This window comes from Ammodytes marinus, assembly GCF_949987685.1.
Source record: "Ammodytes marinus genome assembly, chromosome: 14".
Taxonomy (NCBI): Eukaryota; Metazoa; Chordata; class Actinopteri; order Uranoscopiformes; family Ammodytidae; genus Ammodytes; species Ammodytes marinus.
Window position 1 is genome coordinate 14,487,996 of NC_137218.1, and position 117,516 is coordinate 14,605,511.

Below are 117,516 nucleotides of genomic sequence, written 5' to 3' on the forward strand. Positions count from 1 at the left end.
TAATGTTGTTTTTTACTAACAGTCAAATGTATTAAGGTACTTGAGAGCATAATCAACCTCGGGGCTTTCTTTTAAGCACTTTGACACCTTTCAATGGACTTTCATCAAAGCATTCATAAGGCAGGCATTAATACAAAAGTTGAATAAATCAGGTTTCATAATGCTCTAAAGTAATGCTGGTGGTGGCACTGTGGTAATGTTTAAAAAATGAATTTGATAGTGCCCCTAGGGGCAGGGACCTAGTCGGGTGATTGCACAATGAACACAAAGAAACGTAAGGCTTAACATAAAGAAGTTACTTAAGGTAACACAACTAATCTATCATTAAAAAGTGACCTCTCTCTGGAGGCGAACTAGATGCACCAAGTTGTTTAATAAGAATTTCCTCAGTTTAAGGTTCCCAGATCATTACAGAGCCCTGGTGAATCACTTTTCGCTCTGTCTGTCGGTGTCTTCCCCCCCTCTGTGTTTCCTTGAGGTTCATACTAAATGCGTAGCCAACCTCCCCTTATGTAAGTTATCGTTTCCAACAAAAACGGTTAACGGATGACTGGCTTTTCCGCATAGAGAAGGATATAAGGTAATGTCCGCTTTGACAGAAAGGCTAGATTAGTTCTTTTTCTGCTCAGAAAGGACAAAGTGGTGGGCTTTCATAGCAGCTTTCCTATCTGAGTCACATTCATGCTGAGTGCGCTGCCAAGAATAGCCTCAGTTCAGACACCCCTGTCAGACTGCCTTTTTTTTCACTCACTGCAGCCACCCAGCCTCATGTTCACAGGATCCAGTCCACGTGGAAATTGATCCGATTTAATTTTGCTATCTCTTTTTCTTAGTCTTTCATAAGTTAGGCATGAGGAAATGGTTTTATCCTCCAGTTTAGACATCTGTCTCGCCTTGTTTTGAAATCCTTTCAACTTATCTAAATGTGTTCATGAATTTATTAGAAATGGGTTTGAAATGTTTTATTTATTGTCAGCTTTATTGACATTACAAGCCCTCATTAGAGAACACGGCTTGTAAACTGTGATCTTTATGTGGTGCTCTGTCCTGTGTTTTCAGGGAATGTGTTTCTAAAACACGGCTCAGAGCTCCGCATCATTCCCAGAGACAGAGTGGGAGGACAAGGTCACTGATGCTGCTTTTCCTCATCGACGGACAAAATGACTCACCAAGCAAAACCATATGAGAACCATAAGGAAACACCTCAAGTGTGTGTGTGTGTCATTTTTTGATTTTTTGTTCTGGCCCACAACTGACAGTGACTCACATGAGAATATAAATATATTTAAACTTGATGATGACATGCACATACATCTCCATGCTCCCTTCTTCTTCAGTCCCAGTCAGTGTTTATTTCTACTCTCTCTCTCTCTCTCTCTCTCTCTCTCTCTCTCTCTCTCTCTCTCTCTCTCTCTCTTTAAGTGTTGTTGTATCAAAAGACTGGAGTGATCACGGTTACCCTGAGGTGCCGAGTAATTAATATACACAGACGCAGCAGCTGCATCCTCTGAAAGATTTACGCTAAGATTAACAAACAGCCGAGGCAACAGTTCTAGCTTTTTATATCTTTGTAAATTACATTAAACAATCAGCATGACTAACAACTTACACATGCTTATTTTGCAATGTTTACTTTTGTCTTTATTGGCATTATGAATATAGATATTTGAGAGGTGAGGTGAGTTTTTTTTTAATATACTTACAATATGCTTTTATGGACCATTGTTAAATAAAAATTGGTCGTCTATATGCAGAAAGGTTGTCTGGTCACATTGAATCTTATTTATTATTTCAGGCCATTTTCAGACAAGTGTTCCCCAAAGTTGAGATAATTTAACTTGTATAATGGATCCGTACTGAACTTGAATTGTGGACCAGCTCCTTCTATAACAAGAATAAGACATTTACCGATAAGAATATTAAAACCCATGAGAAGGAAATGCAATTTTCCTTCTGTCAAACTGTGCAGGCACGTGGATCTTTGCTGCCCTCTGTCAGGTTACACTTAAACACAAGCTTGTTCTCACCCAAATGCCTCGCCTATTTGTGAGCTGCATGTGATGCCCCATATTCACAGTAAATACAGAAAGACTACTTTGAGTAATAATGTTAGTACTTTTTATTTTTCACTGCTATCTTGAGTTGTAGAGAAAGGACAGAGAAAACAGGGCAGGCATCCAAAAAGCTTAGATTAAAATGGCATGGACCTCAGAATTTGTCACTGTAGCTGTCACTGAGGTCAATTTCATCCAACATAAAAAAAGACTGGTTTTCACCTGGGAAATAAATTCATAAAAGGGTTGCAGTGTGTCTGACCGGTTTCTTTTCTTTTGACAAGATCTATTCTGTTGGCAATTTGAAAAAGCAAAACTCTACAGCTAGAGAAGCTATCTTCATGTGAAGTCTCCAATATTACTCTGGCATTTCTGGTCCAAAACAAAACCGCTACTTGATATGTTGATCCGTGGTTTAGTCTGAAATGTGCTTTATTAAGTCCCCGACTAATTAATGTGTGAAAGGCAGTTATTATCCCCCTCACATAAATCATTATTATCTGCGAAGGTCTGAATCACTAATCTCTGAATTGGTTCTCTTCTTCCACCCGTAAAGTAAACAAAATAAATATTTGGTAAATAAAACAAAATGCTTGGGAGGATAGTGGAGCGTGTATTCTGTAATCCACAAGAGAGGGACACAGTTGTTTACCCTACATCCATTAAATGCAGAGTCGGATGGGGGAGGAGGGGATCTCATTTATTTTAATCAAAGTCACTGCAGGGCACATTCAACCAAAACATTTTCTTCTGAAATGAGGAAGAACCAAAGAGCCCCAATGGATGCAGCAGATGTTATCAATCAAAATGTTTGCCCATAATACCGCAGTCATTTGCAAAACAATCTGTTTTTAAAAGCATTAGCATGTTAACTTCACCTGGTTTAAATCTAAGAAATAGTTGACCTCTTTTTTTAATAAATCGAAGGATGTTTGTTTTCAAGCCAGCTTACATTTGTAAGGTTTTACATGCTGACTAAGTACCATCAAATAGGATATCAATTGTTCATTTACAGGTAAGAAATCCGCTCATTGCATCACATTCGGGGATTTTGCGCTCCTTTAGGCGTGAAATTAAAGTTTCACACTTAAGAAAGAGGAGTCCTGCAGCCTAATCCTTGTGTTCAACGAGGTAGAAAGATGCTTCGTAATCACATTTCAGGTTGAGCTTGCTGTCCACAGCCAAGTTGGGGATGTAGGCTACTGCTGCACAGGTCCAGTTACAAAACCTGACTGGGACTCACACGAGGCAAGAATATTGTGCTTTCTCTTTTGATCTGGCTGCAACAGCCGTATAAGGCCTTTTAAGTTGAGATGATACAACGCAAAGAGAAAGTGAGGACTGAATGTGTGTGTCTGTTGTTCTAGGATGATAAAATGAAAAGAAGATGTTAGATAGTCAATCGTGTTGACACATTATTAGGCCTATACTTTCAGAGTGATTTACACTAGTGTTATTCAAAAAGTAATTTTTAGTTTATGGTTTATTGATCGCACACATGATTAAAAGTTTTTACTCTGAGACATTTTAAATTAACACCCAGCAAACTTTTGTCACGATGACTGATTGGTTCATTTGTAATGTGATTAAACTTGGTTCACAGCCCGTGAATCTGAGTGAGATAATGGTTTGGAAATTTCAGTAGCATCTCTCAGTCTTTCAGATGAGGACATGCGAAAGAGAAATAGGATGAGGGAACCAGAACTGCAGAGTGACTGATTGACTGATTGAGCCTTGGCTGTTTGTTTGTGTGTGTGCGTATGTGTGTGCGGGCGTGTATGTGAGATTGAGCCTTGGTTGTGTGTGTGTGTGCGTGCGTGCGTGCGTGCGTGAATGAATGTGAGATTGAGCCTTGGTTGTGCGTGTGTGTGTGTGTGTAAGATATAGAAGGAATCAGGAGGACCCACTTGCTATCAAATAGCTTTTTCGCATGTACTCCAACGTGCCCTTTTCCTCCAATCATTTGTGCACCCCACTGCTTTATAAATGACATGTTGAACGTACCCCTTGGCCTCCCATTAAAGGCAGCCAGGCAATCTAAAATGAGATCTGAGTGTCCTCCAGACACAGCATAGATAAAACCGGCGCTGTGGCAACAGGTTAGTGAGCAAGATATAGGAAATAGGGAACCAGGGAATAGAAAAAAGCATGCCTCCCTCTGACATGCCATCCAGCTCATTTTCTCCTCATTCCAAAACATCTGTCACTCAAACACATGTGTGAGCCAGAACCAAAATCACCACATGCACACAGCCAGGTGGTATCATAACCTACAAAAGCCATTTGAGACTCCACATTAAGATTATGTGAATTGCCTTATTCTGCCCCCTTCTGTCTTAAAATTAGTATGGCAGATGGAGGAAAATCCCATGGAGGAATTCAGGCACTGTTGCACTGCTCTGACTCATTTTCTTCTATCTCCCCCTTCTCGGCTAATTTATCTTGCTGGAGTATAGATATTTAGGCACCCAGCCTATTTAACCAGGCTGCAATTTTCCCTAATTCATCAGTGAGGGGGGAAACACTCACACACATATCTCTGAAAGATTCTCCTTTATCTAAGATCTGAGCATCTGATATCCTTCTGGCTAAAGTGACATACATTATGTGGCTTTTATAAGCAGAGTTGCATTATCTCTTGGTTTTCATACTGGCTATTAAAATACGACCAAAGTTTTTTGTATCCATAGTTTCCAATTTCCCATGTCTTTTGAAACTAAAAATCTTTAATCATTTACTGTATATTTTGATAAAGGCCATTTTAAATTGTTACTGTGATATTTGCCTTCTTATCAAATGCAAATTATTTCTTCTGATGTAAATTATATATCAAATGCATATGTTTTTAAAAACAGTGAACTGCTGACACCCTACTACACATATGTTCCCCCTAACTCTCTTTGCTCTTCAGATGCAAAATGGTGGCTATATGGTGGATCATAAACCTTGATGAGTTGATGGAAAATACCTTCTGCCTCTAAAAGTCGCCTTACTATAGGCACCATTCTGAGTTTAGTGGTCACCTACATTTCTTGAGGCAGTCCTAGAGATCTAATCTTTTACAGTCCTGTCTTTCTTTGTATCTCTTCTTTCTCTGCACCAAAGTTATGTAGCAGTGTATATATTGTTGGAGTTTTAATAGAGCGCTTAGAGAGCATATTTTAAAGGAACAACAGCCACACAGGCAAGCATGTTTGTGCTCTTTCCATGAAACTTTGGGCAACACAGAAACAGCAAAGGCTTTGCGAGCTTACTTTTCCAAGAACAGCTCATTGTGACATCATGCTGTGTGTGCACCCAGAGTACAAGCTTACTGAAGGTTACTGAAGAGCAACCACTTGCTATCTCTGTCGGTCTTGTTTTGCTGTTTTTTAGCCATGCTAGCATCTTTGCTATTTGGATGCAGAAATTGTTCCTCAACATTTCTACACAGTTGCTCTCTTTGGTGCAATTAAGCAATTATCATGCTCCTGGCATGTTTTAAAATGCTGAACAGACCCAGTTGATTCTGGTGTTGTATCAAGATGGAAAGAGGAAAAGTTCTTTGTGACTTTGAAAGAGGGAAAATAAACTCTTCCTCAGATGATGAAACATTTCTATCCTGGCGGTAGTGGTCTCCTCCGGAATGACAAAGGCCACATATATAGGGCACAAGGGGTCACTGAATAGTTTAATGAGTATGAAAACGTTTTGAGTAATATGCTATTGCTTTTGCAATTACCATATCTCAACTAAATGATTACAACACTTGGGACATTTTGAACAAAAGTGTTATTAAGTGCTCTCCAATATGTGTTCCCCCAGTATATTGCTTTTTAAATTATTGCTAATAATGTGACTTGTGCAAATTCCAAATGTTCTCTTTACACGTTCTTCCTTATTGGCATCTATAAATAAACATGGCTTGGAAAGTTGAAGCAGCAGAGTGCAAGGTGGTGTTTACAGGCTATTGTATTGCATTACAGAAATTGTAGGATTAAGCCTATATTAGCCTGACTCTTGGGAATATAAGTGTCAGGCTATCTTAGCATGGGGTGCTTCAATTTTACCATTATACCCTCACTTTATGGAAGTGCAGCACTAATTGGCTGGAGTATACATTTAACCATACCTTTTATACCTTGTGTCTTGTGCTTTTTTTGTTAAGCGTCGACATCTCAGATCTACACTATACAGGCTAGGCAGGTGTCAGCTGTACACGTCACAATAAAATGTGCATTTGAGCAACTTTCAAGTATTATACCATATTATACCAATTTTCTTGATCATATCTTTCTGACATTTCACTCTTTTTAGAAGCCCTTCTTCTCCTACTGCAGTGCAAATACATCCCATGCTGAACATATACAACAAGTGATTCAACCTTCACGCAGGTGAATCCGTTTGTCACAAAGTTACACTGAACTCCATTGTGACTGCTGATAAGATACAAGCACTGAGGATACTGCCCTGTGTGTGTGTGTGTGTGTGTGTGTGTGTGTGTGTGTGTGTGTGTGTGTGTGTGTGTGTGTGTGTGTGTGTGTGTGTATGTGTTTGAGAGCGATAGACAGAGAGAAAGAGAGAGAGAGAGCACACAGCAGATGTTAGTAGGAAAGGAACAGCTCATTGGCAGAGAAAAGGACAGAGCTAGAGTAAAGGGAAAGCGTATGATACTAAAGGTTGTTAAGCTTCAAACCAGCTGCACTCTCTGTTCCGACTTTGACGTGCCCAAAACTTTATTAGGCTCTGAGAACTCCCTATCTTTTGCCTTTTTAAGCCTGTCTTTAAAAGTGCTGCTTTCACACAGTCCCTGCGTATAGGATTTATTTCTGCTTGGAGGACAAAACAGAGAGCTCTCATAGACTCAATAGTCAGTGTGAAAATACTATGTGAAGTTAGATAACTGGTGGAGCATGGATTGAGTTGTTTAATGCCCTCCTACTGTACACATTTCTTAATACATTACATCCAGAAAATGTGCTACCTTTCCAATTATGTTCACCACTCTCAGCCGTGAGCCAGCACACACTCATAACATAATAGCCGTGTCATGAATCAATGGAAATACATCACTATAACACAACATTGGTAAGCCAGATAGGACCCCAAAATGACTTGCTGCTTCAATCTCTTTTAGCGGGCAATGCAAACTTGATTTATGTCATGCCTTGATAACTAAGCCCTTGAATCAGGGTATTTCTTGGAATGCTACTGCCGCTCTTCACCACCAGAGAGCAGTAGCCTATAAAAAAAAAAGAAGAATAGGCCCAACACCATTTCTTTTCCTGACCATTTGGATGGAAATCATGACCACATTTTAATGATTGATTTACCTTATTCAAATGCAGAGGAGTGGAGGTGTTTCTTTTCATTTCTACTCTCAACTGAAATCCTTTTGGCCTAACTGTAAAATGGCAAATAATTTGCCAGACATTCTATGACAGGGTCAATGCAATCCAATTGCATCCAAGTAACTGTAGTACGTTTAATTTTCTTCTTTTTTTCTCTGGAATATTTGGTCCCAGGAATATAAACAGCTTAATGTGTTCTTCTTCACGGGCCTTTTATTCCTATCGGTCCTTAGGCTCCAAAAAGAAGAGAAAAACCATTCAATTGGAACGTCTTGAACGAGTGAAATGTCAGAAAGATATGATCAAAAAAAGGCACAGAATGCGTGAAGAAGAGTTTACAAATTGGTTTGCAAAGTCTTCTCTTCTCTTCTCTTCTCTTCTCTTCTCTTCTCTTCTCTTCTCTTCTCTTCTCTTCTCTTCTCTTCTCTTCTCTTCTCTTCTCTTCTCTTCTCTTCTCTTCTCTTTAATTATTTTCGAGTGTCTCTCAATTCAAAGTAGCAAGAAACATGCTGTGAAGGAACTGTATGTTGTGTTGTTCCCCTCCAACTAGGTGACAACAGCCACTGCAAATTGACATTGCCTGCTGTAGGGCTGAGGGGCTGAGTTATTTGTCCAATGTGTGACAGAGTGTGGTATGCTTGCCTATCATCAGAATTATCAGCCCTGTGGAAATTGCAAAAGTTTCACACATGAGCAGTAAACAAGTCATTAATGCAAAACAGTTCAGTATCTTCCTCTGGTTTAAAGGTAAAAGGTCCACCAGTGGATGTGAACACACAGCTGGTTGGTATGCTTGGAAAGAAATGGAGGGTTCAAAGTGTTGAGGGGTTGAAAGTTGGTCTTTTGCTCATAATTTTCGTGGCAATTTATGTCGAAAACAGATTAGCAGATACAACAGATATTTACCCAATTCCCCCCTCAACTTCATAATAATAACCTTGTTCCTGTAACTGAAAGGTAGCAGTCTACGGGAGCATAGTCATCTGTGATGTAAATGAGTGTGCGACACAGGAACAAACTGGCAGTTTGGCCGCAGACAGTAAACGTCTACCAGAATGGCACTTTGTGTAAACACGCATGGTCTTTGTATTGATGATTACAGAGCGGCGGTGCTGAGATGCCTGTTTTGGGGAAAGAATTCCTGCCGCGTCCTCTAAATGCCGACCCTTTCACGACTGTAATATGGGAACAAAGACCGACCAGATGTGGATCTGTACAGTTTGTATGTCCTTGTGTGAATGGTTGTGTGCAATTGGGGAAGGGGGGGGGGGGGGGACTGACCCAGACAGGAAATAATTGTAGGTTGGTTCTGCAGTGGGGTAAAATCAGTGGTTTTGCATGTTGAGCTTTTGCTTTTATGTATGGGCTTCCTGAAGAAGCAACAGGTTATGGAGCCAGTGAGGACAGAGTAGAGAGTGACAGGAGGAGGGCTCTTTTCATTGCTATTGAGTGATGAAAGCTTTAGAGTAACAGCTGTGTCATGTATATGCAGGAGGAAATTATGGCAGAGGTATTCACATCCTTTGCTTAAGTAAATGTACTGATAAAACAATGTACAAATCCTTACACATTACAAAAAGGTCCTGTATTAAAACATTATTACATACATGAAGTACAGCTGTGCAGATAATATGTACTTTATCTTTAAAAGTAAAGTCATTATGAAAAACGGCCCATTTCAGAGCGTCATATTACTTAAGTGGATTATTATTCATGGTGCATTGTGAGCTGCATTTGAATCTTGTAGCCGGTCAAGTAAGATAATTATAACTACGTTGTATACGGTTCAGTTGTTTGAACTATTTAAATGCATCATATTTTAGACTGTATGAAATGTTAATATGTAAGTACCTTCAACTGTTAAAATAAAGCGGAGACAAATTGCCTCATTTGCATCCGGCATGTGGTGGAATTATAAAGTGCACACACTCAGCTTTGTCACAGCATTAAACAATACAACTCCTACCTCCTGATTCTGAGGGGACAAAGGTGTGTGGGTGGTGTGTCTCTACAAACAAACAAAACAAGATTTTCTCAATGCAGTACATTCACATTTTTCGGGGCTTATCCTTGGAGTGAGAGTCTGTATTGTTTTTTTGGCACTTGATGTTTTTTTAATGGTTACTCCTCCTGGTAACTAGACACAAACCACATGACAAAACATTACAAAACCTGCCCCCGTACATTCAACAACAATAATCTAAAGCTATTTTCATATTTTAACATTACAATGACACAACTATGTGAGATACGTGTGACTGTATCTGCTCTGCTGTGATCCTGCTGTTTCTATAACAGGGTGCACAACACTGTTGAATATTCATTTAGCTTTTAATGGTGCACGAGGGCCCAACTCATCACAGAATAATACAGAATTATTATAAGTAGGGAAAGTTTTATTTTATTTTTCGTTATAATGCGGCATGCACACCCAAGATATTATGCAAATGCAACAACCTGATGGGTTCTTCACTCTCATACTGTCTTAAATCATTCACATTCCCATATATAGGTTCAAACCCCAGGATCTCCATGTGTGGTCCTTATCACAGCGCAGCAGCCGCTGTGAAGAAAGAGCCCCATATCCTTTACTTTATGAATTTCATAAATCTAAGGCTGGACTTTCCAAAAAGTTTATCTGCGCCTGGTAGGTGATAGAGATGCGCTGCAGGGATGAGCCAGTGTTTTAATGCTAATTAGTCATATGGGAACAGTAAAGGATGTTTGTGGAATGGAATCACTTGTAAACAGCTCATCATGCCACCATATAGACTGCGTATTGCATTCTTCTAAGCAAATACATTTGGTGGGAAACAAACATTGTAGCATAAAACTCCAGGTGAAAATTCCCACTGGTCTCTAATTGTGTTGACTTAATAATGATCTTTACATCCCTGTCCTTTGTTCCCTCATCACTCCCTCGGTCTCTCATCACACTTCCATATTCAGTATTATCTGTCTAAATGTACACTTCTTAGAGTGCAGATCTGACACGGATGTATCTGAATGGTTTCTCTCATGTAAAGTCACAAAGAGAATGTTCTAGCACATACAGTATATATAAATATATATAAATATATGACAGCTGGAAAAGCTGCCGGTGCCATGTACTTTGAAATAACAGGGCACTAGAAACCCTCTAATCACCTGGCATTTTAAACGTGGGTGGTGGTGAGTCAAGAACAAAACGTTGTACGTCTAGGGTTCAGGCTCATGTACAAGGATGTTACAGACTACAGGCTGTCAGGTTTGCAAGAACAGCGTGGGATCTTACAACAATTCACGTCTGAAACTTTTTACATTTGCATTACAAAGCATTATATTACATTGAATGACATTCACAGTGCTGATGCTTGTTTCTCCTTTTTTTGCCGAAGTTATATACGTTTCTAAAAAGCACACTGTGTTTTTTCTGTGATTGTACACATTTTTGAACCAATATACATTGTTAGCAAAATTAAATTTGTACCAATTATATTTTATTAACGACAGCCATCCTTTTTATTTGCAGGAGCCACTGGTAAATGTCTCACCATTAATGCTAACTACTGCATGAAAAATGTATTCAGCAAAATAATTCTAAATGGCAAAGAAACAGCTCACATTAATACATTCAGTTTGAAAAGCAGGGGGAGAAAAGAGGGTTTAATCTTTCATGATTTAGCCTTGACAGGTGTTCCAATTTGCTGCACAAATTCCCTCCAAGGACCAGCCAAGTCTAGCAGGATAGATTTTTCTCCAGTCTCAAGAAACAGTTTATAGCATCTTCTGGTCCCTGACAAATGCCGAATGTGTATTTCACATCCTGACGCTGCGGATTATTGCAATATTTTAGATTTAAGTTCTTTGGCTTTTAGTTCACTTGCCTACACTGAGAGGGACAAAGTTAGTTATTTATCCAGCACCCAGAACGATGGGAGCTTTGAATAGTTGCTTTTTTTCCTTGAGGGAAGGTGAACGTGTTGCAGGAGCCAGAATTTGCTTGCTAATTCACCACAAGACAAACAGCAAAATGAATACATGGATGAATGCATCCATGAATTGAAATTAAATGACCCAGCCTTTAACTTCTGTCAACTTATTTACACTTAGAACCTTCGTAGGAAATGTGGCATTAGAGCAAACGAGGAGAAACATTATAGAGGATTAATGAGCCTCCAACGAGCAGACTAATGGCCCTTTCCCTTATTTATGGAATAAAGCCCAAAGCCCATATTTATCTAATCAGCATCACATCTCATCCCTGTTTTAGCTGTACAATAACCATAATGGATTTTACTTTTTATTTAGCTCTGTTGGCCTTTCCACTACAATAGTCAATATGTCCGCAACACTCCTTAAAATCAAATTTTACATGTTTATGTGAAGTTTTCTGAATTTTTTTTTAGGCTGTATGGGTTTCTGTTGCACACAAGACCGTCAAGAGTGAGTGAGTGAGTAAGTGTAAGTGTGTGTGAGAGAGAGAGAGAGAGAGAGAGAGAGAGAGAGAAAAAGAGAGAGAGAGGGAGAGAGAAAGATGTGAAACAAGGATCCATTATCACCCTGGAACAAAGCTTTGCAGTGAGCAGTATGTGTCTTAGATACCAAAAGAGGATGCCCCTGAGCTTTAGTTTCTGAAGAAGTAAGAATTAATCATTGACATATTTATAAAATAATGTCAGGACTGACAAGCCTGATAGTGCATACATTATCTGTATTAATATAAAAGAGACAAATGGTTTAATTAGTTTAAAAGGATTGCTTATAAAAACATTTTGCATCGTTAAAATAATGAATTCGTTTAAATCGTATTTTCTCATCAAAGCAACAACAATACAAAGTAAGTGGGGTTATTCAACTTTCTCTTCAGGCACATCATTGAAAATATTGACAATCTCAGCAGCCCTCTGGGTATAATTGCGACATTTCCCCGAATTGCATCAGTGTTTATGTATGTCCACAGATGACAATGTTGACAGGTGAAACTCGGTAATTGCACTAAGTGTAATGAATCACATTTGAGCAATTCAGCTCATCCTCCAGTCCCCGCCTAGTGTGAGCGACTGCTGCACTGCCCATTAGCGACACGTCTGGGGAAACAATCCCTTCAAATCCTCCAATATGAGCAGAGATGGGCGGTAGCACTTAGACGCAGGCTGTCGGTGTCTGAAGTTAAAACTCCTGCGCGCTATTCTCGCTGAGTATATCGATGGTCCGGACGGATAGATGCACGGGAGTCAACGTGTAAGCATCCAGCTGACTCCCAGCACTTTGGGGGATATTTTACCTTTTTGAGAGAAAATATACAAATCAAACCTTGCTCATTTTTCAGCATCACCTCGCCAAAGTGACTGTTTTTTGGAGATGGTTTGGATCACAACGTTCGACAAGATGTTTTACAGACTTCTCCTGTGTGTTTCACTAACGTGTGTTGTTTTCGCTCAGCCGGACAGCACGGGATTATTTTACGCACTGAGATCTGAACTGTCAGAAGATGCAATCTTGGTCGCCAACAACGGAATACGTGTGCCTTTCGGGAGATCGCTCTTCATCGATCCCATCAATGATTTGGTCATTCAGACGCAGCCGGGAGACAGATGCACCATCACCGTCCTGGATAATGATCCGCTCGCACAGAGACCGGGGCACCTCTCTCCCAAAAAGTTCCCGTGTGATTTCGGTCCCAACGATGTGACATATTCCCACTATGGGTCGAGGAGTCCAGCTAAAGACCGAGTGAGGCTGCAGCTCAGGTATGACGCGCAAACAGAGACCGTTATTATACCATTTATGATGGAGGTTGAAGTGGTTTTTACGCAGCTAGAGTTACTCACCAAAAACATGCCTCTCATTGTTGATAACCTCAGAGGATTCAGTAACCCTATTGATAAGAAGATTGTGGAGTTTACTTATGACAGAGACTCTCATACATGCGAGGTGACTTCCCTGTCAAGCGGTAGCGCGCTGCCTAGATATGGAAGACTCGTTGATGCGGGTAAACTTTCGAAAATGATGGACTGTGATGAATTCACACAAGCTGACATCCGCTATGAGCACACGTTTGAACGCCAATCCCCAAACAAAGACTATGTTCCCATGGTTGTGGAGCTGCATGACAAGGAGGGCAACTTAGTGAAACAGGAATATTTCCATCTCATGATTCGTGTCAAAGAGGGACAAGAAAACACTCCCCCTAAGCCCAGCTTTGTGTCAATGATGATGATGGAGGTCAGCCAATTTGTAATGACAGCTCTCACCCCTGATATGCTCGCTGCTGAAGACGCAGAATCACACCCAGATGAGCTTATTTTCAACATCACCTCTCCTCTATCTTACGAGGAGGGCTACATAGTCAGTACTGATGACAGAAACCTCCCCATCACGTCTTTCTACCAGAGGGACTTGCGTGATCTGAAAATAGCCTACAAGCCCCCCTCCCTGGACTCAGAAACTGAGAGGATTTTCCAGCTGGAGTTTGAGGTGGTAGACACAGACGGGGCTGTCTCGGACCCTTTTGCCTTTATGATAGTTGTGAAGCCCATGAACTCCTTGGCCCCCGTTGTGACACGCAACACGGGTCAGCTGCTGTACGAGGGGCAGTCTCGGCCTCTCTTCACAAGCCACAACTTGGAGATCAGCGATGAAGACAACCTGGACGCCGTCACCCTCACAGTGGTGGATGGGCTGCGGCACGGCGACCTCATGGTGCTGGGCTCTCACAGGAACTTCTTCACAGCCGCTGACCTTACGACAGGCATCGTTATATATCAGCATGATGGCAGCGACACATACAGCGACAACATTGTCTTCAAGATGTCTGACGGAAAGAACGAAGTAGAATTCCTTTTCCCCATCACTGTCGTTCCCACCGACGACGAGCCGCCAATTGTAAATGCCAACACCGGCCTGGTGCTATTCAAAAAACAGATGATGCCTATATCGCCCCTCATGCTCAGCGCTGCAGATATTGACTCAGAGGACTCTACTATTAAATTCACAATTGTCCCTCCCTTTTCCTCTATTAGCACAGTGTTATTACGGCAATCAGATGCCCCAGAGGACCCCTCATCATGGAAGTTTAACACTGAGGATGAAGTGTATGAGAAGGAGGTGACAGAGTGGCTTCAGAAAGATATCACTGACGGGAAGTTGTTTTACAGGCACACAGGCCCTCACAACACTGATACTATCATGGATCAGTTTGTGTTCACAGTTCAGGATGACAATGACCCCCCTAATGAGTCCGGAGAGAGTCTGTTTATGATTCGTGTTTTACCCATAGATGACGTACCCCCTGAGCTATTCCCTGGCACCACCCTGCAGATGACTGTACAGGAGTACAAGCTCACTCACTTCAGCAAAGAAGTTCTGCGCTACACTGATTTGGACTCAGAGGACCGTGACCTCAAATACACCGTTATCCAGCCCCCCACAGACACAGATGAAAATAACCCAGTTGGATTCGGTTCTTTGGTTCTGACAGACAGCCCAGACACCGAAGTCACAGAGTTCACACAAGCTCAAGTCAACCATCATAAGATCTCCTACGGCCCCCCGGATGTTGAACTTGGAATTACAGCCCACGTCGTTCAGTTTCGTTACACTGTTGAAGACACGGCTGGGAACAATGTAGAAGGAGCTTTCTCTGTCTTCCTCCAGCCCGTCAACAACAAACCCCCTCAGATTACAAATACAGGCTTTACTGTTCTTGAACGTGGCATGCACATCATCAGTATTGCTGAGCTGGACACCACAGACCTCGACACAGAGAGCAAACTGATTACCTTTACTCTAAGCGAGCCCCCTAAACACGGCCAGCTCCAGGTTGCATTCACTGACCTGGAAAACAAAGGTGTTTTCACACTTCAGGACATATCTGAAGGGAAGATATCATATGCTCATGGTGGCGAGGAGACAATAAGTGATGATTTTCAGCTGGATGTGAGTGATGGTTTTCATGTTGTTACCGTGACGGTCAAAGTTAATGTAAGGCTTGTGGATGATGAAACTCCAACCATCAACTTGCCCGAGGGAACAATCGGCTCTCATATGGATGTGCTGGAGAACGGCGCCACTGAAATCACAACTAATGTCATTCAAGGCCATGATGATGACACAGATGACCTCCATCTGACATTTATTGTGGAAGATTCCCCAGCGATGGGTGAAATACTGGTTAAAGGAGTGCCTGCCACTAGGTTTACACAGGCGGATATTATTAATGGTGTTGTTGTGTACGCACACACCGGTGGTGAAATAGGTCTCACCTCTGAGCAGGATGGCTTCAATCTGACTCTTACGGACATGTCCGATGATTGGACTGTAGGTGGCAATAAGGTCAACGGAGTCCACGTTCGAGTCACTATCCTTCCTGTTGACAGCCAGGCTCCAGAGGTCGGAGTTGGAATTCAGTTCAGCGTCATTGAAGGGGAGAAATATGCCATCAGGCCTCAGCACTTAGACGCTGATGATAATGACACTCCAACTGATGATATCCTTTGCACCATCATCGTCCAGCCCACCACTGGCTATGTGGAAAATATATCACCCGCCCCAGGCTCAGAAAAGTCCAGGTCAGGAACAGCAATCAGTGCTTTTACTATCAGAGACGTCAGGGAGGGGAATGTGCACTATGTGCAGAGCATTCACAAAGGGGTAGAGCCATTGGAGGACAGGTTCACATTTAGGTGTTCTGATGGCATCAATTTCTCTGAGAACCATTTCTTCCCTATTGTCATCATCCCAGCAAATGATGAAAAGCCGGAAATTTATTTGAGGGAGATAGTCGTGATGGAGGGAATGAACATTGTCATCGACACTCCGATTCTGAACGGGGCCGATGCCGATTTTCCACCTGAGGAGCTAATGTTCATCATTTCCAAACCTCCCAAACATGGTGTCATTTTAAACCAGCTATCCACAGGCTCAGTTTTGGTGACTAACTTCACTTTAGAGGAGATTAGGGAGGCATCGAGTATTATTTATGAGCACGATGACACCGAGACAACTGAGGACAGCTTTGAAGTCACACTCACTGATGGAAAGTATTCAGTGGTGAAAACAGCCATGGTGTTGATCATCGCTGTTGATGATGAGACCCCCCGGATGATCATAAACGACGGCCTGGAGGTGGAAATTGGGGAGACCAAAGAGATCACGGACCAAGTGCTCAAAGCAACAGATTTAGATTCAGATGACAGTACACTCACATATGTCATTCGATTCGGGCCTGGTCAGGGACTCCTGCAGAGGAAAATCTTGTCAGGATCTCTGGAGAACATCACGCTAGGCATGAATTTCACACAAGCTGAAATCGATGCAGGGCTCATCATTTACACTCACAACGGTCAGGAGGGCATCCGAGACTTGGTCAAATTTGACGTCACGGATGGGATGAACCCACTTATTGATCGTTACTTCTACATCACCGTGGGCAGTATTGACATGGTGTTCCCCGATGTGGTCAGTAAAGGCGTGTCACTCAGAGAAGGTGGCAGAGTGACTTTATCCACAGATCTTCTCAGTACCACTGACCTCAACAGCCCTGATGAAAACCTGGCCTTCACAGTCACAAGGGCTCCTGTCCGAGGTCACCTGGAGTGTACAGACACTCCTGGGATGCCCATTGTGTCTTTCACTCAACTCCAACTGGCTGGCAGTAAGATTTACTACATCCACACCTCAGACGATGAGGTGAAAATGGACAGTTTTGAGTTTGAAGTCACTGACGGCTATAATCCTATTTTCAGAACATTCAGAGTCTCCATAGTGGATGTTGATAATAAGAAACCCGTTGTCACCGTAAATGGTTTAGTTGTAACAGAAGGGCAGAGTAAGCTGATAACGCCGTTTGAGCTCACCGCTGAAGACCAGGACACAGCCGAGAAGATGCTTAAATTCACAATTACCCAGCTGCCTGTTCATGGTAAACTCCTTCACAACAAGTCTGCACCTGTCACCAGCTTCACCAAACAAGACCTAAACGAAAACCTCATCAGCTACAACCACGATGGAACTGAATCATCGGAGGACTCTTTCTCGTTTACCGTCACTGATGGCACACATACAGACTTTTATGTTTTCCCCAACACAGTGTTCGAGACTCGGCACCCTCAAACAATGAAGATCACCATTGTGGCTACTGACAATGGCGTGCCCCAGATCGTGGTGAATAAAGGTGGCCCCACTTTAAAGATCTTGCCCACGGGTTACCTGGGGTTCCCCATCAGCTCTAAAGTGCTGAGGGCAGTGGACAGAGACAGCAGCCCAGCCTCCCTGGTGTTCCACATCACCACCCAGCCTAAACACGGTTACATTGTTAACCTGGGACAAGGAAACAACTCCATCCATACATTTAGTCAAGGTAAGCCCTGATTAAAAAAAAAACCCTCACTAGAATGATGGCGTTTGCATGAATTTTTCAAGATCAAATGACAATGGTTTCTTTACGAGTGCTTGAGTGACATAGGCCTCACCATAGGAGGAAAAATGGATTTTAAAACGTAATTTGTACTGCTGGTAAACAAAATTACAATTATTTTTACAAGCAAAATTACATTGGCTTCAGTTTGACAAGAAAAACTAAATTTCCTCACCAGGTAGCTTTAAACATCTCTAATAGTCTGATAACTTTGCTCATATGGCAGTTAAATGTAGTTTTAATCATATTGTTGGGGGATTTTAAATGATTAAAACCCTCCTATGTGTATTGTGATACACTTTAACTCAGAAGAAAATTTTAAAGTCAAAAAGCACTTCAAAGATGTGCATTTTGATTAATGTTTATCACTGCCTCCCGAAGATGTTAATTTATGGAGTAATATTTATTCATATACAGTATGTGTGACAGGTGCACGCTTGGGAATTTCAATAGTTAATTTGTCGGCCTGATTTAGATGTGCCTGGCTCATCAAATCATAATAAGTAGACCCAAGTTAGAGGCTGATGTTTCGTGCAAATGTCTTGTAGATGGTTTGAAATGAATAATTTAGTATTTCTGCATCTCTGGGGAAATGTTCACATTCAATGTTCTCTACAGTGGTTTGTTAAATGAGGCAGGACAGAAGTAGAGGATCATGTGAAAAGGTCAGAGCAGACCTCTTTGTGACAGGATGGCATTTGAGTTGGAGCACATGCTGATTATGTTTGACCAAAGCAATTCAATTTGAAAAAAAAAAAAATATTTCGTCATTTGTGCACCTTAATAATTCACATAGAAAACTGAAACCCCACAAAATATTTCTAAGCTTGACCAACTTTTAAAGGGAGATTATGCCACTTGAATTATGACTTTGTAAAACATTTTTGGGTGTTTATTGATAATGGAGACTCAATCAAGACAACAATGTGGCTGATTGAGGTTTAAAGCAACGCAATCAATGTGGTGTTTCATATCATGCTGAGGCAATCATACTAACAAGTAAGAACATTTACCTGCTCATGCCCCAGCTTGGCAGAAGCAGAAAAGCAGGGGCTCAGATCACGGGGTAAAACAAGTGCTCTTCAGTCTAAAGAAGATGGGCGGGCACTTAGTTCTGACAACCACTGTGCGGTTGCAGTCTTTGTAAGAAAAGGGCACAGACAAGGGAAGTGCAGTGGGAAAGAGAAGCAAAAGGGCAGGAGAGGGGGCAGTCAGAGCAAGTAAAGTGGAAGAGAGCGCAAAGTAGGTAGGAGAGAAGGGGGGAGGTGGTGTTGATGGGGTGAGAGAAATGAAGAACGAGGGGCGTGAGAGACTGAGAAAGAGAGAGAGAGAGAGAGCAAACGTGCTCGTCAGAAGAATCAGTCAGGTGAAAGAGACAATCCCTCGCTCTTTATTTACTCATCCTATTTCCAGGGCACATCCCATGGGGGCATTCTCTTTAAATATTTGATGAACATTGTGCCCCTGGTTCACGGTGGTGACACTGTATTTGTAAGGTCCTGTAAGTGCGTCTCAACACTCCAGTGAACAATCTTCTCTTGCTGTCGCTCCTGTACCATTGGATCGATACTCAATAATGTGGAAATCTGAACGCTAAAACAAATGTAGAACAATTCTCCCATGCTTTTTTTTTTTTTGCCCCTGTCGCCATGTTAGAAGGGAAGAAGGAGGTAGCAATGACGGCAAGAGCCACCTAAGAGGTTTAAGATGCGTCCCCAGCCAGGAGTCAAGGGTTTATATTTTTATGAAGCTACTTCCTCTGACATCTATTATTGAAGGAGGTGGTTCGGAGGGGCCAGGCCCTTTCACAGTCTTGATGATTTTCCTGTACTGTAATAGTAGTTTTTTTTTGAGAATGGTGGAAAAAAAATGCACACAGAGCCCTGTAATTACGAAAAAGAAAAAAGAAAACAGTTTTGGGGAAACGGCTGTGCAAGTGCAGGTGCCCGTTGCACTCCTGTTCTTAACATTCTTAGCGTTGTCTGTCATTAAAGAATCCACTGTCACCTGGTTTTCCAGGCTGTTGACATAGAGAACAGGATTTAAACGTTTTCTGTTGGTTTAGCTTGAGCTGTCACGGATTTGAGGTTGTGGCCCTACTGTCCTGGATTACGGATGCATGACTTTCAGAGTGCTTTCTCTGGTAGAAAATTGTTCATGCTGAGTGCCGATAAGGAAGTGAAACAGTGTGATACTAGAGACCTGCTGTTACTGTTGCTGATACGGTGCTGAAGCGGGACAGCTTCCATCTTTGAACAATTATTTGACAGAGAGAGTGTTTGAATAAATTATAATAGAACTTCAAAGTGTGTTTGAGGCTATTTCTGCAGCCAGCATGACATTTCGATTTCTTTTTCTTAATCTTAGAATGCAAATTGTTCCATAAATATATATTTGTAAAATCTTGACAAGGGCAAGTCTTTTCTTTTAATAGATAAGTATAGTTAAGAAATCCCCTTGCTCGGGATTGTTTGCAAGGTGATTGTTGACATTTTCATCATGCATCGGCTCACATTTATATGACATATAACTATTGAGTTTAATATGCAGAGAGCTTGCCCTCATTTGCATTTGGCAATAAAATACATCAAATGTTTGCTTACCATATTTGACTTCACCAGTTTTATCGCTCCAAGAAACTAAAGTTACTCTCCTATTGCAGCTGATATCGACGACCTGAACATCTGCTATGTGTTACGGAATGAAGAAAACGGCACATCGGATCTCTTCCATTTCTCCGTTGAGGATAACGGTAAGATTTCCCCTTTTGTCGACACTTTCTTTACACTTGATTTACACTGTATCAGCAGAGAGCTCCTGAACATTTGGCCAGATGACATTTCACCAAAATGTCATTAGATACAAATTGGCTCAGGTGAAGATCAAACCTGTCACTTTCTTTCGGCGAGGCGTGGTATGCTCTCTCTAACCTTTAGATTCATCTCTTCTTTTCATATAATTTATAACTCTCCTCTTCTCACTTGAGGTTCTGCTGTAGTCGTCATGGGTCAGAAAAATTGCTCATTACTCACACGGCGACTCACAACTCATGACTGTGATGGACCTGCAACTCAGCTGTCAGGCATCACATCCCCAGTTTATCTGTGTAGATTGTTCCAGATTTTACAAACAATTCAATAAATAATATTTTTGATTTTCATTCATAATCACTTGGCCAATTAGCAAATTGGCTTTCAGGTGGATAAAGTGACTACAATGTACACTGTCTTGATTTTAAATCAGTAAGTGCCAATGAGTTTTTTTTTTCTTTAAGATAGTGTATATGTGATATACACAACAATTACAGCAGCTGTCGTTTTAACAATGACATTATTTAGACTCGGGCTCCCTTCAATAATGCAATATAAAAGAGGAATATGTATAAGAGAAAAACACAAGTGAAGAGAGCAACATGAGACCTAGATAGACACAAAAGAAGTGCAAAGGCATGGTGCAGATAAAAATGTACGTGTAGCGATATGGTTTACCATATAAAAAGAGAATGCAACATGATATTTTAATGTAAACTAAAAAAGAATACTGTACATTGAAATAAAAGACAAATTAAAATAAAATAATAATAACTGTAATAAAATACAGTCGCAAGGAATAGAATATTATTAAGGTGAACATTAGGCCTTAAACGTAAACAGACATTCTTAAACAGATGTGAACAAGTTAACAGGTGAACTGCCGTGCAGATTAGCAGTCAACAAAGGTGTTCAAATGTAGTTCAAACGACTGCAGCAGCATAGCTCACTGTTTAACCAATAGGGCATCCATCCATGTGCATTAAAGAAAGGAAATGTTATTTGGCTCTGCAAAGATTAACACACATCATCAATCGAGTTCAAAGATATAACGAGGCTGTATCATTTGTAAAAAATGACTGCAGGACTTGTCAAGTAGTATTACTGTATATTCTGTCTTGATGAAAGAACACTTTTTCAGGGTTTTTTTCTTTGCGAGCATAGAGAATATCAAATGTGAACAACAACCTGTACAATACATATTTCAGGTCGAAATAACCAACACTTTGTTATCTTGCCTTAACCATGCTTATTTCAGTATTTCAGCAGTTTGCCTCTGAAAGTTTAGGGCAACTCATGAGAATAGGGCACTTTAATTCTGAATAAAAAAATATTCAGCTTTTATACAGTAATCCTCTGCTTTATGACCAGCTTGAGATGCATTACAAGCATAATTCACGTCCTGGTTGAAGCACGTCAAATGGCCAATTTAAATTCAGTGCATTTGGTTCTATATATGTCTGCTCGCAACGTGTGTGGAATAAGCATCAATTTACAAAGGCAGCAGCCAAATCAGCAATCAGCGACTGGGAGTCTCATATGGGAAATTTCTCTCTTGGATTACCAAGCTGTGGAAAGAAATCTAAATATTGCAATACTGAACAGAATCTATCATTACTGTAATGAAGCAACAGCATTTCAAATAGTTTTCTAGGGCTGCAATCAAATTTGAACTCTTTGGGTATTCAAATATGCCCATAGAAAGAACATAATTCATACACGCACAGACAAATTGCAAATACCAAAACATACCCTAAAGGTCTGATGTCTAAGACTTGTTAAAAGCAGCCAAAAAATATGGATTTTATATTCATATAAAAATGTTTTAAGCAATGCATTAAAGAAAAAACAGACTTAGTGATGTTTAAAGTTGTACAAATGTCTAGATCTCTTATTAAACAAAACAAATAATGGTTTCCTTAAACCTTTCATGAAAGTGTCATGACCACAGAGCCACAATTACCACTCAACACTTATGGTGTTTAAAACAATCTGATAAGGGAGGCTTTTTTTCTCAATTAATTGAGTGGCACTCACCTTTTTTTGTGGTCACTGAGATAGAAAAATACAGGTCAATTCAATTTTCTCAACTCCACCACAACCTCGCTGCACATGTGCAAATGAGCAATCCTCCCTGAAATCCTAAAAAGGAAGAGGTTCCCCCTGTTTTATAATGGAACACGAGTATTAAGATTCATTTAGGACACACTTGCCAAGGATTCTCAGTTCTGTTAATTTTTCCTCCTGTATGCCGAGTTATGATGTCGCCATGTTAATGACTGCACGTTTACTGAACAATTGTTGTAGAGCCTTGTAAGCCTCCCTTTATTGGCGTACTAATGGGTATTCTCAGATTCAAATTCAGAAAGTCAGAGGAATAACCCAGTGGTTCTGGATTATTCACAGTAATGCAAGGCTGTGTATCACCAGATGTCCAAGGTTCTTTACACAGGCAAGGCTGAGTGTATTCTTCAGTTAGACTGGGATATAACAGTACTCGAGATGGAGATTCTTTCCACCAGTTTGACACTATTGTAGGGGAGAACGGGGTTATATGTCACACGGGTTGGTTGTCACAATCGTTATATCTCGGAACCAGAAGGCGCTGTCTGTGAAATTTAGATATGTAAATATCCAGAATTGGGATCAGAGGTCACCTACATAATCTTCCTTGGAGTTAGACTGCTGAATTTGAGGTGAGAGGACTGTTTGTGTTTTTCATGTCAAATTGAAAATATTTAGCTCCTCAGTATTTTTCTTCCAGGCTTTTACACAATGGGTTTATTACAAAACACGTGTTACCCTGAAAAAGTGTGAAGGGTAAGCAATAGTTTAGATTATTGTTAGCAAGCTAATTAGTTGTCAGATGGTTGTTGGCCTTGATGCTAGCAAGAAATTCAAGTTGGGGTTGGTCGTCACATTTTTTTGGGGGTTGGTTGTCACATGTTATCCAAAGGCTGCAGCCAGAAAAGGAACCCAATAACCAAATGAATTGTCAAGCTGTATCCTCACTGACACCCCAGAGAAGGATAATAGAGCAGGAAAAGGCAGCTAGCATTTAAAAGAAAAAAGGGCAACCAAATCAAATCAACCCAGTGCATCCCAAACTAGACCAGCTGCCAAGGCTACTGCACCCCAGTGCACTCCACCCCAGCTGGAGAAGAAGAAACAGTAAGTTATGTAGGCCTATTTGTCAACTTGACAATACAATTAAACTTTCACATTTGGTTCTGCTTTCTTGCCTTCTTTTTAAGATTATTTATTTAACATTGTGACAAACAACCCCATAGTGTGTGACAACAGACCCCTTGATGGGGTTGGTTGTCACAATGTGTAAGGGTGTCTTTGATGATTAATTTATTCTTTATTACAATACTTTAGAAAAAGTGAGGGGTACACATTTCAAGCCAACACCTTAAGCTTCAATTACATGTAGGAATGACTATTGATAGATGTTTAGTTGATGAGCAATTCTCACTAGAGTAAAAAGTGCCTTAACCACCTACATCACAGCTGAAAAAAATTAAATATGCTCTCCAATTTTCACAAAAAGAAAACCTTGTATTGCACACTTACTGTCTGAAAACATGAACTAATGGTTTGTGAATTAGCCTTAGACCCATTCTTCAGAAGTATTTTTTCATACTGTAGTGCATATGCACTTAGAAGAAAGTGCTAAAGCGTAGAGGAATAACTGTCCCTTTATGCACATGAAAGGAAAAACATTGACTAATTGATTGTCCATGCTCCTGTAACATTCTTTTTCTCTTTTGACACTTAAGAAAAAGGATCTGCGCTCTTAAAAGGAGTTTATATTATCAATCCATAGGTTTCTTGAATCCATTTAGGTGTCCTCCCCTTTCAGAAGAGTTGGTGTAACGGCAAACAGATTCTCGATGTATATATTTGTAGAATGTGCAAAGGAATGACCAAAATATGCATTTTTAACATAGGCTACTATTAAAAGGCAGCAATACAGTGAATTGCAACAACGTGTGAAGCTTTCTTCCCCAGAAAATCCCCCAATGTAGATCTCAAGCCATTATTTTACTGGAAGGAAGTAAGCATTTTGTACATGTAACACATTCATGTATTTGTAAGGGCACATAATGTACACCTATATACCACACATATACAGTATATATATATTTTTTAGATGTGTTAAGACGCCTATCCAGGTGTGCACTGGTACACACACGCACTCAAACAATCCCACACATGCATACACAGCAGAACACTGAGGGCTAGCCGTAGGCCAAGATGCTGCCGGGCCTCCAGCACAAAGGGGTGTTTGATATTTAAGAGCCCAGGCAGCGTTGCGGGTAATGAGAGCCCTGGGCGTTTGAGCTGGGCAGAGCTCTGAGGCAGCCACTGGTAATTACGTGGCCCTATTACAGGCTCATCTACAGCGGAACAGTGGCAGGAAGCATCCTCTGTCTCAGGTTTAGACCTGCCAGGATCACTATAGTTAACTGGAATGGGCTGGAACATGGCTCCTTTCCCAGGCTTCTCTATAGGCCTTGGGACCTTCAGTTAGGTATAAAGGAGCAGCAGAGAACAACAGAAATTACAATGAAGCAAATCCGCGTAAAAACCAAGAAAGCGAATCCTCAGATTTGAGAAGCTGGAAACTGCTGGTGGCCTTCCTCCTGCTCCAACACAATATCGATTGTTGATATTGTATATTGTACGATGATATAATTCTCCTCCAATCCCCCCTGTCCTTACCCATGAACAACCCTGACATAACACTGCTTTATCCAGAGTTACAACAACAATATGTCACCTTGAATTCAGCCCCTGCAGCTTTTTGTCTCACTGCACACATTACGTGCCTTTTTTTGCCCTTCACAGATACAGTGTCTCAAACTACTCTGTGTGCAACATTTCTCTTGTTTGTGAAAGAAGACCAACTTTCCCCGACTACCGTTCCGCAAGGACACCAGCAGTTCTTTATCATCAGTTATTGTTGGTGCACAGTGTGTGATTGAGTACGATACTGTGGTGCCACTCAGAGCTCTTTGCCCTCTCTTCAAAGGCACTGTTTTCTCTTCACATAAAGGCAGCGTGGCCGAACACTTCAGATGAAATGATGAGATGAAATTCTTTGTGGTGCCTGCTACTCTGTTAAATGACAAGTGTGGCAAATTATTTATGTACACACACGAGTGGATGAAAGAAATGTGTTCTTGTAAAATAAATACATTAGTCAAATTCACACTGCCCCTGTAATAACTTTCAAGCTTTTTAACTCAACAGAAGAACGGCTCATACACGTTTTAAATTATCGATGACCAAGTTAAATGTTAAGGGGAGGATTTCAGATTATTAGTTTTTCCTGGATTTTCTGAACTATAAAAAGTTGTCTTTAATTTGTTTCAAAAGTTGAAACACACTTGTTGCACTATACATTTCCCCCATTCCTCTTTTAATGTATCTGACCACAGTTTACATTGAGAGAGAACTTAACAAACAAAACAAGCTTGAACCGCCTGACACCATGACTACAAATGGAGCAGGTTAATCCCTTGGCCTTTTTTTTATTTTCTTCTTCTTCTTGGCGTTGATAACCTGTCCAGCAAAGTTCACAGATCGGGCAGACTTTGCAAGGTAATACATATGCAGCAGAGCCTGACGAATAACACGTCCCCCCCTGATTTTTTTTGCAATAAAAATTCCCTTTATCTGTTCTAGCATTCAAGAATCTCATGTCACTCCTTTCTCCCAGGGCCCAGCTCTCTTACCCTCATCCTCTACATCTCTCCCTTATACAAACTTTCAACCTTAGATCTTGTTGGGTGTGTTTTATTAATTTCCCATTCTTCTACACTGCGCTCAAAATCCATGTTCAGCATATATTTCTCGTATCCGTATCATAGTCCTCGTTTTCCTTTTTCGAGGTATAGTATTGATAGTTTGCCCTCCTTTCTAGCTGAGTTTTATTTCAAATCATGCCGTTGTTTACCGTGCGGATTGTCAACTTTGTCTCTGTCTTTTTTTTTTCACTGTCACAACTTGGCTGTCTATTCCCGCTGTCTGTTCCCCGCCTGCCGTGTTGGTCTGCCAGCGTTGATGCTGATGGCTCTCTCTGTTGTAGGATTACAGCAACGTCTTGCCGCTGCCAATGTCGCTCGCCCATGATTTGCATCTCATTAGAGCGCCGAAAATTAGAGCGCAAGACTTGTTGAGGGATGTGTGCAGGGACTTTTATCATCACGTTAATCATATTTGATTCTGTATTTCTCTATGCCTGACAGCCAATTCTCAACGTCACCCAAGCATGACCAGACACCCATCTTATTATCTAAAGAATAAACCAAAAATATTGGATCTTGTCAACATTTGTTTTTTCACTAAAATGTTGTTATTGGCATTTTTGCCACTTAAATACATCGCTCCCGATTTTTTGTCACCATTTGTTTCCCACTGACACTACACTTTTATCTTAGCAGTTACTTTTTTTCAATTAGTCTTTTTTTCAATTTCACCCAGTCTTCTCCCCTCCTTAGATAAATCTGTAGGAAAGAGATAATTCCAGCTCACATAAAATCTCATCCTCTGTTTTACAGTCCTTGTGTGTCCTCCTTGTTTCCTGCCATTTCAGTTTTTGAACGGTTCATGTAGGCAATCCTACAATCCTTTCACGTTGCGTTATAGAAGGACACAACATTGGGGAGCTGCAGCTGTGAGCTGTGCATTGTTACTTGCAATTATTTTAACCTTCTAATAACAACCAAGTCAACATTACACATGCCACTGAAGTAAAAATCCACATTTTTCTGGCAAAATAAAATACAGATTTCAGGGAGTCGGGTGAGATAATCGGGGGAAATTTGAGCAGATTAGAAAAGTCTGAAGGAGAAACCAGATATTTCCGTCGCTACTTTAAAATTTATTTGCTGAGACACAGTTTGTTCTCGGGAGTGCCAGTAACCGTCCGAAAAAAACCTTAAAGCCACCCCTCCGTTAAACATTATATATTTGGCATGGGAAGACTTGTCCTGAAGCTGGAGTGATGGGTGTGCTGGAGTTCTGCCTCTGTGATGGGCATTAAAAGAATCCGGCAAGCAGGAGAACAACTGGTGTTCTAATTCATCTGTCAGGGGCACACACACAGATTTTTATACGCACACACACACAACTGTACAACTGTACAACTGCACACACACACATGTTCACCTTAAGGAACACACTTTTTTTAGCTTCCTCCCTTTAAGCTATGCCCAGGGTCCTATGGCTGTCTTTGTAGAAATCAGTGAAGAACCTCGCGGTTATTAAGTGCATCACAAAAACTTCAAAGGAGTGTGGATTTTGTGCCTCAGATGTCAGTTTCTTATGGTTTTTCATGTGCAAGGTCGCTTAGGGTGTTCCTGCAGCACAGTCATGCCTGATGGCTATTGAATGTAGGGGAGGAAACAATACATTATTCGGTTGCTTGCAACTTTTATCTCTTAAGGGTGGGTGGCAGGGGGTAATGTACGTGCACTTCACATCCTCTGTTGCCCACAGGCACACACCGACGCATGGCCGTAATCACTTTTAGAGACAGTGTATGAAACTCCCTGATATAAACAGCTGAGCCACGTTTGTCCTTGAATTTAGTTTGGCTTGACATCCTGCAAAGGGATTGATTAAAACACAGTGACATGTTGAAATCCAGACACTCTAAATTGGTTTGATCCTGGTAAATGAACAACAAAGGAAGATCTCTCTCTCTCTCTCTCTCTTTCTTTCTCTCTCTCTCTCTCTCTCTCTCTCTCTCTCTCTCTCTCTCTCTCTCTCTCTCTCTCTCACACACACACACACACACACACACACACACACATTGGCAACTTGCTCTCAAGTATAGCAGCATTTTAAATACGTGTTTGCCCAGGGCCATGGAATCCTGGTCAGCCTACTGATATCTCCCCACACCTCAGGAGATATAAACTATCATGCTGATTGCCTTGGGCAAAGTGTAAATGTTCAATAGTTGGACAGGCACAACGAATACACAGACACACACACACATAGACAGACAGACAGACAGACAGACAGACAGACAGACAGACAGAGAGACAGAGAGAGAGAGAGACACACACACACACACACACACACACACACACACACACACACACACACACACACACACACACACACAAAAGAAACATCTACATGCAGAACCCATCACTATATTTGTGATCCTCTTTGCCACTAGTTGCACACAATGTAATGTGACTGCCACACATCTGTCAGAATAAACTAAAAGGTATGCAAACATTTTGAGTGGGAGTGAGATATTTGTATTTTGTCAACCATGCCAATTATGTAGGGAGGCACTCCTGTCAGATGGATGGTGCGTGGGCTCCTGTAACTTCAAAAATATACTGGTAGTATCAACAGAAAGAGTGTTGCTGTGCTTCACATGCTATCCGCCTTGTAAATTTCTTTTGATTGTGGGTATGTGTCTCAGACATACACACACACACACACACACACACACACACACACACACACACATAACCACACATTCACACACACACACACACACACACACACACACACACACACACACACACACACACACACACACACACAAACACACACACACACACACACACACACACACACACACACACACACACACACACACACACACACACACACATTAATTGTGTTGCTCTGCACCATGTAACATACAGCATTACATAGACTCTGTCATCTTGTGTTAAACATCACCTGGACGCTCTGCACTTAGTGACATCAACTTAACAACAATCATAGCAGAGATACAAATACCATATAATGTTGTGTAGGGGTTATCACCTGTATGACAAGCCTCAAGTGGTGCTTTCTCGCTGTCTGACTGTGTTATTCAAAGGTACTTTTCATCTAAACTCTGACTTTTCTCTCAAGCTGACTGAAACATGACAGGTCTTTTGAGTCAAATCATATGACTTTGATTTGATGTTATGTAGCCTAGAGTCTTATGGTTTGAAAGTCTCAATCCTCTCCCTAAGCCCAACCAGGTAGAATCTCGACTGATGCCTAGCAGCATATTCAGAAACAGAGCAGATACTGAGGTTTATGTGAAGGTCAGGAGCACTTGTTTAGATGGGCTTTTGAATGAATGATTGTACCTTTTATGTAAGGTTCCTGCTAGTAGCCAAGGATTTATATGCCTTTAGAAAGGAAAGGTCGGAGAAAAAAGAGACCCGTTGGTTACTGTGGGATGAGAGCTTGCTATGATACTCAATGATTTGTATAAGAACTATTTTTTTTATAAAATAGCAAAGCGGTCTTTGATTTGTCTTTAAGAACAGGAGAAAAATAGGGGGAAATGTTGAAAAGTAATATAAAATGTTTTCTCCTTAAATGATTTATTTCCTCTACTTGTAATATGGCTTTCCATATATTTTTCCAGTGGGAAAGCAGCAAATCTAAAATAGCTTTTGTGTGTATTGCCAACTGATTTTTAATACAATATTAATCGCTCAATTTTTTTCCTCCTTCTTTTGAGGAATATGTTTGGACATTATCTTGCTCAGTTTTCAAGTTTGTTTTCCAAGCTGGTTGGTGCACAGCCTTCACATATGTAGTTCTAGCCGACAGGGTTTTGCTGAAAACAGCAGCATGTTACTTCTAAAAGCAAAGTTGTATTATATGAGCTTTAAAGGCATCAATCCCAAAATCCAAACAAACAAAAATCATTCTCTGGACTTTGTTAACCCTTGTGTGGTGTTCATATTGTTGTTACACAGCCAGTGTTCGTGGGTCTGGTGGACCCACTGCATTTTAGGAGGTTTTAATTCAACACAATCAAACATTTTATGTTAAAATACTCAACAGATGTTTACTTCATCCTATTTGCAAGAAATATAAACAGCATATATGGTTAATATTTGCCCTTCACCTTTGTTAGATCCCATTTATGAATTGAAGTACCACTCGTTTTTTGTCTGTTTTTGAATAAAATGTAATAAAACAAGAAAAACAATTATAAAAAAGATATTAGGGGAATAAATGCAACAAATTTACAAATGAAGCAGGGTTTTTCACAACTTTTGATTTTAATTTATTTTAACTTAATTGGAAATTTAACCCATTCAGGTCAGTTTACACTACAAAACTAATGGGCTGGTCCTAGGGCTGGCTGCTGAAGGCTGGTCCTGTGTCTTCGTTTTAAAACTAGCTGATGCTCAATCTCATTCTCTTCTTCAAAGTCACTGTCAGACACTGACATTTCAGAAATGTGATCCTCACTGTGAGCTCATCACTGCTTTATGCAGATGATGTGGTCCTGATGACATCATCGGTCTGTGACCTTCAGCTCTCACTGGATCGGTTCACAGCCGAGTGTGAAGCAGTTGGGATGAGGATCAGTACCTCTAAATCTGAGGCCATGGTTCTCAGTAGGAAACCTATGGATTGTCTACTCCAGATAGGGAATGAGTCCTAACCCCAAGTGAAGGAGTTCAAGTACCTTGGAGTCTTGTTTGCGAGGGAGGGGACAATGGAGCGTCAGTTTGGCCGGAGAATCAGAGCAGTGGGGATGGTATTGCACTTGATTTATCGCAACGTTGTGACATAAAGAGAGCTGAGTTGGAAGGCAAAGCTCTCGATCTACAGATCGATCTTGGTTCGTACTCTCACCTATGGTCATGAGGCTTGGTCATGATCCAAAGAACTAGACCGCAGGTACAAGTGGCCAAAATGGGTTTTCTCAGCATGGTGTCTGGCATCTCCCTGAGAGATAGGGTGAGCAGCTCAGTCATCCTGAGAGATTTGTAGTACAGACGCTACTCCTACGTGTAAAAAGGAGCCAGTTGAGGTGGTTCGGGCATCTGGTAAGGATGCCCCCAGGGCGCCTCCCTAGGGAGGTGTTCCCGTCACATCCAGCTGGAAGGAGGCCTCGGGGAAGACCCAGGACTAGGTGGAGAGATTATATCTCCACCCTGACCTGGGAACACCTCTGGATCCCCCAGTCCGAGCTAGTTACTGTGGCCCGGGAAGGAGAAGTTTGGGGTCCCCTGCTCGAGCTGCTGGCCCCGAGACCCGACCCCTGATAAGCAGTTTATGATGAGTAATGATCATGAGAGAGTGAGTGATCCTCACATTCTGAACCCTATAACTCTACATCATCTTTAAAACCTTCTCTCTCTTCCAAAACCTACCATTTATACACTTGTATTAGCCCTGGGTCCAGTAGACCCGAACATCCTGAATGTAATAATATAAATGTGTAGGGGGGGTGTACAGCGTGTGTTGACCACATTTTTTTTCTGATATATGTTCTTCCCAGTAAATGAGCCAAGGCCAATGAGTCTCAGTTTGAAATCATAATAAATAGTATCAGTTTTCTTTTGATAAAAAAGAAAATGGGTCCCACAGACCCGAACACCACACAAGGGTTAACCTTTAAATCTTTAAGAATGACCAATGCAAAACCTGTAGAGGATAAAACCAAAAATAAATTGAGCTAAAGGAGGCTTACATTTTAATTTTTCAAGGTGCACTATGCAGTTTCAGAGGAGGGGAACTTGTTTACATTTCCAGAGCTTGCAGTTAGTTTACAAAACATACTCCCCCTGTAATTCTTAGTATTTAAAAACTTGAAATAGTATTTTAGTAATAGTGTTTCCTGATCCCTAACAACTTCTGCAAAGAAACAGTGATCCCTAATTAGTTGATAAAATGAAACCCCTGTGGTGAGTTTTTTTCTTAGGAAAGCCTTTGAAAGAGGGTATGAAGTGAATTTAGCTGTATTGAGGCTGATTTCAAAGCTGCTTTTCTTTTGTATAGTCAGCACATATGAGATATCTTTTATCCTTGGGAAAGTCTGGAGGAATGAGACAGAGTAAAGCCGACGGTCTAATATCCCTATTGTCTGTGTGCAGCTCCTCACCTTTAGTGGGAGGTCACACAGAAGGACTGGTACACTTCCCACATACACACACATGAACAAACAAACACAAACACAGGCGCTAAAACTTCACAGAGCTTATGTTGTATTTAGTCTCAGAGAGCTGGGATGGATGTCAAGGTTGCATGGAAGCAGGAATGGAAAAGTTGTGTTTTTTTGTGTGTTTTCATCTGTACAATTTTGTATTTGCACCCACAAAGCCTGAACTTGGCCTACGGGCTTACAGGAGGATCCATGCACTCTGATTATATTAGCTGTCTCCTCACCTTGGCCATGGTGTAGCTATATCAGCCAAGCAAGGAAGTGAAGAACCTTTCACCTCTGCTACGCTACACCATGTCCTCAAACTATGCTGGAGCTTTAGCGTTGGACTTGTGTTTGCACTAAGTTGTCTAGGTGGAGGGTACCATCTCCACACTTTACAATACTATGTATACTATTTTACTGATCGGGTCAGAGAAATACTCTTCTTTCATCTGTTATCAGAATGTTAGAGTGCAGGATTAGTCAGAGCACCTTGCCTTGCCGTGCTTCAAATGGGGATCCTTAAATAAACAAGAAACATTTGCATGCTGCCTTGTTGCTCTGCAATAGCAAAGTGCTAAATTGTGTGCGCTTTTAAAAGTCTTACTGCTCTAGCATTTCAGAGGAATAGATAACTTGAAAGACCAAACAGCTTAAAAAATGATCCTCAACTGAGCTAAATGAGATTTCCTCACCGCGGGCCTGCACATACGTATGCACAGGCAGTCCTCCAGCTCTGCATTTCCCTCTGCCAGTATAAAACACACACACACAGACACACACACACACACACACACACACACACACACACACACACACACACACACACACACACACACACACACACACACACACAATCACACTCAGACACGTATTTTAGCACTCACAGGAATGCCATGCATTGTTAGGCATTGTTCATCACTACACAAAAGTAGGGAAAAAGAGGGCGAAAGATCCCTTTTCCACTTCTTCTATTTCACTTTTACAAAGTTCTCTCCTTATGTCCTTTCATTATCACAGAGCTCAATCCATTTGCAGGTGGGTAAATTAGCCACGCAGGATCCCTCTGTCTGCTTGTTGAAGTGGCACCACTTGAGCAGTTCTATTATCCCTCATATTATTAACAAGGCCATTCATTCTGCAAACCCTTCCTTGCACTGATTTGCCAGCGTGCTCAAATTGTTAGGATGATGTCCCATTTCTGCACAAACTGTGTCAAAAGAAAATATGTTTTTTTCAAAGGAACAGTTTATTTAATCATTAGAGCACATTGGTAGTTATAACGGCACTGTGATTTATTTTAAAATATGTAATTATTCTGCAGAAGATGTGTTGGGAACATTAGAGCACATTTGGCACATTGCAAATAATTAAAACACTTCTTCTTCATTACAGTTTTACAGTAATCGTTCCCTTTGGTCCTAGCATTTCTATTCAAGGTCTCAATTCCAAGTTTTTTAGAATGTTGAACATTGGGTATTTAAACATAAAAATGAATACACAACAAAACACACCGGTATATACTGTATTTCCATATATAGGTCTTGGATTATAAACAGCCTGCTGACACCTGCATAGAATCGTTGAAGTAGAGACATATTCAGTCATTTCTGGTAGAGAAAACCTCAACCGCTAATGAGACACTGTTTTTTAAATGAGGTATTCAATGAGGTATTAAAGGAGAAGTAAGTGCAATTGTTTTGTTAGTAAGTGTCAAATCACTCTATATTCGTACAGCAATCACTTAAACATTGTGTGCAGTTCATACTACGAGTCTCCCCGTTATTCAGCTTTGCAGTTATTGATAACATTTAGAGTAACCTACTCGTTTTTATCCAATCAGGAGACAGAGCATTATAAAGAGGCGATTCTCTGTGCCTGTGAACAATGACTCGCTGCTCTCCATCGTGGCACTATCTGACGATGACGGCTGCATGTTGATGTGGTGGTGACCATAGATAGTATATGACGTAGGGACGAGGGAGGGGACTGCTAACTGCAGTCGCCGACAGGAAGTTAGCTAATATCACTAAGTTCTCCTTTAAAAACATGAAAAACTGCAAAAAAAGAAACATTATAAAAAAAACTGTAACAAATTGTGTCTATGTTCTTAATGTATATTCGAAGGTGGAAACAAGCTGAAGGGACAACAGTTCCGCCTGGACTGGGCCTGGATCTCTGTGGAGAAAGAATACTACGTGGTGGATGAGGAGGACAAGTTCCTGGAGGTGGTGCTCAGGCGGAGAGGCTACCTGGGAGAGACATCCTTCATTGGTTCGTTTCTTTCTCTTTTTTTTCTGCCTCTCGTCTTTTCTGATCCAAGAGAACATTGCTCCGTGTTTTCAGCCACGCACGCTATAGCAGGTTGGCATTGGGGATGGCAATATCGGTCCACCACTGCGGTACAGACATTCGAAATCCCCAGACAAAATGAACCCTAAATGCCTTGGTGATCTCCTGACTTATGTCCTCTTGCGCCACCAAAAGGTTGACAATTTGGGTTTTGACTGAGATGTTTCAACTTTTTATTGTTTATGGCAAACATTCATTTCCCCCTAAAGATTATATTGATGCCCTGATTTCTCATCTAGTGCCGCCATCAGGATACAATTTTAACTTGTCCAATATTTTGTTTACTAACCAGAGTACTCATTCATAGTGTTAATACAAGGCTTGAGTGGCTTCTGTACCAAACATTAAAAGAAAAGGCCCACAGAAAATAATCTCAAATTGCTATGGAATTCACGTAATAAGTTAAAAACACTCACCCTGAACCTTGTTTTTTTCTACTTTTTGCTTGAATGGTGGCTGACTGTCAACATCATTTTGTCTGCAGAGCTTTTTATACTTCCCATTCACCTGGTGTGCTGCTATCCAATACCAATATGCAGATCAAACATAATCTCCAACAAGCCAAAAATGAAATTGCAACATTTCCTTTCAACTCACACTATAACTAAATGTATCCTCTAAGCCAAAGGAATTTTGTTTGGCCTTGGGCCTTTTCAGAGTTTGCAAATGGCTTTTTTCTGTTATGAGTTTGAGGATGCCCTAGGGGTGTAGCTGTAAAGTCTGAGTGGTGCCCTCCACAGAGAGGGAAACGCATTGCATAGACCAAGTGGTTACAATGAAACCCACAGAGAAAAACTCAGAGAGCTTCCATATACTGTAATGGCATGATAAGTGAGGTTAGATTAAATCACTGATAAAATAACACAATTAAAATCATTAGCATCACAATTACCTGCATGTCACCCCCATCACACAATTGTCTCTAAGTGAAGAAAAGCTGTCGATATGAATGAAAGTTGATCTGTTTATATCTGTTTGAGTTTTCTAAAGGCTCTGACCGAAACTGACAATCAGCCATTCAGCAGTGAACGGTCAACCATGACCTGACAGTTTGACTGGCACTGTTGGCATTGCTAGTTGTTGGTTGCAACCTTGCAGCTGTCTTCCGCAGTGTATGGCACAAACTTAAGACAGTATAAGGTATAGGCAAAGAGAGACAATGTGCGTCAGGGTAGGATTGATGCGTCAGTGTAACTGCAATTGAAAAGAAAAGCTGGGGAAGAGATTGAGAGACATTAAGATCAGACCAAATACTATACATTCACAATTTTACTTAAAATAGTGTACTTCAGATGTTGTCATCAAAGTCTTGTTAGTAGGAAATTAGTCATAGGTTATCATCAATGATAGGCTGTGTTATTTCTGGTCACAGCAGTTGGAAGTGACACCAGGGACATTTCCCTCTCTCTAGAAGATTGAAAATAAATGAATCATCAGAAAAATTGGAAATAAAGTGAGCATTGTGACCGCTGCAACACATAGTTGGTAGAAAGCACACTGCTGGCTTTCTGCTGCCCAAATATCAGATCAAACAATCTTTGCCAATATCATTGCCACAGTTTTAAATCAGTTTTGACCAGCAGATATACAGTAGGTGTATTTTTTGTATTGGAAATAACAGACCAGCATGTTGTTGTGCTTATATCTAAGTGTTAGTTCAGGTCCCGAAGGTTAAAAGAATGATGATGATGGTGTTGTCCCTGAACGCTCGTCTTAGCCCCTGACGTTTGTCACGCTTCAGCTGGTTTGCTCTGGGAAAAGCCGCAGCTGTAAGCAGCTTTTACACTCTTCCACCTTTCAACATCATTCTGATCCCTGTTAATCGCTGGGTCAGGTGTTACCATCACAGTCAAGCAGTTTATGTTTATGCTTAGGCTGGTGTACCTGTGTGTGTGTGTGTGTGTGTGTGTGTGTCTGTGTGTGTGTGTGTGTGTGTGTGTGTGTGTGTGTGTCTGTGTGTGTGTGTGTGTGTGCGTGCGCGCGCGTGCGTCTGTGTGTGTGTGTGTGTGTGCGTGCGCGCGCGTGTGTGTGTGTGTTTGTGTCTGTGTGTGTGTGTGTGTGTGTGTGCGTTGGTACGTGTTAAGGTGAATTCTCTCTGAGAGTTTTGAGTGTATGTCATGGGCACACATTAAATCATGCTTTATGACTCATACAGTATCTCTTTGCACAGTTGGGGTGTGTGAGCACCTGGTTATCTCTGATCACACACAAATAACACATGAGGCACTAGTTTGAAGGAAAGCTAAAGAGACGGATTATGTTCTTGTTACCCGAAGAAAATAGTGTGTCTGACTCAAAAGGACCAAATCCAAGTAGGTCTGACAACGCAGAAAGAATCCAGACGTAACGCAAATACGATTTTATATATATATAGTATATATTGCACGTATGTATTTCTATGTATTTGTGTGTCTATATGCTTACTGTAGTTCACTTCAGTCAGCGATGATGAAATATGATTTAGTTTAGGGTGGCAGAGGATAAAACACAGAAAATGATCAAAGTCCAATAACGTTCATAGATTTCAATTTGCTGGGCTGGTGAACAAAGGGATTGGAGCGAACAAGCCAGTAATAGAGTGGCAACATACTCAGGTGGACAAAAAAGCTGGAACACAACACAATGTAATGCAATTCAATAAGATGCTGCCACAGTACTGGTACCTTTGATTGATGTTTGGTGTCAAATATCTAATTTAAAGTAATTTCTTCTGAGGCTCAACAATGTTTAATGTCTACATATCCTTCAATATAATACTTGATTTCAAATCCTTTGCAGAATGAGGTATTCCACACAAGTTGTTTTGTTGCCTTAATTGTCGGTAAGTTTAGGATTCTACCCTATTTTCCAAAAATTGGCTGACGTTTGTTCTATTAAATGTCAAGTAGTGAAATTGTGAAAAATGAGTCCAATATGACGTGATTCAGTTGCTTAGAATCCAACGATGTTCAATGCACAATTATTAAACAGATAATATAAAACGAAAATTGATTAAGCAATTATCAAAACCGATATACAACATTTTCAAAAATGTTCCAACTGAATGTTGACTTATTATTTCAGCTCCAAATATGCTTATGATGTTTTGCCAGTATGGATATGAACCTCCTCAAATTCCCCTTAAAGTTGAAACACTAACTCCAGAGTGGTTTCATTTCATTTCAATATGCTGAAGTTGAACCAAACAAATGAAAAACACCCATTTACTTATTCTCTCTCACTATGCGTGTTTGTGTGTGTGCGCGTGCGTGCGTGCGTGTGTACGTGTGTACGTGTGTGGGGGTGAGTGCGTATGTGTGTGTTGGTGAGTGGTAACAAGGGTGGTAACAAGGATCAAAGATCAAAACAAAACCAGAGCTGTTACAAGATAATTATCCAGAAATCAATACAAAAAGAAAAAGAAAATGAAAAGAAGAAAAGAAAAGAAAAGCACAGAGACAGAAAAGGAATGGAATGGAAAAGGAAGGAAGGAAGGCAGAGACACTGTATGTGCAGATGGATGGATAGATTACATTAGTTTAGACCTGGGCTTTGTCTGTGTGCAAAAGCAGCGAGAGAGACACCCAGCCATGGTTGTCAGAGACATGCGAGTGTTGCGAGGGTTAGCTGAGGAAGGCTGATGTGGTGCCAGGCAACGGTGAAGAAGAGCTGTTACACGTGCTCCATCACAACAGGACGTACAGGTAGAGAGGCTCAGTGAAGGAGGAACGCAGAGATAAGATCAAGGTTCAAAGATGCCCCCGCAACGCAGAGCTCAGGCACAACGGGGCTAGAGAGTGCAGGGATCGGATTAGATACTTCTAGCTCTGTTTCCTAGTTCATGCCCTTATTTTCTCGATTCTAAAAAAAAAGATATTAACCTCCAGTTTAATTCTTAATGGGTGCGTGTGCCCTCTCCCCTTTTTTTTGTTTCTGCTTCTAATTAAGTCTTGTCACCTCTACCTGTTTCCTGCGACAGAGTCCCACTGACTGACTTGTCAGCCCACTTAAGCTGTCTCACCTTCTTTTCTTTTCATCCGTAATCTCTTCTCTCGTCACCCCATGTCACCAGGACGAGAGTTTCGCTCTTTTGCCCCTAACCTGCATTATGTCCTCCTAAAAGACACAGCATTTCTTCTTGTTCGCTCCCTTTCTGCCGTATAGCCCTGGGTGTGTGTGCCATGGGCTGTGTCTTAAATCCCCCCCCCCCCCCCACATGCTCCATTTGTCAATTGTCTCATACAGTATATCTATCTTCTTCTTTCCTCTCTGTCTCATTTGCTGTTTGTTCTTGTTCCGTTTTTTTTTATTGTTCTACTTCCTTGTGTGCGATGTATCCTGTGTTTGTTTGTTAGCCATTGTCACTGCCTGATAGCTGCCGTATGTAGCTGTCCAAGATGACGGACCAATCGCAGTGTTGGTTTCTATCCATCTTTGTCTTTGTTTTGGAACATATTTTTGCTGTTTTCCCTCCATGAAACCCTGCTGTCTCCCTCTCAGCACCTTTCCTTTCCTCTCCTTTCCTCTCTTCTTCCTCTCTTCTTCCTCTCTTATTTGCTCCACGAATAATATGAGGAAGTTTATGCATTTTCATTCATCTTTTTTACTACTTACATAAGTCAAAGCTAACTCCCTAAAGACTCTTTCTTTCCCCCCTTTTTTTACGGCCCCCTTTTCTGTTCCATCCTCGCTCTTCGAGATAAATTGAGGATTGTTAGCTAGGTGTGCATTTTGCCAGGATAAACCATCTCCTGTGGGACGTATTCCAGCCCCTAATTATTGCTCCCAAGCAGAGTGAATGGAGAGATAATGTAATTTCATCATCGAGCAGAACTAGAAACCGTTGCCCCCTCCTCCCCCCGTCCCCCCGCGCGAACATCTTTTCTACAGATCTCCACCTCACCTTCCTCAATGTGAAATGACCTTTAGAGTATAATGGGCATGAAGTTACCTGCAATCACACATTTTATGATGAATTGTATATTTTCACATTCAGCCCAGCTCAGCTTATTACAGTATTTGCTCTCAGTGGGAAAGTAAACTACAAAACAGAAGTTTGCAGCTATAAACAGAATTTGTGTTTGTTTATGAGCAACTCCTCGTACTGTATCTGTGCGCTTGTGTGTGTGTGTGTGTGTGTGTGTGTGTGTGTGTGTGTGTGTGTGTGTGTGTGTGTGTGTGTGTGTGTGTGTGTGTGTGGGTGGAGACAAAAAAACAAACTGTAGCGCTGAGAAACACCACATAGAGATCAAAAGCCCTCGGTGTATCCCCACCTGCTGTGAAGAAACCCCAGTGTGACCCTAGGCAAGGCGTGTCTCTTCCCTCTAGGGAGTCCGGCAAAGGGTGCATGGCACATTGAGGATCCACCCTTTTAAGATCACCACTTCCTCTCCCCTGGGGGCAGGTTGGTGTGTGTGTGTGTGTGTGTGTGTGTGTGTGTGTGTGTGTGTGTGTGTGTGTGTGTGTGTGTGTGTGTGTGTCATGTGGATCAACTGATCATTAGGGTAGGAAAGATAAGATCAATAGTAACTTCTCTAGAACTAGAAGTTATATATAGGCAAGGCTAGGCAAGGCAAGGCAAGTTTATTTATATAGCACAATTCAGACACAAAGCCATTCAAAGTGCTTTTCAGGGGCAAGATTAAAATACATAATATATAAACCTCCAACCCTATTTTCAGCAATTGCCATTCAATATTTTTGTGTTCTGTACTTGCCTCTTTATATAGTCATCTTAAATGATAGCGGTGGTGGAGTCTGCCTTTTCTGCACGGGATACACATTCAGATACTTCTTGCATTTCTGACAGAGTATGGTAGCTCATAATAACAGGTTTTGCTGCCATGATAAAAAGTACTTTACATTTCATGTCAACTACTATTCAGGGATCTGTATTATGAAAATGTGTGTGTTTGTACACCTGTAACTGCAGGTGTACACAATCACAAGAATGACACCGTGGCTAGCTGTTATAAAGTTGAGACTTATAGTTTAAATGTTGAAAGTTAAAATAATGAGTTGACAGTACATTATTGGACTGTATAAATCACACCCCAGCATTCAATTCATGGACCTGCTTGTGCTAAGCAGCTCTGTACATCCTATTTCAAAAAATTCTAAGCTGACCACTCAGCATGTGGAAAAGTGAACAAGAAATGGTCCTGGTTGAAACTCCATTGGTCTTAGAATTCCCAGAAAGACTTTCAACAACAGCCACCAGAGAAGTATATGTTGTGTGTGTTGTGCAGCTGCAGGGAGCAATAGCAGGATCATTAGAATTTCCTGTTGAGAAAAAGTAGAGGAAGAGAGAGAGAGAGAGAGAGAGAGAGAGAGAGAGAGAGAGAGAGAGAGCCTAAAGATAACAATGCTTTCAGTGTGCCTTGTGGGCTTTTTTGAGCAAAACGATGTGAATGTGGATGTTATATTTAATGTATTGCTAGCTACAGATCAGGTCAAAAGTGTGACTGCGCATCATTGCATCATGGTTGGCTGTGATGTGAAAAAACGTGTTTCTTTGGAAGTGAAATTTGTCCAGAAAAAAGTGAGTCTAAGAGAACTATTGATTTCTCAAACTCATACAATCCATTTCTATATTTTATTATCCAGTAACTCAAAGCTTCGCACCAGAATACATTTGTAAGTATCTTGAAGGCTTCCAATCACATTTATCCACACCCGTGTTGGGGTATGTGAGTAGATATAATCCACCAAGGTCCTCGCAGGTACAGTAACACGCCTGAGTGTGACCGTGTGTTAAGGTTGCCGTGCGTATCCTTTTGCATACAATTTTCAACCGTAAGATCTGGTTTAATGTATCCCAGTCTCATCTGCATGTGTTTGTCACCTCCTTTTTGCTCTCTGTTTGTTCAGGCTTTAGAATGTCTGCGAACGGGAAAAACAAATCCTTTTTATCCGCAGGAACATGCATCAGCCTGGCATGTCTCTGCTGACCTTATTCTCACGAGGCTCTGCAAACAAAGGAATATAAACAGCATATTTTCCAAATGTAATACATTATTGTATGGCTTATGCCACCTGGGTTTTCCTTGGTGTGTGTTTGAAGTGAAACACAGTGGTACCAGTATTACATCTCTCCTGCTTTGAAGAAGGTGTATATATCGATGAGAATGCATGTTTGATGGATCGCTGGGAAGTGGATTTACATGAAAGACCTATTATTGATGAAACAAGAGACATTTGAAGAGAGAGGGAGGTGACACATGTGCACACACTCACTCACAAGCACACCCCATGCCTTGGGAGATAATCACGCCAGCTAATCCATCTCCTATAGTGAGGTGGTGGAATATGCTTTTTTAAACGCTTCAGTCACAAATTCATTTCACACATTCCGGAGGCTCTGCAAGTGATTACAGAAGTAAAACAGAGGCAACAACGCTCTTTTTCTCACCACTCTCTGAACAACATTAAAGGGTGTGAATAACTAATCTGTTTTTCATCTGTTTATCTCTCTTGCCTGTCACCCTTGCTTTGTCTTTTTCTTCTTCACTTCTTCTTCCTCTCTGTATTATGTTTTTGATTGTCTGGCCTGCTCAAACTTCCTTCCTTTTTTTTAAATGTTTAACATCCATCACCGTCTATCTGTCTCCAAGGCATTGGCACCCAGGACGGAAGTGCAAAGAAAGAGGAGGACTTCAAGGGCAAGTCCCAGAGGCAGGTCCAGTTCAACCCGGGGCAGACCCAAGCCACGTGGCAGGTACGCATACTGACCGATGGCAAGTACGAACAGGCGGAGACCTTCCAGATTCTGCTGTCAGAGCCAGTGATGGGAGTGATGGAGTTCCCTGCTACAGCGACCGTTGAGATCCTGGATCCAAATGACGGTCAGTTCTGAACACATGAACACATTACACCGTGCACTCGGGAATATTCCTGTGTGGGGACAATCAGTTGTGGAAAATAACGTACCGTTATATAAGTATTAAGTACCGTCAGCTACTAAAATGTAAATTTGCTATCTTAATCTTCATTTATTTATACTACCATCATGAATATGTTTTTTTATTCTTGCCTCTATGAACTGACGCTATAGAGGATTTAAAATACAGAAGTGAATAGAATTCATCGAAAGCTAGAGGTGTTTGCTCTGCCCACATGCACTGACAAATATGTCTGCAGCTACAGTAAAGTGTTCAACATTTATAACATACAAAATCCCAGCTGTCACTCAAGCATTCCCCTTTACAAAACAATGAAAAATACACAACCCTTTACCACATAATGTCAAATCTGTCATCAGGCTCGGAGGAGAAATAAACACAGTTTTGACGTGGCAGCCAGGAGAGATTATAATAGGGGCGATGACTGTGTTATGTTTTTACACTTACACACCCAATAATGGAAATACACATGTTGTGAATTCTAATTGAATTCACAATTACACTAAATTGATTTACCTTAAGTGCTGAATATAATACTTCCAAAACCTTATAATAAAAAAGCAGTATGATTATTGTTACCTTTTTATTGGTCCATTATCATCAGGCCAAATCAAAGGTCCTCAAGGGATCAAAGAGTGGCCCACAATCCTCATGTTGAGTACCTCTCTCTTCTAAAGTACTGATATTGCTGTTTAATATAACTTCTTCAGTCTGCATATTATTTTCTCTTCAGCAGTTTGAAATAAGCAAACTCTCCCAGTTGTCTGTGTTTTAGCCTGCAGAGTGAAATGTTATTACAATATTGAGTAGTGTGACAAACATTGCGATTCAACCCTCTGCAGCTTTTTTACACTCATTGTTTTTGTATGTGTTGCTCCAGTTCAACACAACTTTTTAAATCATAGATGCGCAGAAAAGTTGGAAACACTGAAGCTTCCATCACAGTGTCACACAACTGCTCTCATGGCTTTTGCTCTCTCTCTCTCATCTGTCTTCTCACTCTTTCACTATGTCTTGATCTCTCTCTCTCCTCCCTCACATCCCCCCATCACCCCTGTCCCCTGTCGGTTAATTATGGTGTGTGTGCAAAGGGCAGGGCCTGTTTTGTTTTTTGTCATCTCAGGGGATTGTCTAATGTGACAGAGATGTGCCACTCTGTACTCTTAATAGGCCAGTGGAGCTTTAGCCGCGCTTGTTGCGTTAGCTGCACTCTTCAGCCTCTTCCTCTGATGATGAAAACTAGCTTTGCCTGGTCCTTGGTTAGCCTGCGGATTCCCTCCCCAGAGGCCATGTCAGCTACACTAATAAATTTAGAGGAGGAGAGAGGATCGCTAAGCTGTAACCAGATGTGTTTCACAAATTAAGCAGAGCATAATAAACTGAGTTTGTTTTAACCGTGTGGACGGTCTTGCTGGTACGAACACCCCAGAGCTTTCCTCTGTTGTTTTCTTTTTGTTTTTTAGTTGTAAGAATGCTTACCCCTCAACCACTCCTCGTTATATTAGCCTGTTGCAGCTTTGATTATTAACAACGAGGGGTGGTCTTGTCCCGTGGCGTGTTTTTTTTGCCAGATGTACACCCACTGCCAGTGCTGCAGCAGCCAGGCTCAGTTTAATTACAGATAGTCTCGCTATCCTCCTGCAAAAACTTTGCAACTTTCTTTCATATATAATCCATGCAGAGTGCTGACTAAAGATGAAGGTGGCAGGCTGCTGTTTGACTGCTGTTTGCTGCAAGCAGTACCAGTTTCTTGCTACAGTCAGTGATATCTCTCTTGCTTTCTCTCTACAGCAAGGACACACTATATATATCAGTGGAGCTGTTCCGCGATTGCATTTTAGCACCAAGGTCATCCCATAAATGATGAAGAACCTGCTTTCTGTCTTGCATTTTTCTCTTTTTTTGGTCTGGAATCACAAGGCCGGCTGCAGTCAAGCACATCTCTTTGTAATTATAAGAGCATTTTCCTCAGTTAGGATTTAAAATCGCTTAAAGGGCACTTTAAACAGGGGCCTGTGAGGTTGATGTTGCATCAAATTGAATTGGTATTGTGCTGTGTTTGGTATTTGACATTTAGCCGATGGACATAACCAAGTTTACAAGCCGGCAAATGAGTCAAATCTGCAACTCTCACAACACCAACCAGACAGGAGTGGGTGCATCAATAGAATATTCATAAAATGTTCAATAATAATAGCAGTTCTAGGCCTAGACATAAAAACAAAACTGATTTTATTTTTTTCCCATGGCAAGAAAATAGTACGATCAGATATTCAAAGTATTTACTTGTTAACACCTTCTACTGTATAAAGGTGTGTTTTATTTTCTCCCCGTGCATGTGTGTTTTCTTTCAGGATGTGAACTTGACCCACTTGGCTGAAATTGTGTGGATTTAGCGGCACTAGACGTGAGAAGTGTAAGGTGAAATGTGAAAGAACTTTGAGGAGAGGAGGTACAGTATATGTTCAGGGAGAGAGAAGAAAATCAGGGTATAGTGGTGTGTGTGTGTGTGTGTGTGTGTGTGTGTGTGTGTGTGTGTGTGTGTGTGTGTGTGTGTGTGTGTGTGTGTGTGTGTGTGTGTGTGTGTGCGTGTGTGTGTGTGCGTGCGTGTGTGTGTGTGTGTGTATGTTTGTGTGTGTGTGTGTGTCTAACAGGTAAGCAGTAGACCCTAATCCCCTGCTATGAGTCCCCCCCGGGGAGTGACAGATTGTGGGCAGTGACAGACAGAAGAAATTGAGGAGAGGTGGAGAAGATTGAGAGGAGAGCGATTTAGGGAGAGTTACCGTACGGGAAGAGAAATGTTTTGACCGCCCGTGGTGCGTAGAGATTGTCTTATGTTGATCACTTCAACCTCCGAGTCATCTCATGCTGTGATGTCTGTCTTATTGAACAAACACATCCAAATCGGTTTTGTCCTGGACCTTTCATGCTTGGGTGCTATGTTGAAGATCTGGGACAAGCTGCAGCTCAATCCACTCTTGATCGTATTTTGTGTTGGTCCCCGTGCGTCTGTGGAAAATAGTTCCCAACATTTATTGTTTTCTATAATGCCGGTAAGTTATTCGCTTTGATAGATGATGCCTTCACTGGCACCAAGTCTCTCTCTCAATCACGCACTCCTCTCAGAGACGGAGCGATAGGGTTGGAGAAAGAGAGAAAAAAAAGAAAATGAGAGAGATGGTGTTGCTGACCCCTCTCTGTCTGCACAGAGGAGTCACTGTGTGAAACTCCCCGGCTGACTCACTCCGTGGGATGAAATGAGAGGCTTACACGTGTAATTGTCTGCGACACGGCAGGCAGCGCAAGAAGCCTTACGAAGGGGTCTCTTTGAAGAGCACCTCTGGCTGCATCAAACCGGAAAAAAAAAATTGATGGAGAGTTATTTTAAAATATGAATAAGCGCGCGGCAGGACCACTATACTTCAATAGACTGGGTTAGAGAAATAGAAAAAAAATGATGTCAGCTGCAGCTCACTAATGCAGGAGCCAGAACAAAAGCCTTTATTATCACTCTTTGTGGGCTTGATTGTGGTACTGTGGATTTTGTGCAGATTGTTATACATATCATTACACTATTTTTCCTTTTTCATCTGACTCCCTCCACCCGCTCTCTTCCCTTTTACCCGAACAGAATCGACTGTGTTCTTCCCTGATGAGAGCCACTCAGTGCAGGAGGATATTGGGGAGCTTTTCATCCCGGTGCACCGCAGTGGAGACATCAGCCAGGAGCTCATGGTGGTCTGCTACACACAGCAGGGTAACGGACCATCTTTTTTTTCTTTTCACCTCATCTAACCTGCTTTGCTTTCAGTGCACCCCGCAGCCAACCTGCTGCCTTGTTGACGATAGAACTGATCATATCAGACGGTGAATGTTATTTATTTAAGGCTTATTTAATCACTTTCAACAGAGCGCACACTGTGCTCATAATTAGGTATTTGAGGAATTGATTGTTAAACTAATTATATTTTTCTGATTTGATCGCAACAACATAACGGCATCATACAACACTAAAAAGTAGAATTTAGTTTGCAGTTATATCACAGATTGCCCTTTTTAAAATGTATCCAGACGTAGGTGAAGTGACGGTTGCAACTGTTGCACTTTTCCTGTTTGACTGTGCTAATAAAGTCTATTAAAAACGAGTGGAAGAGATGCAGCTAATACAGCATTTGCTTTTCACACAGAGGAAGTAGCAGCGTAAGCTTGGTGGTGTCAAATTTAGCTGTTAACCGCCGGTGCCTTTTAAGTTCTACAGTCGTTGACTCACATCATTAACATGCACCCATACAAAATCCACCATAGCTTCAATCTCTTCATGATAAATGAAATCACTTTCAATTACTTCAATTTCAATTTATACGCAGCTGGTGATATTTGAGCCTGTGTGTTTCCCTTGTGTATTTTAATATCATAAAATACATTCATACCAAACATTAGGGGGCTAATGCATACACAATTGTTCAAGAGGCTGTAGTGCAACCTGAGGGGGTGGTCTGTTCCTGCTGTGTTCTGGCATTAAAACAAATCCACTGACTCATTAAAGGTCAACTGTTTCAAAGCCATAATGGCGACGTTAACGGTGGGAATTGTATTTAACTGAAAGGAAGTGCATCAATTAGAAGAGAAATTGTGCCTGAAGCCAATCACTCTAAAGTGACTATTATGATGAAAGTGATTAACTATTTCTAAAGGTTTTTCTGATGCTTTTTGACTAACAACTAATTGTTTTTGTTTATGCTTTAAAGGTGTACTATGTAACTTTTGGTGTTTCAGAGAAGTGAACATAACATACAATATTTCTCTCTACATGTTATTCTTAGTATCAATAATTCTATCATCATAAATCAGAACTAAATCATTTTGAGGAACCTGGAACCAAAACCTTAGACTAGAATGCGTTATGGAACAAAACTGTGGGCTGTGCTGCTGTAAACACCAACAGTGAAACAGTTACTATTACGGTAGCTTTTTCCTAACTTCAAACCGTGTTCCAGGGATCCAATTTCCTGTGAGGAAAGTTTTTTGGATACGATTATGAGAATAAGACAATTTGAACCTATCTGACACACCCAAGGTTACAGAGTACACCTTTAAATGTGAGATGTGTTTTTCATTCTTCTCCTTAACCCCTCTTGAAGGTTCTGCATCAGGGACCATTCCAACCACCGTCCTGTCTTACTCCGACTACATCTCGCGCCCGGAGGAGCACGGCAGCGTCCTTCGCTTCGACAAAGGAGAGCGAGAGAAGCAGTGTCGTGTCATGATCATCGATGACTCTCTGTACGAGGGACAAGAGAGCTTCAATGTCACTCTGTCGCTGCCTGTCGGGGGCCGTCTGGGAATGCACTACCCCACCAGCAAAGTCAACATCTTGGAAGACATGGATGACGGTAAGGCATGCTGCTCATTCAAATTGAGCTCTGTTTAAACACCTTTCCCCTTCAAATGTGATGCATCCAAACACAAGGATGAGGAGCTGTCGTAGTAGATTTGCATACATTTGTGTGGTCTCCAAAGACTAATAGTTATTTCTGCTTGATGTATAAAGCTTTCATCACATGTATATGGATACATACATTACAATACATGCACATAGTGTACACACAGTGTGCAAGTGTGAATGCAAAGTGCTAAAGGGTTTTGGTGTTTGAAATTGTCACCAGAGCCTTCATATCACAGTAGGTCTCTTAATTGAGCCTGTTTGAGAGCTTACTGAGTGTTGGCCTATGCAGGATGAGAGTGCCGGGAACTCCCGGACATAAACCCTGTATGCACCTGAAGGAGACAGATGGAATCAAACTCCTGTCTCTCACTGTCATTCACACAGTTTTTTAATTACAGTTGAGAGAGTCACACTGGAGTCCAGTGGGACTATATTATCACCTGTCCCCTGGTCTGCTTTCATCCTGCTACAGCATTAATAATGATAATAATAATAATAATGAAATGGGGCAATTTGCCTGGTTAGGGACAAGCCTGCTGGGAAAATACCTATGCAAATTTACTGGCTCTATTTAACATGTCACCATTCTGCATTGATTACCTTTACAGACTTAAAGTCACTTAATGTCCCGCTAAAGTTTTTCTTGTTTGTTGTATAATGCCATGTACATTGTTATGGTGAAAGGGATGGAGCACAAGTGTAATAAATGGAGGTCAAATACCGGCAATGTAACAAAGGGGTTGACTTTACAACATCACTAAGGTCGTATAGGTTGTGTCAACAAAGTCTGTCTTGTCCTTGTGTACACCGTGGCTGCCATTGTACAGGCTTACAAGCTCACACACCCATCTGGAATCTAACTAGATATATGCAAACTGTAAGAATTGCCCTGGTTTCCTGTTAGTAAATTCCAAGTGAGACTTCAAGCACCACAGTGAAAGCCTATATATATATATATATATATATATATATATATATATTTTTTTTTAACCCATCTCTACTGATTATGTTGAGTGGAAACTGACCTTGGCCGCGTTTCCCAGAATCCCAAAGAGCCTCTTTGGGCAGAGTTCTTCTTTGGAGCGCACTTAAGAACGCTGTGAAAGAAGAATGCGTTTCCCAGATTCCTTCTTAGCGAAAGTAGTACTTTCACTAAGATGGAACTGTACGACGGAGCTGACCCACTCTTTCAACCTTCTTAGCGACCAAATCGTCAGTGATCATGCCGCGTAGGGAAATTTATTTCCTCCACTTTTCGAAATAATAAAACAATGCTCAATGCGGACCTGGCGCAATAAACATAAACTAATAGAGAATTTTTTTTTTTAATGAATTACAGGTTTACGTTTTCCACACACAAGAGTTTATAGTACTACACATAAAAAAACATCAACAACCCTGTGGCATTTCACAGATATCAAGGAAACAGATTGAATTGAATTCAGCTGAACCTCATTGAGAGCGGATCCACCTGCTACTCTATATAAAGGCGTTGCCAAAGTCCGCGCGTGTGAGAAACCATGGCTGCAATACAGCAAATTCTCGCTGCCAACCAGCCGCGTCGCCGTGCGCGAAGCCAGACGGTTTACATTAACGCCTACGTGCGTCAGAACTTCTCCCCACTGGACGTGCTGTCAGACCGGGCCGTCCAGGCAAAGTACCGGCTGCCCCGTGCGGAGATCCAACGACTAATAACTCTGGTGTCTCCACACATCCAGAGAGCAACCCGCTGCAATTTTGCCCTCAGCCCGGAGGTGCAGCTCCTGGCTGCTCTGCGTTTTTACGCAGTGGGGAGCTTCCTGGAGGTGGTGGGGGAAGGCACCGGCCTCAGCAAGGCATCGGTGTCACGGAGTGTGGCAGCTGTGACACCAATTCTCCTGCGCCATGCCCGGACCCATATCAAGATGGCCACCACACGGGACGAGGTCCGCATGGTCCACCAAGGGTTCCACGCAGTGGCTGGGATCCCCCGGGTGATCGGTCTGGTAGATGGCACCCTTATTCCAATCCACAATCCCTCCCTGGTGGATCCGTGCTGGATTGGTCGCAAGCACTACGCGGCCATAAACACGCAGGTGGTGGTGGATCACAATGGCCTCATCACTGACATCGTCGCCAGGTGGCCAGGCAGCACTCACGACAGTTTCATGTGGGCCAACTCAGCTGTGGGGCAGAAGGCTGGCAGAGGAGTGTTTGGCCGGGGCATCATCCTAGGGGACAGTGGCTACCCTCTCCGGAGTTACCTCGTCACGCCGGTAACCAACCCAGCAACACCACAGGAGGAGAGATTCAATGAGGCCCACACAAGCACCAGGACGAAGATCGAACGGGTGTTTGGCATTTGGAAGTCCCGCTTCAGGTGCATTCATCGTTCGTCGGGGGGGCTGCGCTTGTCACCAATCAAGTGTTGCCAAGTGATTGTTGTCACCGCCATGCTGCACAACATTGCAGTGCGCGTTGGCGCAGATGAGCCGCCTCCTGTTGAAGAGCAACATTCAGAGGACGAAGCCCCGAACCCCGCCCCCCGCAATGTGCGAGCAGTACTGCATCAGGCCGGAGCCCAGACCAGACAGGAACTTATCCACCTCTTCTGAGGTCCAACAACCCCAGCCCCTACCCCTTCACCACAAGTCGCCAAGCACTGATCACTAATAAACCCACAACCATAAACCCACAACCATAAACCCACAACCATAAACCCACAACCATAAACCCACAACCACTGTCAGGCCTGAAGGCTGAAATAAATAAACAGAACCAGCAGATGTAGGCTACATGTAACGTCCTGCACACTGATTAATTGCTTCAGTGTCCGGGTGCTTTACCTGAAAGTATGGCACTGGATTGTTAAGGAAATATTGTTGCATACAGTATGTGGGAGTATAGTGCCCACATTTCTGAGGTGACCATGTAACAAGTGGGAAATTAGCGCAAAACATGCTGTGCTGAAAGGGCGCACAATACGCACATGTCATGAACCTACGCTTAGATAAATTACAAATTGCCTGGGACTTTTTGTTGCTATTTGACACCCTCATTTCAATGCAAAATGATCCACACAATACATGGTTGAAAAGGAAACCAAAGTAGTTTATTGAAACCATATGATGGGGGGGGGGGGGGGGGGCTCCGCGCTGCATTTACTGCTGGGCCTCTGCATCACCTGCAATGAAGGGAGATTGATTAGTGAAATTGAACGGGATACATTGTGTAATGCAGATAAAACATTGAAATACCCATACCTGAATCCTGGGGAAAGATGATTGGCACCGAGATGGAGGGACGATTGAACTGGGCCTCTGCAAGCGCCAGCTGTCTCCGGTGCAGCTCCAACCTCTCCTGCTTCATCCGGACCACCTCTTCCTGCAGGGCAGTTTGTCTTTGGAGGTGGCCCTCCATCCCCCGCAGCACCTCCAGCTTCTCCCTCTCCAGGCGCACCAGCGTCTCACTGCAGGTGCAGGTTGTTATCGCGGGCCGCCATCGTGAGCCTCCACGCATACGGACACCGGGCCCTGCTGGTTGGCGCGCAGGGACAGGCCATGGTTGTTGGGGGTCGTCCTCTCCTGGTGGCGTGCACGTCCCTGCTCTGCTCCCGGATGGCTCCTCTTCATCCTCACTTAATGAGAGCCCCTCGTCCCCCAGCACATCGATGCCCCCACTAATGCCTTCAGAGGCCGTCTTCCCGATAATTGAGAGGACTTTCTCCTCGTCGGGAGTGAGGGTCGTCCCACCCGGTGCTCCACCACCCGTGCCCATGGCTTCGCTCCTCACCTTGGCACTCTTCCTCTTAGTCTGGCTCTGGAACTCCTGCCACTTCTTTCGGATAGCGCCCCAGTCACGCAGACCACATGGGCTGGAGGGGGACATCTTTTGGGCTATGGCCTTCCAAACATGGTTCTTGACGGTGATATTTTTTTTGCCCTTTGTTCCCCCGAATAAGATATCCTGGTGCTGCCAGACCTCGTCCACCAAGACGCCCATCTCCTCTGCGGTAAACGCCGGTGCCCGCTTGCTTCTTTTGACGCCGGTTCTTTCCATTCTCACATATGTGTGCCTATATCCACGGGGGTATATATGCGCTAATGGGCCTGATTACTACTTGGATACACCTGTTGGCACACACACACACACACACACACTCGCACCCACACAAACGCTACATACTTAAACTAATTGAACCTGTGCGGGGGACCACGGGGCGCTGTGTGTGACTTATGCGCTGATAAAGAGGTGGGTGATCGATTTGCCTGGCATCGATTTATTCAGTTTCAGCACGACCGCGGTGGACAGCTCCCACCAAAGTACTTCTTTCGATGCTTCTTTCGCTTCATCTTACGGCTCTCCAAAGAAGGGACTTAAGAAGCCATCTGGGAAACACCCGTATCTTAACGCTCCTTCTTTGGCGAACCCTTCTTTCTTTGGCGAACCCTTCTTTCGACCCTTCTTTGGCCCCAAAGAACGATCGCATCTGGGAAACGCGGCCCTTATTGTTTGTATCTGTAGCAGGAAGTGATCGAAAACTTGTTTCAAAGACATTTGACTATTTTTCTCTGAGAATATGATCGGTCTTTGTTCTTAATAGCTCTTTCGATTTTTCATTGAATTGCTTGAAAGAAAACTTGTCAGAGAGGACCTGTCAGATTCTATACTGGGATAAATAAAACAGTGACAACTGACAACTCACTTAGGGATACGCACAATTGAGCAACATTGAATGTGTCTGTGTGCATGTGTGTGTGCTTGGGTGTGTGTATAGGTGTGTATAGTTGTGTGTCAAGGTGTGTGTGTGTGTGTGTGTGTGTGTGTGTGTGTGTGTGTGTGTGTGTGTGTGTGTGTGTGTGTGTGTGTGTGTGTGTGTGTGTGCGGCATCAGGGGGCTTGTTAACAAGAAACATGACAAACTGTCTGATTGTTAGTTAATTGTCAGAAGGTTTCAGTCATTGAGTGCTGAGTTCAAAGAAATGGAAATGTGTTTGCGAAAGCCCAACTCCAGAGAGGGATGATATGTCATTTTTAGCCTCCCAGGGGATAATACAATGACTGACAGTGCTCTAATACGTGCAGCCAGGCAGTCATGCTGCATCCCTCTTCACTTAAGCACAACTTGCCAAGGAAAAGAACAAGGAGTTGTGATGCTCTGTGGTGAATGTGTGTGTGTGTGTGTGTGTGTGTGTGTGTGTGTGTGTGTGTGTGTGTGTGTGTGTGTGTGTGTGTGTGTGTGTGTGTGTGTGTGTGTGTGTGTGTGTATGTGTGTGTGTGTGTGTGTGTGTGTGTGTGTGTGTGTGTGTGTGTGTGTGTGTGTGTGTGTGTGTGTGTTCTCCTCACACCAGGTTGAGGTTAGACCTCAAATTCAGCATCAAAAGTAAGTGGTGAGAAAAGCACTCGTGTGACTGCTGGTGCTCTCTCTAGCCTCATTTTTCCTTCCCCCTAGGTCAAAGTCAAGTTCAGTCTGCCGTTCTCCTCCCATCTATTTCCCCAACATCACCACACACACATACACACACACACACACACACACACACACACACACACACACACACACACACACACACACACACACACACACACGCTCTCTCTATATTTTTCTCTCTCTTGCTCACACACACACACACATACACACTTTTTCTCACTTGAGCTGTAAAAAAGGACCCTGGGGTGTCTGCTAGATTTAGTACTTTATCAGATTAAACTCTACAGTACCTGTCTCCCTGTGTGTTGTGCACCGCATGACTGAACACTCTTGATTCAAAGTGAGTGTTGTCATTTCCATGCCAAGGAGGAAGGACACTCGGGCTCTCTCAAGTCAGGTGCAAACGGCCACAGCTGAGTTTGTAGAATTGTAGATTAGCTACGGGCTGCTTCTCGGAAACCAAGTTCTTCATTGCAATGTAAGGGCATGCTTCACTTTTGGTCAAACTCCCAATGAAGCAGAGCTGCTCACTCTTTGGTCCATATGCACACGATGCCCTCATTTAAGATTAAACACTTTTTTTTCCACTTTGGGAGGTAGATTGCAGGGTTAGTGATGTTTTACCTGTTGGCACTGGCAACACATTTTGTTCTAAAACCAAATGTTTTGTATTACACGCCATCTTTCTCCACATATAATCAGTAAGTTTAGGCAACATTACAAGCAGAAAATTGTGCTAAGCACATCTCCCCCATTTCAACATTTTCTTCCATAGTTTTGCCTTCTGTTACAAACGGCATGCAAAAAGGAAGGACATGGAAATGGTCTACAATTTGCATAATAGCAGGTACAGAGAAACAAGAAACATCACTCCATTAACTCCATAAAAGGGGGCAAAGATGCAGAAACCCACGCATAAAAAGACTGCAAATATCACCACCTCTTAAACTGAAGTTCCTGGGCTTTTAGATTCTTCCTCTTGTGAGAGGATGCATATATAAATCAGTCAAACCAATGGGTGATGTTTCATTTGAATTGTTTTTTAAAGCTTGAAGAGGTAAAACTGTCGCCGCATTTTACACTAAAAAGCAAAGGTAAGAGAAAAGTGAGAAATAAAGTGTGTGCATTTCCTTAATCCTTGCTCGTTTCCCTGTTTACATTGACAAATGATTTTTTAAAGATCCCATTAGTCACCTCCTTGGCCACACAGGGGTCTGTCTTTAGAGGACAGCTGAGAATGTTCTGTAAACTGTGTTTAAAGGTGCACTGACACACAAATGTCTACAGACACAGCCCACACGCAGTAATTATCGCAATTTGGATTGACACCTTCACCTAACCCTCACACGCGCTTCTGAGTGCTGAACCTCAGGCATGGCCACCGGAGGAGAGCAGGCAGATCTCACTCATCAGACATCATCACTCAACCACCTCCTCTCGTGCTGTCAAGAATTTGTCCTCCCTGAGCGTAGTCTGGACACGTGTGAATGCAGACATGTATAGTAGCACTCGAGCGGAAGTTTCCTCTCCTAACATCAAAGGAATGTGTGCCACATTGGTAATATAGTGTTAACATATATATATAAGTATATATACAAGCTATGTACTAACTGTTTCCGCCCACTACTGTTGAGGCATGTGTATAATGATAGAGTGTTTTTCAGATGATTTTATCCATGTTTTTCCCTCCCCCGCTACACAATTTGTAATTTTCCGTTTAATCTGCTATTGTGCAAATACACATGGCTTAACTAACCAGCCGTACATCTGTTGAAACCAAATGCGTATGGGCAAAACATATACCGTATTGTAATGTCTGATCCTCTCTGGAAACTGTTAAACTGGATTGTGACTTATTCTGTCAAATGAAGAGTCAAAATGTAAATACAGTACATTTGTCTTGTAGTTAGGGCTGGCTTATGTTAGCCCAGTTAAAGTAGATAAATACAATATCAAAGTATATATATACAGTCATATGAAAAAGTTTGGGAACCCCTCTCAGCCGGAATTATAATTGACTCTGCTTTCACACAAAAAAGATAAAAGTGGTATGTCTTTAATTTACCAGGAACAGCTAAGTACTGGGATGTTTTCCAAACAAAGATTTTTTGAAAAGCAGTATTTAGTTTTATGAAATTAAATAAAATGTGAAAAACTGGCTGTGCAAAAATATGGGAACCCTTGTGGTTTTGCTGATTTTAATGCCTGTAACAGCATGTAAAACTGAGGACTTTAAACACAAAGTTGGTTGGATTATGTTGTTAAGCCTTGAACCTCATATAAAGGTCTGTTTAATCATGATACAAGGTATTTTAGGTGCCTAAATGCAAGTTCCACTTCTCTTTGACTCTCTGCAGAAGTGAGACAGAATGCGATCATCAAAACAGCTCCCAAAAGATCTTAAAAACAAAGATTATTCATTGTCATGGTTTAGGGGAAGGCTACAAGAAGCTTTCCCAAAGGTTTCAATTGTCAATTTCTACTGTAAGGAACGTTGTCAGGGAATGGAAGGACACAGGCACAGTTGCAGTTAAACCCAGGTCTAGCAGACCAAGAAAAGTACAAGAGCAGCATATGCGGCAGATTGTGAGAATGGTTGCACACAACCCAAAGATCACCTCCAAAGACCTGCAAGAACATCTGGCTGCAGATTGTGTATCTGTACATGGTTCTACAATTCAGTGCAATTTGCACCAAAACATCTGTATGGCCGGGTGATGAGAAGGAAGCCCTTTCTGCGCCCACGCCACAGATACAGTTGCATGGAGTATGCAAAAGCTCATTTAGACAAGCCAGCTTCATATTGGAAGAAAATGCTTTGGACTGATGAGACAAAAATTAAGTTATTTGGTCTTTATAAAAAGCAGATGTTTTGGTGCAAATTGCGCTGAATTGTTGAACGATGTACAGATACACAATCTGCAGCCAGATGTTCTTGCAGGCCTTTGGAGGTGATCTGTGGGTTGTGTGCAACCATTCTCACAATCCTCCACCTATGCCGCTCCTGTTTTTTTCTTGGTCTGCCATGCCTGGGTTTAACTGCCACTATGCCTGTGTCCTTCCATTTCCTGACAACGTTCCCTACAGTCGAAATTGACAATTGAAACCTTTGGGAAAGCTTCTTGTAGCCTTCCCCTAAACCATGACAATGAACAATCTTTGTTTTTCAGATCTTTTGGGAGCTGTTTTGATGATCCCATTCTGTCTCACTTCAGCAGAGAGTCAAAGAGAAGTGCAACTTGCATTTAGGCACCTAAAATACATTTTCTCATGATTAAACAGACATTTCTATGAGGTTCAAGGCTTAACAACATAATCCAACCAACTTTGTGTTTAAAGTCATCAGTTTTACATGCTGTTACAGGAATTAAAATCAACAAAACCACAAGGGTACCCATATTTTTGCACAGCCAGTTGTTCACATTTTATTTTATTTCATACAACCAAATACTGCTTTTCAAAAAATCTTTGTTTGGAAAACATCCCAGTACTTAGCTGTTCCTGGTAAATTAAAGACATACCACTTTTATATTTTTTTTGTGAAAGCAGAGTCAATTATAATGCCGGCTGAGAGGGGTTCCCAAACTTTTTCATATGACTGTATATATACTGTATCTCTCTCTCTCTCTCTCTCTCTCTCTCTCTCTCTCTCTCTATGTATATATATATACACAGAAATGTAATATTCAGGGGAAAAAATATCTCTGGATAGCTTTAGCGTTTGATCAAGGCACAACCAAAATTATAATATGCTATTTTTGGATTATGTGCCAGAATGGAACCGAGTGACAGACAGAGTCGTCTTTAAAACAGAGACAAAGGGACTTTTATGATTTCAGTTGTTTGTGGAAGATAAAGCTGTCAAATACACATTGGACCGCCTCAGGAAACAATACCGGTTCAAACACGCCTTTCAGCTGAGTAGCTGAGTAGGGGGGCTTGTTTCTCACTGCCACATTCAGAGGGACAGAAACAGACGCACACACACACACACACACACACACACACACACACACACACACACACACACACACACTCAGGCCTTGTTTCTAAGTGCCAACTGCATCCTTTTGTTTTTCTGAAAGTGCTTGGCGGTTTCTGTCAGTAGAATAGTTGCAATGAGGGGAGATGAGAGGCCAGGAGAGGTTGAAAGGTCACGCTACCCTGCAGTTTAACTTGAGACTAATGGGCCTGTTGTTGTTTGACCTCTGTGTCCGGACTAGTGGCTTCACACATGAATCATGTCAGACTGAGGGTGGCTGTTGTTGCTGGTGGCTGCTGACAGGTCTAATGTTGCCACAGGTGCACACATAAGGAGAGTAGTAACAAAGTGTCGAATATGATCCCTGCTACAAAGGTGGGTCATATGAGGGTTAAAGGCCATTCAAACAGAATTGTCCAGGTACAAAAGTGTCAATCAGCAGGTTCATGTTGGGTTTGAGTTAGGTTTCAAATCAACATGAAACAACTCACAGAGAGACCACAACTGTTCCCGCACGTGCGCTGCGCACATTTGATAACCCCCCAGCAGTATTTGATGTGTTAAACAGTCTGGATAATCACTACAGGACGTCAACACCAGTCAAACTGCAATAACAAACACCAAGGACAGGGATCAAAAGTTAAAAAAATAAAATAAAAAGAATAACAAGTAGGAAAAAATAGTGCTTATTTTTATGATTCCTTTTTGCTTTTCTCAACCTCTAGTTCCAGTGTTTTACTTTGACGAGGTGGCCTATCATGTGGATGAGAGCGATGGATATGTTGAGGTCAAAGTGTGGAGGACAGGAACCGACCTGTCCAAGGCTGGCACCGTCACCGTCCGCTCTCGTAAGGCCGAGCCTGTCTCTGCAGAAGGTAGGCTATACTCCAGGGCAAGTACTCTATCGTTGCTCTTAATTGATTTGAAAAAATGTAATTCACTACCGGGATTAACTGCCTGCAATTCTATATTCTGTATTTCTTTGTCATTTTTTCCAACCCTTCATCTCACTCTCGGCCCTTTCTTCCAGCCGGTATTGACTACGTGGGCATCAGCCGTAACCTAGACTTTGCGCCGGGCGTCAGCATGCAGACATTCAGGGTCAACATTCTGGATGACCTGGGACAGCCAGAGCTGGAGGGGACCGAGAGTTTTGATCTTGTCCTACGTATGCCGGTTAACGGCATCATGGGAGAACCCGGGAAGGCTACAGTCTTCATCAATGACTCGCTGTCTGACTGTAAGTTAATGCATCTTTTGTCACCTTTGGTATTCCTTTTCTTTTAGCCATGTGAGCATAATGGCTGTAGGGATGGCAATGTATTGTCTGTCCGTCCGTCCGGCCAGTCGGTTTATACATCCATAGACCTGAGAATATTCCAACTGGATTTGGTGACACCCTGACTTTTCTACTAGCTAGTAGCTACACCTGCAGCTCCACACTTTTTTTGCTCTTATTGAAATGTCTTGACAGTTATTGTTGATAAATCTCCATTGTGCCAAGATTGAGTTTGATGAAGCAATGTTTTGTTTACCTCTGCTGCCACTAGCAGTTTTCACTTACGGTAACTGAATTGTCATAATAACTTTGAGGATCACCTGATGTTTAATCCTCCACAATCATCAGGTCAAAATTTCAATTTGTCTAATACCCTGTTTGTTTAGTCCAATTAGCTGTATACTTTCTGTTCAGTATTTTTTAGCTAATCAAAGCATGCTATCGTGCTGAAGTATAGTGGCAAGCATGTTTGCATTGGTTTCCTCACCAAAGCACAGCCTTACAGAGTGGCATATGGAAGTTTATTAGTCTTATAAATGCTGACTGTTTAAATGTATTACCTGTCAAATGTGCTTTTATATTTTTATAATAGAATAGAAATGCTCCTAGTATTGGAAAACCTTTTATCTTAGAAAAATCTTCTCTCTACATCATCATGGCAACATATTCAATTGAAACTTTTTTCTCTCAACATAACCCAAACAATTAACTGGTCAGTTTTCTTTGACTGTGTATTTATGATTCCAAAACGTTCATTAGATATGTTCAGTCATGTAGAGACTGCTATTTTTATTTGATTAGCTTTTTAAAAAATCAGTTCAGTCACTTCAGTTAAGCCCAGACAGCATGGGGTAAGGACGTTATTATTGCTCCCCCTTTGTCCAATGTGATGATTGAACTATATCCTGTTGATTGACAGTGCCAAAGGTCCAGTTCCGCAAGCCGGTTTACACTGGAGAGGAGGGTGACGGTCGGATCACAGCAACGGTTTCTCGCAGTGGAGACGTCAGACACAAATCCACTGTTCGCTGTTTCACCCGTCAGGGCTCTGCGCAGGTGGCCACAGACTTTGATGAGCGACCCAACACAGATGCGTCCATCATTACATTCTTACCAGGTGCAGTAATAATCACCCTGTACAATACATGTTTTTCCCTCGCTTTTTTTGATTGATGTCGTGTCTTGAAATTTGACACCTTTTTAATGAGCTACAGCTCCCAACAGTTAACAGTTGTCACACCATTTCTTTCTTCTTTTTTTTTGCACAATCAACAGTGCCTTGTAGACAAGTTTTAACATGCATTACCCACTCATTACCCGCTGTGCTGTCATTTTTTAATTTGTATTTCCTTACAAAAGAATGTGCCAACAACAACTTAAGGGACCAAAAGAAAAATGGTGGAATATTTATAGAAATAAAATAAATTATATACAGAAAAAAAGGGAAAACAACTAATTATTCCGGATATTATTCTACCCCGTTCTAGCACTTCCACTTTTTTTTGACATCATTATCTCGCTGTGTACTCTAGGCGAGGCGGAGAAGCCATGTATTCTGTCACTGGTTGAGGACACACTGTATGAGGAAGGAGAAGAGCTGCGGTTGGTTTTAGGGAACCCGAGGAGTGACTCCCAGTTCGGTGCATCAGTGGGGGCTCTGCATGAGACTCTGGTGAAAATCAAGGACACCGCTGACAGTAAGTAGGATGAGTAAGGAGGAGGGGGGACCATGCACGTAAAAAGTAGTTAAACCACTTTTTTTCAATCTGAATAATTTAATAGTTCAGGCTCGACAAATATGAGCATAAACTCAGCAACTACATAAACTGTATATTACATTTAGCACGTGTTGTGTCAACCGTGTTATATTTGTTTTCTTTTCTCCCTTTCTGTGCCACGTAGAACCAATCATCCGCTTCTTTGAAACCAAGTTCAGTGTTAGTGAACCCAAGGAAGCCGGCGCTGTGGCAACTGTGAGGATCCCTGTGGTACGCGTGGGAGACACATCAAAAGTGTCGGTTGTTCGCGTTCACACCAAAGATGGTTCAGCTATCTCAGGAGAGGACTACTACCCCGTCTCTAAAGGTGACACACATCCTCTTGATGCCTCCATGGGGTTGAAGGTTCACTCAGGGCATTTTAATATTAAAGATAACCTTAATAATTGAGAATGGGGGTGGGCTAATGCAGTGCAGACTCTGCCGATGAGGCTGCAATTAAAGAGCACACGACACAGTAATGTCACATTAAAAAAATTAATAAAAAGAGGATACACATCTGATGTTCACAAGAGTTCAAACATTTGCAGCATGCTTTGCAAACACAACTGTGAATGTCCTTCCACATAAAACCAATCCAAAGCCTTTACGGCGCCGCTTGTGGTCCAGAACTTCACATGATACTCTAACGTTTGTTCTTATTTCAGCCTGCAGATATCAGTCGGCTACTGTAGTGAGAGAGGCTTTTTGATACAAGGCTCACCATCAGAATGTTACATGAATAAAAAGTGGGCATGTGGATTTTATTTGGGCGAGGGTCATTGATTTTTGTAATTTCATCTCAAACAGGGGAAAAGGTAATATCAGCAATAGTCCAGTGGAGTCTTGTGTATTTTTTAATTACATTTCAGCATTCTTTCATGCTTTGTCAGCAGGTTAAAATCTTCCTCTTTACTCAATCAGCTTTTTAGCCCAGTGAACCTTCTTTAAGCTTAATCAAGTTTTGAAATATGTATGTGAATACTCAGTCCGTTCAAATCCTACCTGCCCATTCACCGTTCAAATGTTTCCAATTTACCAGCTGTTTTGAATCATAAAGCGTTAAATTCCTCATTTTCTCAGTGCAGTGCATACCTAATGTTCCTAAGCTCCGTTACTTATCCTGCAAGGAGATGGGCCACCTTTAAGCCTTATTCAAATAGAAACCCGCAATGCTTTTAAGCTAAGTGGTGTATTCCTGTGTGAGGCAATACAACGGGAATCGGGCTCACCTGCAAGGCTTTTAATTTGTTTGGTGTGGACAACCTTACAGCTAATTGAGAGAAATTTGGTCTTGAGCGCCACAAAAGATTTCCCTAATAAAAAAATCCCTTGAGTTTGCCGGAACACTTGATGCATTAAACTTGTTCTAATAAGGCTCTGTTTTGTATTGCCGTGCTGCGTGTCGTTTGTCCTTGCGTTGTGTCTGTGTGTGCCCAGACATCGAGTTCAAACAAGGAGACAAGGAACATGTGGTGGAGGTGGAGGTGCTGTTTGATGGAGTCAGAGAGATGAGAGAAGCCTTTACTCTCCACCTGAAGCCGGATGAAAACACGGTGGCTGAAACCCAGGTCAGCTCTGTGTTCATGCCTCTAACCATCACACACAATCCAAACCGACAGTTATCTGTGCTTGATGAAAAAGTAATGAGATGAAAAATGTTTCCTTTTTTTTTTGCTCTCCTGATTTGACCCATATTTATCCAGGTCAGTCCTTCAGAGACAAGACATCTTTTTTTTTTTAAACAAGGGGGTCCTGGCCCAGACAACCGCAGCACTTTACAATAAAGTTGCAGCCCATAGAGCGATGAAAACATTTCACGATTAAATAATGGATAACCAGCAAAAAAAAAAAGAAAGAAGCAAGGAGCAGAGTAAAAATAAAAGCAAGAGTGTAATAAAGAGAAGCGGTGAATCAGCTGTGACTGTGAGATGGTAAACATGATCCGGCTCTGTGATGACTTGAATCGTTTGTTTTGCTAGTAAATCCTGTTGTCTTGATCCACAAACAGAATGTGTCCGTAGCGCTCATTAGTCTTACAAAGCTTATTTTCTGGAACAGGTGACTAAAGTGATAGTTTACATTGAGGAGACCAACAGCATGGCGGATGTCACCTTCCCCTCCCTGCCTCATGTTGTGTCTCTGCTCCATTACGATGACGTCACCAAGACTAAAGACAACCTCCACCCACCGGCCGGCTACCCCGTCATCTGTGTCACAGTGAGTCCAACTGAAAACATATTCAAGGACATACTGTATGGCTTTGGTGATATCTTTGAAAAAATAAATCCTATTGGATAGCAGGGTCTTTCTTATTAGACCCTAAGGAAGTGGAGGGTAGGCAACATTGTTATCCCTCAGGCCCAAAGTTAAACTGTCCTCCTGGATTTGGCTTGTCCACCATTAAAAGACACATTGTACAGTTTAGTAGGCCACAGTCATTGGGCTTTCAGTTAGACACTTCAATGGATTTTCTGTGATGTGTTAAGACATTTGCTTCACAGGGGCCTGCGACTGTGTGTGTGTGTGTGCGTGCGTGTGTGTGTGTGTTTTTTGTTTCCCTGCGTGGTGCTCAGGGAGACGAAAAAAGGTAGAAGTCTTGTCAAAATTGAAATGTTGAGTGCAGCTCCAGGAGGCGCAGACAGTGTCAACAGGTTTTTGAATGGTATCCTAGGCAACACTTAAAAAATCTTTCCCCTCCAGCCATTAGCCATATATTTTTCTAATTATATTAAAAGCCAATTTTAAGACGCAAACTACGACAGACATCACACACTGAAACATCTGAACTTTCCTTAAGTCGTTTATATTCTCTACCTCTCTCTCTCTCTTCTTTTAGTCTGCTTTATCTTTGCCATCTTTCTGCTGGTCCCTGTCCAACCATCCATCCACCCACCCACTCCTTCTTACTGTATATTCCTTTATTCATCCTTACAGGCTTGCAGCACAAAATACCCAGACTATGAGAAGACGGGCTCTATCTGTGTCAGTGAGCACATCAACAACACATTGACCCGCTACCGTTGGCTCATCAGTGCCCCCGCAGGCCCCGATGGAGTCACCAGCCCCATGAGGGAGGTGGACTTTGACACTTTCTTCACCTCCTCCAAGACCATCACTCTGGACTCGGTCTACTTCCAGGCCGGCTCCAGGGTCCAGTGTGCAGCCAGGGCCGTCAATTCTAACGGGGACGAGGGTTTGGAGCTCAGCAGCCCCATTGTGACTATCAACTGGGAGGAAGGTAAACAAAAAAGAAAGAAAAAACAACAACAATGAACATCCATTTTACTGCAAGTGCTTTACGTTGCCAGCTTTCTGGCAAGAGAGGAATCAGAAAAACAGGTCTATGGCCCCACGTTTAGGGAAACAAAAAGGGCTTTGTTTATCTCCCTGCATCATGTGTGATCAGGAATAGCGCTTTTGAATATGCAGTATCTACTGTGTGGATCAGCTGAATGACAGATACATTAATAGAAAAATATATCTACTTTATGACATAGCCATCGCCTTTCAGCTTGTTCTCTCTCCTCTAAAGTGTTGCAGTATTGGCCTTGTGTTAAGAGTCTCTTGTATCTGCTCCTCTGTCATATAAAGGTATGTGTCAACCGCGTAAGATGGGGACCGTTGGCGCTGAGCCTTTCTCTGCCAAGCTACGCTACACTGGAGCAGACGACCCCAAACACCCCAACCTCATCAAAGTGACTGTCACCATGCCTCACATCGATGGTAGGTAGCTATAGGAGCCGGAGGGCTGGGGGCTCATGCCACAGATGAAGTGAAGAGTAATGTGTCGTTTGTGTATAATATTCACGTCTGGGGGATGCTCAGGAGTGTGACAGACAGAATCAAGATCTTGCCCGGTTGTCTCCAAAACCCCGGTGTAGGCTAACAAACCCTCCAGCAACCCTCCACTACTTAACATTCCCCTCTTGATTTTGAATAAGTTTTCTCTCTGCCTCATCTCCCCCAGGGTTTCCTTTTTTTATATATTTTCTCTCAGTGCACATATCAAACGTAGTTGGACACAGCAAGAAACACATATCGTATATTTCTTTTTTTGTTGTTGCCCCCTTTAGGCATGCTTCCAGTAATCTCCACTCGCCCTCTCATGAACTTTGACCTGACTCTCAGTCCCGACGGAACGCGGGTCGGAAACCACCGCTGCTCCAACCTGCTGGATCACAATGAGGTCACGACGGGTCACGGCTTCATCACTGCATCCACGCGCAGCCAAGAGAGCATGGGAGACCCGGCGCCCTATCAGTTCAGTGGCCCTCTGCGGGGCAACAGCACACTGCGCTTCTACAGGAACCTCAACCTGGAAGCCTGCCTCTGGGAGTTCACCAGCTACTACCACATGTCGGAGCTGCTCACTGATTGCGGTGGCACCATTGGGACTGACGGACAGGTGTGTGTGTGTGTGTTTTTTTGTGTGTTTCTGTGTACATGTGTCCACAAGGTATAAATTCCAATCTAGGGTTTTGTATGTTCATCTGTTTGACCGTTAGCCTTTGTGTGTGTTAGTGTGTGTGTGTGCTGGTATTACTCATGTTGTGGGGACATTTTTCTGTTTACACAGTGATATTGAGGGGACTTGCCTTCCTTTTGGGGACAAAATGGAAGTCCCTATACCGTAATAATTATATTTTATGGTGAAGACTTGCTTTAAGGTAAGAGTAGACTTAGGTGTAGGTTAAGGTTAGGGTAAGGGTTATGGTAAGGGCAAGTTTCAGAGAAATGAATATAAGCCTATGTAATGTCCTCGGAAGTGATGAAAATACAACCTGTGTGTGTGTGTGTGTGTGTGTGTGTGTGTGTGTGTGTGTGTGTGTGTGTGTGTGTGTGTGTGTGTGTGTGTGTGTGTGTGTGTGTGTGTGTGTGTGTGTGTGTGTGTGTGCTTGTGTGTTTGAGTGTCCACCCGCATGTGTGTTCCTGTCTGTATGTTCAGACTATTTACAGCCCTTTTGAATGAGCGGGGTCGCACAGACAGGACGGCACCATATCTTGTTTGCCTGCATTTAACATTCACTCATTCACTGCAGGTTTGTGTGTGTGTGTCTGTGTGTTTGCCAGCACCCTAAAGCCCAGGATGTGAGTGACATCTTTTTGGTGTGCACTCACACATATGCACACGAAAACACACTCGCTCTAACAAAGTGCTGCCAACCCGCAAGTCATTCTGCCTTAATGCTCACAGCAGCTTTTTCGACTTGGAGCATTACATCTTGGATTAAAAAAAAAATGTGTGAAATTTTGAAAGAGAAGCAACATCTCAAAAAACAGCTACACGCTGTCAAGGAGAACGAAATCTCAGTTCCCTATCAGACGGCTTTGCTCTCTCTTTCTCCTTTGACTCTCTTGGTGGAGTGACAGTTTAAAGCTCACCGGAGAAAGTCAGCCAGAAAAGTCAGCCAATTGCTGTTAAATGTCTGGCATTATGGTTGGGTGTCAATTAGATGCCAGCAGACTTCCTGTATCTGTTGCAATGCTGTTGCATGCTTGAAGCTGATGTTGCACTTGTCTTTTGTGTTGCACACTGTATAGATCTGCAGTGTTCTCATGGTGCTCCTTGTTATTGTGGGTAAGGAGACTGACCATTGCTTGTGTCCTGCTGCTCCTTTGTGCTCTCCCAGCCTTTGATCTGTTGGCTTCTTGTTGCTGATCCGACTTGTATGTGTGTGTGTGTGTGTGTGTGTGTGTGTGTGTGTGTGTGTGTGAGCGTGTGTGTGTGTGTGTGTGTGTGTGTGTGTGTGTGTGTGTGTGTGTGCGTGTGTGCGTGTGTGCGTGTGTGCATGTCTGTCTGTCAGTGTCTGTCTGTCTGTCTGTCTGTCTGTGAGTCTGTGAGAGAATGAAGGAGATGGAGGTGGAGAAAAAGTCCGAAATGAATTGACTTGTTTAGAGCAACTATCACTTGCACACACGGTTACACACAACGCACCAGCATCCACAAGACCTCAAGTCCACGTCATTAAACCAGATCACTGTAACACCGTCACTCCTGTTGTGTTTTTTCGTTCAGTCAGAACCTTGCAGCTCTGACACAGTGTATTAATCAAAGAGTACTGAAATAATTAAATAATACACTGACATCTTAAGTACGAAAGACCAAATTAGTGTTAAAGAATTACTGTCTTTGTCTGGGGAGTGTGTGCAAAAAGAAAATCTATTTTGAATCTTACTGTGATCATTTGCTATCTTTATTATGATCCAGTCAGTACACATTTTTTTTTATCTTAGGAGGTTGTTGTAATAAAATGATGGCTTTATAAAACCATAGGGCTGAGGTACTTCGTCTCTAGGCTAGCAGACATTTCATATCTCATTTGGATCCTGATTCAGCTGATTTTACAACTTACTCTGCTGAGACTTTATAGGCACTGTGGTGGATGGGTATACTTCAGCACTGTGTGCAGGGAATTCCAGGTATTTGGCAGAGACTACACCAGACCCTTACTGATGATGTGCTATGTTGCCTTCAAATGTTATTTTCGAAATAAAAAAGATAGAATGCTATAATATATACATACGGAAGTTGCCTGTAACTCCTGCCTAGTACTCAGTTTGGTAAGTGGCCATGCAGCTAAGATGATGTGGTGCCTTTCCAATCTATCACTCAAACCAACTCTTTCTTTGTCAAACTTTTTTTGGAATGTAGTTTAAAAATGTTCAAGTCACACACAATTGTAAAACATAATGTTGGTGAGCAGAGACACCTAGTGGCTGACTTTAAAATGTAGCATTACATGTTAACATGGGCATCAATTAATATTGAATATTATCCAGAAAAGGGTGTTGGATATAACGTTAACAGTTTTTTTAAAATGAATGTGATGACATTTTTTCCCCAGAGTATGTCTAAAAATAAAATTATATTTTAGATTGTGCATGTGCTTTAATAATGTTGAACAAGGATGTTTTTGAATACTTAAAAAAACAGTACAAAGAGCAAGACAATTCCACATAATGTCACACTGTATTTCCAGGAAAAGAAATGTGCTCGTCTGTTATATATTTTCATTACTAATTCAAGCTTATGCACCTGCGTTCACCCTTTAATCTGAATGATACAGTTGTTGAACCGTGTAGTGTGCCTTGTCAACGATTCATTTGTCCGTACATGTGAACACCATGAGCCCGCGATTATAACTGTTTTTTGGAAAGCCTTATTTCGTTACTTAACATTGATCAAACATCCTTTACAGGTGCTTAACCTGGTCCAGTCCTACGTGACCCTGCGTGTGCCTCTGTTTGTGTCCTATGTGTTCCACTCCCCGGTGGGCAGTGGTGGCTGGCAGCACTTTGACCTGCAGTCGGAGCTGCGCCTCACCTTCGTTTACGACACAGCCATTCTCTGGAAGGATGGCATCGGCAGCCCGCCGCAGGCAGAGCTACAGGGTAAGCTCCAAAGACTAATCCTGCTTTCCAAATAGCATACTCTCTCTTTTCTCTATTCTACATACTACATCTGACCATGAAAATAATCTAGTTAGCATGCATACAATTTGGACATACTTTGACTTATTCATTTCATCATAACATTGCCCCTTGATCTTGCCTCTTGCTTTTATATCTGTCACATCGCCGGTTGTTTTCATATGGGGGCTCCGTCGATGTGACGCCACTTCTGGTGCGCACTTGATTAGTGGTCAGAATGGCCCAATAGCATGCTGTTTTCAAAACTAAAAGTCTCTGCGGGATATAGTAGACATCCGGGTACTTTTAAGCATACTACATCTGACCACAATTGGGACATCCTAAATCTTTTTTCTACCATTCTAAATAGCAGAAATATGGGTATTAGAATGCAGCCCAAGAGAGGGCATTAATGTTTGTGTTTCTGAACTCCATAAATATACAGCTTTTTTATTTATTTGGTGTGTCTTTATGCATTTTTTCCCCCAGGTGCGTTATATCCAACCAGCATGCGTATAAATGAGCAGGGACGTTTGGTGGTAAACATCCGCACCAAGGCTCGTTTCAGGGGTCTGTTCGTGAAGTCTCATGCTGGAGGCAGAATAAAAAGAGCCGGTAAGACTTAACAGATGATTGCATCAGTTTTTACACTTCCTCATTAGCATCACAATCACTGAAGATACAGATCTGCATTGCTTATGTAGTGTATAACATCATAACACATTGTAATGGTTATTGTTTAGCTAAGAAATGCTATTGAAATTAAATGCCAAAACTTCTGCTGTAACATAACTAAGACCCTGGCTCTTTCCCAAGCAAGACTGGTGTGTGTGTGTCAAGCTGCTGACAGGATGTAGGCCCTGCTGATCCTTGTACTTTCCATAGAATGTGCTGTGCATAACAGGATGAGCTGTATAGGCGTACAGCACACGCCAAAGATAGTGTGAAGCACAAAACAATAGCTTACACAATAGCGTACACGTTTTAGATCCCATATGTGTGTTATTCTACACGTGAGACAAGGTCCAGGAAAAGTACGTGGACCTATCAGATCATCTCATTTTTGAGGTACAAGACACGCCGTCGTTTGGGAATGGGGCAGTGGTTTTTGGGAGCATCGTTTACATTTCAGCATTCCTCTGTTCTTTTAATTAGACTCTAAGTTCATTTTTAAAGTGATTGGCACGGGTTTTTAGCTACAACCCATCCTCTGACTGCAGACTTGAGATTTGTTTTCAATAAAGAAAGTGTTTCCCTACCCTCCTCATTTTCTGCTTCAAGCTGATTTTTCCATCATCTTCAACTACAACTACAACCCCGAAATAAACCACACTTAAAGGTGCACTATGCAACTTTTGATGTGTCAGAAAAGTGAACATTTTATAAGGTATATTCTCATAAGTGAATAAACAAACTTTACCGAAAGGAAAATTGGATCCCTGGAACACTGTATGAAGTTTTTAAAACATCCTGAAAAGTTACTGTGTCATTGTTGTTGTTTACAGCAGCGGGGCCCAGTTTTATTTACAAACATATTCTAGTCTTGTTTTTGGTTCCAGGTGCCTCAAATAATTTAGTTTTGATTTATGATGATACAATTATTCAAGAATAAAAATTAGATGTAGAGTAAATATGTTTTGTAATTTAACTGCAGGCTCTGCCAATGTAAACAAACCCCCTTCCTCTGAAACTACATAGTGCACCTTTAAGCGATTTAATTGGTCTCAAATATGATTTCATCAATTGTAAAAATCAGTGCTACATTATGAACTTACCCCCTCTCAATGTCTCTTGCAAAGAAACCTCCATGTCATCCATGGTGATGAGTGTGGATCACCCCGGCTTGACCTTTAACCTCAGCCTAGTGAGGAGTGAACCCACCTACAACCAGCCAGTCCAGCAGTGGACCTTCACTTCTGACTTTGCCGTAAGGATGACCCCATGGCCATTTGTTTTTTGCAAGGCCTTAAAACATCTGCTGTGTTACTCTGTGAATCTCAGGGCACACTGACGCTTGAGTATGTATCTGTCCTCCTCTGCTCCGTGCAGGTGAGAGACTACTCCGGGGCCTACACAGTGAAGCTGATCCCCTGTACGACAGCCCAGAATATGGAATACACTGTCCCACCTGTCTGCAGTCCCCGACAACCCATCACCTTTGATCTAGACATCAGATTCCAGCAAGTAAGGAAATCTTTCTTTTCTGTTATGACCCTATCTCTGCCACTCTCTTCCTTTGTTTATGATATAATTTGTTATGCATGGCTCTTTAGGTGAGCGACCCCGTTGCAGTGGAATTCAATCTGAACACTCAGATGTTCTTGCTGTCCAAGAGGAGCTTGTGGCTCTCGGATGGCTCCATGGGTTTCGGTCAGGAGAGTGACGTAGCCTTTTCTGAGGGTAAGTGCACTCAAAGACTTTCATCATCTGCGCAGTGACGATTTGAAGGACTACACAAGCGGTTGTAGAACTGTTTATCCCATTTGCTACAGGTGGAATTTGTTTTACATTACTTCTGTACATTTTGCAAAGCGTGCAAAAAGTGTACCACGATTTCCTATACTTGTCAAGCAAACATTGGTTTGAGTTCATGTTGTCAGCCCAATATGAAAATCAGCATGCAAAGATGTAGGTCTTGCTTGACCTAAATTCATCACAGTAAACTTTATGTTGCATGGTATTGAAATCGAGTTATTCAATTAAAAGTAAATTGAGCGGTAGTTCATTGACTAAAACATACAACACCACTAGTGTGGCCCTTAAATAATTTTTCGTTATCTTATTAATTATCATGTTCATCTTGGATTGATAAGTAGCTATGCTTCATAATAATAACTCAATGTAGGCTTTTGGGATTAATGTTTCCTTCCTTTATGTCAGGTGATACGATCTACGGCCGTGTGATGGTGGACCCTGTGCAGAACCTCGGTGACTCTTTCTTCTGTAGCATAGAGAAGGTTTTCCTCTGCACCGGTGCCGATGGATATGTGCCAAAGTACAACCCAACCAAGTTTGAATTTGGCTGCCTGGCTGACTCTCCGTCGCTGCTCTATAGGTTCAAGATTATTGTGAGTATATTTATATTGCAATTTAATGTGCAGCGAGAATATTTCGCAATCAACACAAACAAATAACTTCCTTATTCATTTTATTCACCTTTCCAGGACAAGGCTCAACCAGAGACTCAGGCACGCGTGTTTGGTGATGTGGCTTTTAACGCTGTGCTGGCGGTGGATGATCCATCAGCCCTTTCCCTCGTCAGACAGCCAGGGTCCGACGGCTTTAAGCTGGACTCTACAGCAATGTTCCAGGTATTCTACTGTCCTTCATAGCCAGTGACAGTTTTTGTTATTATTATTGTGAACCAGCAGATACACTACTATGCCATTTTCTGATTCAATGTATACAACGTCAAAAAGCTGTTTTTATTCTATTGCTGTGAAAAAGTTACTTAACAAAGAGAGCTTTACCAATCCACTAATGTACAGTATATACAGTACTGTATGTTATGATACGCCTGGGGTTATTGTTTCATGTTGTCGTCTGTGGTTTGCTTTATGTTTGGGGACCTCAATGAAAGTGAAACCGCCCAAGTTTTAATTCCTATTATTTATGTTGCTTCTAAACTGCTGAGTCCATTGATTTGCACGAACTAAATTTTGGTTGGATATTAATATGCGATGACAAGAAATGATCATCTGATCACAGGTCCTAACTTATTAAAAGGTGATGAAGATAATGTTTTTATTTTCAAAATGTGCTCTTTTTGATCTCTTACCCAGTTCTGTTAGCCTTTCTTCACTCATTTTGTTCTAAGATGGGCATCCTTTTTTTGTTACCCCACAGGTTGCTGCGGGCCGCGAGTGGTTCATTCACACCATCTACACAGTCCGCTCCAAAGAGAACGCTAAAAGAGGCATTGGAAAGCGCAGCCTGGAGTACCACTCCTTGGTTTCCTCCAGCGGTAACGACCTGGCCTTGGCCCCATCCAAAGGCGGTCGCCCCAGGAGGTCGGCTGGCGATGTCCCGGAGATCGCGGAGGACATCGGAGCGGACAACAACCGCGGCACGAACATCATGCACATCGATTTGGACCGCACCAAACGCCGGGCGGGGGGGTCCGACCAGCTGTTTGTGGACGGGCTGGAACCCAAAGAGCTGAACGCGGAGCAAGGGGAGGAAGGTCTGGTGGTGACTGTGGTGGGGGCTCTGGTGGGGCTGCTGCTGACTGTCCTGGTTATCGTCACCATAGTACTGGTGCTGAGATCCAGACAGAAAGAAGGGAAGGAGGGATGGAGGGAGGGGGTGCAGGAAGTGGTTAAAAGCTCCATCAGTACCGAGCCAATGTTGGTGGTGAGGATGCAAGACTGCCACAACAGCTCGGAGGTTTGAGCAATTCCGGATTTGTTGCTGGCTGGACAAATGGACAAAAGGGATAAGGGTTTTTTTGTAGAATTTTCTTTTTTTATTACTTTCATAACACCAAAAATCTGATATTGCTGATATGGCGGTTTTGTGTGTGTGTGTGTGTGTGTGTGTGTGTGTGTGTGTGTGTGCGTGTGTGTGTGTGTGTGTGTGTGTGTGTGTGTGTGTGTGTGTGTGTGTGTGTGTGTGTGTGTGTGTGTGTGTGTGTGTGTGTGTGTGTGCTTGTTACTGGGAGGGGATTTCTACAGTATGGGATCCATCACATACCTTGATCACTGTAACAGAAAAACAGCACGACAGTCCTACACATACAATGTCTTCACGTATCATCCTAACATGTATTGCTATTAGCATGGTATTTGCTTTCACTCTCAATGGGTTTATAGTGTTAAAGTGCCTGAAGTGGCTTTATATCTTCATGACACTCTCCAGACACGGACAACACAAGGTAGTGTCATGCAGGCCAGGTGAACTATTTAGTGTTGCAGGTGCACCTGGGGTAAAGGGAGCTAGATTGTGTGTCTCTTCCAAAATATTAATGATAACAAGACCATATTTTCTGTACTTTGCAAAGGGTAAGATGAATTTCCCTACACATATTGAGCTGTTTATCCCAAGCATTTAATAGCTTAATGATTGCATTAAGGATGCAAAAGTTCTGTAGGTCATTGATGGAGGATATCATTTAGGAAAATACTGTGATTTCAAAGATAACCATTGGACTTATTATAAATATTGAACCCAAAGCGTGGATGTTTGGCCACAAACCGTTTAGGACTGTGCTGCATCGGGTAATAGGTATTAATATTAACGTTGGGGGAAATTGTTTATTTAGGCCATTAATTTTCTCCTGAAATATGTGTTGGGGCAGTCTTTCTGGATTACACAATGTGTAGAGAAAAACCATAAACACAAGATGCCACCAATTGTTTCTTATGTGAAAAAGTAAACCTGCAGGAGATGAGTACAACTGCTCAGAATTTATGTTTATTAACCAGCTAATCATTGTAATGTGTATAATTTCTTTTCTTCTTACCATACAATTCGGAATGTTTTTGTGAATGTATTGAAAATCAATACTTCCGTTACCAAAAATGTTTATTGCTATCCATCCTCACAGTGTTGTTGCTCCACTGTGTGATTTTGTGATATTATCATATTTATTCAAAATAATGTGAGCATCATGCTTCATATATATATTTTTTAAATGACACTGGTTAAGATACATATGTATGAAGACACTCATCTCAGGAGTCATTTCTTTTACATACAATGTACTACTGTTGACAGAAGAGAATATCTAGAGAGCCACTTTCCACTTGTTACTTGTTGTTACACTACCAATGAGTGTGGTGCTGTGAACGTGCAGGTACTGTAGTCATATCGGATTATTTGACTCCTATTTCTTCACACACTAGTTCCCTGTAGGCTTCTTTTGCCACTCGTGCTGTGTGGGATTTCAGTGTTCTGAGTCATGTTTTGGAACAAAGGATGCAAACAAAATAGCAAAATGTTGCGTTTGAGACATTTGATATAATGTGCTGTCTCATTATTTTGTCTCCCACTGGTGAAATTGTTTACATGTGTTGTTAAACCTGCATCTTACTCTGCTATGGATATACAACATGCTGAAATCAGTGTTCTTATCATGGTGTTGTCAGTCATCATTGTATTATTATTTCCAGTATTCATCAGGCCTAGCTAATGTGATCAACATGAGCCAGAATTCAGTTAAGGGGGTGACTCAACGAAGAGTGTTGTCGTTTACAAAACTTATATTCTGCTGAACCTGGCTGAATTTTTTAATTATTTTATTTTTGGCCCTGATGAATCCGGAAATAACACCACATCTGACATCAAATGCACTTTTCACATCCCTCACATTCACTCGCAAATCCAATCCAATCCAAGCTATGCAATGTAATGTATTATCCACAACCAGTGATCTTGACAATTTCAGCACAAACAATCAAACTTGATATTCAGTTTGTGTCTTTTTATGAATGGGTTTTTATGTATGTATTTAAGAATAAATATTGTTGCTAATCCGTTGTTGTTGATTTACTCAGTATTCATGCAGAGCTGTAGAGTTGAGATTTGAGACATGGAGGGCGTGACTTGATTTTACTTCACTGCTTTGAGATAGGCGACGTAAGTTGAAACTCTACTCCCTAGAGACTGACTTAAGACTAAACACGAAACATTTAAATAAATACATAAGCTAGGCTACATAAATTATTCTTAATAATAGTAATTGGGTTGGGCTTACAATTCACCGCAGGTGGGTATTTATAAAGGAAAGATTGTGTGCAACTGTGCACCACACAGTTTTATAAATCGAATTTTTTTTTGCCCAGCACATTCTTGGTTTTGTGCAGAAGCAATGTTATGGGATGGATTCTACGCACACCTTTGTAAATGAGGCCCCTGGACTGAAAAAGAGTCCCACTCTGGCCCTGGATGTCTGGACATGGTCCTTGGTGGAAAGGAGAATTTTTTATTTTTGTTGCATGCTTGAACATTTGTGTTTAAATAAAAGTAGAAGTTAATCAAATATGTGTATACTTTTTATTTGTCGAGTTAGTATAGGCTAATTCAAAATGTAATAAGAGAAAGGCCTTTCCATTTGTCAATTTATATGAAATATTTATTAGTTGAATTTACAGAAAATATGCCATATCGTGAAATGTATCATTATCAGGATATGAAAAAAAAATACCTATATTACATATAGGCCTAGGTATTTTATATAAGACACAATGAGGATATGAGATGTTGGTCATATCATGTAGCCTATACCGAATAAGCACACAACATTTTAAATGACATACATAGGAGAATCATAATAATCAATTTGATGGGATAAGTAGGAGAGTAAAGGAAATAGTCACCAATGTGTAAATAAAAAACATGTTATCTGTCACAAAATAGGTGAACCTGATTGGTTGAGACGGATCATGACGCACCACAAATGTGCCTGCTTCCCTCCGGTCCCTCCCTCCTCTCCTCCTCTCTTGCTCCTCTCCTCTCCCTTCACTTCCTGCGGTGGCAGCGCTGTACTGCATTCGGTCTGTAAACATGGCTACCGCTGGATCATCTGGAGACGACCTGAAGCGAGAGCTCACGTGTGCAATTTGTTTGGACTTCTTTAAGGACGCCGTCATACTAAAGTGCGGCCACAATTTCTGCAGGTTTTGCATCGGCATGCACTGGGATGAAAATGGCGGAGAGTACGGGTACCAGTGCCCTCAATGCCGCACGGTAAATTCATACGCGTTGTCTTTGTTTTCACCGTTTTATTCACAAAATATCTTTAGGACATTTGTGACAGTTTAAGTTCCACGTTGTTATCAGTGAATTCAGAATAGCTGGTTAAGGTTTTGGCGTTTAAAAATGACATTCGCCACGCATTTCATTTTGTTGCTACCGTTGCTATGATGGCTGGCTTTAGCTTGCTAACGCTAAGCTACCAGCAAGTGAGTTAGCAAACAATTATAACACATGTTTTGGTTTCTGCTTTAAACTGGATATTGTAATGCAGAATAAATACACAAATCAATACAGACTTTTGCGCATGCGTCCCTCTCAGTGGCTTTCTTTGTTCTTCCAGGTGTTCAACAAGAGGAGCTTCACCAAAAACTACCTCGTGCAGAACCTGGTGGCCAAACTGGATGATCTTGACTATCTGGGCTCTTGTCCCGCACCGGCCAAGGCCGTCAAAGTGGATGGGAAGTGTGACCAGCATGGAGAGGAGCTGAAACTGTACTGCCAGACTGATAAGAGGCCGATATGTGTAGTCTGCAGGGAATCAAGAGCACACAGGTAAGATGTGTTGTTGTGTGTTGTGTGTGAAAGAGAACCAGACATGTGAGACCTACAACAAAGTTTCTGTGTGAGGTTAAAGTAATAGACTGTGAGGGATGCATGGAGGACATCTTTGTATCACTTCATGAATAACATCAGACACTTTATTGTCACAGAACTCGGTGTTTAGTATTGTGGTCAAGTTAGGGGCATAGCATAGAAGTACAGCACATCAAAACAGTCAGTGCTGTGTTCAGACAAAAAGGACCATCTGAGAGTGTGTAGGGGAGGGTTAAGACACCAAGGACAAAGAAGTGACATGGATGTTGCAGGGTAATTAGAAATTTCCATTTTGTAATAGACAGAATACTGTTTTGCTCTTCCTTTATCTAGCCATAGCTTTAAGGTGAACATAGCGTATCATTGCTATGGATCTGTTCACGTCCATTTCGCCACGGAGACAACTTTAACTTTTTTACTCTTTCAGGGTTTTCTTATGTTGACAAGGTGGAAAATGAATCCACCTTCTAACAGAAATGTTAAATACGTGTTCGTTTTTCGGAAATATGGAAGGCAAAAATAAAGAATGAAATGGAGAAAAGTTTCCAAGTTCTCAGAGATATGTTTAATGAAATGATATCACAGGACAAGTCATGCAGCCTCTCGGGACAGGAAAAGTCAAAAAAGTGAAGTCTCTTCTCTACAGCAAGGCTTTTTAACATCCCTAAACAAAAGACAATGATTGGTTTTTATTGCTGTCGTCTGGTTTCGGGGATTATCCTCTTGCACATCTCCGGACGTCCTCTGCTGAACTTCACTGACTGGCTTAAGCTTCCCAGCCTGATAGAGTGTTTACAACTTGCTTGACCAACAAGGCCTTTGTTATAGCAGGCCTCTGAAAGGTTGCTTATCAATGGGAGAATCAAGTTAGGTTTTATAGTTGTTTCACTTCTTCGTTTCCACAGCACAGAAAAATGTTGAGTGAGAACATTTATTAAAGTCAAATGTGAAGAATATACAAATTGTTTAAATAATTATACAATGGTTAAATGTATATTAATGGGGAGGCATAATATCATACAAATTAGCGTTTATTTTTCTAACACTTCCACTCTTATGTTCAATGTATAAATATACCATATTGTTACCATTTCTACCAGCCACCCTCAATCACTAGTTGAGGTTGATAATTAATAATAATCTGCTCAGCTTGTTTAAAAACAGTCAGTGTCTTGTCTTTCTTGCTTTTTTGGCCTTGATGTAATGTCCTTGCTTTTTCAATGTACCGACTCTCTGTTTCTGCTGGCCTCTAAACTTCAGCAGTACAGATCACCATAATGTGCCTTTAGTTTGTTGTACTGCCAAACTGTTGTTTAAGCTTCCAGATTTATTTTAGTTGGTTTAAAGTCTAACTTTTAATTATTTGCATTTTCTAATTTCACATTTTACTCTGTGTGCATAATCTGTATTGTGTGCTGCTTTGATTGTACCCCTTAGTTTTCCTAAACTTGAATGCTGTCTACATAGCTGGGTGCTTTTTATTTATTTTGATAAATCCAATCAAATCTTGCATAAAGTTTTGACGTCAGTGTTCTATCACAGGCAGAGTCACAGTGAGCCAGACAGCAGCCTGCCAGACATCACAGGAACCAGACTTTTAACAACCACATTCACTTTCCTCCTCATTTAACTTAAAAACATGCACAAATGTGGCCCTGAACTTTTGTTTGTTGAACGAACGACCAAACATTCACCAGGGAAACGTCCACTGCTATTGCCAACGTCTGTTTACAGTCTAAATGCCCAATTACCTGCATCACTTTAAATAATAGAAGAAAGTGGTAAGGAGCAAATCCAAACAACATTGGACCTTCACCATGCACAAAGCCGTTTTTATCAAGTGTTAATTAATTTCTTCAACTGGTTAAATGACACCTTTTTGGTTTTCTAAATGTAACATTACCAGCTTTTGACCACTAATGGCATTGAGGCGCTTTTTGCTACGAGTGGTTCTCGGTTTTGTTTGTATGGTGCTACAGAGAGCCAATGTATGCTTGACTGTGCAATTAACTTCTAGTCACTGGTTTCACTGGCTTTTCAAGTGTTTTACAAGGAATGAAATGCTGTCGCCTCTAAACCTCAAACCATTGATTATTATTGTAAGTGCAGCAAAGTTATCCAATACAAGTTTCCCCAGTATAATTGAATTGATCGTGTTTTGTTGTTGTTTCAGACACCATGAGGTAGCACCAGTGCCAGAGGTTGTGAATGACATGAAGGTAAGTCTAAATGTATGAAATTGTTGGGTGTAGAAGTCTTCTTCTGTAAACATCTTCAATATTTTCTTTTGGACTCTAGTTTTTCTGTGACATTGCAATTAATTTTCCTTTTTTCCTGTGTGCAGAGGGAGTTGAAACTGAGAATAATGGAGCTCAACTGGCAGAAGTCACAGTGTGTAATGGTTATACATACTAATGAGCACACCAAAAGTGAAGTGAGGGTATGGAATATCTTTTCTTTTTAGTACATTCATGTGTTTGTATGCCAAACCTAACATTTGTGTTTGGTTCCAGTGGTTCTTTACCGTGTTTTACTAGGGGTGCTCCGATAATTATTTTGAGTCACCAAAAGCACTATCCGCGATACTGCGTCTATTTATTGTTTTATTATTCATGTTAATATTCTTAAAAACACTCTATATTGAGTATTAAAAATTGAGAGTAGTTCTGAAGTACTTGCTGTATAAACACTCTTTGGTATACAACACCTAACATAATCACCATTGGTCTTTTCTTATGATCAAATCATACATACTCTAAACCTTTGTCCTCCCAGTTGAAGAAAAAGAGACTCAAGGAGAAGATTGAAGCAGACGTGGGTGCCTTGGTGCAGTTCTTGCTGGATGAGAGAGACTCCCTGCTTGACAGCCTGGATGCAGAGCAAGTGGCCACCATGGCCGTCATAGATGACAACATGAACATTGTGAATGCAGAGGCGGCAGCTGTGGACAAAGACCTGGCTGATATCTACGACCACATCGGCGGGAAGACATCCTTTGAGGTCAGTTTAATGTATCAGCTGTTTGATTCAGAGGTGTGATTGAACTCTTAATGTTGTTAGTAGAGCTAATGTTTTTTTAGTGTGTGTGTGTGTGTAAGGCTTGTTTACTTGGGATCCTTTCTGTCAGACAGTGTTTGTAGCTTTGGAGTGTGAATTACACGTTAAGATAGCACCTGACACTACGTTAGCAACATTCTCCTGATACTGTAAAATTGATATGAAGATGTGTTTTTCTTCTTTCAACAGAGCCTTGCTGAGACATACAATGAGTAAGTAATTTGGAATTTTTCATTAAATATGAACCTAAAAATAGCCCATCAAACATTTCAGAAAAAAATTATAATAATTGCATAATCGTTTTTTTTTTCTCCAATTTCTTTTTTTTTTTATCCCAGAGTCATCCATTGCAAGCCTTTTACAACTCTAGAGCCGGTTAATTGTCAGACTGAGTTTACAGAATTCTCAGGGCCCTTCCAGCTTATCATGTGGAAGAAGATGATGCACGTGCTGCATACCAGTGAGTTCACCGTTTACACAGAAGCATGCATCAAAAACAGCTTAACGTTTTGCTATTTGAAGTGGTATAAATCAGTTTACAGGTGCATTTAAAAATGTATATATATCAATCGAAAGTACATTTTTTCCCTTAATTTTTTCGAAAAGGTAAACTTTCATATATTTTAGATTAATTACACATAGTGGAATTAATCTTGACTAAACATACTCTTCAGAAACTTGACATTTTATTTATTATGAATATACATATCCTATATCCTTTTTTCCACTGGTTTTGTTATATTCAAATGTTTTGAGATACCAGATTTTTTTTTATTCCATGAGCCGTAAGCCATAGCAAAATTAAAACAAAAGAAAAGCCTGAAATATTTCACTTTCTGTATTGAATATATGAAAGTTTCACTTTTTGAATGAACTTTTCAATTATATTTAATCATTATTTTTTTTTTACACCTTTCAGCTTTATCCAATTGTAATTGCAAGGTGAACTAATCAATTTCCCTTCTCTCTTCTCTGTGTAGTGCCTCAGAACCTAACCTTGGACCCAGACACTGCTCACCTCAACCTGACCATCTCAGACTTTGACACTAAAGTGGAGGAGCTGCACATCCGCATCCAGGAGCCCGACCTGCCCGGACGCTTCACCCGGTTCTTTGGTGTGCTGGCCACGGCTCAGTACGCCAGCGGGCAGCACTACTGGGAGGTGGACGTCAAGGACAAAGGGGTGTGGTACCTGGGAGTCACCACCGAGTGCAGCAACAGAAAGGGTTTCGTCAGCCTCACGCCGTCCTCGGGTTACTGGAGCCTGTGTCTGCAGGACCGTCTCTATGCCAACGGAGAGAACGGCCGCATCCCCGTCGCCGACTACTGGAACTCTCCCCGCGTGGGAGTCTACCTGGACTACGACAATGGCCGCCTCAGTTTCTACGACGCAGTCACCATGAAGAGACTGTACATGTTTGACACCTGCTTCGAAGAGCCCGTCTATCCCTTCTTCAGCCCCGGCAAGAATGACCCGGGCAGCAGGCTCCAGATCTGCCACTATTACTGAGGAGGGGAAAAAAAGATCCGATAAAGTCTTTCAACATTTTAATTAAGGAAGAGTAAAACTCTTAAGTATGCCCAGTGCTTTTACAGATTCGCTGTTAGCAAAAGGTTTTATGTCACTGACCAGGCTGAAGTGTCAGGGATGTTGTTCACCCCATTGGAGCCATGTCCTACATGCAGTGGAGGCTGTTACTTGTTGGTCTTGCGTTAGAAAACAAAGGGTTATTACTTGCTGAGAAAGAATGACCATGTCTCGTTACACTTTGGTTGTAATGAAGAGCTTAATCTTGCTCATGTTTTGAGATTTTAATTTGGATTATTCGACATCTCCAACCTAGACACACTGCTTACACCCTTGACTTCTATGGCTAGGGATGTGGAGAGGTGCTTTGCTTAAATATCACTGTCTGCAGTGTCTGTTCAGAGCTTCCACAGCTCTTATCCTACTAAAGGCTATGCCATACGACTGTACATTTACTGATATTGCATACATTTTTTCCCAGGTAGGGTCAGTGCTGTTGCCTTGTTGGATATATTTTAAAGAACGTTGTTATCACATTGATAGTTGTTGACGGTTAAGATTCCCTCATTAATTCTACACTAAAGTTGAGTCATTGCTGATAGTTATCAGATTAGTATTTGACTCAAATTTGCCAGCTCATACTGGGATTCCAGCTCTCGGACAAGGGTTAGACTTTCAGGAAGGAACGGCTCGGGTGTGTGTATTGTTGATGTTAATTTCGGCAAGATCTTTTTTTTTCCCCATGTATTTTTTATTTTTTTTGTTGTACATTAAGGGCCTACTTCACCGGTGGGAATATGAAGGTGTATTGAATTCTGAGATCCTATGTAGTATAAATGTGCAAAAAAAAATTAAATTGGTTCATCCTAGCCTGAGAAAAGGCAGATAGTGTTTTATGGTCTCACTGTCTAACCCTACATTTATCTTACTGTGACATCACAGAGAGACCATAAAACACTGTATGTTGTTACTTTGTGGGTGAACCTGTTGTGTTTTATTTTAAGACATTCCATCAAATACTGTCGGGATTCACAGCTGAGACCCTGCTGTACTTGGCTGAAGGGAAAATGTTTTACCTTGTTTTCTTTATAGAAAATGAACCAATGCATTTCCTTTTTTATAATTTTTTTTTTCTTTTCTTTTTTATAATCCTGCTTAATTAATACTTGCTGTTTGTTCTGACATTGTTGGGTCAATTATCAAACAAGGAGCAGTGTGGGTTTTATCTATGAATGCAGTTTTTATTTGCTTTTCAATGTAAAGCTAGATGTATTTGGACTATTTATTTTACCATTCCTTCATAAACCTTGGAATAAAACATTTTTGTATATTTTATTTCTTATCCTTATTTTCGCTTGTTCAGTCTCTCACGTGGCAGTAATGCACCCACGTGGGATGTTCGTCTTCTTATTGGTTACAACTGTGATTACATTACATTTTTTGTTCTTCAAATGATCCTATTGAGCATAGTGGAAACATATAAATGCATGATAGGGGATAATAATTGAGACTGGCCATTCCTAAAGCCAATCTCAAGTTTTTCCTATTTCAGTTTATTTTTCTAGGCGTTATCCATTTTTTAGGGCTGCACTCTTTTAAACTTTTGATTATTTGCTGATTTAATGTTTTGTTTAAAATATGGTGTACCTCCCATTTAATAACTATACATCCCCATTGCTTATTTTCATGTAATCAGTGTGATCTTAGTTAGTGGACCTTTCACTTGCTATAAATGTGCTAGTGTTTCTCAGATTTTACAATGAGATTAAAAAAGGAAAAAAGACTTGTGTTTGATTTCCCTGTACGGATCAACTTGTACCCTCTTTTTCTCAGTATAGTTGCCTTTTTCTTTTCATGAGATGGCCAGTTAATATCACACATACATCATACTGATAGAACATTTAAGGAGGAGGTGACAAAACCAAACTCATCTCCTCCTACTGCTTATGAATCAGTGATGACTCTCTGCCTCTGTGCAGTGAAGTGGTTTAATGAAGGGGCCTTACACATAGTTGACTACAATGTGTTAATACACTGACATGAATGTTGTTTACTCATTAGAATGATTCAAACTTTATTTATAAACTGTGCCCCTGTTTGCGATGAAGTACTCAATGTAGATGACAATTGGGTATCCATGGAAGCGGCTGGGATCATCCTCAACAGATGACACAACACTTTTCAGCATTAGGCTATTGGTTTACGCATAGGGCTCTTTATTCCAATATACTATACTGTTTTTATTTATTTTTTAAATGGGAAGTCAATATTGATTCTGCAAAATGGTAAATAAGTCTTTGTTGTAAGTGATTAAAGGAACAATAAAAATAGCTTTTATTACCACTAAAGATAAAGGTTTAAATGTCTGCTCATCTTTGGAGGTTAGGAGTTACGCTATAAACTATATTTTAAATGGTATGGCATAACAAGCTGATTCAGTCAAGTTTCCATTACCTCTTTGTCCAATTTATACAACATGTAACTGACCAGGGGCCTATTGCATAAAAGTGGAATTAAGATATCCAGGATGATTGATAAAGCCAGCCTTGACAAAGTCTAGCCTGGGCACTTTGGATTAGTCAGTTGCATAAACGCCAATCCAGGATGAAAAGGGGCCGCTTTGTCAAGCCAGGTGTAAGAAATTCTGTTATGTGCCAGCCCACAGCTTTCAGAAGTAGACCCAGAGATCGAACACAGATTTACTGATGTAAAAATGGGAAAGACGGCCCATTTTCCCACAATGCCTTGCTAGTTTAAACTTTAAGTGAGGGGGCAGTTAATTTCATACAGCAGATGTATTCTCTGCCAACTGATCTTGATGTCCCTGCATTGTTTCATGATAAAATAGTTGACAGTGAGCAGTCTGAAGGTGCATCTAAAAAATAGAATATCATGGAAAGTCCATTCAAAAAGTGAAACTTTCATAGATTCATTACACAAAGTGAAATATGTCAGGCCTTTTTTTTGGATGATTGATTGATCATGCATAAAAAATCCAGTATCTCAAAATATTTGAATAGTACATACAACCAATCAGAAAAAGGGATACAGAAATGTTGACCTTCTGAAAAGTATGTTCATTCTAGATTAATTTCACTTCATGTGTAATGAATCTAGGATATATTTAAGTTTACATTTTTTAATTAAATTACAGAAAAAAGGAAATTTTCATTGATATTTGAATTTTGTTTTAGATAAACCTCGATATAGTTATAAGTACAAAGTGAATTTATTTGACCCACATTTGCAACGTCATCTGCCATCGATAATCAATTGTATAAATCTAGCCTGCAATATGAACAGACTATCACATAAATTATTATAATTTATATCATTTCATTTTAGTCTAATTATAATTAAGTTAATTATACATGATTCAGGTTAAATAAATAAAAAATAACTATTTAACAAAATGACAATGCAGTCTTTTATGTGGTACTTTAAAACAGGCTAATGAAAATAAAGCAGTACACAGAAGATCATGGAATAACTGTTAAACACCTTGATTTCAGATCGGAGTGACAGCTGACTGAGCCAATCAGGCAACATAATAAGTTTATCCTTTATGTTTAGCCTGGTCCCGACTAGGCTAAACGTAAAAGATAAATCTCCATGATGGTAACTTATGTCCCTCCGCTTTTATGCAACCGGATCATGGCTAATGCAAGCCAGGATAACCAAAATATCCTAGGTTAATCCCTTATTTTAGTTTTATGCAACAGGCCCCAGGTTTGCAGTTAATTTGACAGTTTTTTTCAAATGGCGACAAGAGCAGTGGAAATGAACCAAAAAGGGTTGGTCAGCACAGAGCCGTAAATTTCTCGATAAAAGCTTTTCTGTATGCCAAACAATAAATAAAATGCATGTGCACATATTATAATTAAACCAAAAATATATATATAATTCTACCCCCAGCCCATCCCGAAAAAAGAAAAAAAAATTAACACATTAATGGAGTCTCATACAAAACAGACCACTTTCACAACAGCTCATAGTGTCATTCTTTAATATTTACAATCATACCTTTGCCATGATTCAACAATTGTAGTGATTTTGTGTTGTAGGATTGGCCTCTTGTAGACTAGGTTACACAAGCTGGTTGATGTAGTGTTTCATTTATATGGGCTTCCTTTATTTTAACGAACATGAGTAGGACAGGTACAGGTGAGAAAAAGACACAAAGGGAAAAAAATAAGTAACACATTAAAGCGGCAACGAGTAACATTTAAATATCTTTTAAACAGCCTAATTTTTCCTCTGATAATCATAAATTACCTTTAACAGCAAACGAGACCATCAGTGCAAAGAAAGACGTTTTTATATAGTTTTTATTACTGCATTTGATCTGGTCGTACACCCAGTCCGATTTTCGGTTCACGCGTGCATGCTCTATGGTCACATATCCGTATTGGTCGCAGATTTCAGTGTGGCGCAGGAACGTGAATTGAAAAGCCTATCACTCCAGGTGAGGGAAGTGGAGCGGGAGACCAGATCCCAATTCACCAGATGTGGGACAAAGACTACGTTTGTGCGGGACAATGCGGGACAAAGTGCCGTTTTTTTAGCAAAATAAACTCGTGTCACCACCGGTAATGCCAGAGACACGGCTTTCTAAATTAAAAAAACACTATCTTTAGATCAGCGTGCAGCAGTTAAGTTAGCTACTGTTAAATAAAATAGAGCATTAAGGCTGCGGCTTCACATTAAAAGCATTTCACTGGCTTCACATTAGCATTTCACTTGACAAACGTGAGTTGGCTTTTATTTTGAAGTAACAGGAAAGTGAACGTTGAAGCACTGCAGGCAGCACCTTCACAGAGCCACTGAGCCCAGCAGCCCGATACACACACACAGGCCGTGTCTGAACTGCCATACTAGCGTCCTACGTCCTACATACTCATGCATACTCTCTACTCAAAGATCGATTGTGTATGCGAGCTGCGTCTAAAACGTTCTCAGTTGAAGTATACTCAAGCAATGAAGAATTTCTTCTTCTTCTTATAAGATTCAGGCAGTTTAGACACTGTTAAGCTTATAACCGCCCTCTACAGGTTAGATATTGAACTAGATTTTTACAGTCCTGTGTTCATCATCTGTGTTTTAGACCTCTTGTTTTATAATAATGATGTTTTGAGGCGGAGGATCCCTCCGACGCTCTCTGTCCGGCTCATCAGCACTCAGCTGTCTGTGAGTTGAGCTGGACGAGCCGCGGTGTGTGGGACAGCGATCTGTTCTGATCTCTCTCCACTATCAGACTCACAACACTCATTTCACTTAGTGACTCTAATGTTGTTAGGTATTTATCTTCATCTCTTATCTATTGTAAGAGTGTATGAATGACTGCACGTACAGTTGTCAGATCGCGGAACCCCAAACAATGTTGTTGCCTAGCAACTTGCTCGAAAATATTTCATTTTCCTGGGCGGGTAGAATTGACCCAGTGCATTGTGGGGCGGTTGAGTAGGAAAAGTATACGATCGATTCATACCCAAAATCTTCCCGGAAGTTAGTACTCATCCGGGAATTTCTCACATACCCAAACTCGCATACCCAACCGTCACATACTCAAATTGAAGTCAAAATGAGTATGAGTAGGACGTTAGTATGGCAGTTCAGACACGGCCACAGACAAACACACACACAGACAAACGGAGACTGCTGTCTCCTGACAGCTATCGGATAAATGCCAGATTATAAAACACGCATTTAAAAAGGGGGGCTCACTTTCAATAACAATGCGGGACAACGTCTCAATTTGCGGGACGTGTGAAAAGTAATGGAAATGCGATCTGGTCATCCTAGAAGGGGAGCGGGAGCCTTGTTTGAGACAGTTATTTGTCGTCATAATGACTGATAACGGGGCTGAACCATCAAAGAAAAAAAAATAAAATGCAATGAAGAAAAGCTCAAAGGGAGAGTGATAGGCGGGCGGGAGGGCGTTGCCAAGCAACGTATACACAATTTCACGCAGCGAACCTAGACTGCAGTGTTTACTCCTAAATGAATGAGCGGTAGCCTACTAAAACAAAGTTTACTTTGCCTCACCAGCATCATCAGATGACCATTATTCATCTGAAATAGTCATTATTTACAACAACATAAACACATTACCTCATCGTGATCCATAACTAACTGCCGTCTCTCGTTCATTCGCTTTGTGTGGGGACTGGGGACACATACTCGTTCAGCTCCGTGAGAGGTGACAATGGATCAACTCATTGCAATCAGGTCAGGTGTAGTTGATGCTGTGTCACTAACCACTCTCACCGAGCCGAAAAGAGTCCGGTGCCCTCACACTTTCAACACACGGACACGCACTATATTGCTTCCTGATTATTTGAATCTTGAGGCCCTGCACGAGCTAGAAAACAGCTTCACGACAGCTGGCGTCGTAAAAATACTACCGCTTTTGTTCAAAGGTGTCGCCAACGTGCCGACTTAGTCGTTGTACCTTTAACACAGTGGTTGGAGAAGGGAAAGTCAACTTAAATCTTTTTGCCAAAAGATGGGAAATGAAGACTGATCGAGTTACAGATCTATTATTGGGATTATCTGTGTGTCCCTGCATGTTAGCTGGTGTTGCGTTCCTCAAGGAGCCACATATGAAAATCCTTGAAAGAAAAATAATAATCAGTGCAAATGATAACAAATACTGGAAAATCCATGAACAAGAATATGATTGTAATATACAGTATACACTTTCTGATTATGTTGAATGATAACTATACACAGAGGCATATATTACTCTTGCAAACTATATAACTCTTATAATATTTTGTATTTTTGTGCAATGTTCAACAACAACTTACAACGGTACATTTTTGGCAGAAGGAACAGTTCAAATGTTTATGTGGATGTGAACTCAGGGGGAAGAGGCAAACGAGAGAAACAGCGTTCAGTGCTACGGGTTTACAAGACCTACAGTATGTACAACGATGTTTGGCAAAGAGAACACAGTTCAAATGCACCAATTACAAAAATAATTTGTAGAACAAATTATGTAGAAAAGAAAAGAGAAAAAAATAAATTATGTCCTTTTTGCAAAAAAAATAAAACACAGCAAATAATGTGTGAACAAACTTTGTTCCAATGATGTTACGGAAGTCATTCAGTTTGGCTACTACTTGGCATGACCATCTACTGTACTAGTGAATGCTCCAGTGTTGAAATCCTAGAGTTCCTTTAGTGCTTGAATAAGCAGGTTATATAGTGAAATAACGTGGACACTAAATCCATTTATAAACACACCAAAATATGCTTATGTACAACTACGTTAGTTTGTAGATATGATTATACGAAAGTGCAAGAATTAGTGGGCTCAGATATAGGATGTTTGTTTTGGATATAAGAAGAGAACATACGTATTAGCTGGGAAGGACCAATGCTAATTGGAGCTGGTTCAGATGTGTTCAGAAAACCTTGTTATCCTATAAATGGTTGTGCTTCTTGATGCTAATCTTTGGGTATCAAAGCAAAATCAAAACTTGCTTATAAAGTAAACTCGTCTTATGGCTGGAAAGAAAAAAAATATATAGTATGTATCTGTGTGCAGGGATGTTGTCAGAATGAGAATAAGAGTTTATCTTTTAACAACCCAAACCCTTCTGCAGGCGTTCTGTTGTGTTTGCTTATGAGGAAATCGAAAGGCAGTTACGACATGGTGTTTTTTTTTTCTTCTGGAGCACACTGACATGCAACAGCATTCTAGGAAAAGGCCTGAGCGTTGTTCAATCACAAAGCATGGTTTACTCTCAGACCCTAGACGTCCTGCTTCTGTGTGTGTTACTGTGTTTGCTGGTTGCTGGTCACTTCAGACTGACAGGCTGCTATCTCCTATAGTGAGGTACCACGTGAGAGAAATAGAGAGTCTTGTTCTATAATGTTATCCTATAGTTTATTTTTCCTGTGTGGGGATTTGGTCAAAGGTTTTGAAAGTTAACAGTAGACAGAACATATTTCTCATGCTTGTGATTTTTCACCAGGATAAGAGTTAATCTAATTAATTCTTAATCTAATTTCAGTAATTGTTTTATTTAATCTTTAAAAACATTGTAATTACACTTGAATTTCTGGGATTTTGGTGTTTTTCTTGTAAAAAAAAATTCTTCTATGAATGTCTTTGTCTTACACTCTGAGTTTCTAGATTTTGTAAAGCACGGACAGACAAAAAAGAAAAGGAAATTCATCTGTGGAACCTGGAGCCACCGTAGAGTGTGCAGGCACGTTGAAGCTCAATGTCCACAAACAAGCAGTATGTGGTGTTAACTTGTGTCAGCAGGAGTTGAGTCAGCGATGTCTTTCCCTCGGCCTACTGCAGATACCTGTAAACCTTAAAGCAGTGGTTGCCGGAGTCTGCAACAGCCACATGTCCATCTGAAGTGAGGGCCAGGCCCTGGGGCCCGTACAGCGGGTCTGCTGAGGTGTTTATGTAAGATAAGAAGGATCCTGCGCTGTCAAACACCTGGGAAAAAAATAAATCAGATTTCAGTCTTCATGTTTAAACAGATTACAGTGCTGCCCTTCACACATTAAGATGTTAATAGCTGCAGGTTTCAAGTGGCTGTGACGGCCACTATTATATTTGTAAGAGCCACTAATTAAAGAAGATATTTTTTTGCTTTTTATCATAAAATGTATCTTTTTCATTGATTTCTTTAACTTAAAGGTGTTGAGTCGGCGGCTTTGGAGAACATTTGTTGTCAACATCACTTTTTGACAAAATCAGTGAATATCTCCTCTTGATCTGCCATCTGTCCTGACTGTGTGAGACGTTCACTGATTTATGTCAAAAAGTGATTTTGACAACATGCTTGCTCCAAAATCACTGACCCGACCTTTAAGCATGACCTCACTGTTTTTCATTCGCTGAAACACAAAAACAACTCTTGAAGAGATCCAGTTTCAAAGTCTAACACCTTTGAAGTGGATATCGGACTGAATTTAGCCCGTCTCACTCTCACCTGTATCCTGCTGTTACCCCAGTCAGCTACAATGATGTTTCCGTTGGCGTCTGCAGCCACGCCAGTAGGAGCGTTGAACTGGCCATTGCCCTCGCCGTGAGAGCCGAACTTGAACAAGAACTCCCCATCTGCATTGTACACCTGGGACAGGACGTCAGTAAAAACACACATTTCATCTACATTTCATCAACATCTAAATGAAACAATACAACACTAGCACATTAATTAAGCTTGTGGAAACTGAAAGAGATCATTCATCTTACGAGTGCAGGACAACGCATGTCTTACCTTCACAGAGTGATTGTGAAAATCAGTCACAATTATTTCATTCTTGTTGTTCACTGCAACAAAGTGTGGACCTGGACGAGGAGAGAGGCGGGTTATGGTAGAATTTGATGCACTCATGGATTCTCGTACCCGTTTGTTAGTATGCTGTTTAATCACAAATTTCAGCAAAACTGCAACTTTAATCAGCCGATGAGCTATTCTGATTTGCCTTTAGTTGTTAGGTGGCATACGGTTCATGCATAAGGTGCTTTAACTTGAGTTACACAATTGTTTTCCTTTAGCAGTACTAAAAGTGAGATGATATGGATCATCAGTCATTCAATACAAAAAATATTATCTCAGATAAAAGTAGCTACGTTGATGGTCAACAAAAGATGTGGGTAGCTGTTTATGTGAAGTGAAAGCTAATTGGCTGAGTTACATAATAATGATCTTGATATCTCCCAACCCCAATTGGTAATTTTCATAGCAGTACAAATCATTCACATTGATCTTTTTAGACCATTTACACAAAAAAAAAAAAAAAAAAATGCAATGCACATGACACAGTGTTCATTATTGTAATAGTGAGTGATTATTACAATTTGCATATCTCTGATTATCATTGCACAGGCACAGCTTGTTCCAACACGTTGTCAACAATCTGAGTTCTCAGGAGACACATCATCAGGGAGTTGGGGGTTAGACACAGGGCACTGCACTGTGGGATTAAGGTTGCAGCAAGGCCACACTTAGTACTTACTGAAAACTGGGCCAGATTTATTTAAGTTTGGGCCAAGTTTTTCTGGATTGAAAAACAAGAGAGGGAACAGAAAGAAAGAATAAAAATAGGTAGTCAGAGATAAAGGATAAGCAAAGAAGATTAAAGAGCAGGGTGGTCAGCACGGGCGCAGTTTGTGGGGGGGGGGGGGGGGATTATTTTTTAAAATATTTTATTTACTGTATATATGTATGCATGTGTGGGCATGTTAGGAGATGGAGACAGCTTTTGAAGACTAAACCAGATTGCTCTACTATTATGTAATGCACAAATAAAATACAGGCCTCAGTTGTGACTGTTCCTCAGGCTGTTATGCCATCCCATCCCACACTGACATTTTAAACTGCAACAATAGTTGTGTGTCTGTCAGGGTGATTCACAACGAGTGCTTTTTCTTACATCAACCCTGAACAATGGAGAAAAAAAAATTGAAAGCTACTCTTTCAAATTTCAAAACATTATATATATTTTTTCCCATATGATGTTTTGTGTTGTTGTCACATATTATGTTGGTAGACGCTGCTGCCTCACTGACAGATAGGGCAAGTTGAAACAAAGAGTGCATCCTTTACATTACCCTGTCAGTTTTAAAAGGAGGTTTGTTGTTACATACTGTATGAAGGCCTCTCTCTCACCTGCAAACTGTCTGTCAGACGTCCCCCTGCCTCCGAACTTAGTCACCAACTTCCCGTTTGATTGAAAAATGAACACACAGCAGGCCTTGTTGTCCACAGTGATGATGTGTCCATTCTTATCCACGGCCACACCTTTAGGACCCATGAGCCGCCCTGCACCGATCTTATTCTGCAGGAAAGATGTGAAAGACTTTTAACATACCTAATGTTTAAACCAAGCTCATGTCCTTAATGAGGCTCATCTTCAAGGCACTGTGATACAGTTGTAAGCAGGGGAAGTTCCTGCCTCTTAGAGTCAGCAATTGTGGAGAACCCTTCTTGTCAAAATCCCTTTTGGTCAAAATCAGTGAATATCTCCTCACTAACCCCTACCTGTCTGAAATATGTGTGCGCTGAAAAATATATATCCTTTGTTAAAACACAGCCTAGGCTCTGTAAATGTGTGTGTTGCTAGCTACGGTGGGCGGTTGTTACAATAACATACCATTTGTTTACAGAGCAGTTTATTAAGCCTGGGCTGTGCATTTACAACAGATTTTGTTTTTAGGCACACACACACACACACACACACACACAGACACACACACAGTACAGACACCTAGCAGAACGTGAGGACGTATTCACATATTTTTGATTAAAAAAAACACTCTCCAGAAGCGCTGACTCCACCATCTACAGTTTAATAACATGCTAAAAAGATCTTACCTTAAACTTGCCATCAGAAGAGAAGATGCTGACCCACCGATTGTCATAATCAGCCACCACGATGTCACCGTTCATGTCCACAGTGACGCCTGTTGGTCTCTGCAGTTGCCCCGGAGACCGACCTCTGACCCCAAAGCGCATCTTGAACTGCCCATCATTGGAGAATACCTGTATTCGGTTCCATCAAAGAGTACTCTTTAAATGAAATGTGCTATGTCAGCAGTATTTTACTATTCTACTGTAAGTGGCCATAAAGGCATACATGATTGCACATACACGCATTTCCCTCTGTGTGTGTTCTCACCTGTATGCACTGGTTGTTGCTGTCAGCCACCACCACTCTGCCGTTACTAGAGGCTGAGATCCCCTGCAGATTTGTGAACTCCCCCTTCTCTCTGCCTCGGGTACCTGACACATAAGCATGCACTCAGTAATTGTGCCATTTGATATTTTCACTTTTGTCTCAGTGTTTACTACTTTTCTTTAAACACACACACGATTGATTACTTTTGATTTACCATAAATTGCTTGTGCTGCTCTTTTAATGCTGATCATTTTTCAAAAGCATACAGTATACAGTATTTGGATAGTTTTCCTTCCTTCCTGGCAAATGCAGGATTAGATTCATGTCAGCACATTTCCAAAAAAAGAAATCGCAAGACTTGCTTGCAAAGGACTGCTTGAGTCACATCTCCACAGTGAGAATGTTGCACCTTCATTTATTTGAAGTCTATAAGAAGATAATCTTTGCCCACAACCTGGGAATAGGTAACCGACTCATTATCTTTATTACTGTGAGCTTGTTTTACTGGATGTCACATTCAACCAAAATGCTGCCCTTAGAGAAGACATTTTGTGTTTTTTTCCACCAGGACATAGGCCTACACGGTGACGTCTGTCTTACCCACTCTGTAGATGAGCTCATCCTCTATGGGGTTTTCCTTCTTCTTAGTGGTGCTGTACATGCTGGATGGCCGTCTCACTGCTTTCTGCCGTATGTGTCCCCCTGTGCCGCTGGGAGACTTCACTCTCCTCTTCACGTCATCTGGAGACTGTGGCACGTCCGAGGGCTTGATGGCTCTCAGGCGGAATGGGCTGCCGCGTATGGGCTGGCCGTACAGCAGCAGAGAGAAAGAGTACTCTCCCTCAGAGCGCACCGTGTATCCCACCTCGTATGTCCCGTTCTTATTGTCCGCAATCTCCGTCTCTGCGACGCGATGGCCGTCAGCGGACGTTATCTCTGCTTTTAAAACAGCATTTCCTGTCCGTACCAAATCCCCGTCCTGCAGGTTAAAAGTTATTGATTCTTGTGTCTCTGAGCAACAACACTCTCTTGTTCCAAGCAATATGCACATGGTTGGAGTTTCTGAGGCAATACTTTCTATAGACACATTACGAGCTTTTGACACATTTGTTTGTGATAATAATATTTTTTTCCCATTATTTGTCCTGTTGAAGACGATACAATAACTTACTTCTTTCAAATAAGAGAATAATAGCATGAAATATGAATTTGAATAAAAAAATTAAACTTAAATACGTGAATGAAGCAAATACACACATCGGTGAACAGATTGAAGCATAAGCACAATGCACTATTAAATAAACGTTTTACTTTGTCTTTTGTTGTCACAGTGACCGTGTGGTGCTGCCCGGTTGCTGCGTGGCGGAGGCCCTCTCCCGTGGCGACGGAGGTGTGAGCCACAGCGGCTGTGGTGAGGAGGACACCCAGGTTCTGGATGGAGCGCCGCAGACCTTCAGTCTCCACCTGGGGAAAATATATGAGATGCTTTACCATTCAGTAGTTGCCTCATTCTTATTCTTAATTTGAAATTGTATATACAGTATGTATCTATTGTATGTGCGACCATGGGATATCAGTTAGACAACGATCATTAAAAATTGAGAGCAGAGAAAGAAATGGTCGAAACCTGACAATCCAGGTGTGCATTCTGATGCGGTCTCTCCGGGAAGTCGTGTCTGGCTAGTGCGGTTACCCGCTCACTCATCTGCTTCTGAACTAACAGCACCTATACTTCAACACACAGACATCATTTTTTCATCATTTTTGTTTTTAATAAAGATATGGCATTATATTTGCTCCCACCCTGCTACACTATTGCAAACTGTCTGATAGTTTATCCCCATATGTGTTGTAAAGTGTTTGTAGACCAATTTGTAGAAATGACACAGTCCGCAAAGCCCACCTCCGTAGCACTCCCATGGCTGAGAGCCTGCTCCGTAAAGCTGCAACTGTTCTGGATGTGTTCCTTGCCCTGCAGCAGAGATGAAAGCTGGGCCTGCAGGACCTGTGCTCAGGTCAGTGGAAGAAAAAAGGAGAAAAAGTCAAAATCAGTCAGTCAGCTGGGTTGAAGTGTGTTGACAGGAACAGTGAGTCATGTGGCAAGTCGCGTTGGACTACTTGCTTGTAAAATGCCTGTGTGTGTTTGTGCATTTGACGATGAGCTTGAAGTGCACACTAAATGCAAGTGCACCTGCATTGAGTGTGCACCCTGTATATGTGAATGTGTGAAAAAATAGCTGACCTTCTGTTTAGTGCTGCAGATGTTCTCCAGGTCTGTAATTAGGGCTGTTTTGCGCAGATGAAGCGCCCGTTCCAGCTCTTCAAAGGTGCTGGTAATCTCCGCTACCGCCTCCGTCTTCCTTTCATTCAGCTGCCGAGAGATCTCACTCACCAGCTCGATGGCTGCTGTGAGCTGAGGGAGCCTGCCAGAGGACACAATGTGAAACTAAAAACTGAGCAAAAACATTTGAAAATAAAAAAAGTTACAGACATATACAATATAATATAAATCCTAAATAAAATTTAATATTAGGTAATCATTTTATGAAAATGGGCCTATGCCAATACCCTACAGTAATAGTTTTTTTACATGTCAGAGCTGGGCCAACATGCTTAAGCTTCCAAACACCTGATATGAAGGAAATTACTCTTTTATCTTAAACATTAAGTACCTACCTGCTGTGTATGGCATCCAGCTGTGTCTTCAGCGCAGCTTTTTGCTGTTCTACCACGTCCCGCAGTGGGACAGTCACATGCTCCCGGTGCTCAGCCTCTGTACAGTCCAGACACATGGCTGTCTCACAAGACTCGCAGTAGAACTCCATCACCTGCAGGGGGAGACAAACTTGCTGGGTTTCACAGACAAATGGGGAATTAAAGTCTTTGCTTCCTTTAGACTCACTATTGTTAAAATACAGAAAGGTAGGTTCATTTTTGTTGAGGAGATGACTGGGTTGAGGCATTAGGTACAGAAGAGCTTCCCACCTTTCCCTCGTGGTTTGGACAGCAGAGGGGCTTCCCTGCAGCTGCAGCACTGACTGACTCCAGTACACTGCAGGCCTCTGGCCGCGAACACTCTGGGTCTCGTTGAAGGACCTGGTCAAACACATTTTAAACTCTGTTATGATGTCTTTCTATGGTGAAGCTTCAAAAAGATTTAAGATTTACAAGCATGTGTTTTCTTATGTGCTGTGTGCATGGGGACCAAAGTTTCCAGGCCAGAGTCAAATAACAATGGGGAGGCAGCAGTAAATGTGTATTCTGTATGTAATATAATGTAACCTACATGCCCCTAGATGCTTTTCTTTGTGTCTGACTTTCTACATAGTCTACTGTTGACACAAACACACAAACAATTTGTAATTCTAAGTTATAGAGCAACCTCAAATTCAATGTACAAATGAATTACTTACAGTATACTCAAATGATAACCTAAATCATCACCCTTACATACCTGCACACTAGAAAACTATTTAACCTTGAACTTAAAGCAACCCCCTAAATGGAGCCCCTTTAAGAAGCAAGGACTGTCCAGAATGACCTCATTGGACAAAAATGTCCTCCCTCTGTTTAACACCAAAAGTGGTTCTCACAAAAACAGCAGTACAGGAACAGTCAAACCGGCAGTCTCAGTTCTTTGAGTGCTCTCTGTGATTGTAGAACCTTTATTTTGTTGTTCATAACCTCCTAATTGGTTTCATTTGCGGTTTGTCTTTTGTTCCATTTAATGTGATTTAAAAATCCTGTTTGGCTAGATAGAAAAAAAGGAAAAAGGCTCAAACCTCCATTAGATTAGTGATGAAGAAGTTGTTTTGCAGAGCACAAACTCCTTTCTCTGGCAGGATGGACGTCTGCCGGCACACTGGGCACGAGAGCGTCAGAGACTCTGGGGGAATGTAGTTCTGGAGACAGCTGGAAGGAGGGAATTAACCAACACATGAAGCAAATGCAGGAATTAGATAATTAAATATAGGTGAGAAATGATGTTGCATTGTTCTGTGTATTAAAATAAGTCATGTACAATTTCTCAGTAAGGCGAAGAGAGAAGGACACAAAGACGAGAGAGAGAGAGAGAGAGAGAGAGAGCTGTCACCTTATCAGCGTAATTGAAAGACGGAGACTAAATAGTGCTCCTGTCACAACCAATAGGGGAGAAGTGTGAATGAGAGTCAATATGCAGAACCCACAGCCTCAGGAGAAAAAAACGCACACTTGCTCAATGACTGAGTGAATCCCTGGAAAAAGCTGCCTAACAGCGACAGACACCAGATAGAAAACTTTTAACAGTATAGATGCAACTTGTTTGATGTCTTGGATTCTTGCCTCGCCTCATCCTCACACATCTATCCCAGGGTATGTTGTTGTGCATGTTCAATTGCCCTTAAGAGGCAATCTGCTTAACCGTAGACAGTTTCAAGCCAGAACCACACCCCTGCATGCCAAGAGCATGTCTCGTTGGTCTTCTTAAGCTTCTGTTTTCACTAAATTGATTGTTAATGCTGCAAAAAACCCTGAGGTCAGAGTCGAGTATAAGCCTCTGTTGTTTTACACAAGGGCGTCTGATAGCAGCCTGCTAACACTATTCAGTTCAACATACAGTATGTGTCCACTGCAGAGACTTGGTCAACTGCAGCTTTGAGCATTTGAGAACAATGTAGGGCTTTAACAAAAGTATCAGCCTCTCTGTCCACACCTCTGTAACGCTGTGAAGCCCTGATAAAGTACTGCTGCTTTGTCAGCTGGGTACAGCGGGCTCAGACTTATGCATTTGAAAAGGTCTGTGATTGGGGCCTCAACCTGTGTGTTCTGTACATGTGACATCTATTTTGTGTCTCTCTGTCCTGGGAGAGGGATCCATTCCTCTGTCACTCTCCCTAAGGTTTCTCAAAAAAGGTTTTTCTTCAGTTGAACTAAGGGTCTAAGGTTAGAGGCAAATGGCTATTTGTGATATTGGACTACAGTATAACAATAAAACTGATCTGATTTGAACCAATATCTATTGTCATGGTCGATGATCACAATCTGTCAAATTGCAATTGCATTACAACTCGATGGTTGATAAGATTTTTCTATTGTTTTCCTCCAAATGCTTGTTTTGTCAAATGACAGTAAAACATTTAAGCAATCACTTTTACTAACTGTTTTAGCCACCCTTGTTAAGTGAAATCCTAAAACCAAGACTATGAGTAAAAATGGCCACATGTCCCTATTATAGGAAAGATGTAACACACGGCAAACTCATAATTGCGATGCCTGAATGATGAGCACACAAGTATAGGATATTGGGAAGTAGTTGCGCTGGTAGTTCACAGATCCAATGAAACAATTAAGCGATACATAACAATACCATACCAAACAGGCCCAGCATATGTTTGTCAGCTCAGCTCAGCTCCCCCAAAACCCCTAACACCACATCAACCCCTCCAGTGTTAAAACATCTGTCTGGCAACATCAAGTATAGCTCCAGACAAAAATGTGTTCACCTCAGCAGGGCTCCAGATCACATGCCATCCAGTTAAACCGTGGGATTAAACTTGCCCTCTGGTGTGGGCAAATGCCCCTTACACTGCATAGAAAAAGGATTTATCCCGTAGGCCTACTCTGTGTGGCTATTCAAAATTACTCCATAAATATTTGTTTGATCAAAGGTTTAGAAGTAATTCGGTTTGAGACATAATCCCAGTTAGACCCTCTGTACCTTACAACATACTGTAGCTCCCTCGTCAATATCTATCCACTCACTCTGACCCAACCCAAGCTTTTTCAAAAGCCTACGATGCTCTGCTTTGCTTGGAACAAAGATAAGTATCGCCTAAAGGGGGTGTCTCGGTCTGAGGAACTGTACATTGAGACATTGTAATTGTGTCTCCCTTACAATGAGGCTTTTTCCCAGACTGCAGTCTTTGAAGGTCCCTGACTCTAAGGAATGCACTTATCCCAGTGGAGCCTGTGAGGAGAAGTGCTCTGAGCTGTTTAATTGTGGGAAGGGATTTGCAATAGATGAGGTTTCCCCTATTAGGGGACTCGTAACTATGACAGGAATTATCCAGTAATAGGATGGTAGGATTAGTATTGGTGGGAAAATAGCCATGTTAAATATTTTGTTCTACCACCTTATACGTATATGCTCAGAAATAGCTACACATAGCAGAGAGCACAACTGTATGTTACCTTTCACAGAAGGTGTGCAGACAAGGCAGGACCTTAGGGTTGCAGTAGCGATCCAGGCAGATGCTGCAGACCAGAAACTGCTTGTCTATCTGGCGAACCACAGGGCTGGCGGTCCCAGCCTCACGCTTTGCCATGGTAGAGGACATTTAAAGCCAGGGATAATGACAGCCGTTAACCTGCAGAGAAACAAAGATAAATGCATGAATGATTCCCTGTCTGTAGAAGCTTTCAGAGAGAGTGTCACTTACAGAGCTGCTAATACTCAGCAAACATACCACAGGATGTGCCAGGAACCAAAGTTACCACAGCGGTTTAATTCCCTCGATTAGTCCGAAAACGTGTCCATTGTTTTAGTGTTATTTCTACATTAATGCCGGACAAAAGCCAGCTGAAAGAGAACTTTGTAAAACTAGAACCATGCACCAGTCCTGACAGAGTGCACATCGGTTAATGTGGACAAACCGGTACAGCCATGTGTCTGACTTTTTATTAACGTCTCAGCTAACAACAAAGCAGTACAATAACAGTGGATTTATAACATTAAATGGTCAAACAATTACACAAAAAACCTCACAGGAAATACAAACTCTCGACACATGGGATCTTTTGTGATCTTTACACGCACACATGAACTTCCCACACAAAGACTTGTCACTGAAAACAGAAAGTACTGAGTAGCGTCTATGTTTACTTCTATTTGTGTTTGTCAGTCCATCTATATTTACAAGTCACCTTTTTATAGGTAGGTTCATACTGTAACTTTCCACATCCATATTGCATCTAGATCAGACCAGCTAGAGCAAATGAATAAAACAATAAAGTTGGTAGGCGTACGGCTCAACCAGGCATTCTTGATTTACACCACATAGTATTTGATTAAAGATTTTGATGTACAGATGAAAACATTTACTTTTATGTGCCTCATGATGGCCTGTATACTAATGACTGAAGTAGAATTTCCATTTAGTTATTGTATTCATTAGAACACCTGTCAATCTATTTGTGAATGATGGCAAGTTACAAATCTTACATTTTGGTGGCTAAAATGATCTAGAATAAAGATATTCATTTGAAATAACACTTTAAATAAATGGCAATGCATGCAGTACATGTTAGTGAATATATGAAATAATTGCAATTTGCAAATCATTGTGGAGTGACTAAAACATAGCAGCCCCATGTAAATAACGTTGTGTGAGTGAGGTGTAGATATTCTGCCTGGCGACACAAACCAGTGCCTCTTTTCCAACATGGCCCACTTTCACAATCATCAGTGCAAGCCTAAACACATGGGGCAACACAATTACAGCAGTGTGGGGAAGATGCTACTGCAGCATGCTCTCATTGCTATGCACAGTCTGTGTTCATTACCGTAAGTAGGTTTGTGAGAAGATCAAGTGCTAACCATGGTAAAACATCCAGACTCAATCATAAAAAAATGTATTACAAAAACATAAGGACAACATATATTTGCTTGAAAACATTTAAACTGGACTTGAAGTATGGCTTAAAATTGGCACCTTTGACAAAATACTTTACATGTAATTTACGGCTTCAGCAATGTAGTCCAGCCACATCTTTTTTGTGGCTCAACTTGTATATCAAACACAGAAGACAAGCACACGTAGCTCTATCTAAACAAACCCAGTGATGAGGGAGTAGAAGCATATGGCCCATACAAACATGCTTGGCCTTAAGATCTAAAGTAGTTGTGAACATTACACCATCAGTGACACGGACACACACACTTGAGCACAAAACACAAACACACTGATAATCCCCCCCCCCCCCGTCTGCACATCTGTCACTACTCTACTGGATCTAAAATAGCACTCAAACCCCTATCTACCATCTCTGTTCTGTTCATCCCCCCCCCCCCCACACACACACACACACACACACACAAACACGAAGAGGATCCAATAACATACAGTGTACAAGATTGTACAGGTGACAACCTGTCACAATAATGCTATGATTGGGGACATGCAGGTAGGGAGTGTGACATAAATGGTTACTGTTAAGTAGCTTATGTTTTGTCTCAATCTTAACATGCATCGTTGTCTATAACAATGCAGCCCTTACTTGGTAAAACTGGCTCTTCAAGAGTATCCTGTTATCTCTTTTGAATTCTGATGAAAAGAAGCTTGAATATCACTCGATGGAGCGTGGCACCAAACAGATCAACCACCACAGGATGCACTGTATACATCCACACAGTTCTCACACTTGCCTGCTATTCTCTTTCTGTACTTGAGCACAGTGATACTACTAGTACAATCTGTGATGATGTCTGTCTAAATTTAGACACATGTATTATGGGACAGGCGAGGAAGCGGTGATGGTGAAGCTAAATTAAGACCAGGGGTCTTAGGACTGCCAAACATTGAAGTGCCTAGTGTACATTTGATTTTTGTTTGGGGAACCACAGTAAAAGAAGAACCTGGAGGACCATTTTATTCTCATAACACTGAGAAGGAAAACCTCGGAACCATCTGTTTGTAGTCATCCACAGAGTTTAGAGATAGCGTTTAGCTGATAAATGAAAGGTGCATTACAAAGCTCTCCTATGTTCCAGCTTTATTATCACATTCATTGAAACAAAAAACGCATACACACAGCGCAACAACAAAAACATGTGACGCACGTCATGGGTGCATGCACGCATGAGACCCACTCCACAAGTGCATGTTTCTAGCTGCATTATACGCAGTCAACAGACAGTGTTTTGACATGGTCCCCAACTTCATTCATGCCCACTTAAATGCCTAAGTAGGCCATGGTGCTTGGTTTCGACTCTCTAAAGTAACCATGATCATTTAACTGACAGGCTTATAAAAATTAAAGTTTTAAAAAGTGAGTGAAGACGTGCAGATTTAGATTTGGGGCTCTGCAGTTATAGGCAGCTGGGCAGGACTGCAGGCAGCTTCTAAAAAATGATGTATGAGAGGGAACATCCTGCAGAGAGCTGTCAAGAAATACCATCAAAATGAAATGTGTTACAATTATCCTGGCCGATATATACGCACAGTATTGCTGCTGGTGACCTTAGCCTGATTAATGTCCCCAAACTCTCAGGATTACAGCATGTGCATGTACAGTATGTGTTACTTATCGTTTGTGAGTGATCATGTGTGTGTTTGTGTGCAAGTGTGCGAGTGTGTGTGTATGTGTGTGTGTGTGTGTGTGTGTGTGTGTGTGTGTGTGTGTGTGTGTGTGTGTGTGTGTGTGTGTGTGTGTGTGTGCGCGTGCATGTGTTTAAGTGCATGTGAGAGCAGCATGCTTGTGTGCGGCAACAAACTAACACCCATGGAGTTAAGGCACAATAAGTCCATTCACTGCTGGCTTTAGTGAATACAAAAGTAACAGTTTTCTTTGTACTCAGCAGCCAAACCTCTGCTGTTGCTTAAATGTACAATGGGGTCCTCACAACTCACGACACAACACACACGTGAACATGGGGGGGAAAAAGACAGGAAATTAAACGTCTTCCTCCTTGTACAACAACAAGGAGTAGGAAAAAGGGAAAAGAGAGGGTCCAATACAAAAAAGCAGTGAAAACAGTAATTGAACCAGCCCACTGTCACACACCTGTACAGCACCAACAAAGAATAAGTGGGGACAGCTCAGACTATCAAACAAACTCATACACACATTTCAGGTAACAGCTGAGCCGATACTATAAAGTCTAACAGTGTGCAGTACATGAGGACAAACACACAAGAGTTGACGGAAAGACTACCTACTGTCAGGAGGAGTGTGGAATAGATCAGTCTAGATGGCTTCATGTCAGCTTTGAGTGAAGGCAGTGTAACAATGAAAGAATCAGCACTCACACGCACACACGCATGCCCACTTCCTCTCTCCTGGCCCTGCTGACCACTCTTCCTTTTCCTTTTCTCTTTTCCTTCCTCTCGCGCTTCTCCCTTCACCATGCGACACAAACACACACGCACGCTGAAAAAAAAGGCTGAACAGGGATGAGAACAGAGGGCTGGACTAAAATTTCAGAAAGTCCCTCCTACTGTCAGTGCTGTTTACAAGCGCAAGCTGACTGCGTATACCCTCATACTGCCGTACATTGATTGGCTGGGAAACTTAACCTAGCGAGGGAGGGGGGGTGGGGGGGGGGGTTGGATTGCATCATAGGCCAACAATTTGTGCTGGCCTAGAGAGGGGAGTGAGAGGTAAAGATTGGAACAGATAAGAAGAAGAAATGTCCAACTGTCAAGGCTGGGAAGACAATAATCTTAAATCCAGGACCATATTGCACGTATAAAGCCTTAATCCGCTGCAATGTTATTCAGTCTGTGAAATAGCTGTGCAAACTCAAGATTAACTCTGAATAACCATCAGCTGATTGGCGTTAATCATCCAAACGTTTGGATCATGCGGCCTCCAGTTACAGTTATGAAGAAAGAAGTGATTCCTTAGCCAGCTAAGTAGGCACATGCACACTTAAACACAAGCGTCGTTCAGCTAAATAAAAGTTACATAATTGATGATGTCACCTTTAAAAAAGAAAAGGGAGAAAGATTAGGAACATATGCCTCTCTGCCTAGCATTATAATATCAAGTTTCACACCTGCAGGGATTAAGAAAGGCCTGAAATGCAGAACAAAGGTATTATACATTTCTTGTCACCGGCTAATCTTGCAAAGCAATTATTTTGTGCTGGCTTTTAATACAAGTTGAGCTTGATATTTCGCCATTTTTCTTGCTCATATTTATTGTGTTTTAAATATGGTTTTATTTTCATGTTGCTTAGTCTATATGTATTATTAATATGTCTATATGTATTGTGTTATGAGCCTGTACAGAACTTTGGTCAACTGAGAAAACTGAAAACTGAAAAACATCAATCTAGTGTTTATCTGTGTGGATTTTCCCCAGTAATCTCTCCTAGCAAGTTCATGGCTCTTCTTCACCCACACACACCTTTTCAAAATCCCATCATCCTAAACTCACAGGCCAGGCCGCTGTGGTGGGCACAACAGGACGAGGAAGGAGGTAAATACCACTCAGAGAATGACATATCAGTAGTTCTCTGCAGAGAGCTCATTCTTGACTCCCCCACACTCACTATTGTAGCTCTGACACATGTTTTCCTTTTTTATATGTATACGTATATATTGCTGCAGCCTTTTACAGTAAGTACTGTCCCTTCATTGATTATTAGTAGGAAATATTGTGGTAATGATAGTAGCCTATACATGTTAACCAAACAAGTCTGGCTTGATGAACTTGACAGTAACACGATCTGATGCTTATTGTTCTTTCCAATATCCCTCAAATTGCAACAGGATAGAACAATATCATAGGATGCCTCGTTTTCATACTCCACAGTAAGTCATTTGGGAGAGTGTTTCTGACATGGCCAATACCTCCAAATGCAGCACTCCGGTGTGGCCAGCCTTTGGAGAAAGACTGTTGTCATCCCTGGAGCGAGCACTCCAGCACCATTATTGGTTTACCGCTGTGCTTTCTGCTGAAACGCCAGTTTTATCAGAATATACGACCCCTGCAGTTATTAAACAAGAGGAAGATGGACCAGCAAGTGGCACCTGCAATGTCTCTTCTGAAACCAGTAACCATAATATAATGGGAGAATGGTGTGCTAGAAAAGATTATAGATACAGTAATCAGAACTGGCACATATTTTCAGTTATTAGATGATTTATATTTTGTACCACTATGAATTTGGTCTTTTATTCTGAACAAACATGGTTATCTATGTCCATACGCCCATATACTGCTTTTAAAATAAGTGTGAGCTTAATGGTAGAAGTTACAGCACTGCAGCATTAATCTCTGCACCCTTGTGCAACCAAAAGAAACCGTTCTGCCGTGGGGTCATTAGGAGGCAGAACAATAACAGCAATGATAGTAATGATAGTTAAGTGCTGCTGGAAAGCCAACAAGACATTCCACACCCGCTTCAGGCTGATGTTACTTTTTTTTATACTGTGTTCCTTTTGGAAGTCACATGACAAATAATGTGACAAGAAATAGTTCTGTGAGAGTGTGGGTGACAGCGAGGGTTAAAGGGGCTGCTGTGCTTGCTTGGAGCCAATAATGTGCCTACACTTGAAGCCTTGTTCTATTTTTTTTTTTTGCTTAATATTATGTTTGACTTGCGTTCTCCGTACTCTGCCTGCTCTGAAACCTCATGGATGGTAATGTACAGTTGAGGAAAAAGTAAAATCATGTGGAAGAGAATTGGGAAATTGATTCAAGAACTAGTGAGAAGGTAAAGTAATGATAATGAAGGGGGGCGCTCAGACACTGCAGTGCATTCACACACACGCATGCACGCACACAAACGCACGCACGCACACACACACACACACACACACACACACACACACTACCGCAATGGTGTTAGAGCCTGACAGCCTCGGGCCTGACACCATCCCTGATACGCACAGACACGCAAACACAAACAGTCAGCTGTTTCTATCTGAGTCATACTATATAGCCAACAGTCCCCCCACCCCCATCATAGAAATATAAGCACAAAAATAAATACACTTCCAGAGTAATGATGGCGGTCGAATGAACCAGCATGTGTGTGCTGGGCAAGCCCCCCATTCTCCTGCACAGTCCGGTGTTAAGCCTCCACACATATATTACTTCTATATATAGAGCTTTCAGTTCTCATCCCCTTCACGCCACTCAAGACAGGCACGTGCTCTGCGCTGCACATACACTGCAAAAGTACGCATGGATCCTCAGATGATCCAGCAGTGTAGGCTAATGACTCAGAAACACTTGAGAAGGATCCACTTGCTCAACATTTACACACGCCTGTGTTCAGTTACCCTTCAAATATATGTAACGCGCATCTTACAGACATCTGAGATTTATCTATATACACTCATTAATGTACACCGCCCTTAGCATCATAAGCATCGCAGAGCTTTGCCCTCACATCCTCAGGCTTGCTGTATTTGGCAACGGCTGCCAACATGCGTGGTGGTTATGTGAAAAGTTAAGAATGGAAGAAAGAGATTGAACAACAAAGTCAACCTTCTTACAGTAATGCTGGTGTATCTAATAAGGTTTGTCTTTTAAAGGGAAATGATCAGCTTGAAGTGACCCTGTTATTCCATATAAATAAGCAAATACGTTGTAAGAAAGAGGCTTGTTATTGGCAGTTCAGAGTAAACACGCAGGTCAAATGTACATTCAAATCACCGATGATTGACGGACAGGTTTGAAACGAAAATAATGACGCTTGCATTCAGTCACAATGACAGCTACTCCAGCTGTCTTTACACAACAACTGGCCTCAGGGAGAGCAGGTGTGCCAGTGTTATGTGTATCGGGTTCTCCACTTCCCACAGATAGCCTACAAAACCCCAATACAAAACAGGTAAAGGGGAGTAAAAAGTACTCCAAATACTCACACGCAACTTCCTCAAGTGAAGTAGTAGCATAAAGATTAGTTAAGCTAAGGAGTGCAAATATAAAGTCAAGTTTTAACCTCTAAAATAAAAATGTGGACACAAAAGAATTGTTTCCTTGACCGCTGGAGCTATGAAACCATTTCCTCTCCCTTCATATTCATATTCTGATGCAAACGGAACTTCATCAGGAGATTATTGACATGAAAAAACATCAAGGCGGACATCAGAGGAGCCACTCGACTCCAGCTAGCCTAAAGAATATACAGTACAGCTCAGATAGGGCAATACAGTCTCCTTTACATCTCTTTGAGGACACGATGCAAAGCCAGTGGACTGTGAACACACTCTCATACTGTCACAACCTATTGATACCAGACTAAGTTTTGTGACAAAGCCAATGTCTTTTTTTGTCCTGCTCTCATTTGTACTGAATTATAAATAAAAAAGGAAATGCAATTAACAATGACATTTATTAGCCTTGCATGTGTTTTGCACAGAGACATTTGTGCGGGCAGTTATAAGCCTGTACAACAAGAGGGTAAAGCATAAGACATAAACAGACTAAAATGGACATTTTAAAGTGTAGCCTGGCTATATTCAATTAGTTTGGTTACATTTAAGGCAAATATTATATGCACAGATTCTTCACCCTTCTTCTTTATCTATATACACACAACTCTCTCCCGACTTCCAACAGAGAAAAATATTTCAGCGAAAGAGGAGCATGTGCCACAGGGTAGAGGAGCTGATCCTGAACTAATTTGTTCCTTTAAATAACTGTGGAAATAAATGCCTCTAGCTAAACATATATTAACATAAACAGCTCCATGTCACATGGGCTAATGGAACCCAGACTACAATGATGTTTTTAGATTGTTGAAGGAATCAGTGTTTATCTAACCAGGTCCTTTAGGTCTTTGAATGTGGTTTATGTAAGAGCCAAATATCCAGAAAACACAGCACAGAAATCACAACTTGAGAATAAATGCACTTAGCCACGGGCGTTTTTTGCTCATGCGTGCCCTTCACATCACCGAAACGCACACACCAAAATCCCGCACGGTCGGTGATATATTTTATTACATAACATTGCTTGTAGTTTTGTTTTTTCTTAGTATCTGGTTGGAAGGAGTATAGCCAGCTTTTACGCACAAGGCAGCCTTTTTATTTTATTTTATCATGCATCATTTCAAACATACATTAAAAAAAACATAAATCTTCATTAAGTCTCCGATTCCTAAAAGGGCGGAAATTCATTTACTCAAGGGGATTAGAAAATTCCATCATTTATCATCATGCTGATAGAACAGAAGATTTATAGTTTTCACATCTGTCGAGCTCTGCACATGGGGGGAAGTACGAGAGTGGACTAACTCACTTACACTGCACAAAATAACAGAACCTCTTCCCAATATAGCGTTGAATTAACATCTCTTTGATTACAAACAAACTGAGAACTAAAGGCTTCTGAAAGGTAATGTAAAACTGTTTTGCATTGTACAAGCAATCCTTCTATCTAAATGTTGTGCTGCATTCAGCCGTGCTTTTCTTGATGTCAGTCTGCTTAAAACACTAAATTGCCAACACACAATGAAGCCTGTCTCTCTGACTAACACGCTCATTTGTACACACACATTCATGATGCATAGTCCTCCGGCAAGGATGTTTTAGAGGAAATTTAGAGGAGTGGTACCTTCTATTCGCTGTCCACACACACAAACTCACACGGGGAACTGACTGACATGAACACAGCTAAAATTATCGGCTTGCCTGATCTGAAGCGAGCTGGATAGGAATGTGTCACAGGAACCGCCTGTATCAACATATTAACACACGGCTCACACTCCAGCACGCAAGCACACAGACACACACACACACACACACACACACACACACACACACTCACACACACACACACACACACACACACACACACACACACACACAGGTGCACACAACTCCAGCTGCACATCATTGCCACAAAAGTGGGTCAATGGACCAAAGAAAATACATTCAGGATTTTACCCACACACAGATACTGAGAGAGTTCAGTTGGTTGGCTTCATATATCAAATGTGTTGCTTTTTCTGTTTTGTCTGACTACACATACAGCACTGTAACAGGACTTTTTAAGCTGTTTAATTAAATCTGATTACAAGTTGATTAAAAGTGCTCCAACACACCTTCATTAATCCACAGTAAATGGCTAAATTATGTTTTTCATTAAGTTTTCTGGTCCCTTTTCTAAATGCATTACTTTTATGTTGTGCTATAGCCTTACATTTATTACAAGACGAGTGCTAAGCTTAGTGTATTTAGCAAATATGTCTTCCCTTTGTGAAAAGTTATGGCCGAATGCCATTACAAAACTGCTTGTTTTGCTACCCTACCCCCGATTCACTGCAGTCTTATTTCTAGACTGCAGTACAGAGAGCTCCGTTTTTAATACTAACAGAAACAGAAACATTCAGTGAAAATGCTGCATACGGTATCAGGCATACATATAGATCCCTATAGGAGGGAGAGTGTGTGTTCTTCAAGAACTAATGATCCAACACATGACTAGTTGGATTGCTATCAAGACAGTGTTCACAGGAACATCAATAGTCCATTGTTTTACCTGGTCAGTGAGTATTACTAATATATCCTTCAGTTGCAATGACATAGAACAACCGCCATACCTCTACACTGTCAAACACAAGGACATGTTGTGGTGCTATGCAATGCCATTTTGTATGCTGAAAATCTACCTATTTCGATTATAGCTTGATATATGATTTTTTCTAGGTCAAACTTGACAGGCAATTGACCCCTGATCAAGACTTACAATCACTTACACTTTGTTCTGATGTACGTAACACTAATGTTTAAAAATGGCACACATGGTTAAAATAAGGAAGAAACACCATGTCACCATGTTTGCACCAACAATGATGTAATATCTTAGTACATTTTAATAGAAGTGCATTGAGATCTTTGAAGTGCACTGTCCTGAAATGTGTCTATCATGGGATAACAGCATGGTTTTCTGAATTTTAAGAAATGGGACAACCTGGGTAAAACCAGGCTGGTTTATTGCTGATGGTACTGGTACAGTATATGCAATGTTCTAGTAGGGGCACAACATGGTCAGTGCTATTACTGTGCACCACTGGGGGATCTATCTAAATATATCCAACATGACATCACTGCATCTCGCCTGCTCTGTCTTTAAACTTTCACAACATGGCTTTCCACCCCTTAATACAAAGCAAATAATGGTTGAATAGGATCCCCCATGTAAATACCATACATGCATTCTCAAGTCATCTCTCGTATGTCAGTCAGCAGCAACTGTGTCTGCCAAATCTATAAAGAACAGCCAAAGGAATTGTGTTTAAATTCACATCTTAAACATTTGAGCTTCCAAGTGAAGTACAGAATGCACATGCAGCTAAGCATAAAGGAGATACAATATAAAACCCATAACAATAATACCCTATGATAAATAAAATAAAAATGCAGAGAGAAATTGACACCATAACATAGAACCAATAAGCCAGTAATGACTACAATATACTGTATTCATTAATCACTTCAGACAGTTAAACCAAATGATAGCACTGGCCACTTAAACCATGCAGCCTGTGTTTCTGTGAACAAATTAACAAACAATGTGATAGCTGAATCTAGCATGGTTGGAAAATCAATTAAAATGAGGTAAAAAATGTAATTAAAGCCATATTAGCCATCACAGCTTGTACAGCACAGCTTAATACCAATTAACTTGAGCAGACTCTTACATAATTCCCAGTCAATGCTGTTACATCTCTGGGAGCAACTCCTCTAGCTTTTAGACTTTGCATGACCACGCAGAGTGAAGGATGAATTCAGTTGCTGTAACCCATGGCAACACATTCAAGTTGATAAAGTTGGCAAGGAGGACGAAGAGAGCAGCACACCCTTACACACACACACACACACACACACACACACACACACACACACACACACACACACACACACACACACAACACACACTGGTTCACAGGGTGACATGCTGGTGTCATGTAATTTGCCAAGGTGCAAGATGCCACTTTAACGAAGGGCCCAGTACAATTATCTCCCTTTCATTTACAGAAAGATGTTGTGTGCTTTTTAAGTGTAGCAACTGTGTAATGTTCACAAATGGAACTACAACACATCTCTCGTTGGATATCTGAGTGGGCACTGCATCAAAGCGAGCCTGATCATTTAACCGTGGCGTCATCTCTCTGACGATGACAAAATCAACACCTTAAACAGATATGAGCCGGCCGAGTGTATTTGACAGTAAAGACACAAATGGAGCAGAAAATCTAGCGGATACAGCGTCAACGACCGTTCAGTTAATCATTCAGTGTGTGGTTTAAGTTCACGTCTCTCCTCCCTCCCATGCAGCTCCTGTGACATTCCTGTCATGCCAGCTGGACATTCCAGCCTCCACTTCCCCCCACAGAGGTGCCTCTGGATCACTGTCACAACCCTTTAAAGATATGTTCGTCATCCCAGCTTTTCTACAGTACATGAGCAGAGGGCACAAACCCCAGTTGTACAGGCATCTCCATGTCTTTGTGTAGTTTGAACCCAAACATTTGAAGACAACATGAAGAAGAAGTTTCAACTTCTTGAAAACCAATTTTTCTGAATGCTTTGAGCTTGATGTCAGTGCATTATAGATAATATCCAGAGAGTTTTGAAAGATTTTTCAGCCTCCCTCTAGACTAGAAATGGTCCAATCATTTTTTATGCAAATACTGTAATCGGAATTTGTAAATAAAAATCTCCAAATCTATGGACCTGAGTAGGTTTTCAGAAGACTGTGATGGTGTTGAACTGCACTCTAAAATGAAATTGTTCTTTTGAATAAAAAAAGCTCCCATCCCAGTTACTATACATTCTCAATTCAAACAACATTTTTAAATGAGTTGCATCAGACCACAAGTCATTATTTGGAGAGCCCCCTCAGTCTGCAATGACATCAGAATATCACCACCACACTGCCTATCCAGCACAACCAGATAACTGCAGCCTACCTCTCCAGTCATCACAGTCAGGTCAGAGTGTGTCTCACACTCACACAAGCAGGAAATATGTTCAGTATATGAAGCACAGTACAAACCCAACATAGGCTAGCAAATGGCCTGCTGCGTTAGTTTGCATACAGACAACATCCGTCCACCAGCGGTAAGAAGGAGAGAGGGAGACGTGAGGGGGCGATAGGCTTGCACCCTCTGCCAAGGGGAGAAGGGGGTGTGACATGGAAAGAGTTGAGGGTGAAGGAATGGAGCACTGGCACATATTAGAAGATGACATGGAACAGCAAATGATGAGAGCAAATGGAGAGAAAGATAATTTACTTACAGAAGGTTCCTGACAGATGAGAGAAAGGGCTACAAGGAAGTTTCAGCGTGCCCTCCTCCACAAGGAGCAATGTATCTATTCACAACACCTGACATCGCCAGAGCAAAAAAGCCCTGTGCACAGAGCGCCGAGAGAGGGACGGCAGGGACGGCGAGTGTGTGTGTATGTTTTGGTGTGTGCATGAGTGTGATCGGGATCTGGCTTTAACGCATGTATGTGTGTGAGAGCAGGAGAAAGCGACTGAGAGAGCGAGAGAAGGAGAGAAAGAGAGAGAGAGAGGCTCTTAGGAGGCAAGAGATAGAGAGATTGTATGAGCCATACATGACTGGCTAGTGCGAAAATGGGAGGGGGCTTGACTGACCAATAGCGCAAGAGATGAGCAGAGTGAAGGATAGATGGCAACAAAGAGACAGAGAATTTTTTTTTTAAATTCCTGCCTTCACTCTCCCTTACCTCTCTGATCACAGGTGTAAGGAGAATCCGAAAAAAGCAGAAACTATCAAACCAAACCAAATATTGGTGTTGCTCTTTGTATGAAAGAGCCAGTCAGTGCGATAAACAGAAAAGTCAACGAGTCTATCACTATTCCTCCCCTCACTCACACACACACACACAGCAGGGAAGCTGACGGGCCACATGAGAGATGAATGTCCAAATCCTGCTGGGAATTCTTATAATTACTGTAATGGCTGGAAAGAATGACGCGATGGCCGAGGTTGTCAGAGAGAAAGTGAGTGACAGAGGATAAATAATTGAGAAGTGAATTAATAGGTAAATGGCGTTCAAGTTATTCCCAACTATATTGTTATTGTTTTTTAGTTTGTCTTTTCATTAGTGTGTGTCTCATTTAGAGCTGGGGACAGTGGAGGAAATACTGGGCTAAAGGGTAAAGATGGCGACATAACAGTAACATATTATATGGACAGTGAATTTGAGAAAAGCAGGATTTGTGAGATATGTGTACGTGTTTGTTGTTGTTGTTGTGTGTATGTGTTTGTCTGTGTATGCACAGCGGACACATGATAGGACCATCCCCATTGCAAGTGTGTGTGGAGTGCCTGTGTGCATGCGCAAGGGGGCGGGGACCAAATCATTTTCTCAGGATTTTGCTGCGGGAGCACCATGTTGCTATGGAGACTGCATCCAGTGTAACAGAGCACACAGATGGCTGAGAGAGAGAGAGAGAGAGAGAGAGAGAGAGAGAGAGAGAGAGAGAGAGAGAGAGAGAGAGAGAGAGAGAGAGAGAGAGAGAGAGAGAGAGAGAGAGAGAGAGATAGTTCTCTCTGGAACAGTCCAGCTAGCCTCTCATCCCTGACTAGCATATCATAAAAGCTGGTCTGTGTGCAGCTTCAGAAGGCCCTCCAGGTACAGACAAGCTTTTGACTCAGCCGCATATAACTATGTCTTTAGATTTTGTCAGAAGAGAACAGTCCTCTTTATCTCCTGTGTTTCTAAAGAGAAATACTGCAATGAGAATATTCACCAAAACAATATCATCTAAAAAACACACTCTCCTAACATATCCATTAGGTGAGAGACCTCTACTCTATTAACTGCAAATTCCACTGTTGGTGTACAGACCATTTATCGTGCACTTCTTCATTGTGATTTCAGTCTGTGTAAAGTGTAGGCCTACATGATCTGAATTTGAATACATAGGACCATATTAAAGTGTACCGGGCCTCTATAATATGGAGCAGCAAAGGTGAAATAAACACAGTGCTTTAATCAATATTTCTATACTATATACTAGTGGTCCTGTTGACCATTTTGAAAGTGTACCATGCTCAGATTGACTGCCACACATTACATTCAGTTTGTTATGGTGTATTTTCATAGAATCTGAGAAGCAGACTCTACTTTTGATGCATGACTTTTATTGTAAGAGGTTTGTTGCACGTTTAAAGAGAAAAATCTGAAATAACATTGTCATTTTCAGTAGATGACCTTGTGGCGCAACGGTAGCGCGTCTGACTCCAGATCAGAAGGTTGTGTGTTCAAATCACGTCAGGGTCAATACTTTGCTACTAAATCAATATGTATATCATATGTCTGGGAATTGTTCAGGAAATACACTGACCATGCATAGGGAATTCTGCTTTGCCAGAACTTGATCGAATAACAACAACAAAAGAAACTATGTGTCCTACTCTCCCTCACGATAAATATTTGTTTACAGTGTACAATGGTGCCACACATTACATTCAGTTTGTTGTCAGGATATTATGAAAATTACTTGATCTATTTACATTTAAATTGATTTTATTTTCAACTTATTTTTTGTCCTAACCGCATGCCATTTCATTCAGCATTATAATAATTCCTATTTGTGGCCTATACATTGGGAGAATAGACGTTTAATGTTCTGTTACAAATACAAATACATATATCACATGTTAACTGTAATGGTTTATTTGTTTCAAGTATGTCTGCACATGTTGATAATCATACTAAAATGAATGGAAAGCAGTATCGATGTATAGGAGGTAGGATATTAGTATAACAATGTCTGATGTGTTTGGGGAAATGGTCAGCACTGTAACTGGCTAAAATGTGCATGGTTTTTGAAATGTAGAGGTCCCAGTCTTTATGTTTAAAACAAATATATATACATTTTTTTTTAAACAGAAGGCTTTCTGTTGCAAAATCTGTGCGAATCTGCAAAAATCCTTCATTAGCTGAACTACTTATGACCGTGGACTTTTACCCAACTAGATCATGCCTTAGATGGATTTTAAAGTCAGGCTTAACCATTGTGAACGCGGTCGAATGGGGATAAGTTATGGGAAAGTGGCCTAAGAATTAGGCAGTATTGGAGCTTTGGCTGCTGCAGCAGTGAGGTGTGTGTGTGGGAGGCTGTACGGTACAAGCTGGATGTACTATGTCTTGTTCTGTTTCAAGACAGCAAACATAGGGAGTGCTACTCATATAACATTTGAAGGCCAGATATAGAAAGGCTTTTTGTCAGATGACACATTCTAACCTAGCCTGGTGCTACCAGACCATCGTACTAAAATGAAATTTGGCCGGAAGTAGGTAGGCGGGCGGAGCCAGGCTAATTCTAACCCAAAAACATGTGATGTATTTTTTCAAGCAGACACACCAGGCTGGAGCTGCAGTTGGTGATTCATTAGAGTTAGCAAGATGCCCCTCTCACTTTATTGCATTATGCATTTAAAGGGGGCGGTATAGTGCAAATAATAGTGAGCTGAAGTTTTAGTAAATCAGATGCTAAATACCCATATCATAGGCTCACAAACTCACTTTCTTAGTGTATTATTGTTTTGTCCAGTAGCAGAACAAATGCACACAGACAGGCACAGTCATTATCCTGCTTAGTTACTGTCAGGCTCCTTAAACAAATGACTAAACCAAACCAACCACAGATGATTTACCACAAACATTACAGAGTCTGACCCCTGGAAATCTCAGACAAAGGAAATCTGGGTTCGGTGTTATAAAAGCAGTGCAATAGAACAATGTAATGAAATGGCCATCCGTTCACCTTGCTGGCAACATTTACCCTGCTAATCAATTTGCCCTGCACTGCTCCATCAGCCCTGACGTTTAAGCCCACCTCATCATAGACAGAAAACAGCATGCGTCTCAATCAGGGTGCAGGAAGGGCATTATTAAAAGCACGGAGCAACTCTATTTTAAGGCTACTGATGAATATAATGACTGTGTTATGTGGCTTTGATGACAACAAACCCTGTTTTTGTTGGAGAACTATAAAGTATATGAAAACTGTTCGAGCATGTTTTATGGCCAGAGGAGAGACAAACAACAGGCAATTCAACATGTGTGTGCAAACACGATGTTGTGTGCACTTACTCATCCATGTTTCTATGAACAGACTGGTCACTAATGAGGTGGAGCAGGTGAGTGTCCAAGATTCTCCAGATGCTCATCTCCTTTCCTATGACGTCATCAGACGGACCTGCCAAACCGGAAAGCATATGAATGACAACATTACCTTTTATTTTGTGGAGCGCTTTCAAGTTCATTTTCACGGTGCTGTGGGTGTGGACGCCAGAAGTCGGAGACGCCTGGGGTTCCAACTAACCTCTGTTGAATTGCTCCATCTAGTGACAGACAAACTCACCCCCGGTTTTAGTACCTGAGAAGCACAGATACTTTTCTTTCGATGCATGTAAGCTAAATAATAAATAATTTCGATGTCAGCATGTGACCCCGTGGCGCAACGGTGGCGCGTCTGACTCCAGATCAGAAGGTTGCGTGTTCAAATCACGTCGGGGTCAATGCTTCGTTGTTAGGCAGTAGTAAGCATCTTCAATAATCGGATATTTAAAATAAAAATGGAACAGTAGATAAAAAATGTCTAATTATATGGATGTGTGATTATCCATCACTTAATTGGTTAGTACCATAATAACACCATAATAAACCAAGCGACTCTAATCTGAGTAAGATTATATTTTGATTAAAGTTTGTTTGCTCTTGTGATTTAATTCTATTCTATTATCTCACCATGCGTAATCAATCAATCATTATCAATGTAAGTTAAAATCAGTAACACTGCAGCAAATAAAAAACAACTTTCGATTCAGCCTACTCTCCCTAACAGCTTTATAGCCTCAAATCTGGTTACAACACTTGTCAACAGTCTAACGGCCATAGCTGCAGCAATGGATTAAGTATACAGCACTACACAATCACCACACCACAGTTACCAACTATTGTGATCTTCTATCATGATACTATTTAGCAGGGAATTCAATTTGAACAGGACTTTCTGCAAGACTATTTTCTTCAGTGCATATTGCTGTTGGTACTATAACTATAAAAGTACATAATATAAAAACAGGAACATATTTGACTAAGCAAAATGCTTTTATCCGATCAATATTTCAAAGCCAGTCTGTCATGCATTTTTTAAACAAGTTCAATATGAATCTACCTTTTCGGTCCAGCTGCCAGCTTCAACATTAAAAAACATCCAGAAGTATCACTATACAGGCTTCTGTTTTTTCTTTCTCTTTTGTCTTTGAGTCCTTATCACTTTAGTTCTTGCTCCTGTGCTCTTCTCTTTGGAGTCTATGAAGATATTGGCTTACTCTCTTATGTTCTTCTGTGCTTAAATGCTCCCCCACAATACAAATTGCAAGTCTCCCTCCCTCTCTCACTAGCTCGGTCCAAGTTTCCCTTACACCACCTCCTTTCTCTTCTGTATACATGCATGTGTCTCATTCACTTACACAGGGAGAACGCTCAGCTGATTAGCATATAGCTCTGGTGAGAGACATTAGGTCACATCAACTCCTCAGGAATCGACTCACATGAGACGGTCCTTCGCAGCACTCCACATTCTCGATCACAATTACCTGATTGTATTATGCAGCTCTCATTTTAGACAGGATGAAGCACTCTGCCCCAAGTAACACACTGTTGTCTCTGATTGCTTACAAGGACAGACCAACAGAAAAGAGCGCTTGCGTGCTTGAAGCAAAGAGAAACTGCTTAATTGTCACTGTCACCAAGTAATCCAATGCTTTAAAAGAAAAATGCCCATAGTATTTCCCCCCAAAAGCCTCCTTTCTGTTCATGGTGCCCTTTGATTTGAAATGCCAGGCAACTGAAAATATCCCCATTGAGCCCTTGCCAGTGGGTGGGATGGATGTGGCATCATGTGGGACAACAACAGAACAGTCAGAAAGGAGCCTGTATAGAACAGTGTGTTCAAGAGAGTATTATTACACTGTGAGAGCTCAAATGAAATGGCTGTAAACAAACCCTGTTACCAAAGTAAAAGAGCTGAATGGCTCCTTCTGTCTAAAAATCTCTATAGCAACTGCTGAGCAGAGGCATCTGGGTGGCACAGTGGTGGCAAGGAGGACAGCCCAATCTAGAAAGCCAAAGGAGGTCTAGCAATAGCAAGTGGGTTCACCAAAAGCAATGTGTCCTACTTATTTTATATTGTGGCCTGCAATGAAATCATATAGCTAGGAGTATGAAATTTAATTAAAA

At 41.4% G+C, this 117,516-nt stretch overlaps 4 protein-coding genes across 4 annotated transcripts in view; 3 read left to right on the forward strand and 1 right to left on the reverse strand.

Moving 5' to 3' along the window:
* ufm1 (ubiquitin-fold modifier 1) overlaps positions 1-1,295 on the forward strand; it is an 11,831-nt gene extending 10,536 nt beyond the window's left edge. Inside the window, exon 6 of the mRNA XM_080040597.1 lies at positions 1,060-1,295. Within this exon, the coding sequence (XP_079896723.1) occupies positions 1,060-1,133 (74 nt within the window). The 3' untranslated portion in view covers positions 1,134-1,295. The remainder of the gene's footprint in view (positions 1-1,059) is intronic.
* An 11,459-nt stretch (positions 1,296-12,754) lies between these two features.
* frem2a (FRAS1 related extracellular matrix 2a) lies at positions 12,755-72,432 on the forward strand (the record flags this gene model as incomplete). Its single annotated transcript, XM_080041020.1, has 24 exons — positions 12,755-17,726; positions 20,446-20,535; positions 34,650-34,796; positions 42,467-42,697; positions 46,386-46,511; positions 47,896-48,147; positions 58,317-58,466; positions 58,622-58,831; positions 59,790-59,987; positions 60,403-60,567; positions 60,773-60,955; positions 62,068-62,198; positions 62,689-62,847; positions 63,565-63,868; positions 64,222-64,353; positions 64,704-65,035; positions 67,830-68,022; positions 68,530-68,655; positions 69,840-69,967; positions 70,090-70,224; positions 70,314-70,440; positions 70,921-71,108; positions 71,205-71,351; positions 71,887-72,432. 24 exons carry the CDS (start codon positions 12,755-12,757, stop codon positions 72,430-72,432), a joined length of 9,372 nt encoding a protein of 3,123 aa, XP_079897146.1.
* A 3,111-nt stretch (positions 72,433-75,543) lies between these two features.
* Positions 75,544-82,595, forward strand: trim47 (tripartite motif containing 47; the record flags this gene model as incomplete). Its single annotated transcript, XM_080040741.1, has 8 exons — positions 75,544-75,726; positions 76,076-76,287; positions 78,503-78,548; positions 78,674-78,769; positions 79,105-79,329; positions 79,576-79,598; positions 79,725-79,846; positions 80,367-82,595. The coding sequence occupies 8 exons, from the start codon at positions 75,544-75,546 to the stop codon at positions 80,894-80,896; spliced, it is 1,437 nt and encodes a 478-aa protein (XP_079896867.1). The 3' UTR covers positions 80,897-82,595.
* Positions 82,596-86,555: 3,960 nt separating this feature from the next.
* trim3b (tripartite motif containing 3b) lies at positions 86,556-102,671 on the reverse strand. The gene is made up of 16 exons (XM_080041356.1): positions 102,484-102,671; positions 98,738-98,913; positions 96,349-96,478; positions 95,552-95,662; positions 95,243-95,394; positions 94,809-94,989; positions 94,470-94,571; positions 94,194-94,292; positions 93,878-94,030; positions 93,167-93,545; positions 92,567-92,670; positions 92,263-92,430; positions 91,558-91,726; positions 90,163-90,233; positions 89,875-90,015; positions 86,556-89,375 (listed from the first exon to the last, which is right to left on the reverse strand). The coding sequence occupies exons 2-16, from the start codon at positions 98,881-98,883 to the stop codon at positions 89,223-89,225; spliced, it is 2,259 nt and encodes a 752-aa protein (XP_079897482.1). The 5' UTR covers positions 98,884-98,913; positions 102,484-102,671; the 3' UTR covers positions 86,556-89,222.
* Between the last annotated feature and the right edge of the window lie 14,845 nt (positions 102,672-117,516).

Coding starts and splice junctions, on each gene's coding strand:
- trim3b (XM_080041356.1), bottom strand. CDS start 98,883: ATGTCCTCTACCATGGCAAAGCGTGAGGCTGGGACCGCCAGCCCTGTG. Junction 92,431..92,566: donor GCAACAACCAGTGCATACAG/GTGAGAACACAC, acceptor AACCGAATACAG/GTATTCTCCAATGATGGGCA. Junction 91,727..92,262: donor CTTCTGATGGCAAGTTTAAG/GTAAGATCTTTT, acceptor TCTTTCCTGCAG/AATAAGATCGGTGCAGGGCG.